Source organism: Pholcus phalangioides, unplaced genomic scaffold (genome assembly GCF_987345545.1).
Source record: "Pholcus phalangioides strain wild (caught in Gottingen) unplaced genomic scaffold, Ppha-v1.0 ptg000021l_1, whole genome shotgun sequence".
Taxonomy (NCBI): domain Eukaryota; kingdom Metazoa; phylum Arthropoda; class Arachnida; order Araneae; family Pholcidae; genus Pholcus; species Pholcus phalangioides.
Genome location: NW_028301614.1, coordinates 10,585,858 through 10,730,000, shown reverse-complemented (window position 1 = coordinate 10,730,000; position 144,143 = coordinate 10,585,858). Strand labels below are relative to the sequence as shown.

Below are 144,143 nucleotides of genomic sequence, written 5' to 3'. Positions count from 1 at the left end.
TATAGTACAACCCTCATGTAAGTATTTCATTGAGTAGCTTCTGAAAAGAGAGATCCTGAGTGCTCAAATAACAAGCGACTGTTTGAGAATGTTAACTCGAACAATAAGAGAGGCAGTAACCATTGAAAAGCTGAGTAGAGAGAAGTGTTGATATAAGGAAGTCAGTAGTGAGATTTTGATGCACTGAGTCACAATAAAGTTTTTTTTTTTTATCATAAAAAGATCCGGAATGCATTGCTTTCAGCCACTGCCATCACTAAGAACTAACATTCATCATCCAAGCTAATGTGACCCAGACTTACCTTGGATTAACCAAAAAACTTAGATAATACTGACTTTATCAGATTTTAAGTGACAAAAGCAGAATATTCTGTATCGTTCTCTAACCAGCCCTCAGCTGACTGAAAATGTTCTGCAATAAAAAAAATTATTTTATAGTGTTTTCTAGAAAAATTCTTTTCTTAAAATTATTTCCGAGATTGTTCTGCAGCAGCCCTGATTGTTTTATGATGCACCTTGCAGTTTCTGACATATTCTGCCTGGGGTATTTTAAGGCTACATAAAATAGAGATGTGAATGTGTAAATTACATGTTTGTGCATAGTTTAACCCTAGATTCATAAACATTCGTCTCACAGACCACGCAAAATACATAAACACTTGTAACTTTTAGAGTGAAAGAGATAGAAAGATGAACTTCTAAGTACCTTCCTAGATCGTTCAATAACTAGTATTGCGCCTGTCGCATGTCAGAGTGCACTTATGCTAATGGAGTAACAGTGAGTAGGTCATCCCACAGACAAATGTTTATGAATAGTGTTGCAATTGTAGAACGGGTGCGATTATTTGAAATCATAATTTCTTCGTGAAGGTGAGTGTTATTCAGGGTAAATATGAATTATTATTTGTTTGTTAGACTATTTTTTATATACGGTGTAACTATGTTTTTTACTATAATTTTACAAATATTTTGATTATTTTTTAGAATGGGTACATCATCACTGTCAAACCAGCAGATAGCGGCGTTCTTGAATAATGATTATTCAGATGATGAAGATGGAACACCAAATACCCTTGATCTCAGTGACATTGAAGATCATGTTGAACTGGAGGAGGAATACCTGACCGATTCTGATGATGAACAATCAATAACACTAGTAGGTTTGCACCAAAGTAATGTTATTTTGACTTCAGATTCTGAGACTGATGAGAGATTGGAGGATCCTGCTCAACCTGCAACATGTCGTATTATTTTTCCATCTACCCGCAATTTGGGAGGTAAAAATGTCACAAGTGGTCTTCTACTATGGCTGAGTCTACGAATACCCACGCACAGGCGAGAAACATAGTGAGCATCGTTCAGGGACCAACAGGTACGACAGAGGATGTTACAGAACCCATTGACTGTTTCTCATTTTTCATTACTAACAACATTGTCAGTAAAATCATAACCTATACGAATGAAGAAATATCAATAAAAAGTTCTAAGTACAAAAATCAAACTGCCACAGTTTCACCTACATGTGAAGAAGAGATTCAGTCTTTATTGGGATTATTGCTTTTATCAGCTATGAAAAAGGACAATCATCTAACATCTTTGGAACTATTTGATGCAACATTTAACGGGAGTCAGTATGTATCTGTAATGTCTCGAGAAAGATTTGATTTTTTACTGAATTGCCTCTGCTTCGATGACAAATCTACAAGAGACGAACATAGATCACAAGATCACAGAATAAGTTTGCACCTATCAGGGACTTGTGGGAATCTTTTATTCAGACTTGTCGAGTCAGTTACAATTGCGGTTCCTATGTGACAATATACAAGAAACTGATAGGTTTCAGGGTGTAGCCCGTTTACGATGTACTCGTATATTCCTTCGAAACCAACAAAATACGGAATAAAAGTTTTGATGTTATGCGATTCCAAAACAAATTATATGATAGATGCTATGCCATATGTACGAAAAACTAACACAAATGGTGAATCTCTTGTGTGTGTGGTACCTTTTATGTCAAAACTTTGACTGAAACACTATGGGGCAGCAACCAAAATGTAACGATGGATAATTGGTTCACCTCTGTTCCTTTAACTAATGATTTAATGAAGGAACCTTATAAACTGACTATTGTGGAAACAATCAGAAAAAATAAAAGGAAGATTTCGGCAGAGTTGCTCGAGATCAAGAAAATACCAATAGGTTTCTCCATGTTTTGCTATGAAAAACCCAAGAAAACCCAAGAAAAATAAATAATTTTTATTGATTTTTACCACGCATGGCCAAGACACACTTGCTTCTTCTGGCAAGCCCGATATAATCTAATTTTATAATACGACGAAAGGTGCAGTGGACACATTTGATGACATGTGTAGAAGTATGTCCTGCAGCAGAAAAACCCAAAGATGGCCTCTTTGTTACTTTTTTGGCATGCTGAACATGGCTATAATCCATTCCTATGTTATTTATATGCATAACACAATTAATAACAACAAAAAAACCCATGTCTCATCGATTATTTGTAAAAAAAATATCGGGGAAGCTGTCTGGCGCATGGTTACGCCAGCGCCGTGAAATGCAGTTTGGCTCGATGCCTAAAAAGGAAAATTGCAGACGTTTTTGGTGAAACTTCTTCCGCTGATCAAACACAACCCTGTGTATCTAAAATTTGTGCCTTCTGTGATTATAAAAAACGTTGAATGACAAGGTTCTGTTGTACCCAATGTAAAAAAATTCATGTGTATGGATCACCGCGGTTTATTATGTGTCGATTGCTCAGAATAATAATTGTATTCATTTTCATTTCAGAAAATTAATGATTAATAAACAACTTTTCAGATTTAAAGTGTGTTTTATTGCTCCTTGTATTCTATAAAACACAAAAATCAATATAATATGTTCATCTGAGAGACGAATGTTTATGAATAGTGTATCTCCCATGCATGTTTATGAATCTAGGGTTAAATCACTCACACACGTAAAAGTATTGAATGAATCAGTCAAAGTACCACAATTCAATAAAAATGTCAAATGAATACAGTGCAGAATTTCATTAACTTAATTACTGTACATACTTACTGGGGAATTTCATTTGGGGTCAGCACAATAGACCTTTCCCTGGTTGCAATGCTGGTCAATTTAGGCTATTTGAATAAATTTTATAAATACTTTTTACTTCTGTCTTTGCAACGTTATATTGATTCTAGTGTGAGTGTGGATGTTTTCTTTCCTGAAGAGTCTGGTATGATAGACTGATAACATTTTTAATGAAGCTAGTCCAGATTCAGCTGACAAGAAGCATTCTTCCTTTCCTTATAAAAACTTTAGAAGCAAAGCTAGAGAATTTGGAATATCCCTTGCAAAAATGACAATTCTAGATTCATTAAGATCGCTTTTTTTTTAATATTAAAAATCTGATGGCATTTTCGACACGTTACCTAAAGATGCTTATTAGGGAGATCAGTGAGATGGATTCATGCGTTTCTGCCATATTTGTCTTGTTTACATCAACAAATCCAACAGATTTTGTCATTTTAATTATACCAAAAGTTTAATTTGCAAGCTTATTTTTAGAAATAAACCTACAGTACATGTTTTTTTCTTTCTTTTTTTTTTACTTTAAGCTGATAATTTTTGATAGTTTTTTCCATAGTTAATGAAGTGTATATAGAAAGCCGGGAAAAATATTTTAAAAAATCTATTGCGAATTGTACTGCTTTTACAGTCTTAAAAAGGATGCAAAATTGCATATAAGACAAATGTATTGAAGTATTATTACTTTCCAAATACATAACTACCTTCTTTGTGACTCAAACTATAGCAGGAAAAAGAATCCTGTTGCAAACTTCAACGTAAAAAAACAAAAAATACAAACAAAATATTTCAACGCTGCAGTGCACGATTTTCTTTTTTGACTGGTTACAGGAGATTTATATTTCTTTTTTTTAATTGAGGTTTTTTACTACCATCTATGAATGGTATGTAAATAAAAATGGAAAAAATAGTAATAATGGATGTCTCAAACATGACTAATAAAATAATAAAAAACAAACAATAAAAAAGGAACATATTAAAAGTAGATATTGCCAATAGGCAACATTATGCACTGTAGGGTTAAAATCAAACAGACCTAATTTTGTGGGTTGTGATTTCTAAAATTAACTTTCCAAAACCATGCTATAGCAAAATAATGTGAAGTAAAACCTATGTAAATCAAGGGTACCTATAAGTAAAATGTTTGTGGAATAGCACGAAATATTTCACTGAATCTTAGTTCAGAAAAGTTGAAAAATGCAAATGTCACCAATCTCAAATTTCAAGGTGTAATTCAATAAAATCCAGTTATATATTGAAATTTATTAATTTTTAGAAACATTTATTTTATTTATACAAGTAATAATCTTTCAAAATTAATTGCTGAAATCTTTAAAATGGATCCTTTTCAAAAAAAAAACTAATCCATGAGCTGTGTTAGTGAGTCCAAAGCTGTAAAGCTGAAAATTTCAGAAAACATGAACATTGTCATTTACTTCATGAAATACTGTATTTCACAATGACACCCTCCCCCAATTTTTTCAAAAGAGAATTGCAACGTGATGTCAAATTTTAATCAGGAAGATTTTGAATGAGGTACAAAAATTTCAAACTTTGGCATTTGTGTTCTGTGTGTTCATTCCCCCAGTGGCATAGAATGAAATAATGAAAACGATAAATCTGAGGATTGTATGCTCACTTCACAGCAACTGCCATTTCTCTGGCAACAGTCTTTCTCTTGGGACCAATGAGGGGTTTCAGATCAAGACCACAGCAAAAGGAACTTCCAACTCCATTCAATATTAACACTTGACAGTCAGTATCTTCAATAGCATTAAGAAATATTTCCTTCAGTTCAACCAGAACCTGCACATGAAGAAAAAAAAAGATTCACTCTATTACAATTGGAAAAGTCATATTTTTTAAAATAAAAACTGAAAAATACCATTGACACTCTTTTTATAACAAATCCCATCGTCCCACCAAAAATGAACGTTATATTGGAATATTGCCAGGTGTACAAGTATGAAATGCAGATTTTTTTTTTAAAAAAACACGTTAAATTCAGAAGAATGATAAAAAGTGCTTTATTCAAAGTATGCTCTATTGCTTGTTATACATTTCCCCCATCTTTCCTGAAATTTGTGAATACCACGGCAGTAAAAATCTTCCCCTTTTGCTGTGAACCATTCATCGAGCTATTTTTTCACATCTTCGTACGAACCAAAGCGTTGCTCAGAAAGTGCGAGACCCATAAATGCAAACAAGTGGTAATCGAAAGGAGCCAAGTCTGGTGAGTAAGTCGCATAGGGTAGAACTTCCAGCTGAGTGCTTCCAACGTGCCGCGAACCGCTTTTGCTGTATGTGATGGAACATTGACCATTGAACATTGTCAAGGAGCATTTCACATTGTCATGGGGCATTGCGATTGGAAACAGCTTGTTGACTAACGCCCAATTGCTCTGCGAGTTGTTTTTGTGTCTGTGTAGTATCATCTTCGTCCAACAATGCTTCCAATTCCACATCTTCTTTTTTTTTGGCGGTTTTCCATGTTCCTTGTCTGCAACATCGAAGTCGTCACTTTTGAAAAACCAAAACCATCATTCACCCGTATCTTGCGATGGAGCATGTTCACCATAAGCTTCTCGAAGTAATCGGTGCTTTGTAATGCACTGTTGTTCACCTATACACCAAATGCGGACTATAATTTTGAATGATGAATGTTAGTTATGGTCCAAGACCATGAAGTAGTAAATACAAAATTATTTTTTCCATCCAGACAGAAGTTTTTATTGACTACTCTACTTGTTGAACCCTCAAAATAAGCAAATAAAAAAATAATAAAGCAAATGGTCCATATATATCCTCTAAATAACCTTGAAAATGATACAATTTCTGCTTTGACAGAATCATTAATTGCAATCTGCTACATTTGTAATATTTGGTAATATATTGATGATTCTCTGCTCAACTAAAACCAATTATATGAATTTTATTGATATGATTTGGTAGAACAGTAGGACGAAACTATAAAGTAGGACACAACCGAGAAAGTAGGAAGAGTGGGAGCCCGGTTTTTATTTTAATATTGTGTCAACACCAGCTTTTGTCTACTAAAGCTGGTGACACAACCCAATCAAGTCTGTAGATGTCCCCATATATTTGTGATTTGATCAGCTCATTTTTGTGTCAGATATATGCAGATTTACATGAGTCAATGGGGCTTGAGTGACTAATTCCGATGATGGTTAGAGCTAAAATTCAGCTCATGATAAGGTTGTTTTAGGTTGGCGTGTGAATCCATATCACCAAAAATGTTCGTTAGCCGAATTCGTATTTGTTAGCAGAAGCGGAAAAATGACAAGGAAAAAATCTTGTTAGCTGAGGTATCACTGTATAAAAGAAACAGGAAAATAGTAAAATCTCATAAAATACACTAATAAAATCTAAATAACAGATTATAATATACAGAATGAGAGTGAGGACTTCCGGGTGTGGCCAATGTTATATCTTGGAAGGGACTCATACAAAGGTTTGAAACTTGGTTGAAGGAACAGTCGCAGATGCAATAATAAATTGAGTAATAATTGAGTCTTCTTATTGGACAGATATCATTAGTGGAGTAAATCAAAGAAGTGTGTTAGGGCCATTGCCTTCTAAATTATTTATAGATAATTTGGGAGTCAAAATAGTCTTTAGTTTAGTATGTTTGTTGATGATGTCATTAAATGTCAATTAAAAGACAAATGAAAGGTAAACCTAGTCTCTATAGTTTCTTTGGTCTCTTTTGGTGGGACACGAGATTCAAGGGAGAAAAATACATGGTGTTTCATCCCTAGGGCACAAAATTCAGAATTTTTCATAGTCCCCGGTTGGGCAAAACATTCCACTTGCTGAAAAAGTCACTTCAATTGGAGGTCATTGTCGACAAGCATTTATGGTTCTCACAGCATTGTTCATCTGTAGTTAAGAAACTGAACAGGATGTTGGGTCTTATGTAAAGAACAATTCGCTCGAAGTCACCAAAAATTATCATCCCCTCTTTAAGGTTTAAGTAGGCCTTATTTTTAATATGCATTGCAATTTTGGAAGCCCCTATCTATGATGTGACATTGACTTGATAGAAGTTATATAAAAGCATATAATACAGTCTTGGCATGCAGGGTAAGAACTATAAACATAGATTAGAGACATTTATTCTTTAGAAGAAAGGTAAAATCACAGGGACATGAAAAAACATAAAAAATTATGAAAAATATAGCCAGCATGGACCATAACATACTTCTACATAGACCAGGGGTTTTAAAATTTTCAGACACAGCGGGAAAGATTTAAATTTCCCAAGAAGCCAGTGGGCTACTAACTCATAGTGAGGAATTTATATTATTATATATAAGAAGAAAATCCAGATTTACAAGGGATCTTGTACGATTATACAGGAATTTCAGCAAACAAGGTCATGCCCCTCATAAGTGATTGCCGATAAATGCTATGTAAACAAAGTCAAGTCTTTGCCAGTTGCTTAAATGCGGTCACCAAGACTTTTTTACGGCTGCTCAATGGAAATGACCACAGCTGTCCTCTATGGGTGTTTTCCTTAATGACGACGGCAGTCATTGACGTCACAACAACACGAAAGCTCGTGTAAGATCTAATTTTCTGCGTAAATCAGGAGAAATTTTAACAAATCTGGAGAGCAGGAGGAAAGATGAAAAATCCTTAAACCTTTCAACTCTAATCCGTAGAGTTGGCAGGTCTGATAATAGAAGGAGCCAATGGGGCTCCGAGTTGTATAAGGAAAAATTGATTGAAGACTTTTATTCATTCTGAAATTATTTTTAATAAATTATCTATTTCGATCATTATTGATCTTTTTTTACTAACTCTGGAAAAGTTTCAGATTAATTACCAATTAGTTAAATTTATTATGATTCATTTTAATCTGAAATCACTTTAAATGATTCTTTAATTATTTATTTCAATGATTCTGAAATTATTTCCTTCTCAATATATTTAGAAATCTTTTTTTCAATAATTATGCAATTACCCTTTTTATTAGTTGTGAAATAATTTTTATCCCAAATTACAAAAATATTTCTCTCATTGATTAATTTATAAATTAAATTTTTTTCACTAACTCTGAAATTATTTGTTTTTTTAATTCTAGAATTATTTCTTTCATTAATTTCAAATTAAATCAAATTAATGAAATTAATTTCAAATTAAATCAAATTAATGAAATTAATTTCAAATTAAATCAAATTAATGAAATTAATTTCAAATTAAATCAAATTAATGAAATTAATTTCAAATTAAATCAAATTAATGAAATTAATTTCAAATTAAATCAAATTAATGAAATTAATTTCAAATTAAATCAAATTAATGAAATTAATTTCAAATTAAATCAAATTAATGAAATTAATTTCAAATTAAATCAAATTAATGAAATTAATTTCAAATTAAATCAAATTAATGAAATTAATTTCAAATTAATTTCCTTCATTAATTCTAAAACAGCATTTCTCAAATTTTTTGAATCCAAGGACTAGTAAAATGTATGAAACAATTTGACGGAACACTTGCATCCAGTATTACAGAATATTCCAGTATTTTTGTCATTCCCACTTTTTTCATGTACTTGCCCCATTTTTTTAATGATATTTATTTACAATATTTAATAGAATCATGAAAAACAACATTTTTATAACTTATGAATTATATTATAATATTATTATGGCTATAAATATAAATATCCATTTCAAATATTTGTCAGGTTCGTTGTTATTTCTGCAATTTTGAGAGCAACTGCTGATTTTGCTAACTTGCAGCAATATTTTGATGATGCTTGACAATGTCCTGCTTTTTAACCATACAGTGGAACTTCGGTTAACGAGCTTAATTCATTCTACCAACACATGCTCGTTATCTGAATCAAACATGATAGAAGCTCGGATAATTTGTTCCACAATTATTCATTGACATAAAAATGCCTAATAAAAACTACATTCAATCAATAATTAGACACAATAATAATATATAATACAATAAAATTTACATAATATAAATAACACCATAAATAAACATACAATACAATAATGTTTACAGACATTATTGACTATTAACTTTCTCTAAACGACAAGAGAGAGAAGGATTATCGTTAAGGACAATTTACAGACTCCTTGTTGTTTGCAAACTTTTTTTTTTTTCGCATGACTTTCGAAAAGAGCCTTATCCAATGACACTTGCTTTTGCCTCCTTTTTAGGATTTCTAGGAAATGGGAAATTGCAATGTTCATTAGACAGATTTATTGCTCACACACTGCTACAGCTTTATTTGGGTGGATCTTTTCTACAGAGTTTTGGACAGATTCCCACATTCTACGCATCTCTCTAATCTTATTTTATGTGAGGGACTCCTCCTAGCTCCTCTCTTTCTCAGATGAGATACGGTGCTAAACTCTTGCTATTGGGTGCAAAAGACATCCATCACTTCATCTATCGTTAACTTTTAGACATTTTTCACCGCTAGATCTCGAATGCCATCCTCATGAACCTCCAGTCGATAGTCTTACCGAAGCACAAAATCTCTTCGACAAGTAGTGGGCTCTTATTTATGAGCTAGCCCCCTCAAAATTATGTTTAATAATACAATCACAGTTTTATCCAAGCAGAATTCAAAAAAAAACTCCAGTGCACATACGCATCACTGCTGTGCTATATTTAGTTTCGCATTGTAAATGTTCATACTCGCACGTGTGTAAATTTTCCGAGTGAGGCACACTTACTGGAGACTCTTTAGGGGAAGAATATTACAGCTATTCCAAAACATGTGTGTGGGCGGAAGCAAAAAATCAGCTCAGTTGTGATAACGTGAAAATAAATTAACAAAATGCAAAATTTTTGCTTGCAATGCAAATCATCACTTGTTAACCAAATCGGAATTTGTTCAAAATTTTTGCGCGTTATGGAAATTGCTTGTAAACCAAAGTTCCACTGTATTTAAATCACAGTTCCCTGTATTTTTCTCATTAAAATAGTCACCAGGTCTCATTTGGTTTTTTTCATAAAATTTTGTTTATAGCGATTTGTAACAGCCCTTTCTTTCACACCCTTCTACAATTGTAGCAATAATTGGAAAAATTATAATTGAATTTTTTGTCTACAACAAGTGATTTCCTGTATTTACGATAGTAATGTTTCTCATTTTCCTCAATGACGTATGTCTAACACAAAGTATGAAGGTAGCTACCTATAATTTTTATTTGCACCTTGTATGAATGGTACACTGCAGTGGTGGTCGAGTAGTCATAGTGATGGGCTCGCATCGCAAGGATCCGGGTTCGAGCCCCACTAGTGCTACAGTGGTGGTCAGCTGAAGTTGATTTTCTGTGGTTCCCAACTTCAAGGCACGAATGCAAGCCAATCTCCCCGTTAAAAAAGTCTCGCCACAGAGAGCAACACGCCTACGTTAGGAATATGCAATCATTACACTTCACTCACAATTCGAAGTATAGATGGCAGTACTAAAACATCAGGCACAACACTAGCTGCACACTCAGACTGTTAGGTGCACTCACGTTGTTCTAGACTCTGCCACGAAGCTGGGCTGGAAGAGATCTTGGCAACAGGATAAGTCCAGTGGCAGAGCCCCTGGCATTCATTCATGTAAGAATGGTACTAATATCATAATTACAACAATTGAATAATTTTTCATTAAGTTAGAATTAAATTATCAAGTCTGCCTGCGGATCGTCAATGCAATCGTTGTGGACCATAAGTTGAGAAACACTATTTTAGAATTAATCATTGTTTACAGTTCAGTAATATGCCAGCAGATGGCATTGTGTTCACTTTTTTTTTTCTTTTAATTTTCTTGTGTGGATGTTTGGCTCTCTGCGATAAGTGTGTCCGAATAAGTGTTGTTGTTACCGCAGTTCGAGAAGCATAGCAGCTAAATTTTTCATCTGATCAATTGAAAGTTAAATCAAGTTTGTTGTTTTGTTTAAACCAGAATTCTATCCTTTCCCCGTTAAAAAAGTCTCGCCACAGAGAGCAACACGCCTACGTTAGGAATATGCAATCATTACACTTCACTCACAATTCGAAGTATAGATGGCAGTACTAAAACATCAGGCACAACACTAGCTGCACACTCAGACTGTTAGGTGCACTCACGTTGTTCTAGACTCTGCCACGAAGCTGGGCTGGAAGAGATCTTGGCAACAGGATAAGTCCAGTGGCAGAGCCCCTGGCATTCATTCATGTAAGAATGGTACTAATATCATAATTACAACAATTGAATAATTTTTCATTAAGTTAGAATTAAATTATCAAGTCTGCCTGCGGATCGTCAATGCAATCGTTGTGGACCATAAGTTGAGAAACACTATTTTAGAATTAATCATTGTTTACAGTTCAGTAATATGCCAGCAGATGGCATTGTGTTCACTTTTTTTTTTCTTTTAATTTTCTTGTGTGGATGTTTGGCTCTCTGCGATAAGTGTGTCCGAATAAGTGTTGTTGTTACCGCAGTTCGAGAAGCATAGCAGCTAAATTTTTCATCTGATCAATTGAGAGTTAAATCAAGTTTGTTGTTTTGTTTAAACCAGAATTCTATCCTTTCGCAGATGCGAAAAGAACAATCATCTTTTAATGTTTTAAACGATTTTTTAAAATTGGTCGGTGGGCCACAGCAAACAACTCTAAGGGCCAAATGTGCCCAGCAGGCCACACATTGAAGACCCCTTGGTATAGACCATCAAATGAGGGGACATCCGTCAAAATTATTGTAAGATATGGCTAGACTCTGGTAACAAAAAAATAGATTTGTTAATTAAAATAAGTGTATCATGAGTAGAGCCCGGATTATATGCAAATGCATATAAATGCATAAAATCAAAGAATTTTCAGTATAAGTGCATATTTTGAAGGTTTATTTAACTCACTCAATTTTTTTTTATAATTTTTCAAATAAATATTGTTCATATAAATAATATATTGTTCAAATAAATATTTTTATAATATCGATTTTTTTCCCGCAGGTGAAATTTAGTGAATTAATACATAAAGTATTTTGCGAATATTAGCCGTTTTATTGTCGTGTTAAATTTTTTTAGAAATTTAGAAATAGTGTCGAAATTTTTTGTTACTGGTATTTTCGTTATTGAGCAACTACAACGAACTAAAAGTAGAAAAGATGCATTTTAAAAACACATCTGCTTTTTTTTGCATGGTAATTTTTTTAATGCATATTTTCTCATTTTTTGTACATACTTCAGAATTTTTGACTTTTTCAAGATTTCTAGTGCATATTCTGGAGTATTTAATGCATATTTTGGGATTTTCAGTGTATATTTTGGCATTTTAAGTGCACATTTTAGCATTTTAAGTGCTTATTTTTGTATTTTAAGTGCTTATTTTTGTATTTTAAGTGCTTATTTTTGTATTTTAAGTGCACATTTTGTATTTTAAGTGCATATTTTTGTAGTTTTAAGTGCATATTTTTGCATTTTTCAGTGCATATTTTTGCATTTTTCAGTGCATATTTGCATATTTTTAAAGCATATTTTGCCACTTTTTTAGTGCATATAATCCGGGCTCTAATCATGAGCATACTGCACCAATTTTTTCAAGGTTACCAGGACAAGTTTTTCAACAGTGCATTTTTTTACCTCACACTAGTCATATTTTGAGCAGTGAGAATAGTCATTAAGAAATCATCTCCCTGAATTTACTCAATTCAATCATGTCAAAAAAAGTTTTTCTTTCAATAGGTGTCTGAAAAACCGGAAGTTTGTGATTATAAAGAAAACTACTTATAGCAAGATACTTCTTGAGAAGAACCAATCCAGACTAAAAACAATGCCGCCTGTTTTCCCCTTCGCTAATTTGCCCTTTCTGTAGTTATAAAATGTGTCTCTAAATTTATGCAGAATGAAAATATGTAATTTAAGAGGTAAGTGTATGTTTCTGTTAAGCTTTGTATTGAGAAGTATTCAAGTGATTGTACAGTATGTAAAAATTTTCTCAACTTAAAATTGAATGTGCATATAAAATAGATTATTTTATTCATGGAGTAACATAAATAAGACACTGAGATACAGTAGTTCGTAATAAACGTGTGAATTTAGTTATAGAGCCTCTCTGAAACGCTATTCCGACTATGATCCGATATAACACCAAACTCATTGCAGTGCCAAAATTTTTTGGGACGGATGGGGACGTTACATCGGGGTTCAACTGTACATCCAAAACAATGGATGATAATCAATTAGAGACAACAGGACACAATCTTTAGGTAACTATAGAAACGGGGAGTGGGGTTAGAGAATATTAAACTTCTTCCAAGGGAATTATCATAACTGTAGGGGAGGGGGAACTGCCTTTTTGTACAGCCATCAAGTTATGCCAATGGCCTGTTGAGTATTAGGCTATATTGTGCATTTTGGACACTTTTTCCAGGGAAATTAATACAAATACACACAAAAAAAAACCAAAAATTTGGTTGAAAAATGCTCTCTCATTCTTTTTTTATCCCAATTGGGCGGTTAGAATTTTGAAAAGTCATGGTTTTTTTTAAATAAAGTGTTTTTAACACATCAAGAGATTTTCTGGAATTTATGCCATGGTGAACTTGGAAAAGAAAAGTTTGTTGTCTTTGCCAGGAATTGAACCCAGGGCCTCCTGCAAACTGGACACTAACCATTATACCAAAGAGAGACAAATATTTTTTTCTTAAAATACACAGTAGCATGACTTGTTGAGTAGAAACATTGCGGCCCCTAAAGCAGAATATGACAAAAACTGTGACTTATGTAGCAAAATAATTCATGCTGCCACAGAACAATCTTGGAAAGAATTTTAAGGAATGAGTAGAAAACACTACGTGGGAATGTTTATCACAGAATATTTCAAGTCAGCTGAGCACTCTTTGCAGAACAATGCAAAACATTCTGCTTTGAGGATTGCAGCTTCTTTCAACTTCAGTGATTGGTCTCCAGGTGGCAGAAGCAAAGACGGATATTTTTTCTTGGCCCACGATACATCAAATCATGAGATTTTCTGGATTTTATGCCAAGGTGAACATGGCAGAGAAAAGTTTGTTGTCTTCACTTTGGTATAAAATCCAGAAAATCTTTTGATTTGATCTGTTGTGCGCTGAAAAAAAAATCATCCAAAGTGTTTCGAAGTTTGAAGTCTGATTTTTAAAGTAAATAACGTGAGCATGCCTGTCAGGAATGGCACATGTGCTGATGCTATTTCACGAGCATGCACTTAAGACTTGAAAACAATTTTAAAAAAACATATGGGGCCGTTCAAGTATTATGTAAGCAAATTTTTACCCATTTTTGACCGTCTCCCCCTTTGTCAGCAAAATCTTGTCATCAGTTCTGCCCCTCCGAATCCTAACACATATTGGTGGGATCAGAAAGGTACGTGGGAGGGGGACATAGAGGGGTTCTTGTGCCTCCCTCCCAGACGAGAAATTTTTTTTTTTTTTTTAAATTAAAATTTCGAAAGAAAATACCTTTATATGTAATTATAGCAGATTTCTGTTAATTTCAATGCTATTTGAAAGGTAAGAACTCAAAAGACAGGGGGGGTCAAAAATGGCTAGAAATCTGCTTATGTAATACTTGAATGGCCCCTTATTATTATTAATTTCTGTTAATTTCAATGCTATTTGAATGGTAAGAACTCAAAATTTCTCTTTAAGAAATTCATTGCGACCCACCCTTTAAGCCATATATGGTAAACTCTTGACCTGTGGACCAAATGTGACCCTGAAGGTTATGTGATGTGGCTTGCCCCCTCAAACCCAATTTTGTAAAAATGAACTAAGCGGCACATTTATAGATTGCTTAAATGACCCGTGGCACGATTCCAGAGCATTTAAGTGGCCCGTGGCACATTTTCAGATCACTGAAGTAGGCCCATGGGACATTTAGAGATCCCTTGACTGAAATGTGGCACAATTTTAGAGCACTTAAGCGGCCTCCCTGGTGCAGTTGTATGTCGCTCAAGTTATCTGCGGAACATTCCCAGATTACTTAAGTGATCCCCGGCATAATTATAGATCACTTGAATGATGCGTTGCACAGTTCCAGGGCACTTAGGCAGCCAGGAAACATTTCCAGAGCACTCGAAGGATCCGTGAAACATTTAGAGATCACTGAAATGGCTCTGTAAAGGATTTGTCATTAAGGAGAATGTTAGTTCAGGTGCCCACAAAGTAGCGAAAGATTTTTCTCGTATTTGGCGCACCGAGTAAGATGCCATCAAGAATATTTCATATGTTCATAAAAGGTGGTTGATGACATAAGCATCATCCAAACCCCCCCCCCATCAAATCAGAAACCACCTCCCCCCCATCGAGGCTGATGTTATTCTTGAATGGCCCCTATGATGAAAAACTTGCAATGAATTAAGTAAATATATCAAATGAATTCTGAAAATATTTGGTACACATAAGACCAAAGATAGATGTAATACACACACTCACATCTATAGATAGATAAACGCTCTTCCCTCTTGTCTCTTTCAATGTCACCTGGGTATAGCTATCATTCTTGTTCACAGTGATTCCTTTATAATGCATACTGAACTTGCAAGACATTTTCAGACCAACGCTAAAATCACTTGGCGAAGGCAAAATAGCATCAATTGGTCCAGGAACTGGATAAAAAAAGAAAATAATTGACTATACATCTCATCTTTCAACACAGTATAATTTATTTTTCATTATGAATAGTTTCAAAATAATTAACCACCGTCCATGATAAATTTTTATACACCATATGTATGTGACATAAAAATTTAGTTTATACAATGTCTCTAATAACATGGGTCATGCTACAACTAGATAACTCAATTTTGGATTTTGAGACCACATTTTTGAAAAAAAAAAATTTGATTCAAGTTGAAATTTTGTTATTCATGCCAAAATCACAACAAAGACATAAATTGTCAAGCTCTACAATTGGACTATAAGACTACTTTGAATATTGGTTTTGCACATATTTTTAAAAACATATACGGTAGAACATTGATAACTCTGCATGTTGATGACTTACTGCAGTAAAGTAACTCAACATTTATTATTCTAATGTGTGTCACGATACTAAATTCAATGTGGGAAAATCTTTGCAACTGTAAAAGATATTAAGAGCATAAGATGGTTAAACCCTGTTCAAGTCGACTATGATTTGTACTGTAGGAACACAACCAGGGTTGGGTTTTCGCCAGCAAAAAGTGGTAAAAGTAGAAAAACTGCAAAATGGGGAAAAATTGGAAATACATATCATATTATGGATGTCATTTAATTATCAATCATCTGTACCACAATTTTGATGGATAAAGAGTTCCGCCTTCTTTTTCATATTTCTGTTACTATTATTGAAGAGGTGGAAGCCTTGCATGTGGTCAAATTTTTCATATTTTGCTAAGAGAATTTGCCACTTCTTCTTTTAATCTTTATCTCTCTGAATGCTCTTTTCTTTTCAAGATAAATATTATGCATGCTATCCATGACCCATGGGGGGGGGGGGTGCATGCTTTCTATGAACAAAGGGTATGATGTCGTGCAAAACAGAGGATAGTTTCGTACTAAATTCTTCCTACTGACTTACTACCACAACTGATTTCAGCCGGTTTTTGAAAGGTTGCGCTAATATTTCTCTCAAAAATCAAAGTTGGTTCTCTGAAAACAAGGAACTATTCTTTTGTTATCAACCTTATCCGAAGAAAAGTTACAGAGAAAACTAACAACACAATGATCAATGGAAGAAAACTCGTCTCGCACCAAAACATGTTCAACAAGATCCTTGGAACTGATGAGAACTAAATGCAAAATAGCAGTACCCATAGTGGCATCTGATACATGCTAATATAAAAATTATCGAGCACCAACTTGAGAAAGTCTCTTTCATATTGATCTCTAGCTAAAACGTTCTCCCAATTGATACCCAGTTAATTGAAATCCCCTAATATAACAACCCTCTTATGCTTACACATGTACAAAATTTCATCATGAAGATTGACGATGTAGTTTGGATTCCTATTTTAGGTGGATTATAATAAACCCCTACAATAAGTTTATGATGCCTTTTGTTTTCAAGCTCAACCCATATAGTTTCAATAACACTTTTTTGCATGTTACACTCTCTCTCACCTTCTAACATGATTTCACGTATATAGAGACTCCACCCCATTCTCTATCAGATCTATTTCTTAAAAAAGTATTGTATCCTGAGATGTGTAAGAAAAATTCATCCCAATCGTTTCCCTAAGATTCTGCAATGGCTATAAGGTCTAGGTCATAGTGTTTCCCCACCTATCTCTCCTCCTTCATTCAGAAAATTTTTCTCTCATCAACCCAACTCAAGTGAACCCATATCCTATGCAGATAGATATAGGCTTGAAAGTCTGGGGGGGGGGGCACGGTGATGATTATGTCAATTCATATATATACGTGTACATTAGAACAGTCAACTCCACCTTTGATGCTGCCCCCCCCCCCATATGTCCGTCCATGACCCATAGGTTCCCATGTTAAATCTGTAGCTTATATCGCCCCCCCCCCAAACCATTCCATTGCCCACTGGGGGCAATATTGCACACTTTGAGAAACACTGGTCCAGACCCTTCACAGCTACCATAATTTCTAAAAAAAATCTCTCTTATTACCCAAACTCCTGGTATTTATTGGAGCACATTTTAATTTCCCACGTGATTTAGTGTCAATCGAGAAGCCATCCAAGTAAGAGGTGGATAATTCCCTGTTAATACTCTTATTATTATCATTAACTAACCCCCATTTTTGTCTACGTGGTCTGGGAGTGAGAAACCCAACCTATAAGCCTACGGTAAACCTCTTATACCCCTCACTTATTTGACTGAATCCCATCCCGATGAAGCTACCTGTCAGTGAATGGGAGTTCAAATTATTCCATCGAATAAATTCATAGTTTGTATTTTACAGAAAAAAAATTTCTTTTCTAAATTGTTCTTTCAATTAATTTCTTTCCTTATCTCAGATTGCGCGTCTTTCCCGGATCAGCATCCGATGTGGGCACACTGTTCTAGAGAGCCACCATGACTATTATACTTGCTTAAAATGATGAATACAACTAATTAAATATTTCATGAATGTGAATTGCAGGAGCATTCTGTAAGGCTGTGCACATAGTGAGGCGACCATGAAGTATGAGAGTGCATAATAAAGACTAGCAACAAAAAAATTATATTGTTTTTTTTCTATACCGCACATACTCAAGAAGCGAGACAAAGGAGAAAAAGAGGCCACTCAACAAGACGTGAGAGTTGAACATAACATGTTTGTTTTCACCTTGATTTGCTGATTTTTGCTTTTTGCTGAGATTTGTGTGTGTGTTGGTTCACTTCTTTTTTTCTTTCCTTTTTCTGCAGAGGGATCATCACCATCATACCCTTACATTTCAGAACCCTCCCAGTCATTTTCTCTATTCCCCTCCTCTTTTACTATGTATGAACATCTCATCCTCTCCCCTATGCATTTTTTTTCTTCCTCGTCGCAATTCTGGGAGCTTGTACCTATTCGCTCCATTATGAACACAGCCTTAGAATTTTATTAAGTGATTTTATAAGTGAAAAAATATAAAAAATTTGACAGAAATCATGACTGGGGAACTTACTTGGCTTTGTACTCATGACTTCAGTACTTAGGCTGCTTTCATATGAAGACATCATAGTACCATGTTGTTGATTATTTACCAGCTCTTCACAGCTGGAATAACATGCACGTGCACGAGATATTAAGTTTTTGTCAACAGAACTACATGCATCAAGTCTGTTTGAAGAAAATGCCCTGTAATATTTGTTTAAAGGATCTTGAAATGGGCTATTCTCTTGCCTGAAGCAGTTTAGATTGAATCGCCAGTTTTTCTTCCTTAATATACTGTTCACTCCACCAACTCCATCTTCTAAATTGCTTTCCATTTGGCGCAGTATTTTGAAAGGATCAAACTTTTCATAAGAATTACTTTGATTTGAATCTTCTTGACAATTACGTCTTTCAAGCTTCCTACCAGTTTGCAGATGTAAAGCAGTCTGTGATAGCTTTCGAGACTGCTTTAATCTTTTTCGAGCAAGGTTAAAGTACTTTTTGAATATTCTTTTTTTCATAGAATGTTGTTCTGATTCAAATATCGCCTTATAATCACTAAGACTCCTAATACTCAATGGATAGGGACATTGAGAGAGCAAAGAAGTTTTTTCTGTTAAGCTGTTATTTTCTATATTCCTGGAATCATCACTTATGCATACATTTTGTGTAGTTGACGAAAGACTTTTCACATCCATACGCAAACATTCTGTTTCTTGATTATTAGAGGTAATTTCTACATCGCTAATTCGGACCTGTGATGACCTCTCATCGCTGTAACCATAACCAACATGAGCAGGGTCGATACAGGGCACCAGAACTGGCGGTGTATCATCTGGAAAACAATCTGATGTAGGACTTACCACTGTTAGAACAGGCAAAGAAGCATGATCAGCAGACACATCTTCAATAGATTCTTCAGCAGTAGTAACTTCTTCTTCTCGAGCACAATGGCTGAGCATGCCAAAACCAACGTCTTGCTGAGTGTCAGCAAACTGAACCAACTGTTTGATGTTTTGCAGTTCTTCAATACTTAGCAAATCTGGATTTTGAATTATAAGGATTGTCTCTTCACCTTTCATATTTGAAACATATGAAGCGAATTCCTCACATCCATGCAGCTCGATTGTCGAAACTTCATGAACAGTTTCAGGTACGTCAATGTCTAACTTTACTATGTCTGAAGAAAAACTATTGAGATGTTCAGTTGTACTGGAAGTTTCTTTTGATTGGTCTGAACTGTTCGTTTCACCAATGGTATCACCTTCATTACATTCTAAATGTGAACTATTAACATTTGAGCACGATATATCTATTTTTTCACTGGTATCACAAAGATTAGTTTTAGTTTCATCATTAGCTATTTCTGAATCAGAGCGCAGTTCTTGCTCAGTGGAAATGGGTTCCTCCACACTTCCATTACAAACTGAGACTTCAGAATCTGTGTTTGCAAGATGCCTATTTGATACGTTTGTGTTATCAGGATTCTGATTCAGACTAGTTGATTTGGACAGAACTTTTTTTACTCTGGTAACTTCGGGTGATGATGGCTCAACCAGACTGGTTCTGCGTGTACTACGTGTGGACAATGCGGTATTGCTCTGAATGGATGAAATACTACCCCGTTTAAAAAGTCGGGTCTTTGAAGAACGAAAAGCATGAGTGTTATTTCTAGTCGCCATCCTATTGGGATGCGGCAGCTTCCTGGACACCATGTCTTTCTCAGATGTAGATTTTACATTTGATAATGGTTCAGGCTTTGAAGAGTTGAAGGCTTTACCTGCATTGGAATACGATGATGCTGATGCTGCACGCCTGACATCAATTTGGCTAAGGATGTTGTCAGGAGACATATGCTTGGCCCACTTGATTTCGTGCAGTGCATCGTATAATTTATCCATTTCATTACGCCTTTTTCTGTTCGATCTAGAGGCCTGTTCATTAAGATCAGAAATATTTCTGAAATCTTCATGATCTTCTTTGATCTCAGTGGTTTCGTTAGATGACAACTCTTCATTTCTAAAATCAGTTTTAAGTGAACAAGGTTCAGTTTTTGCCTCAGCTGACCTCGTCCTGCACTGTGATTCACTATTGAAGATGGGCGACCGAGGAACTGGTGTAAATGGCTTCAAGCATGATGAAACTTTGACACACTGAGAAGAATTCGGGGGTACTTTTTTCTCGCTTGGTTGTCTTTGACCTGTGGAACTATCACTGCATGGGACCATTTGGGACAAGGTATGACAATTTCTAGTCTTCTGCACCTCAACTCTTCTCAGGATGTATGTTAAAGAAGATGAGCCACAGTCACAACTGCACGTTTTCTTACGTATTTGCCGACGTAAGTTATGTTGCTGCGAATTTATTTCATCTTTAGTCTCTTTGAATGAGCTACATGTTTTTTTCTCTACAAAAGTTTCAGATTTTGTTATAGTTGTTTTTGTACAAGACACAGAAGACTGTGATTTAATCTCACTAGATACAGCCATTTTTTCACATAATTCAGGAAAACTATCCTTAGAGCAGTTTCCACGGAGGTGAAAATTTATGAGGCTAAGATTTGAGGAAGGCATTTGTTTATTGCTAGCATCAGAAGCACTACTAGCATCAGAAGATCCAGACGAATTCCTCAGTCTTTTCTTGCCACTTACATTATTCTGTCTGGTGGTAGGTTTTTTTAGTGTGTTTTGAGCAACATTATCACCTTGAACACTGTGAGAACTGCAATAAACGGCAGAATCGCTGGAACATGAGGAGAAAGAGTCTCGTCTCCGCAACTTCGTTGCACTGTTTCCTGTCCTCACATTGCTCTGCTCTGTTCCAAATGTTGGTTTTGTGCTATTATTTTGTGATTGACACGATATGAATAGACTTTTTTCTTCAGGCAACAAGCGGCTGTTTTTCGCCTTTATTAGTTTATTGTTAACAACTTTCTTGTCCTTTGGTGGATCATGTTCGCTGCTGATGTGCTGGAGCACATCCACATTGTCTAAACGCTCACCCATGGCTACAAATATACAACTCCATGTGCAGATAATGCAAACAAAGGGGTAGTCACTGCATTTCTGCACTGCGGTTTCAACAAAATTTTGACAGCCATAGCTTTTGTTGCTGGTGAAGTGTGAGAAAGGAATTTTCCATACAAAAATAATAGGAATCTGGCAGAGTTTCCAAGACATGATTCAAAAAAATTCCATAGTGCCAGTGAGGCATTGCAGCTGTCACCTGAAAAAAAGTACATTAGAACACAGTATTTTTTTTCATAGAAGCAAACTGATTTGAATATGAAAAATGAACACAAACATTTCATCACACACATTATAAATTATGACAATTCTATCAATACAGGTTCTCAGTTATAAAAGTTATATAAGTATGTTAATGATGAATGGGGGAATCAAGTGCTATCGAAATGACTGTATGACAATACCAGACATTTCCGGTTCGTAGTGCTTCCAAACTAATGTGGCAGACTGACTGAGAAGTGAACACACACGAGGCCATAGCCAGAGAAAGAGAGATCCCGGGGATTTGGTGGGGCGGGGGGGCGCTAGTGTTTGATGTAAAAGCTCAAACGTTTACTGAAGAATGTTTTATTGTTCCAGCAATTTTCTCGTACAGTATTTTTTCCATGTAAAGTTCCACTACAAGTACACTTGCATGCATGTTGTGCATACAGGTGGACAAGGAAATTAATAGAAAAATTCAGTATTCACTTCTGCAAGTCTTACTTATGCTGTGTTTGTGAAGATTTCAGCCTGAAAATAAGCATTTGTTTGTGAGCGGTATCATCCCCAAAAAATATCAAAATGTACATTTTTTGCTAATATATGTAAATGTGATAGGACTAGAAAATATTATTCCCTTCAGCGGGTTATTTCCTTATCTATATATATATATATATATAAATGAATGTAGGTGTCTGTCTTTTTGTCCTTTATGCATTACCACACCATTCATCTGATCACCATGAAACTTTGGGAAGTTGTTGAGTATACTTCCATGAAGGTTTCTGGCATAGTTTTTTCTTTTAATTTTTTTTTCATTTCTTTCATTTCCTTGAATTTACTTTCTTCTGAGATTGCAGCAGCACGACGGGTAATCCAATTGCCATGAAACTTTGGGAAGTTGTTGAGTACACTCCCGCGAAGGGGTTTCTGGCATAGTTTTTTTTCCCTTTCCTTCACATTTCTTTGAATTTCCTTTCTTCTGAGATTGCAGCAACGTGCAATAGGTAAGCTAGTTCAGAATACAATTAGAGAAGTTCAGCTAACCCAGTTTGCAAGACGAGCAAAAATGTCTAACAAATTTTGGCTCAATTAACAAGCAATCAATGTCTCTTAAGGTGAACATAAATTTTAGAATTTTTTAAGAGATTTTGACATGATAAATGAAATATTTCTCACAATAATAGTAATAAGTATTCACCTTATCTATTGAGTGCCACAAAATTACAACTAAAAGCTAACACAAGATTCCTTGAAAGAAAATCTCATGGGGGGGGGGGGGAAAGAGATGAATTTTTTTCTTCCTCGCAATCATCTCCAAAAATATAACCAGTCTTTGCGAGGAATCTTGTATTAATTAGAGGAGAGGACATTTCTACATAAAAGCTAGCAGTTGGCTTTATCTCACTGCAAGCAAGATCATATTAACGAGTCATGGGAACTAGCTCAAATATTTTTCAGGGTTATTATTATTTTAATGAAAGACCGAATTGAAAAAATTTATTGTATGCGCATGTGCAGAGATGCCATTGACACGCTATTACGCGTCAAATACCCAAAATTTTACAAAAGGACGCATACAAATTTGGTTCACACATCCTCTGGGACGCGTTCTTTCCTAGTTCCAAGATGAAAAAGTAGAGAGAAAAAACTCCCCAACTTTTTTCCCCTTCTTTTCACAGTATTATCATGGTAAAAAAAACGAATCTGCAAAACCTCTACCTTGAATATTCACAGTTTTGTCATCTAGCTGCTATGTGATGTCACCGTTTCGCATCGCAAAAATCACTGGTGTGCATGCAGAATCAGCTTTAGGAGGGGCAGAAGTATTTCTTCCAAAAAAATTGTGGATTAACGCTCAAAATTTTTAAATTAACATAGATAATAAAAGACTGTATTTTGTCCAATATTTTAAATTTTCTACAAAAATATTTTTAATTTTTCCTTTTCTTGGGGCGAGAGGGGCCCTCCGTAATCCCCCCCCCCCCCAATTTTGCCTTTGGTGAAAATCCGGGTTTGGAACCCCTGATTGCATAGCGGTAATCGGCTAAAAATATGATTTACTAAGGGTTTCTAATTTTGAGTTGGCTATTCCTTTGAAAAATGCTCTGGTCGCCATGAAAATCACAGACCTACAACACAAATATTTATACATTAAATTTCAAATCCATGAAAAACCAATTTGGAGGATAGATTCAGCGCCGCAACTAGGGGAAAGCAGGCGGGCCTAGTTCCCAGGGCTCTGGACCAGAGGGGGCACTGAATTCACCCTTTATAACTGCTTCTTATACATTACACAGGGTGCCAAAATGTGTGCTTGCCCCATTTGAGAAAGTATCTAGTTGCAGCCCTAGATAGATGGATGGCACCACCTACTGATCACAAAACATGTTGAATGCTGGGCACACACACACAAACACACTTGAGTTTCACCAACACGAATCTGACATAGCTCCCATATTCAGGTGTGAAAATATGTGGCAGTTAAATGGCGACATATCAGAGTGGTGGACCAACAGGGAGGGAAAATAAAATCATTCTACAAGGAAATCGCTTCGCAAGAATTGAATGAAATCCTTGCTCGTATGAATAGACAGAATAGGAAGATAAGTGTCTGAGAGAGTGTGTACTGAGAGAGAGAGAAAATCTCATTTGCTTTTTTAAATTTAAATCAGAAGATATTATTGAAAGAGTCAAGATTTTTATAAAGAAATGAAAAATCAATCAAAAGGGAATTAATAGATTGATTTATTCAAATATATATATATATATATATATATAGAAATATGAGCCTCCAACTTTTAATTACAGTGGATCCTGCTTATAACGCTTTTCTAAAAACTGTCATAAAAAATGTTGTAAGCAGGAAAACATGTTAAACGGGAAATCTTAATAAGAATTACTTAAAGTTGGGGCCATGAAAATCAGTTGTACTACGTGGAAAAATGTTCTAAATGGGAACGCTATAAGAGGGATCTCTCAACTGTATATTTAATTTAGATTCGTTGTATGTGCTACGTTTCATATGTTAAATTCTCATTAATGGGCTTCTTTGGAAGCTTTTCCTATTAGTAGACAATGAAAGTAAATGAGCCTTTGGATAGAACATGTTTTAGAAATGAATCATTTGATTCACAGAGATACCTCTTTCTCCTTCCCAGAACATGGCAGAATTAAAGTACAATGGCATCTCTGCATGTGTATAAGCAAAACCCTTCAATAGTTTAGAGGCCCTTGTTTGATTCAGGCTCATTTGTTAAGACGTCAATGACTATGGGAGTCTCATTCATAGCATATGTCCATGAAAGACTGTCTCACCCTCTTATTGTGTGTGTTAATGCAAGCAGCAATTTCAAAGTGAATCCCTGCTCTTCTGTATCATTTAGAAAATAATCCAGCTTTCAATATATAATAAGTAAAAACACAATAATTTAAAATAAATCAACCCCTGCACTATATCAAAGACTCGTGGATGGCATGAGGGATATGGTTGTGGAACAAATCATTCAAATTTTCATTATTTCTTATGGGAAAGTTTGGTTAGAAATACAAGTGTATCAGGTTATACTTGTAAACTTAAGTCCTACTGCAGGGCTGGAATTAGAGGAGGGCAACTGCCCCAGGTGGCAATTTTAGGTGGGAACAAAGAACACGTTATAAAATTATTAAATTTTAAAGTTCTAGGGGCAGAAAAAATTCTAGTTAGGGCCTTGCCCACCATGTGCATTAGTACTAAACATCTTAAAACTGGTACAGAATAGTTCAATCGAAATACTCACTCATTTCAACATCATCTGTGTGAATTAACCAAATTCATTACAATACATATGGAAGATTATAAGCAGACTCAGCAAATGACTTCAGTCTCTGTGCGTAGATCCTAATAGGAAAGACAACACATCAGCATTCAAAAACTATAACCAATCACATAATATGAAATTTGTTTGTAGAAGTTTAAATTTGGAACAAAATGTTTTGAGCACCCTTCTTTGGCTAGTTCTGTCCTCGAGTGTCTGCACATTTTTTTTTCAACACCACATGTATGCAGCGGCTCCCGGTTTTTTTGACTCATAGTCATTTTTGGAATCAATTTTCAATTTTTAAGGGACAACTCCCCCCCCCCCCAAAGAGTTTTTATTTTTTAATTTGTTTCCTGGGGAATTGCATGTGGAAACTCAAGTGCTTTGGAGTACAAGTTAGGAAATGCTACATGTGTTAATCCATTGAAAACTGTTTCCCTGAAGTGGGTGATATCACCCAATATAGGGATGAGGAGATCCAGCATCTCTCTGCTTTCCCAAAAAAAAAAAAAAACAGTAGAAACAACATAATAATGTGGCATCCTAACAGGTTGGTTTAGACACCAAAAAAATATTCTTTGAAAAAGGGCAGGCCAGTGGGTCTAACAGCGGTGGTCTTTGAAAAAACTAGAGTGTTAGCAGGAAAACCATTCTGATCACTTCAATTGTTAATGTCTCATATGAAAAAGAATTATACCACATAATTTTCAAATACATAAAATTGATACTTGTTCCTATGAACTTGAAGAAATTTGAAAATAAGTTCATAAAATCAAAAAATTGTAAATGAGAAGTCTGTGTATTTGGAAAGCAAAGTTGTGCAATTGGATAGCGCACTTGTCCAGATTACAAGAGGACAGAGGTTCGGTTCCTAGCAAAGTTCAGTAGACTTTTCTTTCTGAGTTCACCTCGGTATAATATCCAAGAAAAGTCTCTTTCCCTGATGTATTGGGATGAGAAAAACCATCTCTCTACCAAATGGCATACTGACAGGAACCAGGGGACTAATTTGTAAAAGCATGGCAGTTTGTAATATCAAGTGGGGACTGCATATTAGTCTCATAAATAAATTACAGTATATGAATAACTGCTATAGCTATAATGCTTTGTGTGTTAGCCTAAATGAAAATAATACTATTCATTTATATGTAGAGTAGGTTCATGTTACCCACCCTCTGTGGGGGGTAAAGTTACTTAAGCTATGCACTTTAAGAGAAAGTCAAAAACCAAGGTGGAAAATTATACTTCTGGCATTTTGAATATAGCTGACTGTCACTGTTGGCAAGAACTATAAGGTCAAGCTTCATAATTATAAAGTCAATATAAGTCAACAATTATAAGGTCAAAGCTTTCATTTTGGTTTGCAACAAAGGAATTAGTAGTGCAAGCTTTTTTTAGCATGTCAACTGATGGGATTTTTGGTGCATCAGTAAAGAGGAAAATCTGCTCATTGATAGACTATGGCCTTTTCTTTGAAATATTTTTAATGCAGTGGCTTCTCTGAAATTTTACAAATAGGAATATAACCTAACTTGAGACATTTATCAGCTTTGTCACATAAATCAAATTACATTTAAAAAAACTTGATAGAAATTTCAATCAAATTCCAATTGGATTGATTGAGCCGATTAACTCAACTAAGATTTTTAACTGTGATTAACAATTTGATTAATAGGACTAGCCCTAGTAGAAATATCATCAAATCACAATTTTGGCCCTTTACCCTTACCCGTCACACATTGTACTACGCTGATGAAATGCAGACATGATCGGCTGACTTTGGTCTGGCTACATGCCTTGTTTGATAGAGACTTAATTACTCTGATAATCAAATTTCTACTGTGTTAAACAACAATAACTTCCTACTTATAATCTTAGAATTATACTTAAAACGTGTGGCAAAACGGATAGCTATTAGGACGTTGCACGTGACGATTATAAATACCATGGATTGTACAAAGAAAATTGTGGTAATTTAATAAAGAAATTTCATTTCATGGCTTTCTTTCTTTCAAACATGACTGGATAAGCGGATAAATTAACTTTATTTACATGACTGAATAAGCGGATAAATTAGCCAGGTAAATGGTGTTTATGGTCACAATGGTATGTACTGAGAAAAGGAGAAGCACTGTAAAAAACTGACCAGCAATATGATTGGGTAACACAGGGTGATTCAAAATTCAACATACAAACTTTTAGGAGGTAGAACTCCCAAAAACAAAACAGAATCACATGGATTGCATAAACCCAACCTGATCAGGTGGAGGATAAACAAAGATGCAGAAATGACAAGCCAATAATGAGTGGAAAAACTCTTTATTTAGATAGGCCTATACTTTAGACGAGGACAGTGTGCGTACACATTAAGCTTCACAACAAGTGCTCAAAGTTCTTACCATCCACAGCTATGCATGCATCACAATGGCAACACATTGATTGTCAAACCCTTTCAAAAATACCCAACATTTCGTGGGCGTTTGCAGCTGCTACAGGGTGACCTCAAACATGCGTAACTGTGGATTGTAAGAACTTTCAGCACTTGTTGTGAAACTTAACGTGTGCACGTACTATCCTCATGTAAAGTATTGCTACATAAAAAGTTTTTCTACCCATTATTGGCTTGTCATTTCTGCATCTTTGCTTATCCTCCAGCTGATCCGGTCGGAGTTTCCGGCCATACCTATGTGATTATATTTTGTTTTTTCTACCTACCCTAAAAGTTTGTGCATTGAGTTTTGAATCACCCTGTATAGTATATGAGAATTTATAAGGTGAGAGAAACTGAAGATCTTTTTATTTTACACCATGCACACAACCTAATCGGGTTCGTAGGTGTTCCCATCCATTTAGGGTTTGATTAACTCCTTTCTGTGTCTCATCATATATGCAGATAAAAAAGATATGTTCAGTTTGACACTAAAAGCCTTGCAATGAAAGAACATGTATCCAGAAACAGTTTGATATGGAAAAGTAAAATAATCCTTTACCTTGATATAACCACAAAAAATGGAGAAAAAACTCAAAAAAAGGCAAATAAACAGAAATCTGAGAAATTCCTAATGCATTTCAATGTGCTATGTGTGCTGTCTTCAGACGCAAGGTTTAAGCTTCGGTCGAATTTTTCGCGAAATGTGAAAAAAAAAATCGTAGAATGCAAGTGAAGTAGTAGCCACTTTCACAAAAATGAGTACAGGAGGTATGAAAAGAGTAGACATCCAACCATCAATCATTAGCATTGTAGCATTTTGCTAGAGCTTCTCCCCATTTTCGCTTTTTGGCTAAAGAAATTTTTTTATCTAGCTTAAACCCTGTTCAGAGAATAAATATCATGCACGCTGACTGAGAATCCAACTTGTATTGGATATACCAAATCTTAACTCTTGGTTGCTCCGCAGAAAGGAAATGTATCCAAGTCAAACATTGTGGTCAGAATGAAGTTGAGTGTCTTCCCCAAAACAGAATATGCCAAAATCATTGCAGAACAATCTGAAAGAATGCGAAAAATGTAGAGAGGAGAAAGAATTTAAGAATCAAGAATTCCTATCAAGAATTCATACTAAAGAACATTTCTAGTCATGGGCTCGTTACGCAAAACATTCTGCTTTGAGGAGCCTCTGCGTAGAAATCTAATACAATATTTTGATTGGTTGTTTCTGAAATGGATTTATTTGATTGGTCAATTCAAATTTTCTTCCAATTCCAGCTCGTAATGAACCTAAGTGATGGCGCTGTGATCGGGGGGGGGGGGGGTGTTATTTTAACATCATTTACTAATATATTTTTGAAAGCCCGAATATATGGCCTTCATAGAAGTATAAATCAGCTGAAGACTTTACTTTGTGAAAAACTGTCTCTTCATGAAGTTTGCATTTGTGGCACTTTTGCCAACAATGGGAGGCAATGGTAGATTTCTCACATTCTTATTCTTAACACAATTGGTTTGCTAATTTAATCTATTTTTTTATGGGTCTTCTTGTCTGTCCTACATAACCAAGAGGGCAATCAGCACATGGAATAAGCAAACCACTAAACATGCTGTCCCTGAGGGCATATGCTGAATCACCACATGGAATGTAGTGAATGCCCCATTGTTCATTCTGCAGTACAGTATCTTTACGGGGGACTTGAAACTTAAGTTTTTAGTAAGTACATCTATGATTGCCAAGTTAAACTTTTTGAGAATCAGTTAGATCATAGTTTCCCAACCTTTTTTGTCCCATCAGCCCCTTCTTCAGAAATATTTTCTCCCATTGTCCCTCAACGCAATCTAACCCATAGGATCCTATGTTATACCCGTAACTGCCCCCCCCCCCCGGAACATTCCATTGCCCCCCCCAGGGGACGTTAATGCTCACGTTAGGAAACACTTGGACCACTGGATCGTAGTAGGGTATAAACTACACTTTTTGTGAGTGGCCTGTGGGTAACGTTTTTTCAAAAGATAGAGAAGTACAATGATCTCTCACTTATACACACTCTTACTTATACGTTTCTCTCAGTTATGAGATTTTCTGCAGTCCAAGTCATAAATATAGCATAATAATGGTATTCCTCATAATAAGGGAATATATGTCTCTCTCACTTATGCATCCTTTTAGCTGGTTTCCTTGCACTAATGTATACGTGAGAGATCCCTGTAGTTCCTCGTGACAATTTTACGAATTTCTTACACATTTTGCCACCGGTTTCATGCTCGGTTTCGTCTCAAGAATTTTACTGCGTGCACTAAAAACATTTATGTCTCGGCAGCTTTTAATGCATTTTCTATAAGCTTAATATTGTACTTCACATGAAATAGTTTAAAAACGTTATGAATGAGAAGTGGAGATACATCTGGAAAGTGATTCTGAAATAGACATAAATTGATAGGACTCAAATGACAATAATTCTGATTATGATTTATGAAAATATTCAGCTCACAATGTGGCTGTGTTAAAATGTTTGTTAGCGGAGGTAGAAAAATTGAAGAATATTATCTTCGTTAGCGTAGAATATCATAACCCGAGACATTTGTTAGCCGAGGTATCACTGTACAAAACATCACAAGCCTACTACTAAACGACACATACACCTCATCCACATCCCTCTGCGGAACTTCTAACGAATTGGTACACGTTGGAATGTGTGTGTATGTGTTGTGATCCTAACATGGTTTGTCTCTGTGTAATGCTTATTATGGTGCTGCCATTTGCCATCTACTTTTCAAACTATGAGTGAAGTGTAATGATTGAAGATTTGTACTGTTGGACCTGTTTCTCTCTTTGGCGACTTTTAACGGAGAGATCAATTTACATTCGTGCCTCAAAGTTCGGAACCACAGGGCATTAAAACACTACTATATTAAAAGTTAAAAAATTAGCATCTATTTTACAATCTAATTTTATTGACCACTACTAGTACTTAACTGTACATGCACTTTGCACAGTGAAACCTATCTGAGAGAAACACTGTACGAGATGGAAACCTGTCTTTAAGGGAATCAAAATATATTCTGTTCAGTGATTAGTGCTTTGATTTTACACCTTCATAAAACAGAAATCTGCCTAAAATGGAATATTATTTCAGTCTTTTGATGTTGAATGTATACAAGTTTCACTGTATAACAATCCTCTGCAGAATTTCTAACAAATCGGTCCATGCCGGAACGTATTGTGTGATTTTATGCACGGCCCTAGGATATTTATGTCGTCTGAGTTGTGCTTCACTGCCATCTGCCTTCTATATTTTGAACTGAACATGGTAAATGTATGCTTGAATCTTCAAGTCATGTGAGAACCATGTTGAAGATCTGTCTGTTCTCAGAAAGACTTTTCTAAAATGGGAAACCAGTTAGTATTCCCACCTCAAAGTTAGAAAAAGACCACAGACAACCTTCAGCCGACCACCTCTCGGGCCCGAATTTAGAAAGGCAGTGATGGGGGGGGGGTCACTAGCACCTCCCAGGAATCAAATAATAAGGCAAAAAAATAGTGTCCCATATTTTACGTGACGATACAATAACCCTACACAATAAGTCACCCCCCCCCCCAAACACATTTCCCTGGATCCATGCTTGCCAATTCTGTACCGCCAACAGGTTTCAAACCTGGATCCTCATGATAATTTCAAGTCATAATTTTACTGACAACAATTTCACTGGAAAAAAATTTTGAATGCTTAATGGTGTCAAGATTTTTTTAAAAAAGGTTATATCAAAGATCGTAAAGATCTTATCACTATAAAATATCATTGCAATCAACCACATTTTAGGAATATCAATGACCAGTTGTTTCATTTTAATACTGATTTATATTAGACGTAGGCGATTGCGAGAAATATTTCGGGCAATTCGGGGACAGCCATGTCCCACCCAAGATCTGGAAACCTCCCAGTGATAATTAAACTGGTAATCATATAAAAACTCTAATGCATTCATTATGGAGAAAACCTCTATTACGTATTAACGATACGTGATAATGACTAGCGGGGGAAGAAAAATCTCGTGTTAGCCATTTAAAGATGTTGAAAAAGATCTTGGGAAAAAAATCTGCGTAATACAATACCGATCGGATGAGTTCTTCTTTTTGTATCACATCATCCATGTCTTGAAGCTATTGAGAAATAAATATATTTTACATGAATGATATAAAAACATGAGAATTTGATTGAATTTAAAGGGCAAACAAATAAACTTACATAAGAAACAAACAATGTCACTCTACATTCACTTCAATGTTCGTGGTGTTTGTTGCCATTCGGGATGGTGTTTACTCCGTAAATTTCCTGGGACCGTCTCTGAATTGCGGAGAATTCTGACAGTGATTTCTCTCGGAATCGAAACGATTCGGTGTTAATTTTATCGAACAAAATAATATACTTTTATTCATATACATATTTCTCAAAAATTATAATTAAATTTCAACCTGTGGGAAGCTTTCCCTAAAGAGCAAGAAATCCCGGTCACAGCCGTTCGTACAGTAAGTCGGTGTCGGTGTGTGTAGATTTGTGTGGGCATTGATTGTATCCGGAGTTTATTAATTGTTTTTGGAGATGGCCACCGTCGAAGCTACGCAAAAGAAATTGGCGCAAGAAATAGAGAACATGACGATCATCCAGAAGGACATCCAGAAGCTGCTCAACTCCAAAGTGGTGCTCGACGGGCAGCTGTCCGAAAACCAGATCGTGAAGGAGGAGCTGGAGTTCTTGGAGCCCGGGAACCCCGTCTACAAGCTCACGGGACCCGTGATGATACCTTACGAGATCGACGAGGCCAAGCAGAACGTCGCCAAGAGGATCGAGTACATCAACGGCGAACTGAAGCGGATAAACGATTCCATCAGCGAGCTGCTCAAGAAGCAAGAGAAACAGAGGGAGATGATCAGCAAGCTCGAGAAACAGTTCAAGAGCAGCGGTGCCAATGCTGCAGCTGTGGCGTGAATGCTGACACCCTCCCTCCCCAATAATAACAATTTTGTTCTTCGGAACTATGTGAATATGGGTGGGGATGATTCTTTGTATCTAACAGGCTACAATAATTGTAACACCTTTGCCGAGATTGTTTTTTTTTTTTTTGTTTTAGTGCTGGTTTGTTTTTTTTTCGAAAGATGTGCAGATATACATGTTTATGAGAGCTTTCGTTTATCATATTGCAAGTTATAAATAAACCATTGTATTAAAGCGTATGAAAGCATATATGGTTTTGAATAGAATTGTAATGGTTCATTATATAGTCGAGGCTTAATTTTGCAAACCTTAATGTTAAGAGGTTAATTTTCCATAAGCATCACTGCCAACGTAGTAACTGCACCAAGCAATTGCCGGCCTCTATGGCAATCAATTCAAGATGGTCAACAAAACATATACAATCGCACACATTATTACATGAAATCAGTCTAATATGCGGTCATGTGTGATAATCGAGATATGCAGAAAACTACGAAGAAATTATATGCATTAGGCAAACCCTCATTTCTATCATCTTTATATTTTACAAACTTTGTTTTTCTTTCACTTATTTTGTTCTTACAGCTGCCTCTCGAGTTTTTTGTGATCCAAAGTGAACTTCATTTGGGCATTCTGGAAATACAGTGTTCTATTTCATCATCAACATACAGGTATTTTGCGAACACATGCTAGGAAGGAGGGTTAGATCTAAGTTGAGTCTGGATCAAATTCTGTTTCAGCCAGCAGCGTTGGAGCTGGGGGTGTTGCGGGTGCTCGAGCACTCTTGGAAGTTCATAGAATGGGTCAGAGTACCCACAGAATTGATTCAGAAATTAAAATTTCATACGTGAAAACTCAAGACGAACGCCCACAGGTATAAAACACTTCCGATGCCCACTGGTTTCAGCCAACTGCTGTCTACTTTTCTCTTCACAATGTCACCAAAACAGAAAACATTGTGCTTGACAGTGGATGAAAAAAAAAATTTTTTAATTAATTAATGTGTGCTCTTACAAAGACAGAATTTGCCAAAAAGTATAAGATTGAAAAAATTACATTGAGTCCTCTAATCAAATATCTGAAAAAGTTAGTTTCTACGACAAGTGATTACAATGAGCATCCCACCTGAAAATATGTCAGAGAAGGAAGATTCACTAAAAATTAAATCTACATCATTTCTATGGAATCATGTTTACCAAAATGCTGTGATGAAGTGAACAAAATTAAGTAATTTTTATAGAAATCAATAAATGTGAATGACACTCCCATTTATGAACTTCTGATTTTACAAGCCAATCGAGTCTGTACATGTTCATAAAAACAAGCATAGACTGTAATTGTATTGTAAAGGTTCATTATTCGTAGAAGACTTTAATCTATTTTTTTTTAAGATAATGAAACTTGCACGATTTTTGGTGACTAATTATAAACTCAGATGTAAAAAAACAAAATTTATATGGTGTAACTGATACAGCAGAGTTGAACAACACCATCTCAGATTACTGAAAACCTTTATGGGCAAATACAAATAGTAAAAAATAATGGAAGTAGAAGGTCCATTCTCTGGTAACCAGGCTGAAACCTCCCCTGCCCCATCAGCTTCATTAGATAAAATATAGTTTTATCAAACTTTTATAGCTCGCAGCTCCCTTCTCCTATCGTTCATCTGCGACTCCTCTAAATAGAATCATAAAGAACCACTTTGTAGCACACATCAATAGCTCACCAAGATGCACATAACACATGCTCCACAGTGCCCCTAGGCATCATGATGCTTGCTTTAAGAACCACAACCTCCACATTCTGTATCGGCACTGCCAGGCTGGGATAAATTTACTATAGAATGTACCTAAGGTCCCCCCCCCCCCCCAAGCTGAAACTACTTGCATTTGTAGAAAAAAGGAAACAAATTGACGTAAAGCTTGAAATTTTGATAAGATGTATTTCAGATTATTTGAAATCTGGTAGTTGAAATTTTGAGTTATATTTTTTTTTATTCAATTGTTTTGGTCAGGGAAACGATCAAGCAGATTTGCTGGAACCCTGTAATAATGTAATTAAAAGCCTGTGTAATAATAAACTCTATAACACTGTTCCCCCAAAGGAACCAATATTGCCCCCTAAGGAGAATGATGGAATAAAAGTCGTTATAATACAGTCGACACATTATAATGAGACTTTTCCAGGAAAAACGAACAGTATGTTAGGTCATCATATTGAAATGTTTCCAAAAAATCATAAAATTTAGCTTCTCCACTTTTTCTAAGTATTGGAATTTCCCTTCCCCATGAGATCGTCTACATGAAGAAGGAAATGCCAACTCTTCTGCTTTCATAATTGTCAACTTCATCCGCTTTGATGTCTCTGAGATGGGAAGCGGGGGCGTGTTCAGTCCTTCATTGTCAACTTCTGCCAAAACTTTTAATTTGAGATCTAAAGCCATGGCACTCTGTTTATTTAAAACAGCCGTGTCAAATGAACACTTTTCAGAATGAAAATGTAAGTTCACTTGGTTGCATATTCTCTCATTGAAAAATTGATTAAAATTGTGAAAAATATTAACGTGGGATGGGAACTGGAAGTGAGCCACCATGTGAGAAAATAAAACAGAATGGGGGTAAGCTGGGAGAAACATCACCATCATCCTATGCTAATGTTACCCTGTTTCTACTTAACCAAAGGGTTTTCCATGAAAGTGACAGTGATTTCTTTTCCAAGCATCAAAAGTCACACAAAATGACAGATTTTCTCCATTTCTTTGCAAAAAAATGAGGTAGAGAGCGAGCTGAATTCTGTCATTGTAAGGGACTGAATGATATTTAACTATCTTTACATTGGATGAAAAATAACATTGAGGAAATATAGAAAAAAATTAGGACCGGTCATTCTAAAAGGTGTTAAAATTGGATGTCTAAGATACTGGTTAACAATTGCTTCAAAAACAGTGAATGTTATTCTGAGTATTAAAGTACAGTTGGGTGATTTTCTTTAACAGATTGACAAGGAATGATAACAATAATTCAAGATGTAAACAAAAAAAAAAAATCTTTCAAAAATTTTAAACGACTTGAAACTCTCTTGTCAGCAGAAATATCCGCAATAGAAGACTAGAAAGGCTGCATACAGTGTGTTTGAAAGTAAAAGCTTCTCTGACCACACCTTACAAAGCCATATAAAGGGATGAGATTCGAGTTTGCGAAAAGGCATTTAATTTTAAGGAATGAACATTTGCATTTCTATATACCATATATGGAAGGAAACTTTTTTTGTCAAAAAATTAGGGGGGTTATGCATAGAAAATGTTATACATCTTCCTTCCGTTATAGATTTACCCTTTTTTTAACACCTGTTCTCCATAATCAAACTGTTGAAGTGACCATACCAGTTCTTAACGGCATGGGATCTTCCTTTTGTGTTCTTAACAGTACCAACTACTTAATCTATACCTTTTTATCTTCTCCACACCAACACGCCTTATGAAGTGACTCGGTCATTCTTAAAAAAATATTATTTTCGCAGACTCATTCTTCTGAACTAATTATACATACAATTATGAACTTTTTACTAAAACTCAAATTTTTATTTTTTTAAAAAAACAATTTTTCAAATCTTTTGATTGTGAAAAATCACACGCAACTTCCTTTTGTTTCTCTAACTGCAGTTAGTAAGGCACTGCAATAGTAATGTTGCAATAACAAAGTAATCAATGAAAATACTCAAAAATTAGTGTTTTGTTTAAAAAAATTTAAATTTGAACAAATATTATAAAATGAAAAATTAATTTAACATGATGTTAAATCCATAGTTATATTAATAAATAAAACAGGTAAATTTAAATGGAAACAAAAATTCAATTTAGTTATGCAGACAGTTAATATTTTCACTGAATAATGCAAAACCTGGTATTTGCTTTATTCGTTGACGATTTTTTGAGTATTATTAGGCAAAGTAGTCTACTCTCTGTAGTTAATATTTTCTCTCTATTTCTATAATAACAATATTTCATTGAATTAACATTTAAAAAAATCATTAGCATAAAATTTTATTTATGAGTTTTTGGTTATCATTCACATTTCAATTTAATTAATACATATATTTTAGACCACACATACTCCATTCTATTTATATTTCTTCCAGATCAAAAAAATAAAAGATATATGTGCATCACTAGTAGAGAGATGTCTTCATATGGTGGAGAACATTTTACTAGCTTTTAGCTACTGTAACTGTAAGTCCAGACATGGACCACGCTCTGTCCCAAGATCAGCTTTTAGTTACTGCTCTCTTCCCCTGTCCCAGCTTTCTTCATCACATTATGAATCAACTGTTCTACCGTGTCAACTCGAATATAATTTTTTTTTTGCATTTTCTTTTAAATATTGTAAAATATGTGATTTAAATGTAAACTTTAGTTTGCATAGCTTTATCATAAGGGGCCATTCAAGTATTACATAAGCAGATTTTTAGCCATTTTTGACCCTCTTCCCCCCTTGTCAGCGGCTTAGGATATTTCATATTTTCAAAAAGGGTGTTTGATGACGTAAGCAACCTTCAAACCCCCTCCCCCTTGTCATCAGAAGTCAGCAAATCCGAAACCCCCCCCGATGCTGACGTAATACTTGAACGACCCCTAATTGACTGGGGAAAAATAAATTGTCATGTTATTAATAAATCACTCAATTCCTTGTAATTTATGATGAGAGTGACTCTGATGATGATAATGAACTAGTTGATGTAGCTGATCGTGATGTATCAGATGAGAGTGATGTAGAATTTTATGAAAAGATATCTGAGAAAAACTTTTTTCTAAATTGTAAACTAAGAAAATCTGGGTGTTTCTTATACACAAGGGTTCTTATGCATGTTAAAGCACAGTAATGTATATAGGATTTTAATCCGGTGTTTAATTTTAGGGGAATGAACGGTAAAATGTTGTCATTTCAGATTAGCAATTGAGATGTTTGTATGTACAAAAAGTGAACTCAAAATTTGATTTAAAAAGATTTTTTGCCAAAAAGGGGAGGAGGGGGTCTACTGCCTTCGGATTATATGCAGGTATAGTTTTGATGCCTATTTTTTTTTTTTGACAAAAAAATCTTTATTTAGAATTGATGAAAATTTTACACAACATATTATAGACTGACGTAAATATAAATACACTGTGAGTTGCATATGAGGTAAGAAGGGGTAACTTGGTTACCTGTACTGATAACACACAATGTAGCTAAAATTAGAGTTCAATAGTACAATTAGCAATGCTATGTTAAATGCACGAAAAGGAAAAAACAGATATGTGTAAAACAAAATATAATATGTGAACAAAACAAATCAAAGAAAGTGCATGTGCTGAGTATAAAAAATGGAGGTCACAGACAGGTATTTATTTGTAAAAAAATAAGCATATCGCTTCAGTGAAACTATAATTTCATTCTTTTTTTTAAAATGAGTCATGAACATTAAAAAACTACCTTTTCTAAAAGTGGCTGGGTTGTGTGACTTTGCAATTGGTTTTCTCGAAAAAAACCTTTTTTTAGTTTGCCCCCCACATATGCAATGCATCATTAAAAACATTAAAAATGATGCCCATAGGCTCCACACAGTTACGATAGATGCATTGTAATAAAAATTTTGTAATAAAAGGTTTAATTTATACATCACACTTCAAATTTATATAGAATCCAGAAAGCAGAATATGCCAAACACTGTTATAGGGATTTTTACCAACGATCATTTGCAGTCAGCTGAGGGCTTGTTGAAGACCAATGTAAACCATCCTGTTTTGAACACAGTTCGGGTATCAGAATAACAAGCAATAGAAGTTCCTTCTTCTAGCTTCTCTGTCCATGCTTCTGCTTTAATAGCTTTTTGTCACACCATTAGAAATGCTCAAAGCGCTAGCATAGCTTTACATTAGCTCTACATTGCTGCCATCTACCCCTGAATTAAAAGTGATACATGTAGGTACCTTCTAGGTAAATCTAGGAGTATTTTTAGTACTATTCAATTATATGTATTAATATCCAAATTTTTTGAAACATTGAAGTTAGTTAAATAGGTGTTCAGTTGGGACCACTGAAAAAGTTCACTGTAACCAAGAGTTAACTATATTCTGGGTTCACTATAGATAGGTTCGACTGTACTTGGATACTTTTTTTTCACTTCTGTATTGCAGGATTAATTGGAGGAAATTATTTTATTTCAAGGCATGTTTTAATAAGAGGAAACAAAAAATATTTTTCATCAACTTTTGCCTTGGTCGATGACTGTTAACTTTTTTAGATTATTACCCGCCATTCAAAGTGTACAAAAACATGGGATGATGTAATAGTTGTTCATTCACACAAAAAATTTCAACTGAAACTTTTTTTTTAAGGAGAAAAGTCACGGAGAGTCAATTATTGCATTTTGAAGTTTTATTTTTTTCTTTCAAGTACACACAGAGTATCACTTCAGAAGCTTTTTGCTGCAAATTCGTTTCAATAGCTGCCAGTGATATAGTCAAGTTATTTCTCTGTCGCATATATGCAAATGAAAACGATGAGCTTTAGAATGCCTACGCCAATGAGTTCAATGCTGAGAGTCTTTCCTTTAATTTTAGGGGAATGAACGGTAAAATGTTGTCATTTCAGATTAGCAATTGAGATGTTTGTATGTACAAAAAGTGAACTCAAAATTTGATTTAAAAAGATTTTTTGCCAAAAGGGGGAGGAGGGGGTCTACTGCCTTCGGATTATATGCAGGTATAGTTTTGATGGCTATTTTTTTTTTTTTTGACAAAAAAATCTTTATTTAGAATTGATGAAAATTTTACACAACATATTATAGACTGACGTAAATATAAATACACTGTGAGTTGCATATGAGGTAAGAAGGGGTAACTTGGTTACCTGTACTGATAACACACAATGTAGCTAAAATTAGAGTTCAATAGTACAATTAGCAATGCTATGTTAAATGCACGAAAAGGAAAAAACAGATATGTGTAAAACAAAATATAATATGTGAACAAAACAAATCAAAGAAAGTGCATGTGCTGAGTATAAAAAATGGAGGTCACAGACAGGTATTTATTTGTAAAAAAATAAGCATATCGCTTCAGTGAAACTATAATTTCTAACTATACTAAAAATATTGAATTCAAGGCTTCTTTTTTTTTAATTTTCTCTGAGCTTAATCTTTCATTTTATATGAAATCGTTCTGAAAGAAAAACAGGTGTATATCTGAAAAATGATTTTGAGATGGACATAAATCAATTGGGCTTGAATGACAGTGATTCTGATTATGATTGACCTGAAAATCCAGATCACAACAAGGTTGAATGAATGAACACCAGGACTCTGCCACCAGGCTTATCCTGTTGCCAAGATCTCTTCCAGTCCAACTTCGTGGCAGAGTTTGGAACAAAGTGTGTGTGTACCTAACAGTCTGAGTGCGATCTAGTGTTGCATCTGATTTTTCACTGCTGCCATCTATATTGAATATTATGAGTGAAGTGTAATGATTGGGTTTTTGTACTGTCGCTCTCTGTGGTGTTTTCTAACAGGGAACTTTTTTTCAGTTTGGCTGCTACTTTTTTTTTTTGGTATGAGCAGAAGTTGAAAAAGCTATGATTTTGTTTAAAAATGGGAAATTCGAGATCAAAAACTTTTGAGTTGATGGAGGTAGCCTATATCAGTGTTTCCTCAACCACCTTGTCGTGGGCCGGTACCAGGCCCTGACATCAGTCAAACCGGGCTGTGAGTGGCTCACTGTTTCATTTTTACCCATTTATTTCACATTAGTCACGTATATGATCTGGCCTTCCACTAATAAAAATGAAATCAACCGGGCTGTGGGCCTCCAAAGGTTGAGGATCACTAGTCCATATGATCCTGTGATACTGGTCTTCAAGTTATAAATTTGGATTTTCTAGCTGTGAAGTGAAATATGTTTGTCTGGAAATGTTTCCAGTTGAAAACTCTTAAAAATATTTTAAGAGCTGATGCATTTTATAAACACCATGAATTAACAGTAAGACCAGGCAGTCTGAAAATTTTTATACTTGAGCCACCCATAGAAATGAGAATAGAATACAAAATATAGGCTTATATCTCTAGGTACTTGACATACATTATAACATCAACAATAACCAGGGCCACAACTAGGGGGAGCAGGTGGGTCTGGTGTCCCGGGTGCCGGACCAGAAAGGGTGCCAAATTCACCCTTCAACTGCATCTTCTATATGGCAAGGGGCACCAAAATGACAGTTTGCCCCAGGTGACAAAGTACAAGCTTATATCTAGTTGCAGCCCTGACGATAACCTGACATAGAGCCTTCAAAGCCTCTCTTAACTTCAGTAAATGGTCCCTTACAAGTGGCCGCAGAAGAGAGTAACACTACTTTGCATGTTATAATGAAAGCAATGCCATGTCTTATGTAGTGTATTAGAAGTGCATTTACCTGGTTTGCAAGAGCACTGTATTTGATTACTAGTGGACGGAGATGAAACTTTCATTTCCAAGTTCACCCTGGCAATAATAACCATGAAATCTCTTTCCTTGAGGTATAGTAGGCTGAGAAAAGAAACAACTCTTTCTTTCTCTCTCTAAGGTAAAGAATTGATTTCAAAGCAGTATAATGCTGAAAATAATTTTTAATTCATAAACTATAAAATAAAATTTGTAATCATAAAACAAGCATATAATTATATAGTTCCAACACCGAAGAAAAAATAAATATATATGATGATAATATATATTCATGATAAATATATATCATGAAGACAAATGTTTTTTTTTCTTTCATCTACTCCAGAGCTAAACTTCAACAATCAGTATAAAATAAAGTTCATTAAAATTGATCAAGGCTAATTTTATTTTTATTGAAAGCTTTTTTTTCAGTCTCTGCTGATAAAACTGTTATTTCACGGCAAATAAAAAATAATAATCCATCAACAGAATTCATTCACCAAAATAAAAGTGGAAAAAAACACACTCTTGTATATATATTTGTCAATATTTGTACCAGTACAGTATATGCTCAACATGGTTTTCAATTCTAATTAGCAAACACCATAATTTGGATTTTTAATCTGCTCCCGAATGTAATTAGCTTGCTTTTCAGTTAGTCCTAGTGAATTTAACTCTTTTTCAAACATTTCCATAGTTCCTCTACCGCAAACATAGCCATTAAGTCTCGCTGCAACTGTCGACATGTGCAAGTCCTTTTGTGCTGCAGTTAGAGAGCTGTAAAGCGATTTGTGAAAAGTCTGCAAGTGGTATTTCTGGTGATACCTAAGGGAAAAATTATCAATAAATAGATAATTGTATTAAAAGAATATCACAATTTTCTTGAAAACAAACAGGAATGATTGAATTTATGAACAACAAGCAATTAATGCAACTTTATAGTAGCATGGCATAAATGAGAGTATGGTTTCGGAAAACATTTAATAAAAATAAGCGTTTGAGCAACAATTATCTTTGAAGCTAATCTAGAGGGGACATCGTTATCACAGAATTTGCCAGTTAAAATTAGAGTCTGATTTCAAAATCTCAAGTTAGATTTCTGTGTGTTAGTAATATAAACATGATTTTTATGTGGTAATGCGATTTTATGTACAGGGGTTATCTAATGTATTTAGTGAGGATTCGCACAAGGTCTCTGGAAATTTTTTTTATGAAGCACATAATATATAATGCTTGACACAACATTGTATTTTCGTCTTCTCTGTGATCTTAAAAAAAATCACAAGGAAACTTGAAGATAAATTTCCGACCTTTCTTTTTGTTGCACAGCAAGATCAAACCCATAATTACGCAGCGTTATTTAAAACCATGAACTCATAATCAGTATTCGGTTATGAATACTGTATATTGACCCTCTCTTTCTCTCTCGCTATGAACACCTATAAATCCTTTTATTCCAAATTCATTACAACCATATTTTCCTGCTAAGAACCAATTATTTACAGTAGAAGTCTATTATAATGATAGATGACAATCACAAGGGAAATTTTAGTGGTAATGGACTTTTTATTATAAGCGAATTTCCAATTTTTACTCTGTCAGATTATAAAATTGCTGCATTATCTGCATTGAAACATCTTTTTAGATAATTTTATTCCAAAAATTCACGAATGAACAGAATGCTAGTCTTGAAATAGATTTTTGGTCTCACAGCTGTTGATTCTAAGTTTTGTTATTAAAGTGATTTAATCGACCTACTGAACAATTGAAATTCTCAATCATCTTATCATTTATCAATTTCATGTCTTCATGAAGTCAACAATTTTCTGTCAATTGAAATGTTTCTTTACCACAAATTTGCCAGTGATTCGGAAGCAGCTTCAAATTGTAAGCCCTATGGGTCTCATGGTCTCAGTCAGTGGAAGAAACAGAAGTAAAATAAAATCCTCATGCATCCCATGTGCACAAAGGGGCCGTTCAAGTATTATGTCAGCAAATTTTTAGCCATTTTTGACCCCGCGTCAGCAGAATTTTGTCAGCACTGCTCCCAATCTCCTAACGCATATTGGTGGGATATCAGAAACATACCCGGAAGGGGGAATAGGGGCTCGTGCCCCTCCTCCCAGATGGGGAAAAAAGATATTTTTTAATGTGAAAAACATTTTTTTAAAAAAATTTAAATTTCGAAAGTAAATACCTTTATAAGATATTATCAATTTCTGCTTGACCCAGAGACCAAATGTGGCCCTGAAGGTTATCTGATGTGACTTGCCCCCCTCAAACTTAATTTTGTAAATATGAACTAAGCAGCACATTTACAAATTGCTTAAATGACCCGTGGCACAATTCTGTAGCATTTAAGTGGCACATTTTCAGATAACTGAAGTAGACCTCAAAGATCACTTTCACATTCATAGATCACCTAAGTAACCGCAATTACAGAACACTTAAAAGATCTGTGGCACATTTAGACATCCCTTGAGTGACATGTGGCACAGTTTTAGAGCACTTAAGCAGCCCCCAGTACGGTTCTACATCACTCAAAAGTTAACCACGGAACATTCCCAGATTACTTAAGTGGTCCGTGGCATAATTACAGATCACTTGAGTAATTTGTGGCACAGTTTCAGAGCACTTAAGCGGCCCGGAAATATTTCCTGAGCACTTGAAGGATCCATGAAAAATTTATAAATCACTAAAGTGGCTCTGTAGGGGACTTATCAATAGAATGTCAGTTCAGGTACCCAATAACTATCACAAGGGTTTTTTTCTGTTTTTCGCACACAGAGTAAGATGCCATTAAAAATATTTCATATCTTCATAAAGGGTGGATGATGATGTAAGCATCATCATCATCCAACCACCCCCCCCCCCTCGTCAGCAAATCAGGAAACCCCCAATCGATGCTGACGTAATACTTGATAATACTTGAATGACCTCCAAAGAAGAAGCTCAAAAATATGAAAAGAGGGTAAAAAATTTAGTCTTTATTCATACTTTAATTGAGTACCTCAGAATAATTTTTACAAGGAGCAAGTGCCATGATGAGAGTCATTTTTAATTCTTAAAGAAAGAGAAATGAGAGTTTGAGAATTTCTTTGACATTATAGTGAATGCTTCTTAATTTTGAACTCTCTATAACTGAATACTTTTTTATCAACAACTGCCTGGCTTTGTAGAGATTATTTCACATAGTGAAATCTATGATGGGTCTTCTCTGCATTGCTTTGCTTTATCAAAACTGGCTATTTCTCAGAAAGGTCAACAATGGTCTTCTTTCCACCAGGGCCATCATTTCAACTTTTTTCAGGGGGGGGGGGCAAAGAACATGTACTGAATATATGCATATATATATATATATATATTTGTGTGTGTGTATATATGTATACCATTTCTAGTGTATTTTTCAAAGATGAGAAGGGGGGGGCAACCCCAAATGACAGACCTCTGTACCTCTGGGAATGATTGGTTCTAAGATTTCAAATACAATCAATGGATGTTAAAGAACAATATAAATCGTGAATTAGCCAATGAGCAATGGATGAACATAGAAGTTTAATGGACATAAAGGAGCTTGGCACAACATTGTTAGTAAGAAATTTTTTATTTAATCATGAGCCATATACTTTTCTTGATTTGTGAAAGTTGACAATGACTTTAAAATGTGAAATCTGATGTTAAATTGTCCTGTGAATTATATAGAAAGGACTAACAAATTTGATTAATTTAACATGAACTGGTGAAAAATTGCATTATGTTTTCTTTCATTTTGTTGTCCGCCAATATTCGGATACATAAAAAAGAATCTTGGAGTTCATGAAACATTACACGTAACATTTTACAGAGGGATTTGATTATTTCCACTGTGTCAGTTATAATGCAAATCAGTGAAATTTATAAACAGTGGGAAGGGTTGAGATTTCATTATGGATTAATGAAATTTTCACCCATATGATAATTTTTTTTTTTAAATAATAAAATTTGCATTTGTGGATTATATGCAGGACATTATGGCAAATCAAAATTAGATCCTAATTTGACCAAAAGCTGAAAATTTCTTTGTTATACAGGCCTATATGTATACTAAAAATGAATATAGAGTCTTCATACCCTTCAGCGGGATAGAATTTCTTGAAAGGCAATATGGCAGTCACAATTGGCTTACGAGACCCTTTCTCTGCTTTAGTTTTATTTTCTTCAATAAGTTTTTTCTGTTCTTCATCACGGTAAAATAATGCAGACCTGTACTGCAGCTTGTGAGTTCTTGTAGGATCATGATTCTCCCAGAAATATGGCAATAAATCACTGTATGATATTAACTCATCATTGTAGTCAATATCTATAGTTTCAGTATGGTCTCCTCTGAAAAAGAAAAACAAATGTATCATTTTTTTTACAAATTACACAGGGTACTTATCTTTTATCTCTGGTCAAACACTGGATGAAAAAATAATTAAGAATTTCTTGGGTATGAAAAATTAACACAAAAGCTCTAATTTACCCATTCACATTTTCTTCATGATAAAAAAGTGCAAGAAATGGGCACAGAAGCCATGAACAAATGAATACCAATAATTTTAAACATGAAAAATACCATAGAACTTGGTTAATTTAAACTTGGCTTATTTAAATTTTGAATAATTCGAACTTTCACGAACTCCTTTCAAGTTTTCTATCTAATTTAGTGCTAAAATTTATTGTTTAATTCAATTTTTTTGATAATTCAAATTTGGAAGAAAAAAATCATGATTTTTGTATATGAGCAAATTTATTTTGGTAAATTTGTACAAGTGAGGCTTTGATTTTCTCGATAAATTTGTTAAACAGCAAATTTTCAAAAACAAATGGTGGTTTGAAAACAGTTTTTCCTCTAATCTTTCTCTGTAATTAAATGTCCATTTTAACATTGCTTAGCTGGAGTGCATCTATAATGTGTACCACTTAATACAGATTATTCTCTTCAACACATAAAAGATCAAGGTGTAACATTCAAAATCTGAATCTTTCTGTCTTAATTAAGAATAAGTATCAGAAAGTTCGGATTGTAATACGTTAATGCGCCAAAGGAGAATATGCCGAAATCTGTGACGTACATCTCAGAACAACTAGTGCTACTGCAGAACAATCTGGAAGAATTTCAAGAAAAGGTGCAAAAAACACTATTGTGCAGATTTTTACCACAGAACATTTCCAGTGAACCAACGGCTCGTTGCAGAACAATGCAAAACATTCTGCTTTTGGGGCATAATGAAAGTATATTTGATAGAATAAGAATGATAAGCAAAATTTAAAGTTTTGTAACTGATGGTAACGTTTCAATAATTGATAATTTTCATCCTATGTAAATGTTGATTATTGCATTGCAATTTGTGGTCGTTTTAATGATCAAGGTGATAGATTAAACGGATAATTCAAACTTTTTTCGAGTGACTCTGGACTTTGAATTATCGTGTGGAAAATTATCCAGAACAATTTTCCACAAGACTTTGAGATTGCAAAACTAGAAGTGGTTCGACTGACAAACACAGATTTATTTACAGAACAGCAATTTACACATATTTACAAGCTAATCAGAGAGCTAACAACTTTCTCGCAAAGTTCAAACCCAACTGGTTTTTCATCCACTCTTTCTATTCTGGAATCTGGCTACTATTTATAGGTTTGGTCGAAGCTTCGAGAAAAGGAACATTCTACAAAATCATACTTTACAGTTTCCAATTTGGCAGCGCCACCGTACAAAGGTGCGGAACCACTGCCTGGGGGAGCGGGAGCTTCTGTCCAACTCTTACCAATTCTTCGCCAATCTCATGCCTTTGCGCAATGCCAAAACCAGTATCAACTGATTTTGATATTTCTGAGAGCCATCGAACAAATCGCACCATCCATCGTCTGTAGATCGTAACAATAACTGTCTACTTCTTCTATCTTTGTATTGTTGAGCAGGATCATCTTTTTCAAAGCAAAGAAGTTGAACATAACTTTAGTCTTTTGCAGATTCATCTTCAAACCCACCTGAATACTTGCCTTTGCCAGTTTTTGTATCATTTCTTTTAGTTCGTCTGGATTAATGCTGATAATAACAATGTCGTCTGCAAAACTCGATTGGTTTATTTTAATTCCTTTCTTGTCCCAATCCAATTTCCTAAATAGTTTTTCTAGAACAGCGGTAAAGAGTTTTGGTGAGATAGTATCACCCTGCTGGACTCCTTTCCCAAGTTTAATCTTTGCTTTTCCTTTAGCCAAACGAATGGTTGCAGTTGCTTTGTCATATAGTTTCCTGATAATATTAATGCATGTCCCAATTACTAATAGAGCCTTAAAAACAGCAGATGTGAAGACAGAGTCAAACGCTTTCTCAAAATCAATGAAGGCCATAAACAACGGTAATTAGTATTCCTTGTGTCTCTCTATGAGTTCCCTGATTGTGTGGATGTGATCCATTGTGCTAAATCCACTTTGAAAGAATGTTTGTTCTTTTCGTTGGGCTTCGTCCAATGTGGATTCAAACCTATATATATCAGCACTTTAGCGAAGATCTTATAAATTACTGATAAGAGTATGGTCAATAATTCTTGATATCCTCTTTTTCGCCCTTTTTGTAAAGAAGAACCATCATTGCATCACTCCATTCTTCAGACACATCCGATTTTGTGAGACAATTTGTGAACAAAGTAGCTAACATACTGGCAAATTCTTCTCCTGCTTCTTTAATAATGTCTATTGAAATCCCATCTTCACCTGGACATTTCCCTTTTTTCATACATCTTATAGACTTGTAGACTTCTTCTTTCAGCACGGGTGCTATTTGTACAAATTCGGCTCCATTTTCTTTTCTTCCTGCTCTGTTTCCTCTGTTCTGATCCTGTTCTTCATGTTTATATAGGTATTATAAAATTCCTCAACAATACTAATGATTTAATTTCCATCTTTCCTTTTTAGTGCAAAAATTTCCTTTTTCCCAACACACAGTTTTCGTTTAGCTGATTTTAAGCTCTGATTTTCTTCCTGTGCTTTCTTTACAATATCACAATTAAACTTCCTGGCATCTTCTGTAATCTGCTTTTTCATACCATCTTACAAAGTGCCGCATATTTCACTTTTGATTTAGGGTCATTCTTCTTAATCTGAAATTCTCTCCGGTCTTTCATAAGTTTCTTTGTTTCTTCTGTTATTTTCTTCACTGGTTTGATTTTTCTCCAGCGACTTCTTTTAGGGTAGTGGTTAAAGTTCTGTTCATCATGGTGACATCTTGTCCATCTTCAGTGGTGTTATATAACAAATCAAATCGGTTCTTCAGCTCTAACTGGAATTCATATCAGTGTTCTTGAAGATTTGCCATATCGATGACAGTTCTTGTAGTTTTGATAATTTTTGCTCTTTCCATTCTAGTGTTAAGCATTATTCTACATCTCACCAATCGATGATTCCTTCTTGTGTTGAATTTGTTGAGAACACTGCACTCTTGGATCATATGCTTCTTATTAGATATATAGGATGTAGTCGATCTCGCTTGTTGTTCTGGTTGGTCTTCTCCAGGTCCACTTTCTTTGAGGTTTCTTCTTAAAAATGAATTCCTGATGCATAACTGTTTGCTCTCTGAAAATTCGACGAGTCTGTTTCCTCTCTCGTTTCGTACACCTTAGTCATGACTTCTGACTGAGCTTCTTCTCTCTCCAATTCTAGCATTGAAGTCATCCATTACTATTTTGATATGATGGTTTCCTTTACTATTCATCTTGTCTAATTCTTCATAAAAGTCTTCTACTTCTCAGAATGTTCAGATCAAAATGGCATATTGGAAGAGTGCCAGTTTTCTCAATAATGGTTTCAAATTAATGGTGAAACATAGGATATAAGAGGTGATCATGAGGATAGTGTTTTTAGTGAATTGTACATAAGATCTGTGTGATCAACATGGCATGGTGTTTGCAAGTAGCTACTGTGTCTCCAACTTAGAATAAGACTAATTTTGGTACTTGTGAAAATATAGTGTCAATATTTTAATTTGTAAATTTTATTTTAGTATATTTCAAACGTATCTGTTCAATTTTTAATCATGAAAATTGTATTGTAAAAGATTTAACGTATTATTTTAAAAATGTTTCATGTCATGTATTCCTCCATTTTTTTTCGAATGTGTGTGTTAATAAAACAAAAATTTTGGAAAAATAATTATAGAAATTTGAAACATTATTTAGTGAACTAATTGATGGATGAATGAAGGCATGTAAAAAACCCATTGCTTTTATGAAAACTCTTTTTGTTGATTTTTAAAATGTATTAACACTGGGATCAAAATGACCTCATGACGCCAGTTACACACAGGATTTTCACAATGCCAGTTAAGGGTAGCTACTTACGGCTGCACCACGAGAAGGTGGGGATTGGACCTTAAGATTCAACTCCTAGTGGATTCCTTCAAGTACTCATAATGAAGTAATTGAAGGATCTTCTCCTAGTTGTTTTCTCTGAGAATATTCTTCTGGATGTAAAAATTTGAGAGTAATTGAGAATATTCATTTTTCTTTTAAATAATGATTATTTTTTTTTACTAATTTTGTCTATATTATGAAATATAAATCAGTTTTAATTGCTGAAACATTTAAAACTATGCAATTTTTAACCTAATCACCCCTAAATGACAATTTATAGTTCGAGAATAATATTCTCTCGGTCATGGTGAGAGGTTTTAGAAGTTTGGTTACAAAGATTTTAGAAGCCTTAAGATTGGAAGCTTAAAAGTTATTTTAAAATTGGATAAATTTTCTAAGTTCAAAGCAAAAAAATTAAACCTAAGTTGAATGATAAAGGAAGCTATTCTTATATAATCACCTTCATTCTAAGATACAGAACTGTTGTTTTCTTCAATGTACGTACACTTAAATTCAGTATCACTCATATTTCTTTGAAAGTTGTACAATTCAGCCCTGTTGGTTTAATTTTCTTGCTTTCAAACTTTTAATATTGTGGGCTACAAACTTTAATATTCCCCCCTTCAGAGACAGGGACTGAGAATATTCTCTTAAAGGACTGCTATTATCAATTACTAGTGAACATTCTTTTAGAAAATAATAAGAATATTCTCAAGTTATTTGTAATAGAAACTCCTCCAGAGAATATTCTCCTACAGATTATTCTCGAGAATTTTATACATCCCTAATTTTAGTATATGATAAATCTTCGAAACTCGATTTTTCATTTGCACTCTTTAAAGCTAAAACATTAATTAAATCACGAAAGAAATATGGTATTTCAAAATCATTCATATTAAAAAATTTCAAATTCATACATATTTTTATAAGTAGGATTCGGCGTGGATCCACCGCAATACCCAACACACGTGCGCACAACTCCAGGGACGCAGCCAAATAAGGCATCGGGACCCCAAAAGCATCCCATAGCAAACGTGGCTTTCTTAATCATAGCTAATTAATAAGATTAAATAAGTAATATGACTATAATTTTTGGGTAAATGAAATGGGAGGTTATTGTTTACAAACAAAAAGTAGATAGTATTTTTGACGGTTCATACCACAGTGGTCTTTTCGCCCACTTTCCTAATGGGTCAAATGAATTGGGTCATTGGAATGAATTCAAATAAAGTGTTGATAAATTAAAGGTATTCAATAGAATCGGATGATTAAGTGATATTTTCTTCACTTATTTTACATCACTTATTTTTAAAACTGAATTCCATTATGTCTTGAAAAATGGTCGAGTCAAGTCAATGTATTTGTAATGTTGTGGTTTGCCACCAGATATGGCGTCTGCCATGACTGTTTGGTGTCCGAGTGTGTTGCTTTATAATAACCAGTTTTCCCGTAGTTAGGGATTTCGTCATGGGCTATTATTGCTGTATGATCTCTTGTTTACGGTCATTACCCGACGCGAAGACATCACTCTTCTATGCGATCATCGCCATCGGCTAGATTGTTGTCATCGTCATCTTTCATAATTGCTATGTTACCTGGTGTAGGTGTGTTTGGCACAGGAAGGACGGTCAGGATATTGGTTCCGTGCTTGCGATCGCGAGGTTTCAAAGTCGAGGCTATATGGGGACGCACCTTGGAGGACGCCGAGAACGTCGCTAGTGAGCTGGACATCCCGTTCGCGACGAATAACGTGGACGAAGTGCTCCTCAAGAAAGATGTAGACCTGGTGTGTATCATGTGCCCGCCGCACCTCCACTCGCAGATCGCGGTCAAGGCTCTCGGCATCGGCAAGCACGTGCTGTGCGACGTTCCGGCGGGGCTGTGCGAGGCGGAGGTCCTGAAGATGGTCCACGCTGCTCAGTACTACCCTTCGCTCATATCCATCCTTTTCCACAGCCTGAGATTCCTGCCAGCGTTCATACAGATGAAGAAAGCAGTCAAGGATGGTTACATCGGAGATCTGACTGTTTGTGATGTCCACGTGCAATGTGGTAATTTGATCCACAACCATTATGATTGGATGTGCGATGAACTAATGGGTGGCGGACTATTGACAAACATTGGTAGTCACGTTATCGATATAATCGCTTATGTGACTGGCTGTCGAGCTGTCAAAGTGCACGGGATGGTGAGGACATTCACAAAACACACAGAACACATCAAGGGTATTCGTCAGATAACGAGCGATGATTTCTGTACATTCCAAATGGAACTAGATGGTGGAGCTTGTGCTACCGTTACCCTCAACGAACATCTTCCCGGACAGTTCAATCAAGAGGTCTTGGTCTGCGGGACTAAAGGTCACGTAGTCGTCCGGGGAGGAGACCTATACGGGCAGAAGAAAGATTCATTGAAGGAAGATGTTCTGTATCTCGATATAGAGGACTTGAAGAAATCCCCAGTACTGCCTAAAGCCTCTTCTTTGCCTTTAATAGCTAATGCAACGAAAGATTATTTTCATAATTGTTTGAACATTATCCTTCCGAAACCTTACATGAAAGGGCTCGTGAAAATGGTGAGCTCACTGCGAGATTCTTTTGCGTCATTCGAAGACCTTCAGTGTTGGGTGAAGGAGCCGGTGTCCATCGCTGCTTCTTTCGAAGATGGCCAGTACATACAGTGCGTTATAGATGCAATAAAACTCTCATCTAAAACTAAAGAATGGGTTAAAATAGATGTCATGACTGAGGAGTCTGATGTGAGACAACCAATTCTGTCTGCAGCGGCTTCTAGAAGAAACACGTTTTCATTATAACAATAGTATTAAAGTATCGCCTTCTTCATGCATTTTGAGACATTGCAAAGCATGTACTTTGAGCCTAGTACAAAAATGTTTAGTATGTGAGAGCAATGTTTATCTTAATATACAGTTTTGTTTGGATTTTTTTTCCATAATTTGATTGTCACTGCCTTTTCGAGTTTTACGGGCGAGTTTAAAAAAGCTGATTATTAGTATGTTTTTCTTTTTTTCACATTAGTTGTTGATATTTGTTAAATTTTTACATTATGTTAGTGACAAAATCTTTTGTTCAAGGTTATATAAAAAAAAATCGAGCTTTCATCCTGGCATTAACTGTTGACATTTTTTTTCATCGCCTTCATGTATCACGAACTGAGTTGGCATTTCCAAAATGAGTAACAAGCAAATAATAGTTTATACCAGTGAGTCTTGGATATTCGAGAAATATTCTAAATTTTTTTTTTATTTATTTCATAGTTAAACAAGATATTGTTTGAAAGATAAAAATATGTTAGTTTTTTCGTTACTTTCCACTTTTTTTAAAAACTTGCAGTGATTTAAAAAAATCAAAATTTTTTCATTTACTATAGTTTTTTTTTTTTCATCTTTGTGCTAATTGTGTTTGTACGAATCTTGTAACAGAAGCATTTGTTTTATGTTGATATGTTTTTACACAGAAAAGTATTTTGTGTCCAATTAAGAATCTTTAATCTGATATTACTTTCTGTGAAACATACATTGAGTGTAAAATTCTATAATTTGATGCTTTTTGACATGAATATGTCTTTTAACTCACCTGATGATACTGGGAGCATTGGCAGAAAGTTGTGACAAAATTCTTTGAATGCTGATATCTCAGGAAGTACCCAGTGCAAGTCAAAAGCAATGGTATCTTCAGATGCACAATGCAAATACAAATCTAATAATATCATTCTGGTTTTAATATGTCTTTCCTTCCTGGCACCAGCCCCGCTGCTGTGATTCATAACAAATTGTTTCCTTGCTATATCTCGAACAGTTCACAACGAAAATAGACGACATTGGTATCGTTTGTTAGCTATTCCAAAAACAAAGCCAATGATAATGACATAATTTCATTATGCGAGTACGTATCACCTGATTCAAGGTACAAAAAAAGTATTCACCTCAAAACGTGTGACCATGTCTATGATAAAGCTTACTCCCCCCTCCATTTTTTTTTTAAGAAAGAAGATTTAAGAAAAGGATGTTCAGAGGTGTCACGAGTTTGATATCCGGTTCATCCTTGTCAGAAACTTTACTGACACAGGAGTACAATAGAAATGGTAACATGACCACCGAAAAAATTGCTACCGCAGTGAGTCCCACATCAAGGGGTTAGCGCACCAACCCTTCAATGAGTATTTAAAAAAGTCTAACGTTCGGAATCGTCAATAAATTGTAGGTCCTGGTCTAATTAGCCCTCGTGTGCAGAAAATGACTATAGTGGCGACAAGAATGATCAAATGAAGTTTCAAAATTTAAAAAAAGGTTAATAAAAATAAAAACTTAATTTATTCACATGATATGACTGAAATGTAAATCGATGAATAAATTTTTTCACTCTAAAGTCCAGTCAAACCGTGATTTAATGCAGCATTGGTTTTGCAGAATTGTGGCACTTTAATGAGATTTACGTTCTATCAAATCACAAATTATCCTGTTTAATCCCTACATATGGAAGATTAGTTCACCAAAAATTTCTGGTGTTAGTGGGGGGGGGGGGGTGTTGTACAACATCCGGGTAGAAAATATTCACAAGAAGATGAGAACAAATAATTTATAATACACATACATATGTTTATCGGGGTGTTATAACAAGGTTTGATTATATGTTGGTCGCGAAAAATATTTTTAAAAATATGCATTTAGCTCACTATACTTTAACCCAGTGTATCCCATACCTTTTCTACTCACAGCTCCCTTATGACAGTCAACGTTTATCTGTGGCCCCTAGAATAGTCTAATAAAGAACCATTTCAAAGCACTGAACAGTCACACATTAATATCCTAAGCTCACTGTGGTTCCTGTGGCCTATATTGTTGATGAGAGCTTGCGTATCCATAGAAAAATTAGTGCCTTCCCCCACAATGATACAATTTTTCTCTTCATTTGCTCATTGCAAAGGTAGCATAAGTAATGGAGCTTTCAGAAAATTTGTTGTTAAATTTTTCACATTTGGGCAGCCAAGTTTTTCTAATGAATCGTCATCCTATGTGAAATTACTGATTTTTTTTTTGTCAGCATCTAAAGTCATTAAGAAGTGATTGGCACAGCCTACTAGCTCATCGGCTATGAGCAATGGAAGCAGTTTAAGATTTAATCATTCTCCATGGAACTTGAACGTTTTTCATTTTATAATAGACACGTCCAACTTGCATTGCATTTTTTTTATCAAATGGCTATATTAATTGCTATTTACACTATCATTTTAAACATTGAACTTTACTACAAGAGTTTTAGCGATTATACATTTTTTTATTCGTGGACTGGATATCACAATGTCGATGTTTTTGTATAGCCTACTGTAACCATTAACAAACTTTTCTATCTCGATAATGGCCAGTTACAGAACTGTAACTTGTGACACAGGTTGGTCCAAATTTTGGACATCCATGATGAATTTTTTCCCCTTGTCATATTTTCATTTACCTGTAATAGTACTTATTTATATGTTGTTTATATATATAGTGCTTTCATTTAATTTTTTCCATCAATTTCAGAATACATATATCTGTAAGTTTATTGTTTGAACTCTACATCTAGGTTACTTTTGTATTAATTATATTCAATTCAATTTTACTAGAAGTTGACTGAAAGTCACACCATAACCTGTGCTCAAATTTCCATTGAATAACTTAAGAATTCTATATTCGGACAGGAACTCTGTGATTCTGCATATAGGTGTTTATTTTGCTAATAGGAAGTTTTGGTTACTTGAGAGTTTAACAATTGATTCCCTTATTCGTTGATGACTTCTTAAGATTTCCAAATAGTCTGATGCTGCAGCAGCACCTTATGATATTATAGTCAACACTCGTTATAATGACCATGTGCTTGCAGACAAACAACCATTCCATTACAACAGCCCGTAGTCCCAAATGTTTTCATATATTGACTATCCTATATGTTTTATTTTCAATATAATGACCTCCCAATATAACATTCATTTTCCATGGAATGATAGGGGTCATTATAATGAGTGTTGACTGTATTATATTGGTCCTAGACGAGGTGAGATATTTTGGAGATAAAATTATATTGAAGTATTAATAGGGCTTTGATTCCCTTGTCAGTGTGCTACATCACTTTGAGATTGGCCAGTGATTTGCACACAAGATGATCTCATTCCTCCAAAAAGATATCACAAATGTGAGAAGTGTGGGAATCTGTTAGATAAATATGGTAATTGATTTTCACAAGTGATTTTCGACATATTTCATCTGAAAAATTACTTAAAATACATTGCTCATAAAGTGTGAACCCACCATTACCTAGACTGCATTAAGTGCGTAAAGTTTATGTAGTATATACTAGTATATGCTGATTTCTGATATGAAAAAAATGAATATATAATTATGTATCCAGTAAGGTATGACCTATAACTATGGTTCAAGACTCAACATTTAAGTTTGACAGATACAGTTGTGAACATGAGATGCACTAAAAGCAGGTTATAATCAGAGCTGTATAAATGTATGGGCACAGCTGATGGAGGGCATCTTAATAATAAGATTTGGCACTACAGTGGAACCTTGTTTTTATATACGTCACTCAATTTATCACTTTGGCATTTGGCTTCAGTCTGAATTCATTCCTGTACTTTTTAGTGTTCAAATATTTCATTTATTCTAAGCACAACCTCAATTATTTGACTTCATTTCAACTTGAATTTCAAATTTTTTGGAAAAGAGATAATTTCTCCATGTCGAATCTACATAATTTTCATAGATTGTAAAACAAACATGTTTTGAAATCATTTTTCTTGTACATTGTTTTATCACAAAAGCCATTAACGTTTGGAGTGGTTGTTGACAGGTACGAGAATAAGCATTGTATCAGCTATGAACATTTTAGAATGTGATATCTAGGGCTGTTTTTCTTCTGAAAAACTGTGCTTGGCTCCTAAGAAATTTGGCTGGTGCCTTAATTATTTTTCAATTTGTTCTCAGCTGAATTAAAGCCATTGAATTATTACAATATTTTCTTTTAGGTCTATTAAAGAAGGTAATTTTGAAAGAAGTTTCAGTAGTGTGATTTCCGCATTCATATGGCAATTTGATGCAGCTTCTTAAAAGGGTGTATAAACAATGTTCCATTTTATATGATTTTTGAGAGTATATGTGTAAATAAGTAGGTGGGTACTTCTAGCTAGATAGTGGGGGGGGGGGGGTGGCTCATGGTGCAGTTAAGACAGCCCTGTCTATGATACAAGGGTTCCCGGGGAAAGTAGGGGTGATTTGGTCGCAATTCCTGAATGTAAGCCATTACGGAGACTGTGGAAAAGTTTTTCTTGGAAAATTTTAATTACAATAAACTTGACTGATTCATATGAAAAGCAACCAGCCATATGGACAAGAATATTAAACACAATTTGCCCCTGCTAACAGATCTCCAAGGTCTTTGGCTGAATGTAGTGGGAAATGTGTTCCTAGAAGTTTTTCAAAATGGGTATGACATCAATCCAATTTTCTACAGAAGAGCTTGAAGACATATTTTAATTCTGATGCCTATCAGTTGCCTTCATCGAATAAATGTGTCATTTTATGTTACGAAATCTTTTGTCAGCCAACTGTAGAACTATTTCGCCATAATATTGTAGTGTGTAGTTACAGAAATTAGACATATGGTCAAGTTTTACAAAAGAATATGTGTGGCTGATTGCTTTTTTGTGAACTATTATACCAGTCAAGTAATACATCTTTCAAACAAGGAGTTTCTTGAAGGCTGTTGTGCGGTGGTTATGGTTATTGTAATTTTACCTTGTTTGTGCCATACCAGAATATAATTGTGCATCATCACAGGTTTATTTGCATTTTTTAAATTCTTATTTTTTGGGATACATATTTTATGGCAGTAATTTTCTTATATACACCTATATCAGTTGTTCCATCAGAAAATGCATTTACCGGAATGAATGTTGTCAAAAAATAAAAAATTCATTATAATTCTAATTTACTACATGAAATTTTTTGTTGTGAAAGACATTTTTAAATACCATTTGTACACAAATAATACTGTATCTTTCATCAAGCGAAATGTATCTCATTATCTCATTGAATATACGTTTTACCACAGGTTTGCCTAATGAAAAATTAACATCAAGTAATAATTTTCAGCTGTTAAGTATCGTGATGTGGGATGAAAATGATTAGTGAATCTGGTCTGAGATTTGTTCATATTCTCTTGGGGTTAAATAATGCATTACAAAATTTTTGAAGCTCAAATTCATTTTTTTGGCTAATTGATTTATTCGTTTAAAATACAAAAGCTACAACTGCCCAATGAGGTGGCTGAAAACAAGAAATTCCCATAGTAATATCGCTGTCAAAATTCAATAAAACCTGACAATGATCTATAATAATAATCTCTCTGCAGCAATATTTTTTGTGGTCTGTAGAGTATCGTTATATGAAGATTTCGTTGCATATTAAAAATTTAGCAACCCAGAATAAAAAGCAATTTTCGTGATAAAACTAAAAACAACGAGTACAATGTAATATATAGCCCTTAAGAAATTGTGGCTGCCTTCATTTTAAGTATGGATAGTTTCTTAATTTTTATCCCTACAGGAGTGTCATAATTCTTTTTAAACATGTCAATTGTAATGGAACTCACAACACACAGGATAAGCTATTCCATTTATTCCCAATTCTGTTAGAGGAAAATTTTCTTGCAACACCAAAACCTGGAGCTGACTCTTACCAAACAACACCCCTGGTGTTCTCTTGTTGAAGCAGTCGATTGACAGTGTATGAATAATGCATGGTAAATCCTGTCCATCCCGTTGAAAATTTCAAACACTTTAATCGTCTCCCCCAACGCCTGCTTTCTTCCAATGTAAACATGTTAAAAAATCATGTCTTTCTCATAGCTCAAGCCCAGTGTACCTCTTCTGATTTCCCACATTTTAACTTCAAGTATTTCAATTATCCAAGCCATTTTATACCAAGAATGGCCTTCATGACGAAAATAGAGGGTTCGTTCTTTTCAGTAGGAAGAAAGAAAATGAGTTGAAGTTCTTTCTCCTCCCCCCCCCCATTTCTCCCTATTGAAGAGAATGAATCCTCTTTTCGTCATGAAGGCCATTCATTGTCAGAGGCCATCTTCCCATGGTCACACTATACATATACATGATTACAAATTAGAATAAATTTTAAGTTGGGCACAAAAGTAATATTCAGGGATCAAATTAGACTGATTGCTGTGATTGTAAATATTGTTTCATGGGACTCTGAGGGTTCCTTTGATGTACTGCTTCTGATCAAGCAGGGATGTCTGGGGAAGCATTTAAAATTCTGATCTCATTCTAATTTTGCTGCAAACATTAGAAGTTTTGGGAATGTTCTCCAAGGCTTCATGAGTTTGAAATCAGCTGGCAGCCGGGGTGGCAGCAAAATCTTGTTTGTCTCTTCCTCCCACATCCCGGTTACTGCCCTGCACACAGATACCATGAAAAGTCCCCCATGCAGAACAGTGGGTGCTCGCCTCAAGCTTTCCCAGTGAGAGACGTAAAAGAAAAGCGGTTTTGAACAGCTTTCAACTTTATGTTCATCCCACGAATACAGCAGATTTCTTTGTTGTAGGAAGAATGCTAACAAGTTTGCTAGACTACATTTTTTTCTTCACGAGACTTCAATTTCTTAGAATATTTCAAATGATTTTATCTATGTGAATTTTTCAGTAATATAATCCATCCATAATGATTAGCCACTTTCACCTACTTCCTGTGAGATTGTCGAAACTACAAGATCTTGTTTATCATTTATGAAGTTACTTAACAATTTATTTTGTCAAGTTCTCAAATTTCATCTTGCTTCATTAACAAAAACTACTGCATAAGTCTTCGCAGGATTTTTTTATATATATGCTTTACTTGATAAATGTTGCAGTGATGCTATAGACATGAGGCAGTTGGTATTAATATTTAACCATGATTGCAATGTGTTTTGTATAATGGAAATAATTCTTGAGAGGCCTTTGCAAAATCAGCCACATTTTCCCTGTCTTTTAACCATTTAGGTGAACTCTTGGTTGTTGTGTGAATATATGTTGGAAAGAATATATATTATTTTTACATTTTTGTCAATTTTTATTTTGAGCATACAGTAATAAATAAAAATCAAATTTTTATTGCATTACAAAGATTTTTTTTTTTACTAACCACTTCCTGTGTCGCCACTATACATGATGTTTCACAGAAAGTATTAATAAAGTTATTAATAACAATTATTTGGTTAATTTTAAAAATTCAAGTAAAATATGAAAAACTGTCCGCAAAGAAGAAAATTCCACTGTCTGTGCGATTTTCTTAAAAACTACTATGGTAAAACCCTTCTTTTGCGAACACTGACAGGATAAAAAAAAATTCTGTTAAAAAGGGTAGAATGTTAACCACAGGTTTGAATTTAAAATGCATACTCTTATTATACAATAGAAATTATTGTTTAGACTTTGAAAAGGGGGAACCACCACCATTAAGAGGGGTTTTAATGCAATACAAAAATTAAAATTTTATAGAGTGACCCCCACACAATCGAAAATTTGTCCCCTATTGTTCCATGAATTCACCCCTACAACAACTGAGTGAGAGTTCGCTTGGATATCAGTGATTGAATTTCTTGATTTCTGTCACGTCTAACATGTACGCACATAACCAATCACTAACCCTTTAAGTGATTTATAAAATTCCACTGATCTACATTATAACTGCCACAATAGAAATCACTAAATCCCCTGCAAAATACCACACCCTTTTTTGAGAAGAATATTTTTTCTGATTTTGCTCAGCTGATGCTTTCTCCCTCCAAACTTTGAAAATAGTAAAAAAAACTGAAGAGAGAAATATCCTAGCCTTTTCTATTATTTGTACTGTATGCATATTCTTATACTATCCTGAAGGAAAGGAAACAAGTTTGTTCTTGTTATCAAACTCTGAACAAAATCTAACAGTGCTCTCTGGCAGTTGATCTGACTAGTTGGGGGGTAGGGGATGGAAAACATGTTTGATTGTAAAAAAATACATCGTAGTATCTGGGCTCGTCATTGCCTAAATAAGAGGGTTTTAAGGAGGGGATACATTCATAATTGCCGAACTAGAAGGCATCAAGCTGGGTGAGATATCTTATTCATGCCGCTGTAAGGGTTAAAAAATTGCAGTACAGTAGACTCTCAATAATCCGGCTATGAGGTAGTTTGACCGATCCAGTAATTCAGGAATTTTAGACAGGTTTTCATTGAGCCACTGAAAATGGGAACATGCCACTGCATATTTGCGCAGAAGTTTATATTATTTAAATGGACTTTTTCAATTGGCTTCCAGCAATATGGCGATTTCAGTAATTCGGTACACCCTGGTCTGGTATATGCTGGAGATTGTCAAGAGTCTACCATACAACTCAAGAGAGGCAAAGTCTACTGTTCACACAAAAAGAGGCAAAAATCAAGAATTACAATGACAGATATCTCACTGAATTTTCAGATGATTGCTACGCCCCCAACTTCAAGGTGCAAATGCGAGCCGATCTCCCCTTTAAAAAGTCTTGCCACAGAGAGCAACAGACCTGCAAACAGTACAAATGTAATTCAATCATAACACATCACTCACTTCACTTCTGAAATATAGATGGTGCACCCATAGATGGTGATAGACCTCAGTTGTGCTCGGTTTGAAAGATGATTGCTACGTGGAACATTTCTTCTAATATAATCACAAATTTTACTAGTTGGCCTTTTTTTTGGAGCCAAATAAAAATTCTAATAATGATATCCGGCTCAACTATCACAGAACATTTCTATTTCCCTTTCCTATACATTTTTGTTACTTCAGTTTACACTCGATCAAGTACTTAGTGCCAGTGTGTAAGAGATGCACATTATTCTTTCAGACATACGCTAACCCTTTGTGATCCTATGTCAAGTTGGACTCAATATTTTTGACTCAAGTTGTTTTAATAATAATGAAAGGTATAGTTACCGTAAATAAGCTAATAGAAAAAGTTACTAGAATGCTTTTAAAAACCTTTTGACAGACCTGAAAGCGTTGCATGTCCAAAATCAAATAATTTTTTTTTTGGGTGTATATTCAAAGATATTTGAGGGCTGAGAGAAAGAGAGAGAGGGCACATGACATTGATGTTCTAATAATTTACAAGCTAATTTTCTTAGATTCATGTAAAATTGCACAAATAAAACCAGCAAAGTCCTACCATGTTTAGCCCTCTATTTTTTAGCTTCACATTCCCCCCCCCCCCCCACACCGTATTTTAGCCTGCTTCACAGCTCAACAGAAGTATTTACTGATATACAAATCGGTTTCATGGTCCCTTCGTTATGATAGAGGTTCTACTGACTTTGAAAAAAATGCTCTAGTCCTTATATGTATACACTGGTGAATACAAAGAATTTAATTCTTTATTTTTTCTTTAGTTGAAAAATTTTGGCAAAGACCAAAAAATCAGAGTAAAATACTTTTTATTTCAGTTAAATAAGTTACCAACACTCCTAACACAAATATTTACAGCAAAAAACGATAACAAATTCGTCCACTAATAATGGAAATGGTGAAATTTGTAGCTATAAACAATTATGAAACCAATTCATATTTATTGATTACTTAAAAAATAATTTCACATGTGATGAAATATATATATATGAATATTCTCATTTGAAATTCAAAAAATTCATAAAATACATTTTACTTGATTTATGCTGCTAGTTTTTAAATAAATTCCATGAATAAAAATATAATTGATAAAATACTCGAAAGCATTTTTGGTAATATTCGAAACATGAGGAATGTTTTTAAATTAAAGCAGTTTTACAATACATAATGAATAACTCAACATTTTTGGTACTTTGTATTCTCTTTGATTCTACATATCTTCTATTTTTTTCAGTTTGTTGTTGGAAAATTTGTCTTAGCACGACATAGGTTTTTGTACACCCACATGTCCACTTGATAAAATGACCATTCCTGAAATGTATTCATTTCTTCCGTGATATCTAAACACCTGCGAGAGAGGAACTTTTCCACGTGTTGTTGATGGGCACAATGGACAACAATAAATAATACTCATATCGTCAGACCTCAAGAAAATTTTGCTTATCACACAATGCAAAATAAATACTGACATTTTTTCAGTCAAAGTCCTGTTGATTCAAGACAGTGCAAATATCTGTACCATTGCTCAAACATGACTTTTAATTTAATATTTTTGCATGCAGGTTTCTGATTCAGTCCACTTGGCCACTGATGAGAGACTATATCCTTTTTTGTTCTTCTCAAGTGAGAATTTCAAAACCAAGGAAAAAGTGAATTCCAACAGTTCAGGAGTGGTCATCCTAACAGGCTGTACAACATATGTGTATATGGTCTTGTTATGATGGTTAAAAGAAAACAAACATTATACAAGACAAAGTAACTGAATAAAAGTTGATACAGTGAATATTTGCTACAATGGTACTTGATACCATCAATAAATTCCTCTAGAAAGGTATTTTTTTTAATGCTGTTTGGGATTGTCTATGGTCTTGATACATAAAAGTTTGTAAAAAAAATTCTGAATCTTTTGCAAAAAAAATTCCAAATCTGAAATTTCACATTTATTCAGAAAAAAAATTATATAGAATTTTGCATTCATTTGCAAAAACAGATTTTTGATCAGAAATTGTGTATTCACCTGCAAAAAAAAATTAAATGAAAAATTTCACATTCACTCTCAGAAAAATTAAATTTAATAAAAAATAGTAAATTTTGCATTTATCTCATCTCTATTCCATAAATTTGAAAATTACATATCCCTATGTATAGTCTAATGTTAAACTCCTCTCGATATAACAATATCCATTACTACAATAAATCCCTAAGTAACAATATTTTTGAGATTTTTTTGAAAAACAGCTACACAATGGTTTTTTTTTTTCCATATCTCGCTCAAAATCATCTTGAATATAATTTTACCACTTGCTTTCATTCTTCTGGGAGCATCTACTACCAAAACTGTTGATGAAATTGTTTGTACTGATACTTTCCGAGACAAAAGTATCATAAAATCAACTTATTTATAGGAGTTAATGGAGATCAAAACAAATTTTATTAATCGACTCATCAAATACAGTTTTTAGTGGTGAATACATACCTTAAAAGTGCATTCTCTATGGTGGTACTAATAATGTTGATTAATAAAATATGCCCAAAAGAATAAATTTGGTGGCACATGGCGATACATTTTGCCTCTTGATAAAAGGATATTTTTTCTTGGCCTGCAGAGTAAAGTTGTATCAAGTTTTTTACTATATGTACAATACAAGAAAAAATATACAGAATGTGTGAGCGTGTGTGGCAGGTTTAATAGTTCATCTCTTTTTATTGTGTAGAACAGTCGTTACCTTAAAAACATCCTTCTCATATACTTTATAAATTTATAATCGCAAAAAATCTTAATTATGATGTAACAGTAAAACGAACTCAGAAGTAATTATGATAAAGAAGTTAATAAAAACATTCTAGACATAAGTGACACAAAAAAATCATATTTTTTACATTTTAATAATACTAGGATGTTCATTTCTTTGATAGCCATGAAATAATATACTTTTTTATGTCCAAAACATCATTACTCAATTAAAATACTGTCAAATCTTGATAACTCAAATAAGCAGAAACCGATGGAAAACTTTGAGCTTTTGTTAGTTTGACTTATCAGAAATTTTGATTTCAAAGAAGTAAAAAAAAAAAAAGTTTTATTTAAAAAAAAAAAACACAGTGCCATATATATGGATAATGTATTAGTAAAAAAATGCCAAACTATTGGACATGAAGAAATAGGCAAGGATGAATTATTCTAATGAATGATATTTACAAAATTGCACATGGACATATTTGAGTAGACCTATGCACCATATTTTTAAAAATTAAACTTTTTAATAAAAGGAAAGCAAGATTTTATTCTCTATAAAAAAAAATGCAGTAATTTTTGATTGCCTCTCATTTCATCCACATTTGAAGAGTCTTGCGTGAATAATATTCTTGTTTTTCAATATTGTAATTATGGTATTCAGAGAGGGATGCCTTACTTTTTCAACAACGAACTTTTTTCTCGAGAATTACATTTTTCATTGATTGTTTTTTTTTTTTAAATCTAAAATTTTCAACAGTCACTTGAAATTGTTTTTAAAATCTACACACAAAGTTTGTACTGACAATTGAACACTGAATCCACCCGTAACTGGCCACAAGCAAAATATCAATTTCGATGGGACCAAACATGCAACAAATGCTTTGCAAGTATAGATGACCAAGTTCATTGTCATTGATCAGTATTTATCAAACCATGGCGATAGACCTGAGTTGTGCTCGGTTTGGAAAAAAAAAAAGTATTTATCAAAAAAGACTATAATAGAAGAGGGTGGGAGAAAGAAGTTCCTTGTATTTGAGTATGCTGCACCATTAATTCTTCACTGGGAGGATAAATGCCATTATTTTTTAATTCATGTCACATGCAAAAACTTGTGCTATGGTCTTGCTATGATGATAAAAAAGCAAACAAACTTCGAGTAAGAAAACAACTGAAGAAGTGAAACTTTTCCACAACCCTACTTGACACATCAACAAACCCTTTTACAACGACATTTTTTAAATATTGTTTGGGATTGCCTATAGTGTAATGTTAAAAAAGTTGACAAAAACTTTTTCAACAGAAAAATTTTAACACTAAAATAACATTGAGGGTTCTATAGCCAAGAGAAAAACTGCAACTCAAACAGCTACTTATCAAACAAGTTATCAGAACGAGATTTATCGAGAATTGACTGTAACTGTTTTTTTAGACATAAATTTAAAACTCAAGCCTAAAAAAACCACTTAACAAAAATGATTTTGGGGATTTATCTATGTTTGAAACCAAAAAGTTTGATACTCCTTTATGTTTTTGTAATCAAGTAAAATATAAGTCAAGTTACATATGTCACTCTAATATACAACAAAAACATAAGTAATTGTTAAAAGTTACATTTTCATGCCTTTCAGTGTTAATAGTCATCTAAAAAAAATTATGATTGCACAGACAATATAACCTAGAAGTGACACTTTACCTGATAATAAGACAATATTTTGTACTGCAATTTTTGTCCCTAAAATTTAGGAGTGTGTCATGTATTAGAGATAAAAATGCCCATATTCGATATAAATCATCTGCGTTCAAATAGAGTGGATCGATGCATCCCCAACATCAAAACCAATCAAAGAACTAATTTTCAAGCATGCAACATATACATAACAGTTCACAACTTCTAACAACCACCACATATAAAATTTTTGTATGTTGACTCTGCACCTCTGATATTACTTTTATGGGCAGGTGGATCTATTTTCTGGACCACAGAACACAGAATTTACTTTGCCTTTTTTGACCAATCTGGTTTACTTATTACTGGAAACTGGAAAGAGACCAAAAAATGCATGCTTGGCCCCCAAGAAAAAAAAAAATTTTTCTTGCTGCAGAATTGATTTTCTAGAAATTCCTTCAGTTCCTAATTCTTCCAATTCTTTTGCTTTGACTGCTTGGGTAACAACATGAGGTAACACTCACATTGTTGAAGATGGGGGAAAAACAGTTCAATCGTGCACTTTTCTAATGTTTTGAATATGTTTTCACTCATAGTTCTTTTTTGCAGCCTCTTGTGGTGTGGAATCGACACTTTAGACCAGTGGTTTAAACTTTTTTTCTACCCTGCACCGTTAATACAATGATTTATCTCTTCCCCCCCCCCCCCCAGATGGTGTATTTCCTGTATGTTAGAAAATTCACCCATAGTTAGGAACTGCTTTAGACTGTTCTAAGCGACCTAAAAGATGCATTCACTCTTGTCTTTACCATCATTACCCAATATATATCTATGTACATAGCACCAAAAAGCTACAGCTGTCGTCTTTTTTTTCTACTTCTTTGGTACTTCCTTGTAATGTGCGTAAGACAAATTTAATATTTTAAAAAACTGCATCAAAAGAAAGAATTGACTTACATACAGGGTGATCTATGAAGTTACATATTTCAGATACTGAAAAACAGCAATTGTTGAACAGGCAGACCTCAACTGCAACCCGTTAGGTAGAGATGTATTAATAAAGTTTGCGTCAGGATTATGAGGGAAGTGACGTAGGCAGCGCCATGAATAGTCTGTTCTAGTACTGTATCCATAAAGAAAGTTTAAAGCCATTCTTTTCTTGAGAGAAAACTGTCATGGGAGGCTCTTTTCTCAATATGGAAAGTCTTTAGGTGATGCCACAATTGTAAGACGACACTGGCAACTTTATTCACTGACTGGATTGAAAATTTCCTATCACAACAGTTACAGATTCTGTTCTGCTTAATTCAAGAATGTAAAACACTTTCATCACAGCCATTTTTAAGTGACTAGTCACATCGCACATGTGCCTACACCACTTCTCTCATACAAGACATACGACTTTATTAGTGCATCAACCTAACAGATCATATTTGTGGTCCATGTCTTCAACTGTTACTGTTTTACAGCTTCTGGAAACTGTATACTTGTTCATGAATCACCTTTCATAATTAGGTGATTATATAATTGAATTTTTATTATTGGGCCATTGTCTCAATAAACACTAGAGATTTACTATATAGTAAGGACAACACTAAGAAAATGATCTTTCATCAAAAATTTTCTAAACCAATTGCATTTCAATACAGAATGCTTCACAATAAGCTGTAAACACAATCCCACAGCTGAATATTTGCTAACCATAACTCCAATGAAACAGAAAACATCATGAACACACTCGGTGATAGGCTGTCTTATTAATGCAGGGTGTCCCACAAATTTGTAAATATTTTAAAAAATTCATAAAAATTGAAAGAATTAGCATATTTTAAAGCGGTTTGCAAAAAAGTTATTCTTATGGAGATTTTTTTTGGTACAGGAAAACACTTCAGACTTTTTTCAATATAGGGGGTGCTGCATAAAACTAAAATCCCAGAATTCTGTCTCTGAACCTTTCTTTCATCTCTTCTGTATCCAAAATGTTCATAAAGATTCAGTTTGGAATTTGTGGTGCAGGTAAAATGACTTCCCCAATACCAGTGCTTTATCCATTAATGTCAACATCATAATGAAAACTTTATGTAAGCAACAGTTTTAGGATAATACAGAAATGAGCTGTTAATCATTCACCCTGCATTTTGTAGGACACTGATTTGCATAATTCTAGTGAATCACTTTTGTGCAGTACCCTCTGTTGACAAAAATTTGAACTAAGCTTTTTTTGTACAAAAAAATTCCCCCTTTTGTGAGAATAATTTTTTTTCACGAACTGCATTCAAATTTACCAATTACTGCAATTTTTATGAATTTTCAAACTATTTATAATTTATGGGACACCCTGTATTGGAGGCACATTTCATTTAGAAAATATCACTTCAAAAGACAAAATTTCCAACACAATATTGCTAAATTATAAATCAATATCTCAAGCTTAATGGACTCTGTAACATTTCAAATGCTGATCCTTCCCTTTCTTAATAAGCAAGTTTTCAAATTCCATAGAGGTAAAAAAAAAAGGCACATTAAAAACAATTCACAGAAACATTCAAGTTCAGAAGAAGGTTATTATGCTAAATAACAGTACTTGACTGCTTTGAAGTAACCGGAAGTCAGCTAAATTGACAAACAAGAAAGTGATTGTAAAAAACTTTTGGAGTGAGCAAATTTTCAGAATGAACAGAGACAGTGATAATCAAACTCTACTAGAATTTAAAAAAAAATCCTTGGAGATATGAATATTTTAGACCAATCAATCAAAATAATTTTAGCTGATCCCAATCAAACGATGACTTAGAAAAACTTTCAAAAATACTAGATGATACTATAACCCCACATATACAAGAACAACAACAACAATGATATAAAATCTCAAACATTTAGTTTTATTGCTTTGAAAAATGTCAAGCCCTTTGTTAGAGTCTAAGCACCTTTAAATCTTGATAAAATAACTAACATTCACTTGGGTATGAACAAACATATACAAAAAAATACAGCAGTTGCATAAAACTTCCCTTAAAATATATGTATGTTTGTGTATTTACAACAAAAATCAGTGTTAAAATTGGTTGAAATAAACATCACGACACTCAAAATATTAGTCTCAACACACTTACAATCTCTTTCTCAACATCAAATATAAATATACCATTTGAATGCCACAATTTGATAAAAACGCGCAATGAAATAATAATCAGTTAATACAATCAAACTTCATCTTTGGACTGGTTCTAAAATCAATTCAGCACTCTTTTTTTCTTTTTTGCTCATAACAAACTGAGCTGTTGAACTTTCATATCGAAATCCAGAGTAAAATTTTGATGATAATGGGCTTTTAAATGTAATGTACTTATTTATTCTTTTAAAGAAAAAAAAATAACAATATAGATTTAGATTATTAATATAATATAAAATGACAAATATATGCATAAATACAGTGATACTTTTGCTAACAAAGATAATATGTTCTGGAATCACATTTTTTAGCAAACCATGATTTCCCATAGGTACCTATAGAAAACCATTCAATTCACTTTAAGTATGGTCCAAAATTTTAAGGCAAGTTTTTAAAACACTAAGAAGCATTATAAAAAAAATGAAAACTGGATGAATGCTGAGCGAATTAGCTTCACAACTGGACTAAGGATAATTCACAGGAAGATGAGAAACTGGAGATCTTTCATTTTAAATTATATATGTTACCACTAAAGCCCAAAATGTGCCAGTTTGGGAATTGCTGGCCATTTTGCTGTAAAAAGGTCAGTTCACGAAATGGCATGCAGTGATCAGCCAAAGTCGGAAGAAAAAAGTCATGATATTAAATTTAATCACAATATGGCATCTTTTTGTTACCACATGTATACCATCTTCAAATGTTCCGCCTACCGGATCGGAAGAATAAATCACAGAAAGATTAACCTCTTCCGAAAAACAGCAAAATAATGCAATATTATTATCGCAATATGGCACTTTTTTCTGTTACTACATGCACTCCACCATCAAACAAAAAGCAATAGATATTTGCCACCTACCAAACCATCTTACATCAGCAATTCGAGTTTCGGCCAGGAATCTCCAGCCACTTTGTAAAATGGTAGTGAAAAGTAGAAAAAATGCCAGTCATTTCTAATAATCTGACTAGCTGTAACTCTCGGCCAATATGTGAAACGGCCAGCCAATTCACAATCTAGCAGGATTTTTCTGGCTTTAATTGCAACATATACACAACTCAGTTCTGTCTGCACGTGTCCTCTTATCTGATGTGATTAGCTCCTTTCTGTATCTCATAGTTATGCAAATGAAAAAGAAGACCTCTTTGAACAGTGTTTCTTAATCTGGGGCCATATGCCCCCCCCCCTCGCAGAACTGACATATTCTAGGGGGAGACACGGGTCAAAATCAGAAGAAAGAGAAGCCAGGAAAGTGGTGAAGGTCATAGAGAACTGTGAAGAAATAAAGCTTTCAAGTGAAATATGGTGGGAGAAAATAGGACTACTTTCATATTCCAGCAGAACTGTCTATAGAACCACGACCATCTAAACCCATGGACAGCAGGATGGAAAGGGAATGGCCCGCGGCCTCATATCCATGGGGGGGGGGGGGTCCCTGCATGATGAGATCTGGTACTATGGTTTTCAAACATATTATGTAAATATGTAAGCTGTTACTTCCAGCTAAGTATAGGGAACTATGATGCTGAGACGGCCACGCATAATATTCTTGTCCAAAAATGAAGCTCACTGAACTCTAGTCCAGGATAGGGACAGACTCGGGATGATGGATCAGGAGGGTCAATCTATTGTGCAGGTTCATCGGGTTATCCCGTATTTTATCCAGACCTAATTTTCATTAGAATTCGGCTCTTCAGAGAGATGGCCGCCCCCATTTTGGATCTGTGTCTAGATCAAGGTTCCAAAGGTCGATTTTATTCACAAAATTTTTGTTCATTATAAATTTAGTTTTCATTAAATTAAATACTTAGGATGATAGTAGTTGCTCTTGAATGATAGCAGAAGCCCCGGATAAGATGGGGGGGGGGGCATGAGAAAATAATATGGACCAAAAGGGGGCATGGATTGAAAAAAGGTTGAGAAACCCTGTCCTAGAATGTATTTCAGAGACTGCCCAAACTTTTGGGAAAGAGGGTAAACCATTGTCTTGCACTGAACGAATGTGTGACTAAAGACATTTAAGTCTAAGCCCCTTTTTTAATGCATTTTTCACTTTGCTTTATTATTCACTAGCTGATACCCGGCGACGTTGCCCGTCCCGTAAAAAATTTATATACCTATAGCTTATTATTTCTTAATCAACAAAATTTCTTATATTTCTTATATTTTAATTAAAAACTTCAGGCAATCGCTTGTGGATATACAATATTTTTTGTTTTCCCATCTGGTGTGTAGGTGTACAAATTTTTGGGATTACGAACAGGCGACGAAAAGCTGTCCGTGAGAAATTCAGGGCTCAAGTAGGTTGATACCTGCCACTGCTAATGATTGGCCTTGCGCTTTGTTGATTGTCATGCCAAAAGCTAAACGAATCCGGGAACTGTAATCACTTTAAAGTGAATGGCATTTCTTTAGTGATAATTGGGATACGTTGAATGAAGACGTCTTCTCCTTTGGCGCATCCAGTTAGAATCGTTGCTTCAATGATGTAATTGTGCAATTTCTTTACTCAGAGTCTGGTGCCATTGCAGAGTATCGGTGTCTCCAAATTTCTTAAAAGCATTATAGGTGCTCCGACTTCGAGGGTCAAGTTGTGTGGTGGCACACCCGGAATATCCAAAGAGAATTTTTGTTTCTGTGTACTGCTTGTTATGTGTAGTGTTGCCATCAATATTTCTAATTATGAGTGAAATGTAATGATTGAAGTTTTTATCGTTATAGGCCTGTTACTCTCTGTGGCGAGACTGGCCTTGAGTACCCACTGCAACTCCTGCTTTGATGCCATGTTGAGATCTCGATAATAAAAAATTCAAATCTCATAGGTTGGGAATCCAGTGTCTAGCCCAGGGCCCTGAATCAAATAGAGAGCTCAAAAGTTATAAGCTATCAGTAATTCTGAAATTATGCCTTTCACAAATTCTGAGTTTTCATCGATTTTGGAACTATTTCTCTCATTAATGTTTTGTTTTTGTAAATTAGTTGTGTTATTCATGAATTTTCAATTATTTTAATCCCTAATTTTTATTATAATTTTTCATCAATTTTGAATTTATATTATATTGCGTATGATCCCTTTCAATAAGTCAAAATTATCAATATTTCTAGAGTAACTTCTTAAATTAATGTTTTTCATTATATTATTTTTTTAGATATTTTCACAATTCCTGTAAGTGTGGGAAAAGATGCACTAGCCGTTGACGTCTAATTTCATTATATTGCCACTAGCTATATAATCCCTACATATATATATATATCTATCCTACATATATATATATATATATATATATCCTACATATATATATAATATAATATATAATCCCCCTCCTATTTAATATATAACACCTCTCTGCACTCACGGCAGGAAAAAAAAAATTTGCAAAAATACCATGAGTTGATACCCTGAAGTTGCTTGATAAGTGGAACTAACCAGATGAATTATCATTGATGAGTATCGCATTAACCGATTTTTTTAAAGGTTGTCAGTAACGTTGGACTTCAGGTAGGAGAGAAATCATGACCAGTCTTCAAAAAAATGGTAAATGCCATACCAATACTGTTTCAATCAACAAAACAATTATTGGTTATAACTTAAAAACAGCTACCAATTCAGCAATTGGGACGTGGTTGTATTTGAATTTGAGAAATGTGTAATTTTCACAAAAAACTCAGTAAGAAAAAAAAAGTGCACATAACTCTGAGTGAGCATAAGTAGGGCTCTATTGCTGAATATATACGCTCCCATCCTCAACCAAAAACCCCATCCCCACTTTATTTTCTTTACCTTAACGGGCCAAGTCTCTTTTAATATCCCTCACCAACCCATCTGCTTCTTGGACCTCAATAACACACACCAGTTATTACACGAAACCAGTTTTGAGACAACTTTTTTGTGAAAGAATTCTTTCCCTCACAGAATTTCACTTCTATGTCTCACTAAAGAAGTTTCCTTTCAAAAAAATCTTCGTTAGCTGAAAAATTTATAAGCTGAGGTAAATTCATCATCCAACGTATCACTGTATATAAGACAAATATATAAATACAATTAATGACATTCTTCAAAAACATACTGAATAAGGTTCTAAGGTTTCTGTTGCCAGCCCATACACTAAAGATAGTCTATCTACCATCAACAAATAGAAGAGGTTTCATTGAAGTAAAATGATCACATTTGGAAACTCAGTAAGTATTCTTTCAAATAAATATTTCACTCTGGCTTAATTTCCACATAAAATATACAAAAAAATGACTTGCATATCTAACAGACCACTTGGATCATTGAATGCACTCTCAACCCAAAAATCACCCCAGAATTCTGGAAATTGTCTTCTAACTGAGGGAAGCACATTAAATAGATGTGCATATATAAGAGATTACTGTATTATGATTTTTGCTGCATGAATGCTAAAAAGAAATGTTTCACATAGCAGGTATGAAGATTGTGATAAATGTGTTAATAGAAAACCTAGTTTCACAAAGATATAACTGATATGGGTTTAGTTGCAAATACATAAATGTATAATAATTATTTTTATCACGCAGGGGATATAATTCGTAAATGTATAAAAACAAAAGAGACTAAAAAATTAACAGTTTTAGAAATTACAGTTTTGAGCAATGTTATATACAATTTCCTTATTTGAATTATTTTTTACCTTATTTTTCTTATTTTTTTCCTTCCACAGCATACCTCTAATTTTCTAATAATAATGATAAAACAATTTTATTTGAGTATGAAACTGATAACAATTAACAAAATACATAAAAAAATTAATATTTTCCCTAAGATCAAATGTTGTACTCATAGTTCAAGGTGAGTCAAGTGTTCAAGTTGAGGACTTGAAAGATGAGCAGACACCCAGTGAAATTAAAATCTTATTTACACAGTGTCTGATATGGATTTACAATTTCTTCAATATTATGATGTAAAATTGAAAAGTTGATAATTCATCAGTAATCAAGTTTATAACTTCACATTCTACAATTTCAGAAAACTACATAGGATTTGGAAATGGTTTTGAAGAGTATCACTTATATACAATTATATTACATTTGATTATGTTAATTTAAAATTCACTTTCACTGCATGAATGAAGAGAATAATTTAAATCAGACAACACACTGTGCATAGGAAAGTCCCTTTATCCTTTAATAATTTGTGAACCACTGATTCTAGAAGCATACTTGTGACCAGAAAAAGTATTCAAATAATGTGAAGACCTCAGATGATACCTCATTCATATTGCAAGTAGTTGTTAAAATGAAAATTAAAAATTTATTAATTTTTATTTAAATTTTTTAATTTGGTCACCCTGTCCTAAAAAAACCCAATTAGAACATTGTTGCTCTGTTTATCTTGAGCCTAACAAAAATTCAATTCCATGTTTTTAAGCGCAATAATTGCCAAGATATTTGAATTGCAAATCACTGAAAATGAAGGAAAGAACAGCATATGAAGTGTAGAATGAGCTTGTCCGTTAGTTTATGTGGTTCTTTCCTTCATTTTCAGCAATATTTTAATTCAAATATCTCAGGGGATGTTGCACCACTTAAAAACATATGAAAGTATTTTTTGTTGGGCTAAGGACAGACAGGGCAACAATTTTCTAATTAGGTTTTTAAGACAGGGTAGCTAAATAGATTTTTTTTAAATTTTAATAACTATACAACCCGTGACATTAGGAATGACATATTTCATATTTGAAGTCTACACATTATTTGGATTCTTTTTCCAATTGGAAGCATGCTTCTAGGATCAACGGCTTATTATTCCAGGATAAAGGGACTTTCCTATGTGCCCTGTATAAGGTAATGATCAAAAATATTCAGCTACTGAGTATTAGTAAGAAAATGTTCTAACAAAGTCGTGCATAATAGTTTAAGAAAAGTTCACGACTAAAACACATAACTACAATAAATTGTTCTATACAATCTTAAAAATATTTCTCTTAAACATGAAGCACATTGAGTACAAATCGCAAAATAATTTTAAAAAATATGGATTATGACTGTAAAGCTTAGTAACAAAACCTTGAGCTAACAGGAACTGGCATTCATATAAAATACTAGTTTTTCTTTCAATATGAAAGCTAATCTACAGACCTGTTGCATATTAAAGAGGCAGAAATATATATAGACGGGAGAAAAAAGCATCCAATTTTAAAATATCAAAGAGAGAAATTTCTCTTCTGAGCAAAGTGTTTTCAATGAACTACATGTTAAAAGACAGCTATTGAAAGAGAGTTACAAGCTGTTTAGCAGCTTTCGCTATATCGTATGCGCATTGAATAACTTGTTGTGTTACAAAGCAGTAATCAATCGATTGTGGATGGTTTGGGAGTAGACTCTGGCATTCTGCTTGAAGTCTGAAGGCACTTACAGTCAGCTGCTTCAGGGCTATTTGGACATTATTATCGACAGCGTTCTGAAAAAAAAAAATTTAGATAAAAAATATGTACCCTGCATTTTAGATTGAAATGAAATAACAATTACAGACAGACTTCCCAGAGAGACCATCTTGGGATGGTTTGTACAATTTCCAAAAAGGATATAACGTCTCGGAGAGAATAACAATTATAGTCGAGTTCACTTATACAGACATGCCAACATTGGCTTAAAGCTTGTCAGTAGTGATGAATGTTCAGCTTTTTTATGGAGGGGGGCAGGACAACATAATCGTAGTGCAATAAAAAAAATTACTCAAAACTTTAATTTTGTTTTAATTTTTAATTGGAAGTTCATTAAATGTAACGCCTCATTGGCACTGGAACCTAGAAGGCACGGGCCGCATGAGCACCTTCCCTGAAACAACTTGCAGAGGTGGCCAAGTCCCTTAATTCATGAATATTCAATGCAATTCCTGCATACGCCTTGTGGGCAGTATATACGAACCTCTAGCAATCCTAGACCCCCATCTCTGTTTACTTCGTATCAGAGATCCTATGACACCTACGACGAAACATTCTTTCCGACACAAGTTCTGCGAGCTCAACCATGCACTATGTAAATGAAGGCAGATCCACACCCACTGCACTGAACCACTCAAAAAACTGCTTTTAGAACACAGCGTGGGGGGGTTTTGATGGAAAACAGGTTTTACACGTTTGGGCATCAAGCAGAGCGGCGGGTTTAGACGCAGCTTTAACCTTTCGCGCACCGACAAAATAGATCAGATATGAGTTTGTCTTCTCTCTAAACTATGCATATAGAAATTCATCATCATGGTAAAGATTGAGATGAAATTAAAAAAAATTAATAAATAAGATACCACAAGAAACTCAAAGACTGGAGTATTGAGGCTGCCTCCTATAGCTCAGTATTTTATTGTGGCTGTCCGTAGAAACTACGAACAATCAGTAGCAGTTGGCAACTTTTCTCACAACATAACCCCTCTGTGATTCACAAAGTGTATATTATAAGTGATGTCTTGAAATTAGCTTATATAGCAATTGTATGTATACATAAAGTGCATTATTGAGATTTTTATGGACAAAATAAGCTTACGCAGCATGTAATTAAATTTAATATAACATGAATATAGTTTTCCATTAGTATCTCTTCTCAGAAATTTTTTAAAATTTATTACAGTATATGATGTACTGAACATGCATAAATTTTTTGCTTAATTTATTTCATTTCACTGATATTATTTGGGGGTTTATGCTAATGGTTTTCATTCAAAATTGTCATCATATTTATAATTTACATATATAAAAAAAGCAACTAATGTTCATAAATTTTATTTGTCAGCAATCAACATGCTTTGCTTATTCTTTCAAAGGTAGAAATTTGATGCTTTTAAAACAGTAGAGATTTCTGCTTTTCCCAAACAACAGGTGTCTATCACTGCCATCTGCCAGATGATGCAAAAGTATCAGAAAAAGTAAACATTTGATGATTTGAAAAGCATGATGTTGCAGTTTTTACAGAAACAGAGGAAAGCTAGGATAATTTTTAATAATAAGAAATTTCATCGTCAGAATGCAGTGGGTATATTTGGTACTAACAGGTAGAGCTTTCTAGCCATCCATCACAGGCGCAGATCCAGAACAATATGTTAGGAAGGAGAAATCAGTTGGAGTAAAGGACAAAGTAAATATACCTCCCTTATTTTACAGGAAAAAAGCATTATTCTCCATTGTATTTCTAGATCTTGGAAGCTGTCTATTCTAGATCCGGAGGCATTCCTCCCCTGATTCATTTTACTGAGCCATCTATTAGTAGTGAATGTATCGATTTCATTGTTTTGTTTTGTGTATTCTTCACATTATTAAAGAAATTCCCACATTTTCCCGACTTTCTGTAAAAGAATACATCAAGATATAATCCAAAGACAATGATTTTTGAATAATTAAGTCAATTTTTGACTTCAGTTTTCCAGGTTTTTCTTTGCTGTAAGTTATATCCAAATTATTTTCTAGGTTAAGAGAATGTTTTAAGTATCTTATATCCCCATTATATGTTTTGAGCGGGGTACATAACAGAAGTAAAAATGTATAGAGGTGAATGGGCCAAAAATCGTAAGTAGTATTGATGGTGTATAAGTGTACTCGACTGTATTTTAAAAAATGGATTAATGGGAAAAACTCTGAAAATATAATTACAGTTAGCAAATTAAAAGAAAAAAAATACAGTGAAACCTAAGACGGACACTGTGTGAGATGTAAACCTGTCTTAAACGGAACAAATATATAGTCTTGTGAATAATTAATGCTTTTTCAATAGGAAACCTCTTTAAGACAGAAACTGTCTAATGCAGAAATGGAAGGCATATTTAGTCTATTTTGTAGATAAAAAATCTGCTGAAATGGAAATAATTTTTGGCCAAGTGCATGTTTTTGTCCTTTGGATGGGAGGAAAGTTAAGTCATCCCTTTAGGTTAGGCAAACTCTTTCACTTCTTGGAAAAACGATGAATGCTTATTATCTATCTGAACTGGTTCTGGGAGTCGGGCTTGAGTGGAAGCAGATTTACCATTCAAAATTTAGTAAAAGCTTGTTTAGCATTTCATTTGTGATGGAAATGGTGACTTTCATTAGAAAAAAATTCCTATTTCTTGGAAAAAGTTTGATAATTTTGAGAGAGTTAATACGCCAAGGAGACTAAATTACTGTTCACAATTTAGTGATACCGTGTTTTGGCTACTGAAGAGATTTTCATTTAGTGTAGAAATGGCCACCAGCAACAAGAAATGTTTATTGAATTTGAACACAAAAATGGAGTTCGTAGAGGCATAATAAAGCAAAATTTTAATGTTACAGATATGTATAATCTTTCTCTCACAAACGTTATTGGTTGTTGATTTCATTGTCACTGTTTTTTAAAAAGGTATGCAATTTCTCAATTTTTATTTTAAATACTGTGAAGCCACGCTGCAGCGATACTCGATATAACAATATCCTTTGCTATTTTGATAAATCCTCTATAACGATATTTTTATAAGATTTCTGAAACCACTATAAAAAACGATATTTTTTTTAATATCTTGCTCAAAATCGTTTTGAATTTAATTTTAACTTTGTCTCGCTACTTGTGTTTCTTCTTCTGAATGCATTTGATAACACCATCATCTTGCACTAAAAAAATCACTCAAAGCTAAAGGGAGTTATTGATACTTTCTGTGTAAGACACAAAAGTGTAATCGGTAAACTTCTTTACATGAGCCATGCATGTTAGTGAATTTTTATAATAAATTAGTCACAATTGCAATTTTTTGCGGTGAATAAATACATAAAAGTGCATTTTCTGATGTTATTAATAATAAGAAATAAATCACAACAATACAAATTTTCACTGCATTTAAGTATCATCAAAGTAATTTTTTGTCCATCATGACATAAAATTCTTATATAACTAAGGGAAACACATATAAAATTGCAAATTCCTTCTACTTAGTAAATTAAATAACAGTAATTTGGGTGCATATAGAAATGTCCTTTCCACTTGTCAATACAAGAACTGCTGTCAGACAGAGTTCATCAGGTTCGCGTAGCCAGCGTCATGTCTAGAGAATGTCAGGTGCCAAGCGGAGTTGTCCAGGGATCGGTGTTAGGCCCGATCTTATTTACTTTGTACACTTACGATATTACTCAGGTTGTGTCACCCATCTCTCTATTGCAATTCGCTGATGACGTGAAGTTATTCTCTCCAGTGGAAAACACTAGGGGCTTAAGAATTGCATGCCAACAACTTTTCCAGTGGAGTTGTCAGTATAAGCTACCTATTTCATCATCAAAAAGTGGATCAATGCATTTAGGTAGACGCACCGATCCTGAATATTACCAACTAGGTAATGAAACGTTACAGCAATTGGATACATGCGTGGATTTAGGTATTGCAATGAGCCGCATTCTGGATTTCACTGATCATTATCATGGCATAGTCTGCAAAGCTAATAGAATTTCATATATGTTACGTGCGGCATACCGTAAGTGTGATGCGCATACGTTGTCATATGCTTTCTGTGTGTACGTTCGCCCGACCCTGGAGTTCTGTTCGCAAGTATGGAGCCCTTACAAAATCAAGGACATACAGCTCCTCGAAAAGCCACAGAGGTCGTTTACTAAACGAATACCTGGCATGAGCGGTCTATCTTATTACCAGAGACTTCAATTTCTGGGTTTACACTCACTGGAATGGCGTAGAATCGCTGCAGATCTGAAGATGTGCTACAAACTAGTCCACCAAAATGTTTATCTACCATCGAGAGAGCCTTTCTTTGAGATCATAGACAGTTAACCTACGTAGGCATCGCTTCCAAGTAAGAATACCAATGGCTAGAAGGGATTGTTTTTTCCACGGATATAGATGCCGTGTGGCAAGAATATGGAACAGTCTTCCATCAGAACTTGTATGTGCCTCCTACGCAAGATTTGCTTCCAATATTGGGGATTTCGACCTGGCTCCGTATGCGAAGTGCTTCCCGTACTGACTATTTTTTTTTTTTTTTTTTTTTTTTTTTCTTCCAGTATAAGTGCATTTCATGCCTTCTGGGATTATTGTAAATAAATAAATAAATAAGATTTATCGAAAGACTGGTTATTTGTGGAGATAAAGATTACAAGGAAGAGAAAATTCATCACTGTCCCCACAGGGACACGAACCCGGTCTCTCGCTTGCCGGATGAGTGCTCTACCACCTAAGCTATGGAAGCAGATATATATATATATATGCTCCAAGGTTGAAATATTCTATGTTAAAAGGCACCGTATATGGACGGCGTCAACAATCAACTCATAGCTCGTCAATGACATAGGCCAACCAGATGGCCACATGCATATAGAAATGTCCTCTCCACTTGTCAATACAAGATTCATTGAAGGACTGGTTATTTGTTATTTGGTCACCGTGGGGGCAGTGATGAATTTTCTTCCTTGTAATCTTCATCTCCACAAATAACCAGTCTTTCGATGAATCTTGTATTGACAAGTGGAGAGGACATTTCTATATGCATGTAGCCATCTGGTTGGCCTATGTCATTGACCAGCTATTAGTTGATTGTTGACGTCATCCGTGTACGGTGCCTTTCAACATATATATATATATATATATATATATATATATATATGCTCCAAGGTTGAAATACTCTATCTGCTTCCATAGCTTAGGTGGTAGAGCACTCAACCGGCAAGCGAGAGACTGGGGGTCGTGTCCCTGTGGGGGCAGTGATGAATTTTCTTCCTTGTAATCGTCATCTCCACAAATAACCAGTCTTTCGATGAATCTTGTAGTGATTTAGGTGTTAACACTGAGAAGCATGAAGTTACACTAAAAAATAAAAAATTATTTTTTTTACAGATAAAATAGCATGAATTAATACAGTATCAATGGCATGGAAAAGCAAGCCAGTGTAGAAAGAATCGCTTCGTTTCTGCAGCTTCCAAAAGATGGTGTTTATGTCAGATTGTAACATAACAAAAAACTGTTTTGCGTGTCATATAAAATTTGCTTTTTGCGACTTACATGCTTTCCATGTCAACGCCTCAATTAATTAAATCCACAACTACCCAATTATTATTATATAATAAGCAGAACTAAAGGCACTGAAAACCACAGAAGCTATAAATATTAAATAAATTAATAAATAAAAATAAATTATATAATAAGCACATTTAGGTATGCCTGCTCTCAAAAGCAATGGTGTCGATAATTTACCAGTATGCTATTATAGTTTTAAATATGTAAAATAACAATCATAAAAATATATTATGTTGGAAAAATTTTTAAAGGGAAAAATTTTGTTAATTTTTATGGTGGAACTTGAACAATTAAAACTAAATTCTAAATCTTCTCACTCATGAAAAAAAAAAGCTTTTTCACAAACATACCTGTGGGAAAATGCTTGCCATTTCTAATACTGCACGATATACTTTCTCTGAGCATGGTATGAAACTATTGAAAATAAAAAAAAATACCAACTTATTGTCAATTAAATGTTTACATCAAGCACTTAAACATATTTACAAGGATCTTTACAAAAACTGGTGGCAACATTCATAAAGAAAAACAAAGACATTCCAACTTATATGTATGTCATCACTCTGAAATTTCTCCCATCAATGCTAAGCACAGCTATGCTTAGGTAGTATCCGACAATGCTAAGCGGTTGCATCTGATGCAATATCCAGGTGACACCACAATTAAACCCCACTCAAAGATCAGCACTATTATTATTTACTTAACCACACATGCACCTCTTACACATTCCTCTATGGAATTTTCAATTAATCAGTGTATTCAGGAACATGTTGTGCGTATGTATGTATAGGTGTCTCTAAGGTATGCATGTTGTTAGAGTTGTGCTTGTTTTGCGTTCTTGTTGGTGCAACGCCCTTGATCATTTGATCATTTTTGTTGCACCACTGCCATTTTCTGCACACGAAGGCTAATTAGACCCCTGGACCTACAATTTATTGCCGATTCCGAATGGCAGGCTTGTTTTTTATACTCATCAAGAGGTTGGTGCGCTAACCCCTCAATGGGGGACTCCCTGCGGTAGCAATTTTTTGCTGCGGTCAAGTCACCTTTTTTTGTTGTACCCGTGTGTCAGGAAAGTTTTCAGGTATCGAACCAGGTATCGAACTCGCGACACCTCTAAACATCCTTTGGTACTTTAGGGGAGTATCTTATAGACTGGGCTACTGCACCCCTCTTGTTGGAGCTATCATCTGCCTTCCCTATTTTGAAGTAAAAGTGATAAATACTTGAATTTTAATGCTATTTGAGTGCCATTCTATAATGACTGCTGGAAACACAAAACAGAAAATGACAGACGAAAGTGTAAGTGTAAAATAAAATTTTATATATAAATACAAGGAGTTTTCATCTCACTGTGTAGGTCATAAGTACACTAGTGAAATTTAAGAGAATTTGCATATTTTATCGAATTTCATGAAAAGAACTGAACTGAATGTAAAACCACTGCTTCTAGACCAAAATTAAAATCTTGTACGTCAAATACGTAAGCGAACGCGTGTGTGTAGGCGGAGCCAGTAGAGAAACCGGCTTTATAAGGGCGCGTAAGTTAAGACGCATTTCGTTCGCTACCACACCTCAGCGAATTTCTTGGAGTTATTTTGCAGCAATCGGTTAATTTCAAATTGTAACAGTAAAAATGAGTAACCACCAACGTTTAGATGATGGAATGAGGTGGCGAATTGTGGGGAGGCTAGAAGCAGGCCCATCTCAAGTCCAGATTTGTAGAGAGTTCAATTTAACGCCCAGCGTCGTGTGTAACTTATCGAAACAGTTCCAGGATACCGGATCCATTGAGAGAAAGCCCAGGTAAGGTTGTCCAAGAGCCACGATGGCCAGAGAAGATCGCCATTTGTCTATTATAGCGAGGCATAACAGGAGTGCTACAGCTTCTCAGCTCTCTCATGACTTGTATGCAGCCACAGGAACCCGTGTATCAAGGGTGACTGTTTCCAAAAGACTTCATGAGAGAGGGTTGTTTGCAAGAAGACCTGCTGTTTGCGTCCCGCTCACTTCTACGGACAGGAGAATCCGTTTATCATGGTGCAGAGAGCATAGAGATTGGAGTATGGATCAATGGGCGACCGTTCTCTTCACTGATGAGTCCCGGTTCAGCCCAAGCACAGATTCTCGCCGTACGTTCATATGGAGAGAACCAGGGACCTGCTACCTACCCTCCAATGTCCGCGAAATCAACCATTATGGCGGAGGAGGTTTAATGGTCTGGGCAGGCATCATGTTGGATGGCCGCACACCTCTCCATGTCTTTGAAAGAGGCACTGTGACTGGTGTGAGGTATAGGGATGAGGTCTTGGAGCCCTATGTTCGCCTTTTCAGGGGTGCAGTTGGCCCTGAGTTCATTTTAATGGACGATAACACGAGGCCACATAGAGCTCTTCTGCTCGACGATTTTCTAGAGAGTGAGGATATTCGCCAGATGGATTGGCCATGCAGATCTGGATGCCCTATAGACCATGTCTGGGATGCTCTGGGGAGGGCAATTGCAACTCGCAACCTCCCTCCGGGAACCATCCAGGGAATGAAAACAGCGTTGCTGTACGAGTGGGACCAATTGCCACAGGAAATGATAAACTGCCTTATTTCAAGTATGAAATCATGCTGCGAGTTCTGTATATCCAGGGGTGGGAAGTGACCAAGTCCATTTCGGAGCAGCCTTGGAGCAGCAAAATTCAGGATTCGGAGCAGATATTTATAAATTGGAGCAGTGAAATTAACAAGAATATTTTCGTTTACCCTCAACCCTTTTCAAAATAAAACTGCACTGTCTTTTGTTATCAAACCTCTTTTCGTCAGCTTAATTTTTGTTTTTGGTGTTTTAGGCTTTTGACACCTTGTTTGAAAGAGCAGCTGTCATAAAATTTTTTGCACCCGTCTATTTAAGATGATTTTTGCTTACTGAGGGCACTATTTGCTGCCTTGAACAGCAGCACTTCAAATGAGCTAAAAAAATTTTATAATTTTTAATTTTTTTATACTTGGATAAAAATTGTTGCAAAATGGGAGAGAATTTCGGAAGAATCAACTCTATGTTTGCCGATTCAGCACTCATTATCTGGCGATATTGACGATTTAATGCTCGTTATTCGGCAACATTGGCGATATTCAGCAAAGTTTCTAAACTAACATTCGTAATTCGGCGGACATGCGCTTTTTACTTCTGGAATGAAAATTTTTTTCACGAAACATCGGGATTTAACACAATGACAATCGACTACGGTAATTTCTGCTGCTTCCAGTGGCGACTTTTTTTTTAAACGGAAACACTCAAATTTGCACTTTAAAGCTGAAAGGCATTTCAAACCATCTTCAGTTCCACGATCCCGGACAATATCTGGGTTTCGCGATGGAAAGCCCGATCAGGGGCCTGATAGTTTAAGGCGATAGTTTAAGTATAGTGGAATAAAACACGCTCTTCACGTAAAGAAACGTTTCGTGGCTAGCAGGAACAAAAATTTTTTGGCGTCCTTTCCGATATTCCGGGCATACTGAAACGAAATTCGCTATTTGGCGCAGAAAAATGCGAAAATACGCTATTGGAGCAGGATGACGCAAGATATTAGTTTTGGAGCAAGTGCGGCACAATTGCCGCAGAGTTCCCACCCCTGGTATATCTGCAAGAGGGGACCATACCCCCTATTAACCCATTTTTTTTGTTTATTCTGCAACCACTGTTTCATACCTTCCGACTCCAACGAGTATTACGCACGATCATGCGTGTGTATTACACAATTATTGAATGGTTATTTGTTTTGTATTGTATCAATGTATGTACATATCAAATTTCATTAAAATCGGTACAGTAGTTCTAGAGATAATCGACCAAGTCTGCAAATTCTCTTAATTTCTTACACCAGTGTATTAAGATGACCACCTTTTTTTTTTACAAAAGAAACAAAAAACATACTACGCCAGATTAATTTGTTTTGTATCAGATCAAGCAAACAACTTGATTACCTATTCATTTATTAATATGATTTTGTTTCCAATACCACTTGCATGTTTTTATTACCTTTGATGTCTCCCTTCCTGAGCAGATATGAGGAGTTCTTGTATCTTCTTGGTGATTTGCTCAGTTTTACGAAACACTTCATCTTGACACGGATACGTTTCTTCTCTTAAAGGTGGAACAGATGGAAACTCTGGACTCTTTTCCTGCTCTTTCAGATTGAACGAGCTAGTGGAATTTTGCAAGCTGCGATAAGTATACAAATAAAATGCATTAATATATTATGTGAAACATACCAAAAACTTCAGAATCATCTATGTTTTGTCAAAAACTGACCTGTTTCTGCTAGCATTCAGTGAGGTATTATCGTAATCTCCACTGTCTCTCGATGAGTGACTAGAATGTGTGTTACCCTGCAAAATAGTAAATACTCACAGTCCATGAAACCAAAAATAACTCAGGATAATTTAAAATTTTTGAAAAATATTATTTATGTACATACAGTGAAACCCTTTTCTGTGTCACTTTTTTGTGAAAAAAAAGTGTCACGAATTTTGTGACACTTGCTTGATGTTTTTTTGATTTCACATGATGTCAGTCTTTCCACCACGACGATGTTTACGTCAGTAACACAACTCATACAAAAAGAAAAAGTCTGCCCTTTTCTGGGACGTTTGATGAAAGGAAAGTATCTTTAAAATTGATTAAATATTTTTTTGGTTATCAGTAGAGCCTGAATTATATGCAAATGCATTTCCATATTTTGGCCTTTTTTTAAGCATTAATGCATATAAATGCATAAAACTGAAGAATTTTCAGAATAAGTGCATATTTTTGAAAATTTATTTAAGCTTAATCACTTTTTATGATCTTTCAAATAAATATTGCTAATAATACAGTAAAACCTCTCTTATGCATTCACGGCCGGGAGAATTTTTTTTTTTCATAAATGAGGGGTGGCCGTTGATCAGGGATTTGAAATGAATACTTCTATTATACAAGGGGAAAATATTATTTGGCCGTAAAAAAAGGGTGACTGTATCTGAGGGGTGTTTCACTATTTTTATAACATCGGTTTTTCTGCCGCAGGTGGAATTTAGTGAATTAATAGAGATGTTCATATTTTCCAAATATCAAATGTTCTATTACTAAGGCTATTTTTAGAAATATGTCAAAAGCGTTAAATTTTTTCAGAAATAGTGTTGAAATTCTTTTATTACTGGTTATTCCGTTACTGAGCAGCTACAGTAAACTAGAAATTAAAAATGCCAAAATAAAAATATGTAGAAGTTTTTGCCTATGCAGGTAAATACGGAGATATTTTTTTGTAAATGAATATGCACTACGAAATAGAAAATATTCATTTTAAAAGCATATCTGCTTTTTTGCATAGTAATTTTTTAAATGCGTATTTTCTCATTTTTAATAATTTTTAACTTTTTCATGATTTTTAGTGTATATTTTGGGTTTTAATGCATATTATGGCATTTTCGAGTACATATTTTAGAATTTTTAAGTGCATATTTTAGAATTTTCAAGTGCATATTTCAGAATTTTTAAGTGCATATTTGCATATTTTTAGAGCACATTTCGCCACTTTTTTAGTGCATATAATCTGGGATCTAGTTATCAGTGGCTCGCAACGAGATTGGCTCGCATTTGCGCCTTGAAGTTGGAAACCACAGAAAACCAACTTCAGCCGACCACCACTTTGGCGAAAGTGGGGTTCGAACTCGGCTAACCGCCTTGCAAGTATCACTATGACCATCACAACAGCCATTGATACCACTGACTTACATCAGTATTTTCTTCTAAGACATAATTTGAGACACATTTTTTCACTGGTAATGCCTCTCCCTCCTCAGGAGAAGGCTAGTAAATGTGCAGATGATTTTGTTTATTCTCTCTTATCTATTCATCGTTTTGATACAACTCTGGCGAGGAAACATTTTCACTCTAAGAATGCAATGTCAAAGGCCTTCAAGATTTGCTCAAAGAGTTTATGGTTGAAAAATAATGTGTAGAACGAAATGATGTAAATGTGAGGTAATAATAATTGAGGATAAATTAGACTGGGTATTCCTGTAATCAAATATTCAAATATGTATTAATTCAAAGGTTCAGTACCTATACCAGTGGTTCTCAAACTGTTCTGCAGAAAGATGAAGAAATATGTGATGTTTAGTGCTTCCAGTTTGTAAGAGGGATCACGAGAAATACACATTAGTGCTCCATTGTCCATGAAGTTTGGGAACCACTGTATACTATATATAAATTATAACAGACATTGGACATTAAACGGTTAAAAAAAAAAAGGAACAGGGAAAAACAGACGAACTTACAATGCCACTGTCATCTCTAGGCAATGGTGCGACATGAGGACTATTAATATTGCTCTGTTGAGTTGAAGTAGGCAAGTGGTTAAGGTGTGTCTGCCGTTCTCGTGGCTCATACATGGATTGAGGTCGCTGACTGGATGAACGAGGAGAGTACCTGCTAACCTGTGGATCAATCTGGCCCAATACTTCTTTAGGGGAGGGTAAAAGATGAGATGTAGCTGATTCATGTCCATTATGAAATATGTTTGTAGGTGGTGGAAGATCTGAAGTTCTATATTGGACTAAGTAACGTAGATACATATTTTCTTGCATCAGTTTTTGAACCTGGAAAAGAAACAGAACCAAGAAAAAACATCTGAACAATTAGCTTTTATATAAACGTTTATGAAAAAATGCACTCAAGAATAACACAGTAGCCTACTTCTGAAAATATATTTCCAACACTGATTCATCAAATGAGTTGAGTATTCTCTTACAATTAAAAAATTAAAAATTTTATTCATTTTACTTTAATTATATATATATATTGTTACACAGCACGCGACCTACACCATACCAGTTAATTCACAATTTTTGTATAAACAATAATATTAATTGTTGGTCTCGGCCAGACACCAAAAATAATCACAGCATAACTATCATGGTACCACCAAACTTATGATATTGCCGGCATTTCTTCCTGTTCTATCATTATTAATATCGCCAGCAAATCTACCAATACAATATTGCAAAAATATATACCGTATATACTCGTGTATAAGCCAAGTTTTTTTGTGAAAAAATTCGTTCCTCAAGTAGGGGGGTCGGCTTATACTCGGGTCAGTTTTTGATGAGAAAATATCGACCCCCACAATCAGTAGTCATTTTTGTAGCGGTGTTCAAGAAACCGGCATTATTGGTATGGGATATGTTCAAACCCCCGAAAATGTCAAAGACGAGCCAAAGAAATCGAAAACATCATTGACTTTGATACCAGGTGGGCTAAAGTTGATTGTAAAGCCTGATGTGAGCATCAACAAGCCTTTCAAAGACCTTGAGGAATTTGTGGATCGAATGGATGAGTTCCGATGATAAAGAAACCACAAAAGGTGGTAACCTTGAAGAAACCTGGCATTGGCCTAGTGTGCCAATGGGTACATGAGGTGTGGAATTCTGTCTCCACCAAAATTATCATCCGGTCCTTCAAAAAGTGTTGCATCAGCAATGTGATGGATGGAACTGAAGATGATATCCTCTTTGAAAGTGACAATGGCGATGACAGCGTACACATCATAGGAGCGATGCCGCACCCTATGATGATCTGATGGATTATGATGAGCTTGGAGACTCAGAAGAAACGGTTTAAAAAGTTTGAATCGTTTTCTATTGTAAATTTCCGTAAGCTATTCATTTTGCATGGAAATATACGATTTTTTTTTTCTCTGAAATGCAAGGATTTTTTGGGGTCGGCTTATACACGGGTTTTCAATTTATTGAGGTTTTGGTGGTCCTGAAGTAGGGGGGTCGGCTTATATACGAGTCGGCTTATACACGAGTATATACGGTATATTTATTTTACTCAAACTTTCAGTAGTCATATATTTTTTAGTGGAGGTTGTGAAATGTGTATGAGAGGAAGAAACTGCTTTTTATTACAAAATCAACCTACTTCTAAGAAGAAAAAATCTCACAACTGATCAAAATATCAGAATTAATGAAAGGAAAAAAATTTCAGAATTGAAGGAAAGATTTTCTGGGTATGATGCTGAGGTGAATCAATGGTCATTTTGCTTGCCTGTATTACAAGAGGTTCAGGATTTGATTCCTAGTAGAGACAAAAAAATGTTTTTCCAAGTTTGTCTCAGCATAATACCCAGAAAGTTTCTTTTCTTGCTCTACCGCTGGCTAAGAAAAAAATGCTGCAATGTACTTTAGTTTTGGGACAAAAATTAAAAAAACATCTGTAGATATAAACTTTTAACTTACCATGTTTTGTAACAATGATATCTCATGCTTCATGTCTTTGTTCTCTTGACAAAGCTGATGGATCTTCATCTCAGACCGAAATAATTTCTTTTTAATGACACCATGCTCTTTCAAAGAAACGGATGGCACTGCTTGAGCAGATGGTGGACTATAATGCTAGAAAATGAGGCAACGCATATTATTTCTTGGATGACGCAGATACACAAAATATGAATTTTTATCAGAAAATGACATATATTTGCTATATCGTATGTTAATTGAAATTAAAATCTGATGTGATAACATTTCATACGCCATAAAATGAAACATCAAATTAAAATCATAATCTAATGACATTACAGACAATTTTTCACAAATACAAAAGCCCAAACAGGCAAATTCGCCAGCGAGGTGACTGAAAAAATATGCCCATAAAAAATATGTATGTCAAATATCTTCAAAATACAGCAACCCAATATAAATCATATATCACAAAAGGAAAAACCAATACTTGATAAATACTAATGCAAGACCACAACAGGCAAAATTCCCAATGAGGTGCAGTGAAATATGACATTAGCAAGCTTTCAATCCCTTGGGATGATACCCTCAGCAGCACTACAACTACTACTCTTGTAAATTTGTGCGACTGGCCCCTTCATTCATTAGCACATTCCCTGAGGACCCTAGAACATATATCGTCTGGTCTTGGTGCTTTGTTTGACACACATACATTTTTTAGAAGATTTAGGGCCTCCACATTTTCCATTTGACCATCGTTAAGGATTTTATTTCCCCCATGCAACACCCATACATTGAATAATGTTTTCTCTATTAAAAACTGATCCAAAAAAATTTTGAATGCACTACACATGCTTCTCGCTACCTAGACCCCTTCTAATAAGAGGGGGCCCACTGTCCCCTTATATCTGCTATTGACATACATGAAAAATGATTTTGGATCAGTGCCAATGTTATCTGTCAACCTAGATTCAACTTCTTTTTTGGTATCCTTTATCTTTCTTCAATGCCCTTCCTTTATCAGTAAACGATGACAGGTCAAATAATAGTATGTAATACATAGCAAATAAAAAAAATTATGGTTTTCTTATCTAAATATGGATAGCTTTTCGATTGATCCCACTATGAAGAGATTACATTTTTCGATTCTTTCTATCACTTTTGGCATTTTTCGATCACCTTTCTTTCCAAATATCAGTTTCTGCATTAACATCAAGAAAATTCAATTTCTCAGTATGATCCCCCCACTATGTTTATCATACTTCTTTTTGAATGTGTCAATCGTGTTAGAATTCATGACCCCCCAGTAGGTAAACTATTCCATTTATTCCCAACCCTATTAGAGGAAAAAACTCCCTGTAATATTACAACCTGGAATTATCTCTTACCAATCCATACTGGTGTCCCCTTGTCAAAGCAGTTGATTGACAATATATTATTAATTCATGGTCCACCCTATCTATCCTGTTGAAAATTTTGAACACTTTGATCATATCCTCCTGACACCTGCGTTCTTCCAATTTAAACATATTAATGAAATCAAGTCTTTCTTTACAGCTCTTGCCTTGTGTGCCCACAAAAGTACGCGTAAGTAAGTAAAGCTCTTCTTTTTGCACCCTCTCAACCAAGTCTATGTTCCTCTGTAGGAATGGCCTCCAAACTTTTAAGGCATACTCCAGTCCAGGATGAAATAAGCCTTGGAAAAAATGGAAGAATAATTTTATGAGAAAGCGCAGAGACACCTTTTTAAGAATGAAACCAAGCATTCTATTTGCTTTTCTGACCACCGCTGAATAATGCTCAAAAAACCTAGGCCAGTCGTCAATGAGAATTCCCAAATAGGATTAACATTTTATCAGCATCCCTCCACCTTTACATAGTTCCCACTCTAACAACATAATTTATTTTACCTCTTTTACATGAACAATGGAATCATGAGGCATAATACTATGGCTATCAACATAATCCTCATCTGATGCAACACTATCATAGAGAGGCTCCTCATCGCTTGGCGTTACATCAGGCATGGCTTTTGGATTTCTCATATTTACAGACAAAGTGACTGAAAAAAAAAATCAAGGGAAATTATTATCATGCTACAGTAGGACCTGGATTATCCAAGACCAAAATTAACTGATTTTTGGGCTATGTGAGGTACTTTTCATCAATTGATTATAAAAAATATGTGCAGTAAAACTACAGAAAGGATGCTTTGTGTCATGACAAATTAGTTTAACTGAAACTGAGGAGCTTATTTTCGAAAGTTTTTACACTTCCACTTTTTTCCGAAATGCAATTTTTAATGGTTTATGAATCTTTGGGATAAGCTCTGTCAGATTATACAACCAGGATTATTCAAATAGGAATATTTAGTATCATCATAAGTAACTATTTCAACAAAAAAATGAAAGCGATATCATGGCATCACCAATGAGCTCATATTTACTCATTCATTGAAAGGCAGCGCCAAACTGACATATTGTTGTAATTATATGCAATATGTGTTAATTTTATATGACTTTTTTTTAAATTTATGACACCTTATATGAAAACTGTTCAATTTTTTTTCAAATGACGAGAGAGATGTATCAACTATAACATTGGTTTGGTGAAAATTGATTTTGTAAAAAAGTGTTTCATTGAAATAATCACTTAATGCAACAAAAAAGCATTAGGCACAAAATTGGTCTTTTGAAAACATCGAAATCCTGTCCAGTACTATAGCCTTTTTTGTACAAATCAAAAAACTATTGCAATGAATATCTCCTTACTATAAACTACTACTTAACCATACAAGCTGTACTATATAGAATTTCTAACAAATTGTTAAGTCAGGAATGTATTGTGTGTGTATGAATGGTCCTATCACATTTATGCTGTCAGAGTTGTGTTTGTTTCGTGTTCTTGTTGTGGCTGTACTCCGTCTTCCATATTTTGAATTAAATATGGCAAATTCTTACATATTTTTATATTTTCATGTAACCATGTAAAACTACCAACAAACTTCAGCCAACCAACACTGTACCACCAATAGAGTCCAAACCATAGTTATCTTTCGCTATAAACTTCAAAATCATTCTATTTTTGTGCAAAACAAGTAAAAACATAAACTGAAGTGGGAAATGTGTAAATTTTGAGAAAAATATGAACCTGAAGACTTTTTGGCAAGAAACAACCATTCAATGAATTAAATAAAGATCTATTTGGTTTTAAACAAACAAGAAAACAAACCTATTTCTCTCTGTTTAACTTCTGGATTTGAAACTTGCTGTCTTCGCTTTATTTCCGTCAATATATCAATAATCAAAGTAGCAAATTCCCTGGCATTGAACCTGGCAAGCTTTTGTCTGCCCTAAAAAATAGAGTATTGAAGGTAGTTTTTTTTCCTTAAACTGTAAACACAACTGCTGGAAAAATAATAGAAAAAAAAGAACAAAATACCAATATTTACATCATCAATGAAATATCAAGAAAGAATCAATTGGAAAACAGAAATCTGAAATAAGTATTTTCATTCATCAAACACCCCCCACCCCCTCCATAAAAATGTCATATTTTTTAAATGAAGTAGTCTTCAATTTTCCATACATGCAAACTAAGGGCTATAAGGAAAAAGGGTTCCTCAGTGAAATCAACTTTACAAAATATCTAGGCTTCTCAATGATAAAATAGGAGGCAATGATAAAATTAAAAAATCAATGCAGTTTAAAAGATTAATGAATTTGCCAAAAATCTGCAAGACTTGAAAGCAACAGAGGAATGAATGAATGAACGCCAGGGGCTCCACCACTGGACTTATCCCGTTGCAGAGATCTCTTCCAGCCCAGCTTTTGTGGCAAAGCAACAGAGGCAAAAAAGAATATAATCATTCACTTTAAAATATAAAATTTGAAACAAAACCTAAGTGAAACAGACATGGTGTAGTGTCTGATATAAAAGAAACTCAAATCTACCAAGGTACTTATTTCTGTCTTGGAAATAATTATTTTATAGAAACAAACCATACTTTTGGTCAAAGTATGGTTTGGCTAGATAATAACTGCTAAATATTGTTGAAAGTATAACTTCTACAATTCAAATTTGTAATATTTTAAAAAGACTTTAATCACCCATGTAATCTCGCAAACAATGATCTCTTGCTTATGTGTCAGTACATGGGAACAAGGACAAATAAGTTAATAACATTATTATGTTATATCTTTGACTGGGAGTACAGGAAAACATCTGAGAGAAATGTTTAAGTGAGATCACTATATTTTCTATGAGTCTTATAATTCTAATAAGCTGATATGAAGGAAGGATTTGTGGGGGAAATGACTTATGTTGCTGTGTTTGCCCATTATATACAACATTAGAGAGCGTATGAAGGAGTGAGGCACCCATGTTCAGGCATGTACGATATACAAAAGTTTGACTTTAATGCCAAGATTACATTATAAAAGTTCTTTCATAAAACTTGGCAAATGCAACCAATAAGCTTATCGGTTACATTTACTTGAACGTAACCAAAAAGCCTATTGGTTGCATTTTCAATTTTTATAAAACATTTTATAGTGTAATCTCGGCCTAATACACAAATGTTATAGTATACCTGATTACGTGTAGATGAAAAATCTGGATTTACTGGTAAGAAAGGAACTGTCTGACAGTCTACCACTAAGGCGCTTTGGTTTTGCATTGAAAGCCATACTGAAACAAGAAAAGTCATATTATGAAAACCATTTTGTGTATAAAATATAATAAAACAGTAACAAGAAGAAATGGTATTTTTGCTATCACAAGAATAAATTTAAGTTCAATTCTTTTTTTCTCAAATTTGAAAGCATTTATGTAAGGTCTGCTTTTTAATAATGTCAAATTTCTTTTTATTTAATCATCTACTATGCACTTTCAAGGAATATTCATGGTGCAAATCTATCACCAGAAGGCAATTTACAACCATTTTATCTCAGAAGTTTAGAAGGTTAGACTTCCCACACACATACAGTCGAACTTGGTTAATTCGAAGTCCAAAGTCATTGGATAAAATTCAAATTATCCAATTAATCTATCCTGGATCTGTGAAATGACTAAAAATTGCAACTTAATCTACATTCACATAGGACAATTATAATCAATTATTAAAACTTTAATATCAGTTACGAAACTGTTTTCCGAATTTTAATAATTTATAATTATAATAATTGATCTCAGGTGCTATATTGTTCCACTGTTCTGGAATCAGCATCACTGCAGAATTTCTTAACTATATTCAAAGCCTGATTTACGGAAACAGTTCATAACTATCTGTTACGAAACTGTTCTCAAATTTTGCTTACCATTCTCATGCTATCAAAGAAATATACTTTCATTTACGTATTACAATCTGAACTGATACTTTCCATATTTTTAATGACAAAAAAGATTCAGATTTTCAATGTTACACCTTGATCTATAGGTTGAAAGCATAATCGTATTAAGCAGTACACAGTCTCAATGCACTGCAACTGAACAATGGTAAAATGGACATTAAATTATCAAAAAGAAAAATGTAAAGTAAAAACAGAATTTTCAAACTTTTATTTGTCTTTAAAAATTTGTTGTTTACAAACTGGTTGAGGAAAGCAAAGTCTAGTTTCTTGTAGAAATTTTCCAAACTAAATTTGCTTATACAAAAATTATGATTTTTTTTTCTCCAACTTCCAAAATTCAAATTAACTGAGTTCTACTGTACACATGCAAGCTATCCCAAATTGTTTGCACAGCAGACATGTTTGAAATTGTTGACTTTAAAAACATACTTTCAATAGCAAAAAGTTTCCAAATGACATGCAGTTGTACAATTTATGTTATTTTTTTCTTTCAGTAAAGTTTAAAATTTATTTGAGAGGCTATACACATAAAAAATATGGAAATTAACTTTTTATACAGCTTCAGTATGCGTGATAAAACACCTAATTAATGAAATTTAGATCTTGCTCTGAAAAGTCATTTGCAAAAAACTTCATTTTTGAAAATGTAATATGTATCAAGACATTCAATGTATAAAATGACTATGTTTTGGGAACTTATTCCTGTGATGGAGAGTTTTCGTTGACTCAAAAAGTTGCCATTTTTAGAGATGGTACACAAATAGAATAAACTCAACTATTTTATTCTTTTGTTCACAATGAAAAACAATTACATTTTTGTGAAAATAACAGAATTTTTACAACTTTGAATTAAATTTACTTTTCATAATTTGTGAATCACACCCTTAATCATTGTCAAAAAAATGCTGGAAATATTGCATTTAAAAATATGCAATTATTTGTTAATGACTTGTCAGAGCCACAATTACATTGCACTAATTAGAAGTTTCAGCAAACAGAGTCTATATATAGATGGAAAGTTAATTAAAAAAATTTTTTTTTACAACTCATTGAAAAAATTTAAGACATCTGAAGTAAATGCACATCATTTGAAAACTTTTTGTAACTAAAAATATGTCTCTAAAGTCAACAGTTGCAGAGATGTATGCTGTGCAAATAATGTGGGATAGCCTGTGTATGCAACCAGACTAATGAAAGTGGGTTCTGACTAAAGGGATAAATTGGATAAGTGATATTTTCCCGCTAGCTATACATATTAATGAAAGAAAAATCAGATAAATGATAATAATATACTTTATTTGATAAAACTGAATGAATGTCCATTCACACACTATGTGTAGAAAGCACACATAGAAACATCAGCACTAGTAGCATAATGTGATACATGAAATAAAAATGTCCTTTTTTTCATTATGGACATCAAGAAAAAATTTACATTGTTTTGATGTATTTAGATTTCATATCAAACATTAAGGGGAGAATACAACATAAAATATATTTTTCCTGTACAATATCAGAAGGATATCTTACTTGCATCTGTTTCCCGCCTGTCTACTTCATCATATACATCCATCGCTAATTCTTCTAATAAGTTATTTGGAAGCTTCAATATAAAAGTACAACATACTAATTATTTACATATTTGAAATACCATAATGATGAAGATTATTAGAAAATAAACCAATTTTTGAATTTAAATAAACAGAAATAGTTGAAGTATTTTGTCAACACATTAAGGCAGGGGTCTAAACATGTTGATCACCAACCATATTTCTGATTGCAGGACCGCTTTTTACAGGATTTTTTTTCTTTGAAACTACTCACATTAACGATTTATGGAGGCATGAATTGTAAAGATATATTCAACTGCACTGAAAAGATTGATTATAATCATACAAAAGACAAAATATAATTTTCTGCTATATTTTTGACAATAATGTACAGAAAATGAAATGGCTGGTGCTTGTACTGTATAGCTGAGTCTATCTTTTGTAAGCAGTTAAGCCATAAAGTAGATAGCTAGGTAAATTTGATTGCCGCCCAATGCATTAAAGGCACTCTCTCATGTAACTACCACATTATCTTATGAACATTATGTACATAATTAGGTTTAACTCTAATCATTGAAGTGTTCTCATCATTTTTATCGACTATTGTGATATTGTAAGTCAAAATAAAAATTAAATTTTTAAAAAAATATGTTTTCTTGAAAAATTATATCCTTTAACACCCCCTTGCGATAGATACATAACGGTTGATCAATAACCATTTTTGAAATCGATAAACAATTATTTGTCCAACACAAGAAAATTCATGCAACAAGGCTTAAAAAAAAAGATGGAATTTTTATCTCAGTTAAGTGGGTGAGACCTGTTTTTAGGCTCGTACTTAACATGTAAGTACTTAACTGTGTCAGTCATCCATGCAAAACAGTAAAGTGGTATCGATTAGTTATCAGTATTTAACTGATCATTTTCATTATCAATCTTTTCCTTTCCCCCACACAATAAGGTTCTATTTTTCTTTTTTTATCCTTTCCCTCAAAGACCCCACTTTCGCTGATTTTCTACAGGAAAGAATTAAAACACATTCAGCCAAAACAGCAAAACTCTCTTAGACCTCAACATGTTAACAAATTATGGCACGCATTCATGGAAAATAAATTTCTATTTCAATAAACTATTCAATGCTATAACGTTATTAGGTAATTTACGTTACAGGTCATTATTCTGTGTTGGATATTAATTTTTGAAGCAAACTGTGTGAGATAAAACTTGTAGAACTAAAGAACTCACTGTCTGGAGTTTCTTTCTTGCTGTGACAGCTAGTTCAGATTGATCAAGGCTAAAGTGATATAAATTTATTGTCAGAATCAGCATTTGAAACATAAAACTTATTGGCTATGAACATAAAAAATAATATTTTAAAATTATTTTAAAAGTTATAATAGTAATTTTTTATTCAAAAATTATTCAAAAAACCAAACCTTATTCAAGAACACAGTATAATTTGAAATTTCCATCAAATAAATATGACCTTTCTTATTGTTGGGTCATTGGATTTTTTTTTTAAATTGATCACACATGTGGTGCGAGCACACACACACCAATTCATTAATCGTGAAGTACCAAATCCAAATGACCAGATATAAACTATAAGCTCTTATGATTAAAATTCAGAATCAAGAAAACATGAAAAACAGCCCAGTTTTTTTTTTCTTTAAATAAATATTTTATTAAATTCAGTTTCTCATCTATACAGACCTAAAGATGGTGTCATATACTAAAAACGGAAACCAATGACATCTTCGATTTTACTAATCAAAGTTCCAACCAAATCTAAAATAGAATTACCTCCTCCCTACCTTCAAATCATGGTAAAATTCCTTCTCTTCTTCTTTCAAATTACTACACTCAATGTAATATTTTTATCTGTGCATTCGTATAAAATATATGAAAAGATATTTAACCTTCAGTCAGGCGCAATACAAATCCTAACATGTTCAGGTGCAACTCACGTGAAAGATTAAAAATTAAATTTTTGCTTAGGCTTAAGAGAAAGCTTATCAAACAAAACTCTTCACTCAAACAAGGCTGTCTTTATGTTTTTTTGGGTAAATTTCTCATATTTCCGTGCAATTTCTTATAGCAAAATTTGAAGAAAACTAAGTTCTCTCTGAACACCCTGCCCTTTGGTACAAAAAAAGAGTTTCATCTCACAGATTAGATGTGTCTGACTGAACATTAAGTAAATGACAGTACAGCCTCCATCATCAGCAGTAATGGTGTGGAAGAACACCAGGGATAATTGCAAAACACAGTTAAGCCCTAAAGTGTTATGCAAGAATTCATCCCTATCTTTGCAGTAATTTGCCAGGTCTCATATCAAATCTTTGACAGATTTATATAACACATATTCCAATATATTATTATAAATATTCATGCAAAATAACTGAAAACTGACATTGCTAAACTTTGCACAGCTATTCTATTGAAATGATTGAATAAAAACTTACCTATCAGCCATTTCTGGTACAATATAATATTGATGTGAACGATGATCTGGAAAATTTTTTTTAACTGTATTAATAAATTAGTAAAAGAGCAAACATGAGAATCAAACAAAGTAGTAGGTAAAACTTAAAGTATAATTAATGTTTTCAAATAAATAAGGTACCAAAGCGCTGCAAATATTAAAAGATCCATTAAATAAATATGATAATATGATATGTTTACCTACTCACACTTCTCATATTCATTAATTTTCTAAAAAGTTTGTTGAATATAAGGTATAAAGCAGATATAAAAGTGAAGTAAGTTTTATGTATTTATTAAAACAGACAAAGTCCAGTGAACTGGCCAGCCATTTCGTACATCAGCCAGACTTCAAACATTGACCATAATATCAATATGCACATCAATAGCAGATGATACTGAGAATATGTTACCTGGTTTTCGTCCACACAGATAAAATGCTAATCTGTCAGTAAGCTCATACTGACACTCAATCAAACGATCAGCTAAATCCATATGGCCTGCATCCCTATAAAAATTGGTAAAAATTATCTGATTGTGATAAAACAATGATATTTTCACACACGTGTTTGTTGTTTTACAAGGGATGCGTGTACTACACATTAGGAACCATTAATTTGAGCAGATGACCTCAGAGAGGATTCAAGCTCTCGTTCACATAACAAAATTTATACAGAGCAAAACCTTTACGGCTTATTCATTGACATTACTTGACAATGAACTAGCCTTTGACAATAACCAAAATTTTGTCATACTTACTGATAATGATTAAATCTCTAAACAGTTAGTTTTCATTAATTCATTAATTGGAAGCCACCACAGCTCAACTCGTACCTCAAAATTTAAAAATACTCTGTTCAACACATAGCAGAATATGTGCTGCAATTTTTTTCAATGTGGCATAAAACGAATACTTTATATTGCATGACATACAAATACAGTGAACTCTTCTAAGACAGCCGGTCGGCATTCTGCAAAAAAGTGACCATATGTGGAGTTGATCGCTGAAGAGTTGTATGATAGGAAAAACATTTTTTTTTTTGGGGGGGGGGGATGTTTGTCAAAATAAAGATTTCCCATGTCACATAAAAATTGTATGCTAATTTATTTACAATGCCCATAAAAACAAATACATATACAGCGGAACCTCACTACAATGAGGGAAGTTGGCTGGTGTATAGAGGTGGCCGCCCATAGAAGTTTCACTGTATTATAATATGCAAGACTTCTATTGAAATTTCTCTAGATAATAAATATGACTCCTCTTTCACTTAGCAACACAGTACACGTAAAGATAGGGCTGATCCGATTAATCAGGTCAGTTAATCAATCAATTGTTAATAGCAAGTTAAAAATTTTAGTTGAGTTGATCAATCTGATTAAACTTCAATTTAAAATTCTTCAAAGAGTTTGTGATTTAACTTGATTTGTTCAACAAAACCGATTAGATATCTTAAAAATTATGTACCTTTTTTTTTCATTTTGGATAAGTGACCCATAATTAGAAATATTTGAATCAATATTTGATAAAATTTTTTGGCATGGGGGAAATACAAGTCGATTTAACGAAAATTGATGAGAGTTTTAGAAAATAAGACCATAATTCAGTCTCCATGGTAGTTTTTTTATATTCTTGGAAGCATCAGCTCATCTCCTCACAAGTACCATTTGGGAGAAGTTTCTAGGAAAACAACAGTATTATCAAAGTAGTTGGGAAATAAGTGACAAACTTAAAATAACTGATTTTTTTTTAAAAATGGTGAGTTGCAAGAGAAGAAATTCCAGGTTTTGACAAAATATATTCAGCATATTAAATTTATTTAAGGCAGCTGCCTTAATTTCTAATCCATAAAAGGGGTTCTTAAACTACACTGCTCAAAACAATTAGGGGAGCATATGGTTTTAACAAAATTACGCAAAGATGTATACCGATAAGTAACATAAAATGAATCATCCATAATTTAAAGCCTAGCAGGAAACAGAAGAAGAAAACGTCATATGCAAATCAAAGTTCATGACGTCAAAAACCAGAAAAAGGAGATAGGGCAGAAATACGTCTGTTTTACTGCCGTAACTGTGAAATTCGATTGCGCAGTATTTTTTTTTTGAGACAAGGTGACTTGAGGATGTCTCAACAACGTGATTTACCGGAATCCATGGCATGGCATATTATAGGCAAACTGGAATCCGGGCAAACACAACGTAGTATCGCGGACGCTGTTGGAGTCGCCAGAAGTGTTGATGCAAGGCTGTGGAATCGATTCCAACAAACAGGAAATGTTAGACGTCGACCAGGGCAAGGTCGGCCACGTGCCACTACAGCAACTTATGACCAGTATATACGGTTAACAGCCCGTCGAAACAGAACAGAGAATGCTACGCAGCTGCAAAGACGGTTGCTCTTGGCAACAGCACGAAGGGTGTCCAGCCAAACAGTACGTAATCGGCTTCATGAGGGAGGGCTCTATGCACGTAGGCCAATGGTCTGCATTCCGTTGACCCCACGCCACCGTGCGGCCCGAAGAAGATGGGCTGCTGAACATCGAGATTGGGAGCAACATGATTGGAGCCAAGTGCTGTTTACAGACGAGTCCCGATTCAGTCTGGAATGTGACACCCGACATGTTCTGGTATGGAGGGACAGGGGCACTCGAAATAACCCCGCATTCGTTCGTGAAAGGTCACAGTACAGACGAGCTGGTTGGATGGTATGGGGTGGAATCAGCATAGGCGGACGTACGGACCTGCATATCATTCGGAATGGCACTTTGACGGCCCAAAGGTATGCAGACGAGATACTGCGACCTCATGTCATCCCTTATGCTGGAACCATTGGAGATTAATTTGTTTTCCAGGATGATAATGCCCGACCGCATAGAGCTCGTCTGGTGGAGAACATGCTTGAAGCTGAAACAATACAGCGTATGGAATGGCCAGCGTGCTCTCCTGACCTGAATCCAATCGAGCATGTTTGGGACATGCTCGGACGACGCATTGCTGCGCGACCAAGGCCGCCTGTTACTGTACGAGACTTGCAGATTGCACTTCTTGAGGAGTGGAACAGTATTCCCCAAAGTCTGATCGATAACCTCATTGCATCCATGGCAAACAGGTGTGCAGCAGACTTAGCTGTTCGAGGAGACCACACGCCCTATTAAAACTCATGCATCATGTCTAAACAGTACTTTTTTTTATCGTTTACATGTAACCAAATTGTTGCCCTAAATCATCTTTTCATGTTTTTTCCATATTTTCAAAGAATTAAAGCTTAATTCCAAATTTTTTTACGTCTTTTTTCTGTATTGCGCATTGATACGTGTGTACTATCCATTGTATGCCAATACGTGGCTGTCTCGCACGGTTTTCTTCACTTTTTTGCTTGCTCCCCTAATTGTTTTGAGCAGTGTATTTGACACCACCTTCGTCAGGCTGACAAAGGTTTTTCTAAGATACTCTTCGTTATACTGCTCTGGGGAGCCGTGGACAAGCGTTGATTGAGGAAAGGGCACCATGAGTGAAAAAAGTTTGTGAACCCGTCTTGACCTATTTCTATATCTGTTTACATCTAGTGAACAGTGAAATGAATAAAATATATTTTTATACCATCCATTAATTTTGTATGGTTGCAAAAAATACTGAATTAAAATGTGATTAATCAGTCGATTAACTGATTAAAATTTTTTTTGGTTAACCAGTTAAAGATTTTAATCCACTCCAGCTCTAATAAAGATATATAGAACCAAGAATATGTTCATGAAATATTCAATTAGTTTGATCCCTTCAAGGTTAGAAAATTTTGTAATTAAAAGAAAACATACCTTGCATAGTCAATTGGTGTAAGTCCATCTTTGTCCGGAAAAGACGGGTCAGCACCATGAACAAATAAAAGCTCAACTTGCTGAATCTGACCTGATTTAGCTGCAACATGGAGAGGAGTATTACCTTTCTCCTGCAAAATTAATTAATTAACAGAATGCGGCTAAGTGAAGAATTCAAACTAGTTGAAAAACATGAAACATAAGTTTTCCATAATATAATCAAAGATGCTGCTCATTGAAGAATTTTGTTGCATGATATGTGCATTTAACTTGTCTCTAAAATCTGAAAAACAAAGCAAAGCTTGATGGATGGCAGTAGTAGTAATAATAACACTATATAGTTTGATTAATTATAATAATCCAAGTAATAAAATTGTGTTGAAATTGCGTTAAAATGAAACTTCACAATATTTATATTAGTCAAGTGTTTTTTCATAAATGCATTCGTTCGAACAATTTAATCCAAGCCTGGAATCTGGAATCACTCAGTTAATAAGCAAATGAATATTTATTTTTTTCACTAGTAAAATAAATCAATGATTTTCTTACAGGATGTACATAATTTGAATCTGCTCCAACAGACAGAAATCGCAAGCTCGTTTCTAAATTTCCTGTTCTGACACTGGAATGTAGTTGCTGAAATAAGAAAAAAAATCTTAGTTTTCCCAAAATACACAGTAGATACACCATTTATTATAATCACAAATAATGTTATCATTTGTCGGTATTGTTGTCAATTTTGCAAAGTACAGAATGGAGTCATAACAGATATCATAACATGGAAAAAAATTGCTTATAGTTAGGATTGCTTATAGTTTCAGTTTTTTTAAATCCTTTTTTTTCTGTCAGAAGTCTTCTTTTTGCATATTTTGCAGCTAAAGTTATTTTTGGACAAATTTTTTACAATATGTTTTCATTATCAACTTGAAAGACTATGCTTGAGGTCGGAAAGCTCCCTTGTTGACAAAAATTTCCATAAATGTCTTAATTGGGACATAATAGCCACTATGACCCATGAACATGTAGAGCTGCTTTTGCAATGACTTTCCTATAGTGAAGGCATATGTAAGATAAAAAAAAACTTTCTTCAGCTCATGATTAGTTTCTTTCAACTTTCATCTGATCACATTCGCAGTTCCTCGGCCAAAAGACTTTCACAAAGGATCTATTGAACATACCTCACACTAAAAACATATCACAATATACATTTTAGTATTCATGATATACATTTTAGACAGTTTTATTCTAACTCCTTACCATTTCTGAATGAAAAGCAAGGATCTATGCTTAAAGGGAAAAAACCCAGTATTACAACAACATAGAAAAAATATGGCACAATTCAACCAGATTTTGGAACCAGTTCTCTGAGAAAGAAAAACGGAGTGATCCCATTTTCATACGTCCGCTTCGACCACATGGGACATATGGTCATCTAACTTATAACTGGGATTTTTTTCAGATATAGTTATCAATTGGTTATTATTATAAGAAAGCTGTAGTACCAATGTGATCTCATTAAACAGCATGCACTGTACTGATGAAACATTTTTTTTCAGAAATTTACATTTTACTTCAGTTTAAATCATGGAGACCTGAACCTTTCTATCCTGTTTCCATGTCAACCATTAAAGGAGATGTCAAACAATAGATAGAAAACAAACATCTGTAATAGAATTGAGTTCTATTACAGATACGGCAGGACTGCAGACAAGCCAAACTGGCTTTGGGAATCCAACCGAAAATTGCCAAAAAACTTCTTTTACTAAATAGGAAACAGATTTGACAGGCTATATGAATCATCACTGGTCATGCTAACCTAGCAAAACATCAATACAACTGTGGCTACACAGACTTGTCTATTTGTCCTGTGTATGGAGAAGACAAAACTCCACTTCACTATGTAGGACGAAGCCCAGCATTCTTTATCCTGAGAAGGTACTTAGGTACACTACCTTGGTGATCTCAGGTGATGCTAAGTGAAGTAGTAAATGCAACCAGCATTTACAATTTGGTAAATTTTATTAATTATACTAAACACCTTAACTCATGGTGGGTATCAATTTTCTGCTATGATTCAAACTCTCATGCATTATTTTTTCAATAACTTTGCATTGAGTTTCTGCCCTAGGAGAGAGAGAGAAATTTCCTCTGCTCCTTTGCTTCCCTCTTAAAAAAGGGCATTGCAGCTAGGACAGCCTCCTCATATATTTATATATGACAATATCATTTGCAGGTGTCTCATAATGTCTCACTTACAGGTTTTAGTATTTAACAAAATGGTATTAATAGTTACCATACCTTTCATTCCCAACATTATTGCAAAAACTTCTGAGAAATCTCCACAGAATAATACTTTTTCACATCTACATGATCCACAATTTGTGGTACACTACTGGGTGCCAGAGCAATGGGGAAAATTGTCTAAACCAGTGGTTCTCAAATTGTGTGCCTCCAACCTTTTCCAGAGGCACCATGGAGCGGTGACCCTGAAAAAGGTTTTTCGAAAATACCTTTTATTTGCTATTCTATCCAATTTGTTAATTAAAATGCTTTTTTGAAGGGTGGTAACTCAAAAATCCTGTGGAAGAAAATTTTTCAGTGCCCGCCAAGCCTCCTATGCCCCCTCCAAAGGTCAATCCTGCTTACACCCCTGATTTCAACCCCACTTCACTGAAGTCGTCAGAGGTTGATGAGCACAAAGGATTATGAGAAGAGGTTACAAGCTTCAAAGATCTGCAAGAAGGAGGAGGGGGGGGGGGAAGAACATACACTTGGAAGTCTGGGAGGGGGACACGATGATGATATCAATTCATATATACGTATAAACATTAGATCTGTCGATTCCACCTTTGACGCTGGACTTCGTATCTCCGCCCATGGGAGAGAATACCTGCTCTCCATTTTTTCCCATGAAGGAAAAAAGTCATCAATTGGATGTTAGAACTTCCAATGCTACTGCAATATTAAATATTGCGCATGCAAAGAGGGCTATAGTAAAATAATTGTACTGCACTAAAGGGGAAACAATTTACCCATTTATGCATTAAGATTGAACATTCAATCATATTGGTTGCACCACAGTTATTGTCTGCACGAGAGCCATTCAGACCAGGAGCTAAAGTTTATAGACACCCAAACAGTTTTCCTTTCCCATGTCTCTCACCAACAGGTTGGTGTACTAACTGCTATGTGCAAAGACTTCACTAAGCGGGAGAGAGAAGTTGTACATCTCCCTGTCAAAAAAAAAAGATTCTGGCACGAATTGATCAAGTAAATTGATCATTCTTGATCATCACTCAACCCCCCTTCCCTGTACAATAGGCAAGATCTTATCAATCTTGCTCTTTTTAAAGATTGATAACATGCAAAATGACTAACTCTACCCTCACTCTGCGATATGTAAACTTACTTTATTTACATCATCTTTGAGTAAAGGCCCATCATCCTTTGTAGGTCGATACACAAATGCATGATTCTGATGTTTTGCTCTGATAAAGTCTGCCTTTACAGGGCTGAAAGTACACATCAGAATAATAACTGAATTAATGTATGCACACAATTACTATTGCTATTCAAAACAAGAATAAACTATGTTTCAATGGGTGCGAAATATACTTAAAGTGTGGTTATAATTAAGCTGACACTACACAGACCTATGTAATACTTGTTCTGGTGTATGAATTTTTTTGGAATTTGGTAGGCCTATATAGGTTATATGGACTATGAGGAACTAAACTGCAGTAAAAAAATAGTTCAATTTTCGACCACCAGGTGAAAAAGTGGTTTTTAAACAACATTTTTTCCCCCATAATCCATGTAATTATATATACCACAAGTTAACATCATACCAAATTCTGTATATACAGTAAAACCTCGTTAAGTGGTCACCCTGATAAGTCGTCACTCCGGTTAATTCGTCATTTTTCTTCAGACCCTTAAAGCTCTCATAGACCACAACGTTATTAAACCCTCGTTTACTCGTCGCTAATTTTGGTCAAGTCGTCACTATGAAAAAGTTTGAGAAAGAGGAACAGACTATTTTTATGGCTCCCATTAAAAAAGAGCTTGTTAACAGCATTGCCATATGCTTAAAAGTCACCATAAAATCCTATATACCCAAACGGAACAGTTTAAGTAACGAAAGTTACGTTGGGGAAGTTAATTTGCCTTTTGGTTTTTTAAACGTTGGGGACTGTTTAAGCTAGATCTCATTTCTGCCTGGGCTCCATTGGAGAAACTGGACAAACCGTGAGACACCCCCAGGCTCTGTCACAAGAAGCAACGTAAGCACTTCGGCCCCCCAGGGCATCTCCGGCAAAACCAAAATTTATTGATACGTCAAAGATTACATATAGTGCAAGAAAATCCAAAATTATGTAAATCGAAGAATCAAATTAATCAAGTTCAAGTCAAATTGCAACGCGGGCACGGATAATAAATAATCATAGAAAGCATGAACTCTACTAATTTAGGGCTTGAAATTGAAACAAAATATCTTTGGTGAAAAAAATTTGACATTCTTTCCCAAGTTGAGGTCCCCTGTTTACTTTTCCCTGCCCAGGACCCCTCCAACAAGTCAAAAGTGTTCGAGATTACTTTGTAGTTGCATCATGAACTACTGATGAAGAATTCAAACACTAAAATTAAATTTGATGTATATGTAAAATTAATGTGCAATAGAGAGTTCTGTTATGAAGAAAAGCTACTTATTCAAACAGTTGCTCTGTTAGTCTATAAATTAAAAATTAAGTATAAATCAAAGTGTACAGTACATTTCACCACAATAATTCAAGTAATAAGAGATAAAAACAATGAAAAATTGCTATTATTTTTTCTTCCCCGATCTATAAATTTTATTAATATTGTTATTTTGATTCATACTTTAATAAATGTCATATTACTTTCAATTTATATGATTTTCATAACATTGCACATTAAAACTGACGGCACTCCGCTTAAGCCGTCATAATTTTTTGATAACTTGAGGTGACGACTTATCGAGGTTTTACTGCATATATATATAGGTCATTCTCACAAAATTGGCCTAAATTGTGTCCCCCAGCAGTTTACATTAAATATATTTGACACAGAACTTTTTTGTCACTTTTTCTTACATTCCAGTCTCTGAAAAAAGTCCCCACTTCTATTTTTTATTTTTTTTCAAATTTGTTTGAACAAATTTTCATTTCTAAAGGAAATAACCTTCTTCTGGCTGTCCACAGCCCATTTTTCAAATTTTAAAATGATAACTCTATCTTAAAATAAAATGTATTCTTTTTTTTTTTCTCAATAATATATATTTTTTAGGATTGGTATACTTTCATATTTAATCTTTTTCATAATTTTAAATATTTTTTATCAATGGTTTAAAAGCCAAATGAAGATTTTCCCCAGCTTTTTTTTTTCCCCATTCCTTAAATTTGGAAAACATTGCTTCAAATCCTACACCACCAGTTGCTACCTCCTTTTAAATCAGTTAGAATTTTAAATTAATTCACAATTACTCGTATGTTTATTCAAGAAAAAAAAAATAGGTGAGTGTCTTTATTAAATGTCGTTCTCTTGGCTACTCTTTTTGTGAGAAATATGTAATTGAAAATTATATATATATATATATATAATTTTTTTTTTTTTTTTCACTTTACCACATGTTTCAGTTTGCAGTCATCTATTATTTCTGAAAAGCATATACATGCTTAGGTTTTGATCAGTATTGCAAAACATGTAAAAATGTTTCGGCAGACTGTCTATCTCCTGGCAGTAAGTAACCAGAAGGAAGATTTGATCATATGTTGATGGAGGTGGGGGAGTTAAAAACCCCAAATTTCTTGGTTGTAACATCAAGCTGCAGTAATATTTCATCTTGAGACTTTGCTTTGAGAATGAAACTCGTGCTCTAGCAAAACAGAGACAAATTAAAAATCTATTATCTGCATAAAATTGATAAAAAAAAAAGAGCGATTCTGTTTTGGGGTTTGTGAGAATGACTCATATACCAATATATAAAAAATATGTCCATTGGAAAGGAGCGCTACATATGTCTGTTGTAAGCTGTACAATATAATTACCCTAGGGTGGTTAATTTAAGTAGATGATATGACAGGAAAAAAATTTCACTTACTGTAAGGGGTCTTTAGAGTTTGGTTTTTTACGTATTCCCCTGCTTCCACCAGGATCAAGTAAGGAATATTCCCATACTGAGTTAGCTCCACCATTGTGCAAACTATATACCATCTTGAAAGTAGAAAATACATCCAAAAAATGAAGTACATGGCTTGTTTTGAATACATTCATGGAAAAATTAGGGGAGAAAAACTCATTTTGAGTTTATTCATTCATTTTTTGAACTCATTTTGATACAAAATCACTTTAAACTATTTTCAGGACCAAAGAAAAAGTAAGCCTTTGCTTTAAATCTTTCCTTAAACCATACATATATGTAGATTTTAAAAAACAAAATAGTTTGACCTTTAACCCTTAAACTGTGAAAATAGTATAGACCAATGATTGAATCATAGGCAGAGATAGACTTGGAAGTCTGGGGGGGGCACGGTCATTATTGCTGGGGGGGACAAGATGATAATGATGCCAATACATATATACATTAGATCAGTCGACTCCACCTTTGATGCTGGGGGGGGGGGGGCATTGGTCTGCTGACCAGTGCCAGTCTGTGTTAGCAGTTTCAGTCCGATGAAACATTTTAACCTATTCACATAGCTGCTCTGCACAATTTCAGATTTATAAAATATTACACCATCTCAATATTGGTTTTTATTTCTGCCTTAGCCATCAGCAAGTCTGCAAATTATTTTTCCAATTCATTTATTTTTTGCTGGTCTCATAAATTATTTTTCCTATTTAAGCTATTTATTTTTGCCTGTATGCAAATAATTTCTCACATTTCCACTAGTTCAGAGAGAGAGAGAGAGAGATTTTTTTTTTTTTAATCTCCATGAACCCAAATTCCTTATTTTTCTTCAAAAAATACTATATAGTATGTAAGTATTGTACGGTAATTTCAACTTGAAAGGAACTAGGTGGTTCCCAGCATTCTAATAGGTAACTGATGTAATAAAATATTAGATTCCCTTAAATGGACATTGATCATTTTAACTTTTGAGGGGGGTCCTTGAGAAAGAGGAGCAAAATTGATATTTTTTTCCATAATGGTGGATAACGTTGCTGTCCCCTAATTGCTTATGTGAGATCATTGGAAAGGTAGTTGAGAACTATCAGTGTCTCAGTGTCATTCCCCCATCAATCCCATTCTCCCAGCTCTTCTCTCACTCCCTCTGTCATCTTCATGCTCTTTTCACATTCTCCATCTTTTTCAAACACATGGTAGCATGTAGACATAGTAGACATTGCATCTATGTCTCATTTGAAAATAAAATTACAGTACTAGCATACATAGATGACAGTTTTGCTTTAAAAAATTTTAGTAAACATAACATTTAAAGTATTTTTTTTTCATTGTTTTCAGGATAATTCAAGTTTTCTGTTAATCAGAGTTAGCCTCTGTCCCATCCACCTCAGATTATGAAGACTCTACTGTATTAAAATACAGAAAAGGCTTACAGATTGCTGGGAAGGATGCCAAACTCCTTTCTTGAGAGATTTCACGTATGAAACATGCCTGCCGAGACTTCTGTGCACGCTACAACATTCATCACAAATTAGAAGACCTCTGTTAATGGAAGCCCAAGAGACATCTAAAGAAAAGAATAAATTACATCACATTGTTTTGAACCCGTATGTATGTATATATATATATACAATCAGGTATGCTCTTTATTAAAGCTGTTGAAATTATTTAAGGAACGGGTAAAACAAATATCATATTATCTCAATGTTCATATTACCCAAACGTTCACAAACATAAAAATCAGGGCTTGACAAATTGAAAAAAACATTTAGACACCAGCAATTTTATAGGTGCCAAGCAATTTTTTTTCCCGACAAAATCAGCCCTATATAGTCTTTTTTGACTTGTAGAGGACTTAGGGACCCCTTAAAATGCTATCAGACATGCTGGCATGATTTCCGATAATTTTATGCAGTACTTCAACTTCAATTAAGTTATGAATAAAAAATATCAGGCTTCAACTCTCAATTCCAATGTTTTAGTTGCCATGACGACAAGGGATTCCAGCCGGGATGTCCAGCCCCGACATAAATCATATGTTTGAGTGATAGGATTCAACCTTCCGGGCTCAGTAAATGAATTACTCACCTCAAAAAGTTTAATATAGGCTTACTAACATAAAACCCCTTCAAAATAATTCATATAGGACGTTAATACACATTTGCTAGCATTCCTACTGTGTACAGAAGCATTGCTGGAAGGTATCTTTCACAATCACTTGCAATACAATAAAATAATTATATTCAATGATGATATTTTAAAGAATGGTACATCATGTTTTTGTTAAAGAAATGACAATTTATTCACTCTTATATACATGGATAGAAATGTATATGTTACTGCTGCAGCCTGAATTCGTCCATTTCGTGAAATGTGTGGTTGGACCCAGTTGACACCTAGCAAATGTCCAAAATTCTGACTTTTGCCGGCTTCTATATATTGATTCCTATATATTCCTATGCATAGATCCCTATGATTTGGGAGCATCATCACGTTGGCGTATTTTTTGAGATAATGATGGTCATTTATAAAATAGCCATAGCTAACCATAATAATTATTTTTAGCTACAGCAACTCTAACGATCAGAGGAATCTGAATATCTATATTTTAGTGATTCATATATATAAGGATCGACATACAGGGGCCAGTGAAAGCCTGAAATTCGGGCATTGGCCGGATCAACTGGCCAACTTTGGGATTTAGCAGTAACATATACATCTATAAATCGAAGCAAGGACAAGGCTTTAACTACATAGGGAGCAACCATAGCAATGCCTTAGGCCCCAAGGTTGGCTAATTACATTTTAAAAGATTAACATCAAAGCCACATATGCTAATCTGTATAAGACCCCCCTGCAGACCACAGAATGATCCTACGCAAAGAATCCTACATCAAGAACCTGAACTTTTGGATCCAACTATGTCAACTTTTATTGCCAAGCATTGAGCGTTAAATATCAACCATAAAAATTATGATAATCGATCTCATTTTCATATTTGTTCATACACTCCTTGAATGTTTCGACATTGATCCAATTCACTGCCTATAGTGTTGATAGATGCTGTAATCAGTGTTGAACTAAAGTCATGCTGACAACACAGTCTTATTAAGAAGTTTTTCATTCTTAGTGTCCTACACTACCTTATACTCTCCATACATAAATATAAAGTATTTAACAGTAATTTTTTATCACTAATTTAAAGTTAAATTGGTCCAAAAGTTTTGTTTGCTTGTGTGTAAAGCCCAAAATGTGGGACAACAGGATCACCATAAAACATCCAATGCTTCAGCACAGAGAAAGATGATGTTGGCGACATATAGTTATGCTGTTTTGGTATAGTTGAAAACTTGGCTGTTGAAAAATTCTGAAAAAAAGCTATAGTATAATCTCTTATTTCATTGGTGACCTTTTTTTGGCGATTTCTTTTCTAATCTGTTGGCACTTTTCTTCTTGGTTGGTGATGGTCAGCCATTTTCTTCCGTTGGCGGTTTTTTTTTCTGCCGGCTATTATTATTGTTATTTCCTTCCTCTTGCAGGTTGACATTCTTTCTTTACTGTTAAATGATGTTGCTCCCATAGAGGGCATTTCTTATAATATGCTTTTGTATTACAGCTGTGTTTGAATGATTTGAAACTCGAAGAAGGGCTTTTTGTTCCTTCTTTGTATACGATAAAAGCTGTTTTCCACATGAATGAATGCCAGAACTTTGCCACTGGACTTATCCCGTTGCCGAGATCTCTTCCAGCCCAGCTTCGTGGCAGAGTCTGGAATACTTTATTTTAGAACTTTTACAACATATTTTCCCCGGACAATTGGGTACTGTCGCGAGTCGCGATTAAAAAATTTTGTGGTGATTACAGACGAGATGGGATTAGGAGTTGGAGAAGTTTCAGGGTTTAGTTAAGATGACGTATTAGGATGGAGGTATGTTTTAAAAGCAATTGAGGGCCCCCCCAATGCCATCTCATCTGTTATCTTACACTTGCCATATTATACACACAGGATACAAAAAGAAAAAGAAATGAGAATCTTATTGTGAAATAAGAAGAAAAGAAATTTTTTATATATCCATCGGAGCGAGTCATCTCGCTTAACAACTTATTGGTGAGCAAATGGGTTCGATAACTTGCGGACTAGAAGCCAGCATCAGTTTCATTGAGCCGTTTTCCACAATGGAGTACACGGAATACATTACCTTCAATTTTTCTTGTTGGATTATTTTATTTTGGATACCATTGTCTCTCAGGTTGTGCTTTTGATATTCTGATTTTTATTACTTTTTCACATGCTAGCTATTATATCTGGAGTTTTAATCCTGCATTCGTGTTTTTTATGCCATGATCATTACTTTAAGAAAATTCCGGGTTCTTATTTTTTTATTAGAGAATATTTATTTACACATGGGGGGTGAACCATTGTATAATTCAAAAGAGATACCAGCTTTTCTTTTTTATTCCGAAATCATGTTATTGTTGCTGCTTCATTTCTAATGTCCATCCAGTGTTATTTTTAATCTTGATTCCTTATAATGTTGCTTTGTTTGTCATTGTTTTTTTATCAGCACATTCTTTCATTTCAACTGTAGTATAATGCTCCTTTTTGGTAATGTGTTGACGGTTTTCTTCTTTGCAAAAAAGACGTCTGAAAGTATGACTCTGTTTCACTCTTGGGAACTTCTCATCATGCTTTCAGCTGTTTCTCTTGCCAAATAAAAAAGAAAATCACCAAAAAAGACTATACTATAGCTGTTACAAAGTTATACCATTAGAACATAGCCCGCCGCCCTGCATCAACAAAGATATAAGCGGGTGCCACAGTCATACCTTATATTGGGAGTCAACTAAGTAGAAATAAGAGTGAAAATATAGAGAGCTGATACATCATAGCCAATGAGGCTTTTATTGAGTCTGACCAAGAGCCCTTCAGTAAGTGTTGAAACTTGGTTTCAATGTGGTATAACAACGTGGCTATACCCATGTTCAATGTAAATACACCTTGGAAATGTGTATGTAACTTTCGTAACACACAGTGCATTGCGCCATAAAAAATGTTTAACGTTCTTCTTTACGAAACTTGTTTTCCTACAATCACTGATTATTTCCAAAATACCCTTAAACCAGGGGTTCTTAATCTTTTGCGTTCCAAACAATCTTTGTGACAATGAAGTTCCATTTATATGGGGAAAATGAATTTTCACTAACTTCTTTACATGGATAGCATTTTAACCCAACTTTAGTTCTTACAGGCCACGTGGGTCTGCCGATTCAATTTTTTGCACAATGGATTATAGGAAAGAAGGTTACACCCCCTGGACCCCTTGGCCAATAAGATGAAGACCAAGGAGCCCTTTAAAGAATAATATTCAGCACACAATAAGGGAAAAACAATACATTAAATATTTTCTCAAGCTCACGGACTCATGCCCTCCCCAGAAACCTCTGAAAAGTGACGTGAGGGAGGTCCGTGAACCCATAGTTACGAACCACTGTATCACACATATCCCCGGGGTACGCGTAACTCAGGTTGGGAGTCACTAACCTAACAGTGTATGCAGTCATGATAACGATAACTCAACCAATAGTTATCTGACTTTATTTGTCAGCGGCTTGAACGGTCAAACGAATTGGACTCGAAACCCCATTATCTTATATTTGCGCTCGATTCGAAGTTAAACAATAAAAAAGATTTTACCAGTGTTGCCGCAATCCGCACAAATTTCGTTCCGAAGTTTTAGCTTAGACATGGACATTCGGTTATGAAGGCTTTCCCGAGGAGAAATATTCTTGGTAGGGCGGAGAAGAAAATGTCTTTCCTCGCACAAACATAGCAACAACAAACACCAAAAAAGTTTGTTATTAAATCATTTCCCTACATAAACATCGTTGAGTTACAGTTCGTGAGCTGTGGGAGGAAAGAAAAACTACCAGTAGAGGGAGCAAGGAGAAAAGCTCACATTTCAAAAATCACCCTCCATATTTTGATTAACCACAGTCTGCAGAATTTTTAATTAACATTCTTTGATTGACCAATGACGAGCAATAGATTCTAATAAGAGACACTTTTTATATCGAGTTATTGAATTTGGAAGGTAGATGGCAGCACATTGCACATACCAACACATAATTCTTCCCCCCCCCCCCCCCAACCTGCCGTTTGCCAGTGCCCTTTTAACGCATGGGCCTCACAAAAATGAGATCTAGTTGAAATTCTCAAGAATTTGTCAGGTAGGGCCACAAAAAGAAAAAACTTGCCCGGAGGCCCGTAATGCTCTTAAGTCAACCCTACCGTCTGCAACAGATGGCACAACAACAGCAATTGGTGTTTCCTTAATCTTCCCTTGTGGATTGTTCGTACAACAGATCAGAGTGGCAGATTTCAGAATCGACACGTGTAGTATTTCCAGTCAAGGTTCCTAGAATATATCCAGTATTCAAAACTTAGAAAAGAGGACACATGCATGAGCACTCTTGGATACGTTAGTTATAAATTTTCACAATAGATGGCATCACAGTGCTTACTAAGAACAATAATTTATTGCTTTTCAACCAAAACGGAAGCGAACTTCAGGTAGGGGGAGTGTTCCCCCTGGGTTTTATCAAAGTGTGTTAACATATGTTTGGGGGAAAAAAATTTACGCACATTGTGTGATGAAGTCAATGGAATTTTTTTTCTAAAGAGAAAAATTGATGGTTGGAGAATTCAAAACCCTGAAAATGAGGACGAAAGGGGGATATTTCAAAACGTATGAGAGTGCTCAAGCTATTCGATACACATAAAAAATGAGGACATGCTCTTATATATGAGAATGTCTGGTAATCCTACACCAGTGGGTTTTCAAACTTTGCTGTCCTGATCTTGTTTGACTACTAGTTCCCCAAACATAGTGCCCAGGGTAAAACTGGGAGAGGACTACCCCCGGTTGGAAACTTTAGGGGGTGGCAAATTTTACAGTTCAGAAAGGGAAACAAACACAGTCACAGGATTGTCGATCCCATCTAAGGGATCGATGCATTATACTTGTTGGAAACAAGTTTTTTTATGAATTACAGTTACAGTTTCCATCTGCTAAAGAAGCGTCCTGAAATTGCAAAGCATTTAATGTCCAGTTGACACTACGAGCATAATTAAAGATTTTTGCTAATTACACAATCTGAGCCATAAGTTAAAACTTGGTAACAATTCACATTTTTTTCAAGAATCTAATTTCTTACATGGGGGAATAAAATCATAAATTATAATATATAATTTTATGGGTGTATACGGGAAATAAGTTGTGTTATACTCTATATATGTAATTGGGAAAAAGACATTTTCATTCATAAACTTCTGTTTCGACTTATACAAGAAAAAATCTGCTCAGAATTCATGCCATAAAAATAAACAAGACTTTTTCTTTTATTTCCAGCTCATAAAAATTCTACAATGAAGCACACACACAAGTATAAAATACTGTATTTAATAAAGACTAGTATGACAGCCTTAATCCAAGATTTTTGAAAACAAAGTTAATTTTATGATCTCCGTCAGACAGGTTTTTCATTTAACAAAATATGTCCAGTGAACAAATTAATAATAATAGGCATACAAATATATATTATTTTTTCCCCAAAGGGAACAAATGCCCATTCCTATTTGATACGATTCATAAAAAAATATTCTTCCTGTAATGATCACCTGAATCGGTCATGAATATATTCAAAGAACGATTGAGGTTCCAGATTCAGAATTATTGGTTTACATTCCTGGATTTAGGGCATCCTGAAAAAAGTACTGTACTGACAGTCATGAACCTGGAAGTGTATTAATCAAACTGAAGGATTAGTCATCTAAAATATGATAAAACTTACGAAATTCTCATGAAGAAATGAGCCTTTATCCCCTAGAAAAATCATGTTTTATGTAATTTTTTCAATTGACAGAATTTCCGGTCAGTCAAATATTTTACATCATTAATGTTGAAAATTTTAGTCCCAAATATAGTATTTTTTACTCAATGGTAGTTTGCACCTTTCATTCATTGATTGGGCTGATACAGTTACCAGGAAGGGGTACCCAAAAGTAACGGAATTTCTCTTTTCACAATGTTTTTTTGCGAAAATTCTTTAATTTCCTTGAAAGTACTCTTCATTCAAGCTCATACACTTGTCGTCTTTTCTTCTATTGTTCAAAACATTTTTTAAATTTGTCTGTTGTGATGCCAGTCATTTTTGTTTTCACCTCATCCCATGTTGGCAAAACCTTTTCTCATTTCAGGCCCCTCTTCATCTGTAGAAATAAAGAAAAGCCACATAGAGCTAAGCCAGGTGACACACTGCAACCACACTGTTTGAACTATTTCCCTAATTGGTGCACTGTGAAGGAAATTTAAAAAGGAACATTGTCATCATGCAAAAACCAGCCAACATTTCGCACAAATCTATTCCTTTCTGCACACACTGTTGTGCCATCTTCTTAGCAGCTAGATTGATCGTCTCAGTCAACACTTCACCTTCTTTGAAAAGGGGGGGGGGGAAACCATTCGTACACTTCAGTTTTATCCATAGCAGTATCACTGCAAGTTTTCCTAATATTCCAAGTTTCTCTCTCTGCTGCTTTTTTCACAGACCTGCACTGCTCACATAAGTCTACCATGACCAAAAACGAGAAACAAGCTAAACAGCTTCCGTGAAAAAAAATTCATGGATGCCAAACACAACCTTCACAAGCAATGACACTTAACACATTGGCTCATAAGGAATGGCTTTACGCTTTACCTAGCACATACTGAGAACTGCATATACTGATGATGCTCCGCTTACCGTAAGGCAATTCCAGTTGCTTTTGGGTACACCCCGATATAAAGCAACATGACAGTTATATACAATTTAGAGCTGATTTCAAAGATAAATATTTCCTGAATGAATAAAATAAAAAAATATATATATGACTTCTAAATTTTCTTTTTTGAACTATAACAGCAGCATTGAAGCTGCAGTCACAAGATAAGCAGCATTATGAAGGTGAGATAACACAACATATGTGTAATAAGAGAGAACAGAATTTTATTTCAAAACATCTTTGCAATAAAAGATAATTGTTCAAGTCAGGTGAAAAGTATGTGGTACACATATGAACAGAATGAGATGCTCAAAAACCATTTAATAATATTTTATAATTTTATACAACTATACTGCCTGAAATGCACATATAAAATATAGATTCATGAAAAAACAAATGAAACATTTTTAAACAAAACAAAATCAGTGGAAAACTCAAAGGTTTATAATATAATTGAACACATCCAACTCTATTGCAAAATCAAGTAAATACAGTACTTGCACAAAATTTGCTAAAAAATCGTGAAAGTCAGGAAAAGTCCTTAATGTAAAGGCAAAGTGTCAGATCTCTGTTAACTCTTTACGTGGTTTTAAAAATTTCACTGATCCCCATTACAACTACTAAACCACACACATGCACCTTGTCCATATTACTTTGTGGGACCTCTAATGAATTGGTACATGTTGGAATGTGTGTGTAAGTGTACTGAAACTTGACGTGAAGTTTGTGATCCCCATTATAACTGGCAAATGGGCGCAGTAGAAATAACCAAACCCTCTGTAAAATACCACGTTTTCTTTTCAAGACTTTTATTTGTTAAATTTTATGCAGATGATAGTGCCCCCAAACTCTGTGAATAATAATTAAAAAAACAGATGAGATATAATATTTTTCTATTGTTTATACTGTATGCATAATCCTACACTATCCCAAAGGATGAAATGAAAAAAGGAAAATTTTAAACACACACTCTTCTGTTATCAAAATTTAAACATAAAAGCTGACTTTGCCCAGTGGCAGTTGATCTGACAGGCTGGGATGTGTGTAGAAAATATGTTCTTGGGAGAAGCAAAGTATTCGGGCTAGTTATTGCTCAAATAAAAGGGTTTTAAGGAGACGATACATCTCATAATTGCCAGAATACAAAGCATCGAGTTGGGTGAGATATCTCGTAATTGCTGCTGAGAGGGTTAAACTAATAAGGCAGATTTGACAAAGAAAACTATCTCAAAAGCCTTTTTCTTTTCTGTTTCAAACACATGCCATGACAGTATAATCTCTGCTTTGCTCAAGCCAAAACGCCACTAAAAGCAAGTGGTTTCCAAAATTTTAATAAATGAGGAAACTCTATACAAGAAAATAGATTAATATTTTTTGAATCCTGTAGCATTTATTCAGTGTCTGATGGCTTCCCTCAATCAAGCTGTTTACATAGGAAATGAAAAAAGCAGAGATTTTACAGGTACTGAGACTTTCACTGAAAACCTATAATCAAAAAATGTCTGATTACATTATAATCCTTCAAAGAATCATAACCACAAAAGATAAAATGAAAAAGTAGGAGAAAATTAATTTCTTTGGTATCATAATTCACTTTGGGGACTACGAGATATACAGGACGATTCTGATAGAACCAGCCAGAAAAATTTGTTAATAAAAATTCTGCAGGTGATGCACAATAACCACTCAAAATTATGACACAATAATCCTTGGATAATGCTACATTGAATGGTGAGTAAGCATCAGACAGGTGATAGTATTTACGCACTGTGCCCAAGTGGAGCAGAGAGTTGGTGTGCAGTAAAGTAGTATTTATGCACTAAAAAGTTCAAAAATGCTCATTGCAAATCACTGGGAGTTTGCAAACATGGGTAAAGATGTCCCTTTTTGGCAAGTGGCAGACACTTTCATCACCTGCTCTAATGCACCCAGAACCAAGTTGAATAAAAAAACATGGGTCCTTACAGAGTAAAAGTGTGCCTAGGGCAGGGTTGGTAAAAAAACCGGTTTTTTGAAAAAAACCAAAAACCGGGTTTTTTTGGTTTAAACCGGTTTTTTTGTTTTAAATGGTATTAACATTAAAACAATGAAATTTCTGAAAAATCATTCAAACTTCCAATAATTAACAAAAATAAAATGTTTATTAATGTAATTAACACTATTCCCATGCTAATTAATCAATAAATATTTATTAAATTTTAACAAAAACCAACTTTTGCCATTTAATTATTTTTTGCTTAACTCAATGGATTACTGTGTGTTTGAAAATTCTTTTAATGTTATTATTAATCATATAATATATAAAGGTTTTTCTCCAGTTACTTTCAGTATACTTAATTAGGAAGCTATTTTGCAAAAAGTAATAAAAATTAGGTGAATATAATGCATTTAATGATGCATAAATAATGCGGATTAATTAACGATGATTTACGATATACAGGGTGATTATAACTAAGGTTCTGATTTCAAAACACTAAAAAAAGAGCGATTGTCAGAATGACTTGAAAATTGACATGAATATTCCTGAAAAAATTCAATTTTATTTGATAAAGGGGAAAAAATAATTAAAAATGTAAAATTAATGACATCATCCAACATGTGGGAAATTTGCTCGCAGAATGGAAACGATAGCCAGTCAAGGCAAAATTATAACTTAATTATAGCATTGCACGAGTCCATAATTCACGGAAACATCACAAAAAAAATGAAGTAAATGAACAAATAACTACAACTTACTCAAAAAATGTTAAATATGTTGTCCACCGCGTGTTCTGGCTATGAGGTTGAAAGCACAAAAATTTTTGTTCAACAACAGAATCGGAATATGCCATGGTCATAATGGGGATGTGCTTGCAATTCAGCTTTATTAAACCAAACGCGCCCCCTTTCCCCCGTTCATATTGCTGAGGAATGAGGAACTTCTAACGTATAGGGAATGTGCTGGAGATTACAATTCATCAAAGTTTGCAATCTGACCACTGTTTATAACATTTTGAGGTACCCCCACAGCCAGTAGTTACAAGGGTTAAGGTGCATCCTGTCAAAATGGGTCTTCAGCAGCTGCTTTGCTGGTATTGCAATGTGCATCTTGATAGAAGTTCTATCCACACACTGATGCTGTGGAAGTGCCGAAATGATGTGGTTGCACAAAATAGATTATACTGCTGGCCAAGTATAGCATCATCTACTTGCACATTTTGCACTTTTTTCTTTTGCGAAAGAAACGTCCATTGCTTCAGGAGTATCCATGCAAATTTTCAGGTCATTCCGATCAGTACTTATTGTATAGTTTTGGAATCAAAACTTAAATTATAATCACCCTGTATATAGCTGATTATTTTTCATAAATCTGTTACTACTATACAGTAGAACCTTGATTAACTGGGCTTAACAGTGTGTGTGAAAGTATAAAAAAACAACTATTGAATATTAAGACTGGGAGATATAGAGTAGGAGATGTGCTACTTCTTATGGGAATGAAAACGTATGTGAGGTAATGTAACAACTAGTACACTAGTCTTTGTCCTTTAAGGACAGCTGGTGTCTTTATTGGATTATAGGACCACCTGCCCCTAGCATGATGGTGTCACTACTGTAGCTGCTTCTTTGTGAAGGGAAAAAGAAACCCTGTGAGATATGTAATACACCACTACATTTAGATGTGTGATGCAATCTGTATTCATGAATTTCAAGTAGTAGTAACCTTGTAGCCAAAGGTTAGAAAATGTTGTAAGAATGAGAAGTTTTGGCTTTTATATATAACTTTAAATGACTAAGATACTTCATATGAAAAATATATATATATTCTGGCCACTTTTATGAGACTTTTTGAAAAAAACCACTTATAAAATCTTATGTCATTTAAAGATATACAGTCAGAATGTACCCCAAGGATATAAAATAAGGTAAATATGAAACATTTTGGCTAATAATGAACAAATATTATATTTTTCAGGGAAAAAATAATATTTAGGCCACTTTTATCTGATTTTTTGAAAAAAACCAGTTGGTTAAAACCGTGGTTTAAACCAAACAACCCTGGCCTAGGGATGCATTAAATTGATAAAACTTTGATAATGTTTGTAGCATCACTGTATTTTTCTGCGAGAGGGCTTAATAGACCCTCAGTGGGGAGCTTTCTGTGGTAGTAATCTATTCTGCAGTCATCTTATTGTAGTTTCCATAGTACTTCCAAGTGAGCAAATATTTCGGACAAAAATGATTAGGATATTGAACTTTTAACATCTCTGATCATCCTTTGTTGCAGTAGGCAAGTATCGAATGGCCCATGCTGACCTGTTCTTTTGAAATTTTAAGTACCCTTTCTGAAATATTGGGTATTTGACGAGCGATAGCCCTTCAGTGATCACATCCCAATCCTAGGCAAGAGTTTTGTGTAAATTACATTGTTAGCTACATGGTAAATTTTTTATTACAGATCAACTTTCTGAGACTAGTTCCAGCAGAATCTTCTTGTATTTTACACACGATTTGTGCACTATTATTGAAAGATTATCTTTATTTTACCTCTTAAGCCAAGAAATTAGTAAAACCCACATACAACATGATTATCACTTAAAGCAGCACTTCTCAACCTTCCTGACCCAAAAAATGTCTAAAACAGTTCGACAGACTATCAATTTACAGTATGAATGGTGACCACATGACCTGTATTTTGAGAAATTTGTGTATTTTTGACTGTTCGATTATTTTATTGAAAAATTGTCTCGTTCTTTCAATGGAGCTTTCTGGAATTTTCAGATCATAAATGAAGATCATTTCCATAACTTATTAACTTTTGCAATAATTAACAAATTTGTCAGAAATGCATAGTATTTTTTTTCGGCTACAAATTAGAGACATCCCACATTTTTCTTGATGAAATATAAGATAATATAAGGTTATTTTGAGTATTATATAAGTCAAATTTTTCATTTAAATTCATAAGAATATTATTAATATTGATATTGCACCATTTGAATGAGTTTTCATTCATTTAGAACTAAATTGCCTATGGCCGTATTCACAGACAAAGTTTAAACTACAATCGCAGGTTAAAGGATTAGCAATAGACACAGATTGGCTAAAATCCTCAATTTAACCAATCAGTTTCCATTTTCAATCTTTTCACCTGAGATTGCAGTTTAAATTACATTGGTGAATACGGTCACAAGTCTGCCTGGAGATCACCTGTCCCATCGTGGTGGACCACATCCGGTTCACAGACTATACATAGGTTGAGGAAGACTGGCTCAAAGCAAACCGCTTACAAATATATACATGCACAAAGGGTAGGAAAAAGTAAATAAAGCAATTTTTATAGGTTATAGACTGAGTTCACATTTCAAAATTTCAGAAGTTATCACAATAAAATAAATGATACAGTCATTTAAATATCATCAAGAGATAAGGCATTCAAAATATTTTGGCGAAGCACACCATCGATTACACAGGCAATGAGTAATTTTAATTAGTAAAGTCGAAAGTAAACATTTGAAGCAGTAAATGAAACAAAATTGAATTATTGAAATTATTTGTCCTTCCTTTGCTTTAAGACACATTATCATGACTAGACTTTATTTGAAAAAAAACTTCTGCCACGCAACTATAACAGCATATGACAATGTACAAAGTTCGGGAACAAATGTGAAAATAGTTTTTTTATACCTAAAATACTCTTTGATATAATACTCTAAAATATCTGAACAAAAAAAAACCACTGGTTTCAGACAAACCATAAAGTAATAAGACATTACCAGGAAGAAATATCTATCTAAATAGATTTACACATGGGTAAAAATGAATCCATTCTACGTGTGACCGGGTTCCTCTGGGAAAAATTGTGTGGCTCTGCTTTTTTTTTCACCCATGCGCAAACTGGTTGTGATCTCATCACCACAGCTTTCGTCAATACAAAATTTGTGAGGGGTAGCAGAGTCTCTTTGATACACAGTGATACCTTAGCTTAAGCTAATTTGTTTTAGAATCACATTCATAAACTGAAATGTGATTTTTCATAGGTTTCTATGAAAAACCATTTAATTCGTTCCAGAAATGGCTCAAAATTTGAAGTTTCATGAAACACTAAGAAGCACTAAAAACTAGCGTCCATAATTAATTCTCTAGATAAGGAAGTGTTATAAAAAATGTGGAATAAGGGGATAATAAATAAAATAAACAAATATGAAAGAAGATTGAGATAAACAACTTCACAATTCGATGAAGGGGAATTTAGAGAAAGATGAAATAACTAAACATCTTTTTAGTTTACCCTATGTATGCTATGCAGTCAAGTTTGTGAGTCACAGTAAAAAAAAAGTGTGCAAGGTGGTGTGCTATGTAATAAAGTTAGCTCATTACTCTCTCTCTCACACACACACATACAGATGGAAAAGATAAATTTCTAGAAGTTTAGTATTAAGACTATTAACTCTTACCCTTTTCTTTTTTCAAAAATACATTTTTTCTTAGCTTAATTAAAATAAATTTTTTCTCATTTCACATGAAATGGCTCAAAATCTTTCTGAAAGAGAAAGATTTATCTGTAAAGCGATACGGAGGTGGAAATAAATTAATGTGGCTCAAGTAACAGTTACCCATTGGATTCATTTTGATTAGCATGGAAATTTAGCTCACGATGTGGATGTTTTATGTTATGCACATGCATCCATACCAGCTAAAATGTTTGTTAGCCAAGGCAGAAAAACTTCTCATTAGCCAAAAATTTGTAAGCTGAGGTATCACTTATTGATATTATGGGAAATAGTTGATTTGTTGCTTGTTTCATAACCTGTACGCCCAAATACATGAAAAGGAGGTCTGAAAATCAGTCAAGGGTGACCCATAGTACTCGTATTATGGATTCACTTTCAGGAATAGAAATGCATAAAAATAAAATATATATACACATTGATATTTTTAATATTTAGTTTCTTTTATCTCATACACACTGTAGTGAAAGCATCTATATTAACATCTTATTTACATGCATATATGTTAAGATTTTATTTCTTCAAAACTTTCTAGAAAATTGCCTTTTCAAGAAATTTTAACTAAAATTTTCAAATTTCCATTTTCTTTACACAGCATGTGTGTGTATATATACAAAATATATTTTTCATACAAAAAAAAGTATTTTCGAATGCTACATGGCTCTCATTATGTTACAACGAGCTGGTTTTTTTTGCCTCTCAGAAGCCAAAAAACTTTTGAGGCATTAAAAGAATACAGAACTCAATATCGCAAACAATATTGCATCACATAATTTCTGAATAATGTTGCAGATTGTATTGGCATACAAATGAACTTGAATTCCATTAAATAACCTTTATTTAACAACTTTCTTCAAGTTCCTGTGTGAATATTTATGTTTATCTGGACCCTGATTTATGAACATACAGCGAAACAATTCTTAACGGACATCCCTTAAATGCGATAACCCCTCTTTTATGGCCAAATAATAATTTCCCCTTGTTTAATGAAAGTATGCCTTTCAAAACCAGTGATTAACATTCACCCCCCCCCCATCTCTTTTATGGGCAATTTTTTTTGTCCCGCCGGTGACCACAAAAGAGAGGTTTTACTGTGATTGCCAGCCCAATCCTACTGGCTAAATTGTAGCTTAACTTCAACATCGTCCTACTACAAATTATAATTATATTTCAGGAAGGAAAGGGGATCAAAGTTAATAGAGTGAGAGAAGAAAATTTGATATTTTCAGTAATAATTCACAGCCTTTGAAATGGCTCAACATTAAAAAAATGCTGTATGATGGCATATCAGATTCATATTTATCTATTCACATTCAAGCTTTTGTCCCAAAAATGTTTCTCAGTGAATATTATTTACTTTACAATGTAATGACAAGACCAGGACTTCACTGTCTGCCTAGGTCACCATATGGATTTTTCTCCCCCAACGTGTGCCATACATTCTAAGGATAAAAGGCTGGGCTGCATATAGTTCTGTTCTATAAATAAAAGCTTTTCAACTCTATGATAAAAAAAATACATAAATAAAAATAAACATTACATAAAACTATATCACCGAGTTTGTTGGAAAATGGGTACTTATAATGAACCCATTAAAATTTTTTTTTGGAAAACTTTAAACCAAAAAAATGTGTGATACAAGATTTTTTTCCTTCCTTCCTTTTAAAGTTGATGTTGAATGATGCGGATAAGAGACAAGGATTATACAGAGATTGATAATTATGTTAGAGATAATCTTGGTCACTACCAATAAACAAACATGAAATATAGGATTCTCGCTTATTTCATGATCATGCAGGTTACTTGAAAGCTGGGCTACATAACATGAATTTCAATCTTCAATCCAAATTGATCTGCAATGTTTAAAATTTTTTTTTTATTTGGTTCCGTAATGAACAGTGAGTGATATAATTTCCCCCCCCCCCAATGTAAAATAAATGTCAAAATTACAAGACAATTTAGAATGAACATGAGTGCATTGTGAAAAAAAGAGAAAGAGCAAGACGAGGTTTTCAGAATCTCATCACAACTGCTCACAGAGAAGAAACCAAATGCACATAAAAAAACATTCAACAATCGAACAATAACTTCTTTCCAATAATTCTAATCTTTTATGTCACAAGGATAACCATAAGAACACATGAGCACCCTACCCATAGCCAAGTTTGAATTTTATATTAACTGTGCAGCCCATAAGCATGGGAAAACTTTGTTAGGCTGCAATAAATTTCAGATTTCTTTTGTAATAATGTTCTTGTAATGCCAAGTGTTGTCTGACAGAAGGAAAAAAATTCTATTTCAACAAACTCTTTGCTTAAAAGTTAGAGAGTATGAAAATATCAAGCTATTATCACAAAAAATGAGTAACTTTGCCTGGTTTTAATTTATACAAAAAATTGCCACGTTTTTAAGACAAATAAATAAATAAAATATTTGTCTTAAAAACGTGGCAATTTTTTGTATAAATATCAAGCTATTGTTGTTGGCAAAAGGTAACTCATGTGGACAGAAACAAGTAATTTTAGCATTTTTTCCCAAAAAAATACATGCGCCCATTCATACTAAAATCAGTCATTACGAAGCATCAGTTATAACAAAGTTTTTTTGTCTTAAACCTGCAATATCAAAATAATGTTAAAAATATTGCTTTGTTAAAAAACAAATTGTTATATTTATGAGTATCAGATACACCGAAGTTTTCGCAAAGAATGGACATTTTTTCACAGAATGAAATTTCGTAAAATCAGAAGTTCTTTCAAAAACAAAGTCTCAATGTGAAGTATTACTATATTATCCTGAGGAAGGCTATGGGTCTGGTCCGTCAGTGCCATCAATAGCTAGTTCTCTGTTTGAACAATTCATTATCAGAATCGTTTGAATAAAGAGGGGGATCCTCATAATTGCAGTTTTGTTCATGACAATGTTTGTCTTTGCAAACCCCAGGACCATGTCTAACAATTCGACGGACCACATACAGTAGTGATAGTGTGGGCATTTTACCTGTTATAGCATTTGTATTTGTATTAAACTTTTTCCATTCACAACTTCCTTGCCTCAGCCAACGTTTATCCATGGTTCACCAGAATAGTCTAGTAAGCAACCACTTCAAATCCCTCAACAGGCACACATAACAGTGACAGTTTGCCTCTGACATAGGTTGGTGATGCACCTGGGAGCCGCAGCACAGACTTTGAGGACCACTGAGTGTATGGGTCTAATATTATACTCTAGTCTATATGAATATTGTTATTATTTCTGACATGTGTGAAGCATTTTTATTTAAACAGTGATCAAATTCTCGCGTCCATCTGGGGACCACCTGTCCCACCTCAGGGAGCTGTTTCTGGTTTGGGGACCATGGGTTGAGAAAACTCTGCTTCAAGTAGATTTTTCTCATTAAACTAGAGTATTTATCATGTATCGGTTTTAGCAAATATCAGATATTGCAAATGTTTTTCCTGTGTGACTTCGTTCTCTCCAGGCTGGACTATACTTTTTTTCATAAAATTATCATTCATTTAGAAACAAATAACTTTGGTTAACTTTGACTGAAAAAATGCATATTAATGAATTTCTATATAAGAAATGCTTCTAAATGTTGCAGTTTATATCGTATCAAGTCAGACACTTTAAGGAATTTTCCCTTATTTCATTCTGACTTCGTACGACATGCAAAAATATTTCCAAATATTCACAGCCCTTTAAAACGATCCTAAAAAAATTGATAAGAAAAATATTTATCCAAGTGTGCATTTTTCCTATGTGCAGAAATGGATGACTTTGGTGGAAATACAGGGGGTGGGCACAGTATATCCCCCCACACAAACACACACAAAAACCCACTCCACAATCTACCATACACCCATAAAATTCAATGAAACCCTCACACATAAATTGTCTATATTTTTCAGCAATTGCTCACTCATAGCAAATTGCTTTCACTATGTGATGCAAAAAGCATCACAGTGTCACATTTCATTACAAGTCACATGAAATCCAATTTACTTCAAAATATGCTCATACTCTATATGTGCTATTATGGTCATAGTCTGCATAAACAAAGCAGAAGTGGTATGAAGGCACCAACGGCAATAAAAATTGGCAACATTGAACTACTATCATCTGTTTCGTAAGGGTTAGGATTTTTCGGTCCTGATGGCCTTCGTACTGGTGTAACTTTTTCTGAATGGGCACCAACTTCTTCCTCTACTTCTTTCTCTTCAGATGTTAACGGAGGTAACTGTGGGACATCTGCAAACAAAGCCAAACATTAGCTTCATCATTTATAAGAACATTTTTAAATGATAGATAGTATTCATATTTCATAACTTATTAAACAAATATTTTTAAGTACAGTGGTACCTTGGCTAACGAAAGCTTCAACGTATGAAGACTTTTTGATTTTCCTGCCTCGGCTACGAACATTTCAGTTAACATGGACGCATGTACTCATACAACAAAGCAGCTTTGTGAGCTTAAGTTTTGCATAATTTACATCAGAATTACTGTCACTTGAGCCAGATTAACTTATGTCTGGAAATATGCTTCACGTTACTCGAGTGATCTCAACATGCATGCACATGGTAAGATTCTTGACAAACTGAATGATCTGAATACATTTTCTTTCAGGGCAAGGCTCCTAGCAACAAAACTGAACGCGGTCTGGACATTCAAGGAGCTTATCTTTTCCATTTGCATGAATGATGAGATACAAAATGAGCTGATCAAATCATAAATTTATGGGGACACCAATGAACCCAACTGGGTTGTGTACATAGTGTAAAATAAAAAGATCAGTTTTTCATCTTCATGTAAATTCTCATATAAAATCTTGAATATTTTTTGGTAAATTAGGCAGTGTTACGTGCTCGGGAGATGCTACCATTTATGTTCCTAATCAGAAGTGAGAAACTGATGAATATAAACTTTTTTATTCAATTTGATGGACATGATTCCCGCTCGTTTCTTGTTAGTGTTTCTCAGAAATTGTTCCAAAATAAGAGAATAATTTTGGAGAATCAACACAATGCTTGGCGATTTAATACTCATTATTTGGCAAAGTTGACAAATTAGCATTAGTAATTTGGCAGACTGACTTTTTTGCTTTCACGAAACCGGGATTTGACGCTATGTCAATTGACTACTGTAATTTCTACTGCTTGCAGTGATGGCTTCTTTTCTTTCTTTTTTTGAAAATGGAAACTGATGCACACTTGCACTTTGAAATTGAAAGAACATTGTAAGGCATCTTCAGTTACGCAATAGTGGATATCATTGGGGTTTCGTGATAGTGTGCTTATCCCAATTAAATTTTCTAGGGACAAAATCAAGGGTACTTGACAGGAAAATCAAAAAGTCAATTTAAAAAAAATATATCTGTGGCTACCTCACTAATTTCATAAAGTTTTCTGGACTTGCGGCAACTGTTTCAAAGAGAGACCGGATGAATTATTGGTTCGACATGTTTGCAGCCCTTCTAATCAAATATTTTTTGGACTGAAAATTTTTGTTTGAATGAAAAAAATATCTTTGTAGTGCTTGCAAAGTGTAAAAAGCATACATGGTTAGCCAGCGAGTTTTTTGTTGCCAATACAGTGCTGTACTTTGCAATACTCAAACTACTTTCCAAGTCATGAGATAGTGTGACAATGGAAGACAGGAGGAGGGGAAGCGGTGCAAAAATTATGAAGAAATAAAACACTCTCTTGGAAAGAATTGTTTCGCAGCACACAGGTACAAAATTTTCTTACTCCCTTTGTCAAAATTCCGGGAATTTCATGTGCTCAGTGCGCCACTGGCGCTGATATATACAAAACAAATGTAAAAGTATTTTGAGAAGCTCCAAATACACAAAAAAAAAAAAAAAAAAAAAACACAAGCGCTATTTGGCACAGAAAAATGCAAGAATACACTATTGGTACAGGATGTTAATTTAGACACAGTGCTGTACAATTGGAGCCGAGTTCCCACCCCTGTAATTTGTTCTGAAATCAGGTCAGTTAGCTGAAAATTTTTCATTAGCCGAAGCGCAATTTTCAATAGGTTTCTATGGAAAATCATTTAATTTGTTCCAGGTAATGCCCAAAATTTGAAATAAAATTATTTAATTATTTTGAAATAAAATAATTAAAACTATATCATGAACATCATCACGTGATTCACAATTTCTGTGGTCACATTTAAAATGTTTCAATAAAATACGTACCTGAAAGCATTCCCTTTATTACAAAAATTGCATTCACCTTTGGGTTATCTCTGTACCCCTATTGAAAAATATATATATATGACTCATAAAATTAACAGCATGACGGTACTTGATAATTTTAAACATGTAAGGAATTGGTCAAAAGTATAAAATTGGGAAAAAGAATCAACACAAAGTCAAAAGTTCGTAAGGTTATTATATGACCATCAAATGGCTGGGATTGATTGCACGATATGAAAATAGGAGGGCAAGAATAAATTTCACTGCATAACTAAATGTACATGTCCACTAACTGAGCAAGTAAAATGTAGCGAGTTCAACTGAATTTTTTTCCATGAGAGTTTTCACATTTTTTCCCTATCTTATTTGCATGCTATGGCAATTATCAGTGTTTTCTCTCTAAACTGCACATGTGAAAGGACACACTGCAACACTACAGAACATGCAAAATTTTAATTTATACCAATGATGCTATCATATATTAATTCATTCATGTATGATAGCATCTCCCCAATAACACGCAGAGAAAAAAAGAAGAAACAGAGCCCTACATGTGGAAACAAGTTTCACACCATGGGCTGAGATACGGAGGGCAGTCAATGCCAGAACAGACTGATCTAATGTAAGAGGAAGACTCTGTAAACGCATATGCATATACAGTAAAACTCCTCTTAAAAGAGATCAGTGCCGTTTCATAAATGAATGTTTAATTGTTTTGTGACTTAAAGTCAAAAATAATTTTCCCACCTAGATCAAAATTAGATAAATGGGTTTTAAAACTTCCAATGAAATTTATCTAGGTCTAATGAAAAGATCAGCTAGATATGTGATCCTGATCAAAAGACGGACATAATTTTTACATTGTAAGTGAAAATAATGAATATGAAAGGAAGACTAGTTTGTTCTGCTGGGAAGAAGCAGAGTTCGTTTGTTGCAGCAGTTTCTTCCAAGCAGAAGAAACTGCTTAACTCTACAAAAGCCTGATGCAGTTATTAATTTGCATACATACTAGCGTAATTAAATATACTTAATGTTATAAAAAATATGCAATTGCTATATCTAAAGCATAAATTCTAACTTTTATAATAAATTAAGGAAAACTAGTTTCTTTTGCTCAGAAGAAACCTATTTCTTCCAACTGGTTTTTTTCCATTTCCGAAGAAACTTTCCACCCCCTTCGGCCAACATTCTTTTTTGGATGATTTTTCTCGTTCTGTTGGTGTTCGCAAAAGAGGTTTTGCTGTATATTAATTAGCATCATCATTATGCTTTCCCCCTTGCTATGCTTTACATTGCTATGAAAAATCAAAACACTGCAGGGTTTAAGCTACAGTAGCATTTTTTGCAAAATGCGAAAGAAAATCGTAGAATGCGAAAGTAGTAGCCACTTTTGCAAAAATGCGTACAGGAGGTACGGAACGAGTAGACATCCAACCATCAATCATTACATTAGCATTGTAGCATTTTGCTAAAGCTTTTCCCCCCATTTTCGCGAAAGGAATTTTTTATCCAGCTTAAACCCCCGAACCCTGAAACACTGTAATATGTAATACATTTTGTTTCACATTATATAGCAACTGAAAAAGTAAAGATAAAACATACCTTGATAAACTCAACCTTGATCTTTCCATCATGTTCCGATTCTTCCTCACCATTGATGAACAATTTATTCCCCTTGATGGTGAATGGGATATACTCATCATGAGCAACGCCTTTACCAACCTTCCCATATATATCTAAATCTGATACCACAGTGTGGACACCATTCAGAGCCACGTCAAACACCTAAACAAACCGAAGAGAGATTTTATTTTTCAAAAATATCGACCATAGCCACTCTTTACAGAACAAGTACATATAAGGTTTATTCATAGAAAAATTTAATTTTATTAACAATTTCATGTGTATTCCTTTCGTTTGAGCTAGTAATCACCTGTGAAAAAATTTAGGCGTCAATACTTATCTATCAGTCATCAAAGTGACCAGATGCGCGGGATTCATCAAACCCTGATTTAGCATATGTTGTACAGTTACCCCTTTTCAACGATGTGTCGGCAATTTTTTTAACTGGCAAGAAAGGCATCCAAAAGCCGACTGTTTCACTCTTGGCGACTTCTCGTAATGCTTTTAACCGTTTTCATCGCCAAAGAAAAAAAAAATTGCCAGCACAGAGATTTTATTATAGCTGTTGCCCTACTGGTAATTGGGCAAGATTTTGATGTTTTGTGTCTGGGCTAAGGGTAACCAAAAACAATCACTTTTCAGAGATGCTTAGTTATGAACTTTTGTTGCATTAAAAAGGGCAAGGAAACAGCCCTCTTTAATGCAACAAAAAATTCATAACCACAGTCAATGCCGCTTATAGCAGTTTCCAAAAAAAAACCTTGTGAAAACGTTTTAAGCGGGGGGGGGGGGGGGGGGGCTCTTTAAACAGGAAATATTGATGGGAATTATTTCGAGTTGGGAACATGAAAATTTGCAGTACTTTGTGGGAACGATATAAGCAGAATTGACTGTAATCATCTCTAACAAGCAATTACTTTTTGGTACCCTTATTCCGAACACAAAACATCAAAATCTTGCCCAATTACACTATTCAGTTCGTTTTGGATTATGTTGTAGCAGTTCTGTGGTTATATATGTATGAATGATTGGGAGAGGGGGGGGGACAGAGTTCTCAGCCCCCCTCACAAAATTTATTGGGTGAGGGAATCTCTAGTACTTAAGCCCCACAATTTAGGCAAACTAACGTGGACACGGTACCAGATTACACGTAGATGTTTTATATAATTCAACAGCACATATTAAGAGAGATCTTCGTTGATATGTTCCGGCAAATTACCTTCATCCCTGGTGACGAGAAGTACACTTCACAAAACTTGATGCCCAGGACATAGTCACCGTCTTGGTTGACGGGTATCTCGTACCCGAAAGTGGCGTGGTGGTACCTCTCGGTTTGGTACAATATCTGGTCAGCACGTGGAACTCTGCTGATGATCAGTTGTTTACCGTAATCCGACGGGGTCCCGATCTTACCGTGGAGAGGGTCCCTCCTGTAGGGTATCCCGTTCGCGTCCGTGTGTGCTTCCCCGCCGGCATTGATAGCGTATATAACCTCGCCGGTCGAAAACACCCCACAAATGCTAGCTGCGAATATCAACAACAACGACAACACGAACATTTGGTGCTTCGTAAACACGCTTCGAATATTCATCAAAAACTCCACTTTTGCAATACATTTAACGTGGACACACGCAACTATACAGTTAAAGCTGCTGCTGGATGCACGCGGTGAATTTGGGATTCCAAGCCGAATTGAACATCTCGTAGCCAATAGAAAACGCTCTTATTCAGTGATACCGTTAGTTTAAGATAAACGTCTCTCGTTACGATTGGCTGCTACGCTAAGATGTCACTTTCAACAGTAGGCGTAAATCAGTGTTTACAACTTCCGGTTTGTGTGATGCTGATGATGGGTACCAATAAATTTTTTTAACAATAATATTTTTTTGATGAATTAACTATTGTCAATTGAATTCATGTTTTTCGATGAAATAATAAAAACACATGCTAAGTTTTCATTTTTAGGGAAATGATAACAAAATACTCATGTGACCATACGTTCCGCATGTCGCGAGTTTCCGTGGGGTCATTCAAGTATTACATCACTATCGATGAGGAAAAGGTTTCCAATTTGCTGTAGGAGAGCTTTCCCTCTGGTAATAGTCATAAAACGAAGTGCTTTCTCTGGTTTTTTGGAGTTCGCTATAACCCGGATTTGACAGTAATTTAAGAATTGGTGAAAACCTCCAATAGTTTTTAGAATGAATGTGGGGCCTGGGTTAATTTTCCACAAGCGGGGTCAACGCCATGGCTCCCTCAAGGCCCGGGCTGACAGGGCTCTAGCCCTGGAGGGACAATGCTCATAATTTTTTGCTTTTTCACGCTACACATGAACTATAGAAGTACCCGTGACCCGTGAGATGTATGACCGGGGAGGGGGGGATCCCGCGAAATATCCCTGCCTAGGGGCCCTACTCCTGGATGTGGGGGGCCATGGTCAGCGACAATGTGGCGATTTTATAGTGTTCGCTAGTTTTGGCAACCCTTTACCAAACCGCATATTTCTTTAATTCAATTTTTTGTGCATAATTTCTTCGCAGTTTTCCGCACATCCCGTATATTTTGATTGATTATCGCATATTAATGCATATTAGATTGATTTTATGTAATATATTGCAGTTTTTATGCAATTTTATATACAATGTCCGTCTTTATCGGCCATCTTTAATTGGTTGGCGATTGCTTCGCGTGAAAAAAGTCGCCATGTTGCACTGAGCTATAAGGAAAGCTTATATGACATGAAGCTTATATAGTTATAAAGGAAAGCTATGTAATTATAGTTTTATTTATATTATAATTAAATATTAAGGAAAGCTTATAGTTTCTCTATAGTTCAGTGCCATGTGGTGGTGACCACGATTATGGAAAATTAATACCACATGAATTTGTAATAATACAATTATTGTCATCGATAAAATAATTATATAAATGTTTGCTTTTGCTAGGTTGAATTTTGTGAACAGGGATAGGTTTAAATATCTCTTTGTAAGATTTATTACAGTCGAATCCCATTATAACGAATTCCAAGAGATCGGACAAATCACTTAAATCTCTTATTATAACGAATTCGTTATAATTAGGGTGACCATACGACCCATTACGTCCCGGGACTGTCCCGGTATTTTCTGTTTTTTTGGCTGTCCCGACTTTTTAGCAAAAGTGTCCCGGTTTTTCCCGTATTTTGCATGAAGCCTACTTGAATTTTTATTCTTTATTGAAGTCAAAGATTGAAATTATTTTCAACTTATAAATTATATTATGATAACTACAACTATAAATGAGTATATGAATCTCCCATATTTGTGTTAGTGAAAATTTTTTTTCGGGGAATTCATCCACTGCAATTAGCAGTAATGCTGCATTTCCCGCCATTGTGATTTCTCCGTTATTTTAACAATATTTGGCGACTTTGTTCGGTTTTGGTGTCATTTTTGGCGATAATTGGCGATGTCCCGTATTTTCCCGTATTTGGAATCCCAATGTCCCGTATTTCTGTCAAGGAAATATGGTCAGCCTAGTTATAATGGAATTTCGTTAGGGACCGTTCAAGTACTACGTAAGCAAATTTTTAGCCATTTTTGACCCCCTCCCCCACCCTTGTCAGCAAAACGCTGACCCCGCCCTCCCCTTGTCAGCAAAATTTGGTCATCAGCTCTGCCCCTCTGAATCGTAACTCATATTTTCATAAAGGGTGGTTGATGACGTAAGCATTATCCAAACCCCCCCTCCCCCCATCGATGATGACGTAATACTTGAACGGCCCCTTATAATAGAACTCCTTAATACACTGTATATGAAGACGTCTTACCTTATAAAGGAATTCCAGGTGTTTGCATTTTTCCTATGTAAACTTATTTGGAGGAATAGAAAAGTGTTGGTTAAAACGAGATTTTCGCTATAACGGTATTCGTTAAAACGGGATTGACTGTAGATTTCTATAAAAAATATAATTATATGTTTTTTATAATAATTATAATCCATATTATCATGGATCTTATATATCACATAAACACATTATTTTTTATCACTAATAACAGCAAAGTTTATTTTTGATAAGTTATTTAATTCCCTCCAAAAAATATGTAAACATATAATTAAATTTTATCCTTTTTAAAACTGGCGGGTTTAATTATTAATTTTTCAATAAATGGGACTTGTGCTGCCATCTACTCACTTGTTATAGATACAGAAACCCAGTTGTTGTTTTTAGTCGCCGCTAGATGACAGCACAAGCTTTATTTTCAATCATTTTGACCTTGTATGCAGCATCAACTGAAGAGTTTGAATTTTGTATAACAGATGGCAGCAAACGGCGAATTTTCCGATAGCCATTCTGACCTAGCTCGAACAGGAAGTGAACCACAAATCCTAAAATCCTGTATAATGAGATGGAAATTGAATCGCAACTCCGTCTATCTCTTTATCCTTATCAGAAACTTGAACTGTAAAGTCAACAACTATGTCAGTGAGTAATATATTTTTGTCCAATTCCTTTTAAACTAAAATACATATTTATAATTTGGTCTATTTAATAGATTTTTTAGAAATCAATGATAATTAACTGTTTAATATACGCGAAAAAAACATCGCATATTTGACCATTATTAGTATTAATTTCACTCAAATATAGAAAATTCCATTCCAACGAATAATTGGGACTTGATTAATATTGTTCAAAATTCGGAAATGTTTTGTTAATTTGTTATCACTTGAACGAGGGAAAATAAACCATCGAATTATAAATACGAGAATCCAGTGAAATTTACTCAAATAGGTGGGGAATCGGGTCCCACCCGTTCTTTTTACACCCACATTAATTTAAGTATCAAGTGTCCGGTGATAATTACGTAATATGTAATGTTTAATTCCAGTTATATCTATGCTTTGGCCTAATGTGATTATTTGCTTTATATTTACATTTATTCATTTCAGTTGTAAACCATTTCTCTATATATATATTTACGGAATCCTGGGCCATGCTTACACAAACACCAACCAAAATGTTTCGATATGTACCGATTCGGAAGCAGCTCCGATATTCGTCACCACTTGGCGGTTTTTGGCTCCAAAGCCGTCGGACGCATAGGAAACATAATCATGAAAGCCAACAAGCATAATAACAAAAATATCACTATCTAAGACTAAACATTGAAAGAACACAAGGCATCCACTCTTTTAAATAAGCAATGGTACTTCATGTTGTATAAATAAATATTCGCTACATAAAAGCGATAACGACAAAGAGAATACCTGTCCACGGGAGAAGAAATAATCAAAAAAAAAGAACAAATACAATGACTGCTGTTTCAAATTTCGAAAACATTCGCTTGAACAAAAAAGGGTAGTGCTTGTTTGGTGGGACTAGCACCACTTGAGGGAACAGCGTCGGTATAAGGGACAAGTTGGCGATTTTCGGTGCCAAACATGACCGACGACCCCATCAAAAGTCGCCAAGGCTGTTAGACACATTACGGGCACCGAAAAAAAAAATTGCCAGCATAGAAAATAATGAAAACAATATGAAAAATATCATGAAACACAAGAGAAATGAAAACAAATAAGATCTGGATTATAAATATGATTTCTGGGTTAATAAATATGGTATGAGGCTGTGGGACACCATTTACGCTCAATAGCGTCAAGCATAAACATGCCAAAACCAACCATAATTATAATAATAAAAATAATTATAAATTAAAACCCGGACTCTTTCCGGGGATCCAGATTCTTTTAAATAAACAACGGTCCTGCATGTTGTATAAATAAATATAATTCTATGTATTATTAATTAAAACCCAGACTCCAGGTTCTTTTAAATAAAATAAATAAGGAAAATAAATAAAAAGGATGCAGGGACATCCTATATGTAGAAAAAAATAAATATTGGAAAATATTAAAGGTACAACCTGAGGGAAGAGATACCCAATAATCTGACCCACACACTACATTATATATATACGGAAGGAAGATTTTTCAAATTATTCAAAAACGCCACAGCTATAAGGTGACGTCATTTGGAAGAAAAATAGAGAGAATGAAGACACGTTTGAAAATGGCGGTTGAAAGTTTTAAAAGACGCGGTAGAAACAATATAAAACAACCACCATCGCCATTTCGCTGTATTTTTTTAAACAAAGAACATTGTAGAACAACGACAACCCAGCAGGTAATGCAGAACACCACAGTGCGCCGGCGACTTATCATCGGGAAAAAGTCGTGAAGTTAGCCTGTCTCTTATATCGAAGCTGTTCCGCTCGTTTGACGGGACTAGCACCACCTGAGATTGATCCTTCTAGAAAATTAAAAGATACATCAACCCAGCACCCTCATATCGGCTTTGGTGAATTATCATCGTAAAATGTCTCCAAGGGAAGTGGTGACCAATATTGAAGCTGTTCCAATAAATGTTAAAGATAAAAGTTGGAAAGAATGTACATGGATGGCTTGATTGAGATAAAATCATTCTCATTTGAATCTAAAATCATTGCGTGATCAGAAACTCAAATTAATGTAACAAACATCTTTTTGCAGGCAGAGGTTGAAGAAACGTTGAAAAGGATTCAATCCCACAAAGGAGTCGTTGGTGTCATCATCCTCAATGCTGATGGTTAGTTATCATTATTATTTTATTATAGGAAATTTGTTTCATGTGAGTACAGTCATTGTATTAGTAACAGTTTCTCCCTGCTTCCTATACATAGGTAGATCTATGGGTGCAGTAGCCCAGGTTGATAAGATATCTAAAGTACCAAAAGATGTTTAGAGGTGTCATGAGTTCTATACCAGTTTTTCCTTGTCAGAAAAATTTCCTGACACGGGTACAACAGAAATGGTGACGTGACCTCAGAAAAAATTGCTACCACAGGAAGTCCCCCATCGTACGGCCCCTCTGGGACAAAACTCACCCGAATTCCCTTACAATTCTGATGGAGGGAGCATGATTTTTCGGGGAAAGAAATTAAGAAACAAAATATTAGATCATCTCAAAGGGGCGACAAAATTAGTAGTCAAAAATGAGAGAGCCTGAAGTCTGTCTCTGCTAAGAGGTGCTCAGGGCAACTACCCCTCTATAAATACATCTCTGAATGAAATTTTACCTGAAAAAATGTGACCAAGTTCTGTGCCAATCATATAGACCAGTGGTTCCCAATGTGGGCGATGGAAAGTTCCAGGGGGTGGTAGAAGTTATGGGTATAACATAGGATCCTATGGGTTAGATTGAGTTGGGGGGCGATGGCAGAAAAATATTTCTGAAGAAGGGGGAAACGGGACAAAAAAAAAGGTTGGGAAACTATGATGTAGACAAATGAATTTTGTGACATCACTACAGTTATAATCACCATGCTGTTATACTTTCCTCTATAAATCAGCTTGCTATAGATCTACAAGAGTTGTTTTCTCCAAAATATCTCATGTTACACAGTCATAGGTTTTACTACTACTTCCATTTATTAGGGGTGCCAATCAGGTCAACATTGGATGGAGCAACCTCTACACAGTATGCTGGGTTGGTGTCGTCACTTGCAGATAAAGCTCGGAGAACTGTTAAAAACATGGATGGTTCTAACGATTTGATGTTCTTGAGAATGAGGACAAAAAAGAATGAAATTATGATAGCTCCAGGTACTTTTCATTTGTTTGATTCAAAACTTCTTTTTTTTTGGAGCAAAGAGATTGTGGCAACTGTTGAAAACCTTGAAATTCATGCAGATTGTTTGATAATAATTATAAAGGGTAGTTATAATTATACTGACTACTCAGACTAATGCAAAGCCCATTCGGGTATTTTGTTGCAACTCTGTACAGTCGACGCTCGATTGTCCCGTCAAAAATAGACATTATATTTGGAGGGTTGTTATATCTAAAGTAAAACATATATGATAGTCGTTCTCTGAATACATTTGGGACTTATCGTACCAGCCTTAGTGATGGAATGGTCAGTATAGTGTGGGGTCATTATAATAAGCATTGACCATACATAGGTTATATAGACCATTGGCGAGAGAAAATTGCAATTAAAAAAAGTTTAGTTCAATTTTTGACCACTAGGTGACACTTTTTCGCATTTCCCTTTTACCCGTGGTTCATATATATATATTTTTAATTATTATAACAACATACAAACATATATACAAGCATATACAGAAACACATTCAACATACACTTTTGATCTCAAGGGGCATGCCTGTCCTTCCAGTAGGTCTACAAGGGTTTCTCCGTAGATTATTTTTCGTAGCAACAGCCTATTATGGTTTAGGTCGGTTTATAATTGTTCAATATACAGTTTTTTTTGTTTTTTTTTTGTATTTATGTTACAAAGAAATTTTACATACAGATGGATTGTATCATGTGGTTGTATTATTGTTGTAATATAGATTCTAGACTGGTATTCATAGAAAACGTGAATATATTATTATTAGATCTTATGAAATTATTTGTATGATTGATTGTATGGTATAGATTCATTATTTTGGGAGCGGTGTATCTATAACTCTTTTGAAATAATGTTTTATTTGTTTTTGGCACTTTATATATGTTATTTAATCTAGATGACGTTCTATTTTGTTTCATTTCTAACCAATTATTGTTTAAGAATGAAAATTTTATTAGTCTATAAACGTAGTTTTGTCTTATAGTTAGCTTATGGCCACCTGTTTTGTTGGTGTTTATTGTGGTGCTTGTTATTTGATATCTTACCTTGTTATATATATTATCTAGTTTTTGTATATCTATTTGATATGCACCTCCCCAAGCAGTGATTCCATATGTTACTGTTGAATATATCCAAGCAGTACCGATATAATGTATATTGGTCATTCTCGCAAGATTGGAAAAAAAGTCAACCAAAAAAATTCTTGGGGACACTTCTTTACCTGCTGTTAAAAAAAATGTAGTCAGCAGTGAAGTGTTCAAAATTAGCTGTGAGAAAAATTCATTTCAGTTTAACCGTGTTAAGAGATCAGTAAATCTGAGGTGGAATTTTGCCTATTACAGCTTTTAACTTGATATTCATGCCTGACACTTCCAACATGTTCTAAACATATATGTTTTGGTATTTAATGTTCAACTTGGAGAGACGAGCACTGATGCTCTGAATAGTTTTTTTGCCAATTACATTTTTTTCTTTTTTTTGTGTATCTCCCTCTTTTTTTTCACCAATTTCATGGGGGGGGGACGACGACAACATTATTTATAATTTGTTTCTGTTTTTCTAGAGCATGAGTTGCATTTTCAAATCAAAAGTTATTAGATGAAACATCACTGCAGCTTGATGTTGCAACCAAGAAATTTGGATTTTTTTTACTTTTTCTTCCTTTAACTTTTGATCAAACCTTCCTTCTGGGTACCCAATATCAGGAGAAAGACATTTTTACATGTTTTGCAATACTGATGAAAAACTAAGCACATCAAAAACATACGCTTTTCAGAAATAATAGGTGTGTCTGAACTGAAACATGTGGGAAAGTGAAAATAATTTTCAATGGTATAGTTCTCACAATAAATAAATAAATAAATAGCCAGGAGAACTCTCTCCTTTTTTTTCTTGAATAAACATAGTTTGTGAATTAATTTACAATTCTAATTCATTTAAAAGAAGGTTCATGTAATGGCTACATTCTTTTTAACCTTCTCAATACAAAATTTGACTGGTGGTGTAGGATTTGAATCAGTGTTTTCTAAATGTTTCACAAATGGAAAAACAAAGCTGGGAAAATTTTTCATTTGGCTTTAAACTATTGATAAAAAAAAAAATTTAAAATTATGAAAAATATGAAAGTATACTGATCCTTAAAAATACATATTATTGAAAAAAAATTATTTTAAGATAGAAAGTTATTTTAAAATTTGAGAAATGGGCTGGGGACAGTCAGGAGAAGGACATTTACTTAACAAATGAAAATTTGTTCGAGAAAATTTTAAAAATCTGTGTGTTGATGAAAAAATTAAAAACAGAGTGGCAACTTTTCAGGAACTGGAATATTAAAAAAAGTGACGGAAAATAAATATTCTGTGTCAAATATATTGTATTTGATGTAAACTGCTGGGGCCAATTTCGTGAGAATCACCCATATATTAATTTTCAGTTGAATACATCCACCAGAACAGGTGCAACATAGGTCTAAGTAGAGCCCCTATAATACCCGAGTAGTGTCAGTATAATTATAACCACCCTGTGTAAAATATAATTTGTTTGATGAAAAACTTCAATAGCAAAACAGTTGCGATAATGAAGAAAAAGCTTATAAATATCACAATCACAAGAAATTTATTATTCACAATTACTAATACACAATATTAAAATGCACGTACAGGATGTCCAACAAAGACTCTGACTTTAAAATGAAAGAACTCAGAAATGGTAATCAACAGAAGATTTTGAAAGCTGTAAAAATCTGAGGCAGAATTAGTTACAAATGTTGCAACAGATAATGCTACACACTGAAGTTGCAGTACAGTCTGAGAAATGGCCTATAAACTGCCCTTTGCAAACAGTCATTGCAATTGCATCACAATCGATTCAGAATATGCACCTTTTGCAGCACAAAGATGGCACAAACTACTATTACTAAACGGTAAGTTGCAGTATTGGAACAATTTGTCACCTGGGTTGAAGAATCAATGAGGCACTTTGTGGTTCATGCAAAATATGGAGGCTCTACCAAACCGAATCACAATGGTTTTTACCTCTCTTGAGGAACACTTTGAATAGTCATTGCATTGAACTATTCCACATTTATTGGAACAGGCATGAATTGGCCTCCATGCTCATCTGATCTTATCCCCTACAACTATTTTCTGTGGGCAAAATAGAAAGACACTGTTTTCTGGAACAATCCTGCAACACTGAACAAGATTTGGCATGTGCATCCACTTCCGTTAAGAGACAATACATAGTAACTGACAATTTCATTCTTCATTTGTACTCGCTCTATGCTGTGAAAGGTACACATTTTGAATTGATTGTGGTGTGATTGCAACGACTACTTGCGAAAGAAACTTTGTAGCCTATTTCTCGGACTTCGTACTGCGACTACACTACCTTTCAACAACATTTACAACTAATTTTGGAACTTCCGCATCAGATCTTTATGGCTTTCAAAACAAACATACCGCTTGCTTTATTTCTCTATCGATAACCGTTTCCAAGTTATTTTATTTCCAAGTCAGGGAGTCCTTTGTGGGACACCCTGTATATAAGGATATTCGAGGGCCCTGAGGAATGTATCCGTATGAGTGGAAGAGTATATCCTTATACTTCAAACTTATCAATGGCCCAGTTCAAAAATGTAACAACTCAAAATTCTAAGTTTTGAGATATCTGCATTTTAGATTCACTATAGAAATGAATGAGGATCTGCTCAGATTTAACTACAGTAGGGAGCATATAAGCAGAGGTGGGAGTTGTTGCTGTTTTACAAATATGTGGAATAATTTTCTACCGTTCTCATGGCCTGCATAATTCAAAAATTCAGTTTTCAGAGTTGCTGCTTTCTTGAACTGGGCCATCAATATTAACCCTATGAAAAGTGCATCAGGACCAAAGAATAATTTTTTTGTACAGGCAATCATTATCATTGAGGGTATCATTATACAGGGTTTTTCACTTTATATTATTTAGAAAAATGTAATAAACTCATGTTTGTTTTTTTTTAATTTTCAGAAAAGGAATTCCTGATGGTTGTTATTCAGAGTGTTCCGAACGAGTGACATCATGAACAGTTTTTTGGCATCCCGTGTTAGAATTTTTGTATATTTATGGTTTTTTTTCATTGTTTTTTAATATAACAAATTGTGTCCTTTTATTTAAAAGAATGAGAAATATACTTGACATTTCACAATCATTGAATGCTATTTATTAGTTTTGCTGCAATTGCGTCATGAATAAATTTTCATAACATTTTTTAGTTTTTTTTTAATTTTTAAATCTGATAACAAATTTTGAACCTCTTCACCTTCTAAGATAATTTTTTTAAATGTTTTTTCAAACATTAAATCTTGAAAGATATGGGAGAAGGAACATTGAATAACCATGGAAGCTACTAAAATTTATTGCATACAGTAAAATAAAAGTTTGAACTTTTAATTTAAAAAAAATCCACACTTTTTTGATTGTATCAAGATTAATAGCAATTATTTGATTCATTTTCGAGTGTGTTAAAAAATTGGTGTGTCACAATATACTGATAAATA

At 34.4% G+C, this 144,143-nt stretch overlaps 7 protein-coding genes and 1 long non-coding RNA gene across 9 annotated transcripts in view; 3 read left to right on the top strand and 5 right to left on the bottom strand.

Annotated features, from left to right (window-relative positions):
• LOC149070607 (uncharacterized) overlaps positions 1-32,438 on the bottom strand; it is a 51,675-nt gene extending 19,237 nt beyond the window's left edge. The window contains exons 1-6 of one of the 2 annotated variants that reach the window (XM_089248932.1): positions 32,379-32,438; positions 32,246-32,293; positions 25,680-25,780; positions 18,705-21,898; positions 15,536-15,708; positions 4,730-4,896 (exon numbers count right to left, since the gene is read on the bottom strand). In XM_089248932.1, coding sequence (XP_089105058.1) covers positions 4,730-4,896; positions 15,536-15,708; positions 18,705-21,852 — 3,488 coding nt within the window. In that variant the 5' untranslated portion in view covers positions 21,853-21,898; positions 25,680-25,780; positions 32,246-32,293; positions 32,379-32,438. The remainder of the gene's footprint in view (positions 1-4,729; positions 4,897-15,535; positions 15,709-18,704; positions 21,899-25,679; positions 25,781-32,245; positions 32,294-32,378) is intronic. The other variant, XM_089248931.1, reaches the window with a different exon arrangement.
• A 196-nt stretch (positions 32,439-32,634) lies between these two features.
• On the top strand, positions 32,635-33,374 carry Pfdn6 (prefoldin 6). The gene has a single exon (XM_089249115.1). The coding sequence runs from the start codon at positions 32,733-32,735 to the stop codon at positions 33,117-33,119; it is 387 nt and encodes a 128-aa protein (XP_089105241.1). The 5' UTR covers positions 32,635-32,732; the 3' UTR covers positions 33,120-33,374.
• An 8,367-nt stretch (positions 33,375-41,741) lies between these two features.
• On the bottom strand, positions 41,742-51,089 carry LOC149070605 (peptide methionine sulfoxide reductase-like). Its single transcript, XM_089249019.1, has 3 exons — positions 50,864-51,089; positions 45,685-45,936; positions 41,742-42,399 (listed from the first exon to the last, which is right to left on the bottom strand). Exons 1-3 carry the CDS (start codon positions 50,995-50,997, stop codon positions 42,168-42,170), a joined length of 618 nt encoding a protein of 205 aa, XP_089105145.1. The 5' UTR covers positions 50,998-51,089; the 3' UTR covers positions 41,742-42,167.
• Positions 51,090-51,316: 227 nt separating this feature from the next.
• Positions 51,317-60,123, top strand: LOC149070604 (glucose-fructose oxidoreductase domain-containing protein 1). Its single transcript, XM_089248972.1, has one exon. It carries the CDS (start codon positions 51,481-51,483, stop codon positions 52,759-52,761), a length of 1,281 nt encoding a protein of 426 aa, XP_089105098.1. The 5' UTR covers positions 51,317-51,480; the 3' UTR covers positions 52,762-60,123.
• Positions 60,124-75,036: 14,913 nt separating this feature from the next.
• Positions 75,037-114,673, bottom strand: Git (ARF GTPase-activating protein GIT1). Its single transcript, XM_089249161.1, has 19 exons — positions 114,507-114,673; positions 110,245-110,378; positions 108,785-108,897; positions 106,073-106,175; positions 103,213-103,299; positions 102,664-102,794; positions 99,259-99,353; positions 98,827-98,872; positions 97,607-97,655; positions 96,342-96,414; positions 94,052-94,149; positions 92,692-92,812; positions 91,371-91,522; positions 89,461-89,616; positions 87,499-87,819; positions 85,493-85,569; positions 85,220-85,402; positions 81,543-81,606; positions 75,037-75,640 (listed from the first exon to the last, which is right to left on the bottom strand). Exons 1-19 carry the CDS (start codon positions 114,562-114,564, stop codon positions 75,446-75,448), a joined length of 2,256 nt encoding a protein of 751 aa, XP_089105287.1. The 5' UTR covers positions 114,565-114,673; the 3' UTR covers positions 75,037-75,445.
• Positions 114,674-116,192: 1,519 nt separating this feature from the next.
• Positions 116,193-126,522, bottom strand: LOC149070602 (uncharacterized). Its single transcript, XR_016195036.1, has 2 exons — positions 121,676-126,522; positions 116,193-119,612 (listed from the first exon to the last, which is right to left on the bottom strand). It is a non-coding gene; the product is annotated as an uncharacterized LOC149070602 (long non-coding RNA).
• Positions 126,523-126,554: 32 nt separating this feature from the next.
• Positions 126,555-133,660, bottom strand: LOC149070601 (malectin-A). The gene is made up of 4 exons (XM_089249184.1): positions 133,171-133,660; positions 131,931-132,113; positions 130,329-130,386; positions 126,555-128,374 (listed from the first exon to the last, which is right to left on the bottom strand). Exons 1-4 carry the CDS (start codon positions 133,540-133,542, stop codon positions 128,166-128,168), a joined length of 822 nt encoding a protein of 273 aa, XP_089105310.1. The 5' UTR covers positions 133,543-133,660; the 3' UTR covers positions 126,555-128,165.
• A 2,674-nt stretch (positions 133,661-136,334) lies between these two features.
• Positions 136,335-143,794, top strand: robl (dynein light chain roadblock). The gene is made up of 4 exons (XM_089249002.1): positions 136,335-136,416; positions 138,483-138,558; positions 139,407-139,574; positions 143,614-143,794. Exons 1-4 carry the CDS (start codon positions 136,411-136,413, stop codon positions 143,658-143,660), a joined length of 297 nt encoding a protein of 98 aa, XP_089105128.1. The 5' UTR covers positions 136,335-136,410; the 3' UTR covers positions 143,661-143,794.
• The last annotated feature ends 349 nt before the right edge of the window (positions 143,795-144,143 follow it).

Coding starts and splice junctions, on each gene's coding strand:
- LOC149070601 (XM_089249184.1), bottom strand. CDS start 133,542: ATGAATATTCGAAGCGTGTTTACGAAGCACCAAATGTTCGTGTTGTCG. Junction 132,114..133,170: donor TCTCGTCACCAGGGATGAAG/GTAATTTGCCGG, acceptor CGGTTTGTTTAG/GTGTTTGACGTGGCTCTGAA. Junction 130,387..131,930: donor TCAAGGTTGAGTTTATCAAG/GTATGTTTTATC, acceptor ATTTTTCAATAG/GGGTACAGAGATAACCCAAA.
- Git (XM_089249161.1), bottom strand. CDS start 114,564: ATGTCCATGTCTAAGCTAAAACTTCGGAACGAAATTTGTGCGGATTGC. Junction 108,898..110,244: donor GGCATCCTTCCCAGCAATCT/GTAAGCCTTTTC, acceptor TCTACTTTCAAG/ATGGTATATAGTTTGCACAA. Junction 98,873..99,258: donor TCTGTGTGGACGAAAACCAG/GTAACATATTCT, acceptor AAAATTTTCCAG/ATCATCGTTCACATCAATAT.
- robl (XM_089249002.1), top strand. Junction 138,559..139,406: donor CATCATCCTCAATGCTGATG/GTTAGTTATCAT, acceptor TCCATTTATTAG/GGGTGCCAATCAGGTCAACA. Junction 139,575..143,613: donor TGAAATTATGATAGCTCCAG/GTACTTTTCATT, acceptor TTTAATTTTCAG/AAAAGGAATTCCTGATGGTT.
- LOC149070604 (XM_089248972.1), top strand. CDS start 51,481: ATGCGATCATCGCCATCGGCTAGATTGTTGTCATCGTCATCTTTCATA.
- LOC149070605 (XM_089249019.1), bottom strand. CDS start 50,997: ATGATTAAGAAAGCCACGTTTGCTATGGGATGCTTTTGGGGTCCCGAT. Junction 45,937..50,863: donor AATCCTACTTATAAAAATAT/GTATGAATTTGA, acceptor TTTCTTTTTCAG/AGGAGACCATACTGAAACTA. Junction 42,400..45,684: donor AAATTCTATCCCGCTGAAGG/GTATGAAGACTC, acceptor TTTTTCCCTTAG/GTATCACCAGAAATACCACT.
- Pfdn6 (XM_089249115.1), top strand. CDS start 32,733: ATGGCCACCGTCGAAGCTACGCAAAAGAAATTGGCGCAAGAAATAGAG.